At 44.2% G+C, this 144,179-nt stretch overlaps 1 protein-coding gene across 3 annotated transcripts; it reads right to left on the bottom strand.

Annotated features, from left to right (window-relative positions):
* Positions 1-33,537: 33,537 nt before the first annotated feature.
* Positions 33,538-137,869, bottom strand: LOC137095190 (alpha-taxilin-like). Of its 3 annotated transcripts, XM_067461566.1 has the most exons (12): positions 137,594-137,869; positions 131,725-131,773; positions 129,756-129,988; positions 127,296-127,568; positions 81,321-81,412; positions 75,521-75,691; positions 74,807-75,001; positions 71,742-71,861; positions 69,050-69,124; positions 67,467-67,559; positions 47,487-47,582; positions 33,538-34,492 (listed from the first exon to the last, which is right to left on the bottom strand). In XM_067461566.1, the coding sequence occupies exons 3-12, from the start codon at positions 129,952-129,954 to the stop codon at positions 34,217-34,219; spliced, it is 1,590 nt and encodes a 529-aa protein (XP_067317667.1). In that variant the 5' UTR covers positions 129,955-129,988; positions 131,725-131,773; positions 137,594-137,869; the 3' UTR covers positions 33,538-34,216. The 3 variants fall into 3 exon arrangements, with proteins under 3 accessions (XP_067317667.1, XP_067317666.1, XP_067317668.1); XM_067461565.1 differs by lacking the exon at positions 131,725-131,773; XM_067461567.1 differs by lacking the exons at positions 127,296-127,568; positions 131,725-131,773.
* Between the last annotated feature and the right edge of the window lie 6,310 nt (positions 137,870-144,179).

Here is a 144,179-nt window from a genome sequence, read left to right as displayed (position 1 = left end):
ATGGACACAGGGGCAGAGCCATGAGGAGGTCCAAACTTTTGTGTGTATTTTTTTGTATTTTTTGATTTTTTTTCTTTTTTTTCTTCTTTTTCTTTTCCCCCTGTTGCTCTCTTTTTTTTTCTTTTTTTGAGAGTGCCGGGGTTATGTATATCCTTTGTTTTTTGCTTTCTCCCTAATTTTCCTACTTTTCTATCTTCTTCATATTATTCTCCCTCTTTCGTTGTAGTAGTAGTTTATAAAAACCTAATAAAAATTTATTTAAAAAAAATAAAAATTCCAGGGCATATTCGGACACAGTCTTATTTCCCTGGTAAATCCTTTTTAGCTGCCCCTTGGCTTTCTCCTCCGCCAAGGGGTCACGCGTTGGCCCCCACCGCATGGATCATGGCCCCCTCAGAGGGGAAGGTGTCCCCGTAATCCTCCATGAAATGTCTCACATTGGTGATGAAATAAGACAGTTGTTTCAGGTCACCATTAAACTTGACGCGTAGCTCCCCTCTCCCAGGGCCACCTGGCAGCTGGCTTCTCCCCAGTAGCCCCGTGGTAAACGCCGACGTACCTGGGGGGTATGGATGTTCCCCCTCTGCTGCAAACCCCACTCTTCCCGAGGGTCGATAGGTCGTCCCATGCGTCTGCGAGCGCCTCTGCTCTCTCTCCATCAGGGCCGATCTCCATGACTCCGCTACCTCCTTCCGCATCTCTCCCAGCTGGAAGAAGGTCTGCAACATGTGCTCCATGGCGTCGACCTTTTTCTCTAGCCGCCGTGTTTCCAACGAGGGCTCCCCGAAGGGTTCAGTGAGTCCTGACATGGGCAGCTTGCGCCTCACCATCACGTCCTTCTGGGCAGGCCAAGCAGCAGGGGGCCTTTCTTCCAGTTCCTCCTCTAGAGGGTACGGCTCCTCTTCGAGCCCAGTCATCGGGGTAGCGTCCACACTAGCCTCGGCTCCCATGAATTGCTCGTCATCAGACATAGTTTGCTCCCCAGACAGATGCTTCCTCACGGATCAAGCAAGAAGTGTGTGAGATCTCTCTTTATGTCAGCTCCTGCCAGATCTTAGAACAAAGCCACGCTCAGAAGGCAAATTTCTTGAACACGGGTTTATTCAGATCTGAGGGTTTCCCGCCAATGCCCAGCAATACATCCCCCTTGGTTCCTCCCCCTTTCTTCCCCCCTTATCTCAAGTTGTGGCTACATTCCATTCCCACATCTACAAAGCATTCTCTTCTGCCAGATGGCTCCCCTATCAAGCCATAAAACACAATGATGTCAGGAGGGAGACTTTGAGGCCTGGAGGAGGCTCTGGCCGTGTTTTCTTAACTCGAAGGCCATATCCTGACAGAGAGAGAGAGTATATGTGTGTATATAGCACACACACATATCCTTCCAATAACATAACATTATGTATTTGACCCTTTCCCCATATATATATATATACTAGCTATGCCCTGCCATGCGTTGCTGTGGCCTATAGTTAAACTTATCAAAGTTGAGTTAGATATCTGGACTGTTATGAAAGAGAGGTACCTACCTATTCCTTCCCCCTTTTCCTCCCCATTTCTCTCCTTTCTTCCTTCTCTACCTCTTTCTTTCTTTCCTTCTTTCACTACTTGGTTTCATCCTTCTCTCTTTCCTTCATTCCCTCCCCCTTTCTTCCTTTGCCTTTCTTCCCTCCCTATTTGCTTCCTTCTTTGATTTTTTATTTCCTTTTATTTCACCACCATCATAACAATAACAATAATGCAATGCATTGTCTCCGGGACCTGACACCTCTCCCTAAAAGGGTCTCATAGGAATAATAGCATCATAATAATCATAGAAATAACAACCTTTACCCGCCACGTGTTGCTGTGGCCAAACTTCCCTCTTTCTCTCCTTCTTTCCCTCCTTCGTTCCCTCCCAGCTTTCCTTCTCCTCTTCCTTCTCTATCTCTTTCCTTCCTTTCCCCTTTTTCTTTCTCTTCTGGTCTCTTTTCTTCCTTCTCTCTTTCCTTCTTTCCTTCCCTCCCTCTTTCTCTACATCTTCCCCTTCCTTCACTCCCTCTTTCCTTCCTTCATTCTCTTTTTTCTTTCCTTCTCTCCTTCCTTCCTTCCCCTTTTTTCTTTCTCTTCTGGTCTCTTTTCTTCCTTCTCTCTTTCCTTCTTTCCTTCCCTCCCTCTTTCTCTACATCTTCCCCCTTCCTTCACTCCCTCTTTCCTTCCTTCGTTCCCTTTTTTCTTCTCTCCTTCCTTCCTTCCCCCTTTTTCTTTCTCTTCTGGTCTCCTTTCTTCCTTCTCTCTTTCATTCTTTCCTTCCCCCCCCCCTCCTTCTCTACATCTTCCCCCTTCCTTCACTCCCTCTTTCCTTCCTTCATTCCCTTTTTTCTTTCCTTCCCTCCTTCCTTCCTTCCCCCTTTTTCTTTCCCTCCCTCTGTCTCTCATTTCTTCCTTCCCTACCTCTTTCCTTCCTTCCCCCTTTTTCTTTCTCTTCTGCTGTCTCTCTTTTCTTTCCTTCCATCTTTCCTTTTCTTTCCTTTTCTTCTTCCTTCTTTCTCTAACTTTCCTTCCTTCCCCCTTTTTCTTTACCTCCCTTTCTCTTTCTTCCTTCTTTCCTTCCTTCCTGTCTTTCCTGGAATTTGACAAGGCGGGAAGGGGTGGGGTGGGGTTTGGAGGTGGCGTGAAGTAAAAGGAGGTAAGGTTGGGGCAGGGGAGTGATGGAGCGTGGGGTTGTGTGTGTGTGTGCGGCGGAGGGGGGGGAGTGATGGAGCATGGCATTGCGTGTGTGTGTGTGGTGGCGGGGGAGTGGGGTTGCGTGTGTGTGTGCGGCGCTGGGGGGAGTGATGGAGTGTGGGGTTGCGTGTGTGTGTGGCGGCGGGGAGAGTGATGGAGCGTGGGGTTCTGTGTGTGTGTGCGGCGGCGGGGGGAGTGATGGAGCATGGGGTTGCATGTGTGTGCGGTGGTGGGGGGAGTGATGGAGCGTGGGGTAGCGTGTGTGTGTGCGGCAGCGGGGGAGTGATGGAGCGTGGGGTTGCATGTGTGTGTGCAGCGGTGGCAGGAGTGGGGTTGCGTGTGTGTGCGGCGGCGGGGGGAGTGATGGAGCGTGGGGTTGCGTGTGTGTGTGCGGCAGCGGGGGGAGTGATGGAGCGTGGGGTTGCATGTGTGTGCGGTGGTGGGGGGAGTGATGGAGCATGGGGTTGTGTGTGTGTGTGTGTGCGGCGGTAGGGGAGTGATGGAGCGTGGGGTTGCGTGTGTGCTGCGGCGGGGGAAGTGATGGAGCGTGGGGTTGTGCTTGTGCGTGCGGCAGGGTGTGTGTGTGCAGAAAGCAGCGCGGCGGGGCTTGGAGTGGGCATGGCTTCCGCAGAGGGAACATTGGTGTAACGAATTAGGAGAGAGGAGGGACGATTTATTATTTATTACTCTTAATGGTGCCACCAATGTGTGATGTGAGGTATTATTGTGAGAAATGGCACACTGGATGCAGAATTGATGGAGGTGAGGCAGTCTTCAAACAAAAGTTAACAAGTTTATTGAGCACAAAGTGTGTGGTTGCAAGTTGTAACTTTTCTTATGGAACTCAGAATAATGCTTGGTTAGATGAATGTTACACTCTTTCAGGTTATACAGTATCTTCTTGACATAGAGCACTTGCTTCGGACAAAGTATCAATACCGGGATATTTCCCTTATTTGATCCTTCCTAGATCAAATTCTAAATAAGCTATTCTTTAGCCTCTCCTTGGACTAAAGAATTCCGGCTATGTTTCCCCCTTTCGGCTACCCTAGCCAGAGAAACTTTCAATAGCCAGACCCGGCTTTCCAAAGCCTCGAAACTTTGCTTCAGAAGTCACTCAGCCACCTTTTCCTCTCCTTCTCTCTCAACTCCTCACTCTAACTCCGACTGAACTTAAACTGTCGTTTTTCAAACTCTCCCCTCTAAGCTCCTCCCACTTCTCTACAGCATCGTCTCCATGGTAACGCACTCCTCTCAGCTAGGCCGCTCCAGCATTAGTGCAACCAATCCAAACACAAATACAGTTAAAGTCATACAATTTATAATCAACTTTTTTACAGTTGGCCAGAAGGCTGTGTGCGCGCCCAGGGAACTTCAGCTACGCACCAATGCGCATGCTCAGGTGTTTTGCCGTATTGTGAGTGTGTTGTTGTGTTGTTTTTCATTTTGAGTAGATATGTTTGTACCTTGTTGGTTGTGTGATTGGCATGGGAATTTTGGTTAAGTTTCATTGGGGTTTTTTGAGTTTTGTTGTTTTGCTGTTTTGTGAGTGTGTTGTTGTGTTGTTTTTCATTTTGAGTAGATTTGTTTGTACCTTGTGGGTTGTGTTATGGGCATGGGAATTTTGGTTAAGTTTCGTTGGGGAGTTTTTGAGTTTTGTTGTTTTGCCGTTTTGTGAGTGTGTTGTGTTGTTTTTTATTTTGAGTAGATATGTTTGTACCTTGTGGGTTATGTTATGGGCATGGGAATTTTGTTTAAGTTTCGTTGGGTTTTTTTGAGTTTTGTTGTTTTGCCGTTTTGTGAGTGTGTTGTTGTTTTGTTTTTCATTTTGAGTAGATATGTTTGTACCTTGTGGGTTGTGTTATGGGCATGGGAATTTTGGTTAAGTTTCATTGGGGTTTTTTTGAGTTTTGCTGTTTTGCCGTTTTGTGAGTGTGTTGTGTTGTTTTTTATTTTGATTAGATATGTTTGTACCTTGTGGGTTGTGTTATGGGCATGGGAATTTTGGTTAAGTTTCATTGGGGAGTTTTTGAGTTTTGTTGTTTTGCCGTTTTGTGAGTGTGTTGTTGTGTTGTTTTTCATTTTGAGTAGATATGTTTGTACCTTGTGGATTGTGTTATGGGCATGGGAATTTTGGTTAAGTTTTGTTGGGTTTTTTGAATTTTGTTGTTTTGCTCTTTTGTGAGTGTGTTGTTGTGTTGATATTTATTTTGAATAGATATGTTTGTACCTTGTGGGTTGTGTTATGGGCATGGGAATTTTGGTTAAGTTTCATTGGGGAGTTTTTGAGTTTTGTTGTTTTGCCGTTTTGTGAGTGTGTTGTTGTGTTGTTATTTATTTTGAATAGATATGTTTGCACCTTGTGGGTTGTGTTATGGGCATGGGAATTTTGGTTAAGTTTTGTTGGTTTTTTTTAGTTTTGTTGTTTTGCTGTTTTGTGAGTGTGTTGTGTTGTTATTTATTTTGAGTAGATATGTTTGTACCTTGTGGGTTGTGTTATGGGCATGGGAATTTTGGTTAAGTTTCATTGGGGTTTTTTTGAGTTTTGTTGTTTTGCCGTTTTGTGAGTGTGTTGTGTTGTTTTTCATGTTGAGTAGATATGTTTGTACCTTGTGGGTTGTGTTATGGGCATGGGAATTTTGGTTAAGTTTCGTTGGGGTTTTTTGAGTTTTGTTGTTTTGCTGTTTTGTGAGTGTGTTGTTGTGTTGTTTTTCATTTTGAGTAGATATGTTTGTACCTTGTGGGTTGTGTTATGGGTATGGGCATTTTGGTTAAGTTTCGTTGGGGGGTTGTGGAGTTTTGCTGTCCCGTTGAACCAACCTAACAGATTTATATATATAGATGTGTGTGTGTGTTTGTGTATATCTATATATATAAATCTGTTAGGTTGGTTCAACGGGACAGCAAAACTCCATATATATATCTATCTATCTAGTTACACTTTGCTCTCATCCATCCATTGTATATATATTCTTACTATGTACCTAGCAAGAATATATATATTGTACACATGCACCTTTCTCCTCCCATTAACATAACATTACATAGTCACTTATTTCTCCCATGTGTGTGTGTGTGTGGAGAGAAAGAGAACAGGAATGTAGAGAGGACAAAACCATGAAAATATGTGATTTTATGTTACTGAAGGACATAGTCCTTAGTATATGCAGGATATATGTACATAAAATTTTATCTTTATCCGGTTTGTCATCAATCCACTCCTTTGGGCTTCACACAAATCTACCATTTGTCAAAATAGAGGATCCTCTGCTATTCTTTTCCATTTCTGGCCTAATACCTTACATTTGGTTAATATTTTGACTTTGGTATTTTAGCAAATAAATTTTGCAGCAGTAAAGAGCATTCATGTTTGCCTGCATACACACATACACACACACACACACTGTATATCCACACAAGAGATACACGCACACAGTATATCCACACAGGATATATATACACACATACTGTATATCCACACAAGATATACAGTATACACACACATACAGTATATCCACACAGGGGATTTACACACACACACACACACATACTGTATATCCACACAGGATATATATACATATACACACACTATATATCCACACAGGATACACACACACACATATATGTATGCATATATATATATATATATACACACACACACACACACACACACACAGTATATCCATGATATACACACACACAGAGGATGTGTATGTATGTACATCTGTATATATGTATGTGTAACATATGTATATGTAATAATACTAATATATATTATATATAATATTAATAATGTCATATAAAATATATTATACATACTACAGCTTATGATATAGTACAGTATAATATATAATACTAATAGTATAATATACTGGTAGTGTATTATATATATTCTGCTAACATAATATCGTACAATGTATTTATATAACAATTGTAGATGATATATTACATGTAATATTACTAATAATATTGCAGTATAGTGGTACAGTACAATATAATAATATATAATACTAATGTAGTGCTATGCTTACAATATAATACATTGTATTGATCATATTATGTCATACAATATAATACTAGTAATTCAATATAATAATAATAATTACTAATAATTCAATATAATAATGATGATGATGATACTGTAATATAGTAATACTAATATATCTATACATATAATAAAAGTGAAAATGTGTATGTGATTGGGGGAAACCCCCCAGGAAAAGTCCATTGCTGATCCATCAAAGGAAAGCATGGAAAGAGGAAAGGGATCTGCTTGTCCAATGGAGGAATGCTTTGGCTTTCCCATTGGCCGCCTGAAAGAGGCATCAATGGCGAGCCTGGCGTCCCAATTTATAACGTTCGCCTCGCCAACGTTCCATCTTCTTCTCCTCCTTCCCTCCTCCCTCCCTCTCGCTCGCTGGGAAGGTGGGGGGCGCCTATTGAATGAACTGATTTCTCTGCAAGGTGGGCGACGAAGGATCCGTCTCTCTCTCTCCATGAAGAGGGTCAAGAATGAGGTTGCCTTGTTTTAAAGGGGAGGGGGTGGGGTGGGGGAGGCACACATCTTTCTCCCCCTCTTTTTGCAAAAGCAAGGAGCCAATCAGGGAACGGGAAAGCCTTTCTCAAATTGAGGAGGGCTAGGATTGAGGTTTTCCTTTTGCAACCAACTCCGGATTTATTTTTATTTTTTAAGGATTTTTAAAATGATTGTATATATTTTTAGACTTCCTCATTTGTTTTGCTTTTTTTATTAAAGATTTTATTATTTAGGATTATTTGTATTTTTAGGACTTTTTTTAAAGCTTCAGGACATTATTTTTTAGGATTATTTTTCTTTTAACATGGTTTTTATTTTCTGAGGATTTTTTCATTTTAAGGATTTTTATTTTATATTAAAATATTTTTATTTTATTTTTTACCATTTTTATTTTATTTTTTAGGATTTTATTTTAATTTTTTAGAATTTTTATTCTATTTTTAAAGATTTAAATTTCATTTTAATTTTATTTTTTAGGATGATTGATTTTATTTTTAGGATGTTCTGTTTTATTTTTAATAATTTATTTATTTTATTTTTGGGGGGATGTTTTATTTTATTTTTCAGGATTTTTAATTCAATTTTTGGGATTTTTTATTTAAATTTTTAGAATTTTTTGGTCTATTTTTAAAGATTTTTATTTTATTTTTAGGATGTTTTATTTTATTTTTAGGATGTTTTATTTTATTTTTATGATGTTTTATTTTATTTTTAGGGTGTTTCATTTTATTTTCAGTAATTTATTTATTTTATTTCTTGGGATGTTTTATTTTATTTTTTAGGATTTTTAATTCAATTTTAGGGATTTTTTATTTATTATTATTATTATTATTATTATTTTATTTGTACCCCGCTAGCATCTCCCCAAGGATTCAATGCGGCTTACACAGGCCGAAGCCCCAAAACACAATACAACAATACAATACCTAAAGCAAATTAAAACAGTAAAGCAGGAAACAATAACAGTAACAATACAAGACACTATTAAAACTGGGCCAGAGTAGGGGTACAGGATTAAAAGTGCTGATGTGGCGGGAGGAATGTAGGATTATAAAGTAAGTGCAGTGTGCAGTGTGCAGTGATCTTGGTTCTACTAAAGTGCTTCTAGGACTTGGTGCTGGAGATTCCTAATCTGAAAAGGAACGTCGGAACAGCCAGGTTTTCAAATTCTTTCTGAAGACTGCCAATGTAGGGGCCTGTCTGAGATCTTTCATGAGGGCGTTCCAAAGTCAGGGGGCCACCACAGAAAAGGCCCTGTCTCGAGTCCTCACCAAGTGCACTTGCGACGCGGGCGGAATCACGAGCAGGGCCTCTCCAGATGACCGGAGTGAGTGTGTGGGTTCGTAGACAGCGATACAGTCATGCAGGTAGGGTGGTCCCAAACCGTTCAGGGCTTTGTAGGTAAGCACCTGCACCTTAAATTGGGCTCGGAAAATAAACGGCAGCCAGTGGAGCTCCTTAAACAGGAGGGTTGACCTCTCTCTGTAATAAGCCCCGGTAACATCCTAGCCGCTGCCCTTTGGACCAGTTGGAATTTCCGAGTCGTTTTCAAGGGCAACCCAACGTAGAGCGCATTGCAGTAATCCAATCTAGAGGTGACCAAGGTGGTGAGAACTTACATGCTAAGCGTGAGAGCTAGGTGGCAAAGGCGCACACGGGGCATGGGAGGAGGGAAAGGTGCGCACCTTTCTCTGCTCCCTTATGCGCCTTTCCTGCCTCTGCCACCGAGGAAGGCGTGTGCAGGGCGAGAGAGGAATGGCAGAGTGTGCACCTTTCCCCTTTCCCTCACCTCGCACCATGCATGGCTTTTCTACCTCCTCCCAGTGCTGCCCCTACCACCGCAGCCGTGCATGGGAGAGCAAGAATGAGAGCAAGCCTGCGGAAAACTCTGGGCTGGGGCTCCCTCCTCCTCTGCTGCTGCCTTGTCTCTCGCCCTGTGCCTCTTCACCCTGGGTTGCCAGATTCTTGCCGCCCGCTGCGCTTGGGGGTGAGGCGAGCAGGGGAGATGGCCTCCTTGCATGGCCAGGAACTGCCCGGGGGCCTGGGTCACGTGGCTCTCGCCGTCCGCTGCGCTTGGGGGCAGTGCAAACCGGGAAGCAGACTCCCTGCAGGGCCCAGGCCTACGTTAGTGTTTGGGTCTCCTGGCTCTCACACTTGGCATGTAAGTTCTGTATGCCAAGTTTATTTCAATTCAGTGGTTGTTGGAGTTTGGAATGCTTTTTAATGGCAGAGGAATTATACAGCCCAGCAACACCCAAATGTCAAGGTCTGTTTTCCCCAAACCTTTCCAGCATTTTTCTTGATCATGGGAGTTCTGTATGCCAAGTTTAATTCAATTTCATGGTTGATGGATTTCAGAATCATGAGAAAATGTGTGTTCATGGATTAGAGGACCTTTGGATACCCTTTCAATTGTCTGAGTCTTATAATAATAATAATAATAATAATAATAATAATAATGCATAGTAATATAATAGTAATTCTATCTTCCTGCCTGGCAGAAGGGGGCTAGACTAGATGACCTTTGGGGCTCCTTTCCAACTGTCTGAGTCTTACAACAACAATAATAATGCATGGTAATGTAATAGTAATTCTATCTTCCTGCCTGGCAGGAATAATAATAATAATAATAATAATAATAATAATAATAATAATAATAATGTATAAGAATAGTCTTCTGGAGTGACTGCAGGACTAATAAAACCTTTCCAGTATTTTCTGTTGGTTGTGGGAGTTCTGTGTGCCAAGTTTGGTTCAGGTCTGTCATTTATGGGGATTTCAGTCATCTGCGGAAGTCAGAGCTGAATCGGTTGAAGGTACTGCAAATACCATCATCCATTGTCCATGCTCCCCCAAACATATTGCTTTTGTGATTAATCACTATGCTTTAATTATCTTCAGTTTGTAACAATGAGAATACATCCCGCATATCAGAGATTTACATTACGATTCATAACAGTATTTATTTATTTATTTATTTAAGACGTTTATATCCCGTCCTTCTCACCCCCAGACACTTTTTGCTCCCTGAAAAATATAGCAATGGCTTTACTCACAATTTTCCCCTCTATGTACTTTTGTGAGACCTTATTCTCAGTGTTAAATAATATCAAAACTAACAAAAGAAACCGACTGACAGATGAAGTTAGTAGTGTTTGCTTGGGCTTGAAGTGTACAAAATACCAACCTTCAATTGAAGATTTAGCCAATGAAATTCAGCAACAAAAAGTTACTAATAGGCAGGTTAGTTAAAGAATTCCCCCCTCCCCTCAGTTATCTTAGTTCACGGCACCCCACACAAGTTACATAATATCAAGACCAACACAAGAAACCGACTGATGGATGAACACAGAAGTCACTGAGCAGGTAAGTTATATAATTAGGTTTTGGTTTATTAAATATAGTTATATATTACAATTATATTGGTAGGTTACTCACCTGTAACCATGTTTCTTCGAGTGGGCCTCTGTGAATCCACACTTATGGAGTATCTGCGCCTGCACACGTCCCAACGGAAAACTTCCCAAGTTGAAACTTTTAAGTTTTGGCGGTAACCCTGCCCAGCCGCCCACAGGGCATAAAAAGGTGCCCCCCGCGCGCACTCCGCCATTCCTAACGCTGCATAGCGAGGAAAAGGGGGGAGGTTTGCAAGAGGGGACGGCCGGGAAGGTTAGTGTGGATTCACAGAGGCCCACTCGAAGAAACATGGTTACAGGTGAGTAACCTACCATTTTTCTTTGTGGCCTCTGTGAATGCACACTTACGGAGAACTAGCAAGCTTAGGTCCCGGATGGCATTTTAAGATGGATGTTTAAGAAGGCATTTGATTAAGAAGTGCAATGACTGGTAATTGGACCATAGGAATGGAACAACGGAAATGGTATTGGATTGTGGGTTTGACGATGAGACGACTCGGAATGGCTTTTGTAGTATTGTTGATGTTTTGATAAGATGTTTTTCTAATTAATGATGAATTGCAGTTTATTTTACACTATGTTTTGTAATTTGCACTTGTTTTCCATGTTGTACACCGCAATGAGTCACCCTTGGGCTGAGAATTGCGGTCTATAAGCGCAGTAAATAAATAAATAAATAATAAATAAAATAAATAAATAAATGGTGGGAAGCAAACCAACACCAATTGAAGGACCAAAACATATTTTATTAACAACTTGCAAAAATAGTGCAATTCACATGTCCATGAGAAGTGTAACATAAGCATATACACATGCGTATACGTAAGCATGGTACATAACCACATAAGCAACTGAAGGCAACACATCTTGTGTACAGTCTGATAAGAAGTCAATAAACTAGTAGCTAAATGCCAAACACTGTTCTCAGTTCAGGACGGAAAGACATAGATGCATCTTGTGACAACAAGGGCAATGAGCAGAAAAACGATGTAAATATCCAGGACATGCAAGCATCATAATGTACATTGCAGGCAATAAAGCACATAAACAAACGTTACATCGGCAGAAAAACCGGTACAAGTTATTTTTCTCTTTCTTGCATGGAGAGCAGGAGACCAACAATAACCTTCTTTGTACCATAACTGGTAGTGCAATGTAAGAAACAGAAAACAAACCCCAGGGAACCCAAGTGACCGTATTCAAAGGGGGCAAGTTGACAAAATTGCTCGACTGAAGGCGGTCTCTCTTCGGGACCGTGTATCCAGTCGATAACGGGAGATAAAAGTCATAGGGTTAGACCAAATGGCTGCCTTGCAGATAGTCTAGCGGGATCCCCCGCAGAAAAGCTGTTGTAGCGGCCATGGCTCTGGTCGACCTCGACCGGGCCGACGAAGGCGGAGGCCTACGAGCCAGTTCATAACAAAGTTCAATTGTCACGGCAATCCACCGCGAGAGCCGCTGTGAAGAGAGCGGGAGCCCTATTTTGTCCATTGCATAGGCAACGAAAAGTTTGGGGGTCTTTCGCAAGGTCGCGGTCCTCTGTCTGTAAAACAATAATGCTCTCCGAACGTCCAGATAGTGTAGCTTGTTCTCTGCTGGGGATGATGGGTGTTGAAAAAAAGCCGGTAGAACTATGCCCTCATTGATATGGAAAGAGGACACCACCTTTGGCAGGAAAATGATGTCAGTCCTTAGGACCACTCGGTCGGTATGGAAGATCAGGTAAGGTTCGTCTACCCGTAAGGCTGCCAATTCCGAAGGCCTACGGGCAGACGTGATAGCAACCAAGAAGGAAACCTTCCATGAAAGTAGCCGAAGATCTGTCGTGGCCAAAGGTTCAAAGGGAGGGCCAGTCAACTGGGAAAGGACGATGTCGAGGCTCCATCCCGGTGTCGGTGGGTGCATCGGTGGGTTAAGATGATTGTAGCCTCTCAAAAAGGTTTTAATGAGATGGTTTCCGAAGAGCGAGGGGGAACCCAGTCTTTGGCAGCACCAGAATATTGCAGCGACATAGGATTTCAAAGAAGACAAGGTAAGTTTTTGGGTTGCTAAGGAAAGGAGTAAGTCCAAAATCGTCGGTATCAACGGTGGGAATTCAGGTATCGCTCGCTCTCGAAGGAACTCTCGGAGGCGCCCAATGCGATATGCGTAGGTTCTCGATGTCGAAGGCTTGTGGGTTGCTTGCAAGATTGACCGGAGTTCGGGACCGAAGGATCCTAGAACGTTATCCTCCATGCCACCAGATGCAGGGATGAGACGTCTGGGTGCAGAAGGAGCCGGCCTCCCTCTACAGGAGATCCGGGCAAGGAGGCAGTCTGATCATCTGAGAGTTGGAGAGTGTCAGGAGTGCGGGAAACCACACCTGCCAGTCCAGCATGAATGCGTCTCCCAGACACCCCAGAATGGTGCCCTGTGGCAGGCGGGCTCCGAAGAGGGGGAGCTGATGGTTGTCCGGAGAAGCAAATAGATCGACCGTGGAGACGCCCCACACATCGAACAGGGTACGAAATTCCATCATGTCAAGCTTCCATTCGTGGGACGTTGACATTGAGCGGCTCAAGGAGTCGGCCTGATTGTTTAGATGACCTGGGAGGTGAAGTGCTGATGGAAAGATTGCATGGCGGTTGCACCATTCCCACAGCGCCATAGCTAGTTTCAGAAGCTTTCTCAACCCCGTGCCGCCCTGCTTGTTGATATAATATATGGCCACCATGTTGTCTGTCGGGATCTGGACCATGTGTCCGGATAGAAGAGGCAGGAAAGCTTTGAGAGCCTTGAAAACGGCTAACAGCTCGATAGTTTATGTGGTGAGACTGTTCTCCTGGCGACCAGACGTCTTGTATGGAGAAGTGACCCGTGTGGGCACCCCAGGCAAACGTCGACAAGTCGGTCGTGAGAACGGCTGATGGCTGTCTCGCATGGAAGGGAAGGCCTATGCAGACGTTCTGACGACACTTCCACCAGTTCAGGGAGCGTCGAACTGTGGTTGGCATTGACAGATGTTTTCTCTGAGTCTCGACAAGGATCAAAGTTGTCAAGGAACCAACGTTGTATGGGGTGCATCTTGAGCCTGGCAAACGGTGTGACCATTACCGTTGAGGCAATGTGTCCCAAAAGAATTTGGACCTGATGAGCCCTGATCTTGGAGGGTAAGAGGCAACGAGCAATCTTGCGCTGAAGAGCCTGGAATCTGACTGGTGGGAGGGACACTCTTTTTTTTAATGAGTCGAAGTTGACACCGATAAATTTTATCGATGTCGTCGGTGTAAGGTGGGATTTTTCGGCATTCAACTGTAGGCCGAGTTCCCGCAGGAGGTTGAGGGTGAAGGCGATCTGGTCCCGGAGGAGGTCTGGTGACATTGAGGCCAGCAACCAGTCGTCCAGGTAAGGAAAAATGCGGATTTTCCTTATTCGGAGATACATGGCAACCACGGACATGCATTTAGTAAATGTTCTGGGTGCTGTTCCAAGGCTGAATGGGAGGATGGTAAACGAGAAGGTTGTGTCCTCTATCTTGAAGGAGAGAAACCTTCTGTAGCCTTCCCGGATGGATAAATGGAAGTACGCGTCTTTTAAGTCTATTGAAGCAAAAAAGTCACCTAGATGAAACATGGGGGTAATTGACGATACCGTCACCATTCTGAACTTGGCCGGTTTTATGAACCTGTTCAGTGCCCTGAGATCAAGGACTGGAAGGAGAGAGCCGTCCGGCTTTGGTACCGTAAAGTACCTGGAGAAGAAGGCACGAGCATCGAAGCGAGATGGAGACCTCCGGATTGCCCCTTTTTTCAATAAGGAGTCGACCTCTCCAGGATCGCGGGAGATGGACCGGTTCGAACAACAACTCCGGGTGGAGGTAAGTCTTTGAACTACAACGCGTAACCATCTCGAACAATCTTTAGCACCCATGCATCAGATGTGATGCGATGCCAAGCATGAGCGAACTTCTTTAGACGATCTCCAAACTTGGCAGGAGTGTCGATCACCTCGTTGTGAAGGTGCAGCGGCGAGGGTGAGGTGGGCACGGCAGAAATAACGGACACGGATTCGGTATCATCGGGGAAAACGTCAAACCCGACGTCTGGAGTTGCCATTGGTCTGGGTCTGACGAGACTGGGCCCCTTGTGGCTGTTGAGATCGGCTGCTGTTGCTGCTACAGCTGAGCCTGAGCTGCAGGGAGTGGGCGAAAACTCTGTCTTGTCGACTGGTGTCGAAAATATCCGAAGCGGCGCTGGCAGTATCCGTACCACCGAGTACGCTGGGTCTGTGGATGAGTCTCGACGCCACACTTCGAAGCAAGTAGCGTATAGTCTTGGTTCGACTTTAGCTTATTGTCCATTCCGGCGTTAAATAAGCCTAGGGCATCGAAGGGAAGGTCCTCGATGACCTGGCAGGATGATGAAAACAAGCCAGAGGAATGGAGCCAGGAGTGTCTTCGGATAGCTACGGCGTGGGCTATCATCTTGCCCGCAGTATCGCCAGTATGCTTCGACATCTGCATCTGATGGTGAGCCAGGGACGTCGCTTCCTGAGATAACACGGAGAGGACTGCTCGATCTTCATCAGATAATTTTGCAAGGAAAGGCTGGGCCTTCTCCCATATGATCTGCTGATAGGCTCCCATACAAGCCCCATAGTTGGCCATTTTTGCCAAGAGGAGGGCTCCTGAATACAGCTTTCTGCCCACACCGTCGAAACGCTTTCCCCTCGGTCCGAAGGGGTGGTAGATTGTCTTCCGGATTGAGCCGCCTTGATAACGAGGGAGTTAGGGTCTGGGTGGTGCTTGAGCCCTGCGGGTGGCTGGGCGGGGTTACCACCAAAACTTAAAAGTTTCAACTTGGGAAGTTTTCCGTTGGGACCTGCGCAGGCGCAGATACTCCACAAGTGTGCATTCACAGAGGCCACGAATATTTAGTTTAAATATTGTTATTTAAACTAAATATTGCGAAATTATGTTTTTTTTTCTTAAAGTGACACACCACCTGAATTATGTTCGGTATTTTGGCGAATTTTGACACACCACGCTCAAAAGGTTGCCCATCACTGGTTTAAGCCATGTATGGCAAACTTGGGCCCTCCAGGTGTTTTGGACTCAAACTCCCACAATTCCTAACAGCATCAGGCCCCTTCCTTTTTCTCTGCAGCTGATTAAGCTGGGAGTTGAAGTCCAAAACAAGTTTGTTCATACCTGAACCCTACAACCTATAAACTGGTATGTTACTCACCTGTAACCATCTTTCTTCGAGTGGTCCTCTGTGAATCCACACATATGGAGATTGTGCGCCTGCGCAGGCTCCAACGGAAAACTTCCCAGTTTAAAACTTTTATGTTTTGGCAGTAACTCCGCCCAGCCGCCCTGTCAGGATCCGCTGGATCTTAGAAAGGAAACTCGCACTCACAAGTAGATACTCGGATTTGGAGTTTATTTCATTCCATACAGAGCAAATTCAAAGAGAGAACTGAAGTTTCCCGCCCAGAGTCTCCAGATCTCCCCTCCTGGCTTCGCCCCTCCTTCTCCCCCTTGCTTATCAAAGTTTAGACTAAGATTCCCTTTTCCCACAGCTTCAAAGCAAATACCATGCCAAGATGTCCTGCCATAAACCCATCTATCATGACTACCCCCTCTAGTGTCAGGAAGAAGACTTCTTGGAATCTCGAACATGAAGGCACATCCTGACATATCTCCCCCCCTCGGAAGACGGCCCCCCATCTGAAAAAGAAAGAAAGACACAAAATGAGACACAAAGTCAAGGCTTGGGTTTTAGGGGAAAAGCAGAGTGGAACCGTTTCACGAGGCGCGGGGCCCTGACGTGTTCCTGTAACACCCATTCGGGATGGATGGCCTTAGAGGACCACTGGACCAGATAATAAAGCTTTCCTCGAGTCCTTTTAGAGTCCAAAATGTCCTTGATCTCAAAGTGAGTGTGGGCCCCCACCATGATGGGGACCGGCTGGGAATCGACCTCCGACCACTTAGGGGAGGCAGATGCTGGTTTGAGCAAGCTCACATGGAACACCGGGTGGACCCTCTTCCACGTGTGGGGCAGCTCCAGCCGTACAGCGACAGGGTTAACCACGGCCTGGACGGGGAAGGGCCCAATGAACAAAGCCGACAATTTACGTGAAGGCTGCGTGGATCTCAAATATTTGGTGGACAAGTAGACCAGGTCACCTACTTTGAACTGGGGCTGAGGTGACCTTTTTTTGTCAGCGAACTTTTTGTAGTCCATTTTGGCTCTGTCTAGAGTCTCTTTGATCATCGGCCAAGCCGCTGCAATGGACTCTCCCCACTTATCGGGGGTCTTTCCTGGCTCGGGGGGCATCAGGCCAGGGAAGGGAGGAAAACCTCTACCCCCCACAATTTTAAAAGGCGAAGCTCCCGTGGACGCGTGTTCGCTATTATTGTAGCTATACTCGGCGAAGTCCAGTAGGGAAGCCCAGTTGTCTTGTTGATAAGTGGAGTAGCATCTCAGGAACTGTTGTAATGTCTTTTGGACCCTCTCGGTGGCACCATCGGTCTCAGGGTGAAAAGCCGTACTTAGTGCCCGCTCAGTCCCCAGCATGGACAAAAAGGACTTCCAGAATTTGGAGGTGAACTGTGTGCCTCTGTCACTTATAATCCTGCTGGGGCACCCATGTAACCGGAACACATGGTGGAGGAACAGCTTAGCCAACTCAGGGGCTGAGGGGAGTCGTTTTAAGGCCACAAAGTGGGCTTGCTTAGAAAACAAATCGATCACAGTCCATATGGTATTGTACCCCTGGCTATCAGGCAGCTCCACTACGAAGTCCATGGCAATCTCTGACCAGGGCTGTGAGGGGTTGGCTACCGGTTGTAGCAGCCCCGTGGGTTTTCCCACTTTTTGCTTGTTTTTTGCGCAGGTTGGGCATTCCTGGGTGTAGTCTTTTATATCTCTGCGCATTGCGGGCCACCAGAATTGGCGGGCCAAAAGCTTGAGAGTCTTAGTGAACCCAAAATGACCCGCCAGCAGCGAATCATGGCCCCTCTTCATTATGTCCTTCCGCATAGAGGCCGGCACGTAATATTTGGACCCATAAGCCCACAGCTCCCCCATCTGGGTCAGTTCATCCTTGTGTTTTTGCAGCCACTCATCTTTTTCAGCTGCCTCTTTCAACCCCTGAAGCACTTCGGCTGGCTGGCTGGGAGGCGAGGGTTTGTCTCGGAGGCTAGCCTGAGACAGACCCATCTGCTGTTTATTAAAGAGCGTCCCTGATTCTGTGGGGGATGAGTAGTCCGCCTCAGGCATGCGCGAGAGTGCGTCCGCGACTTGGTTTGTCTTTCCTGGGACAAACTTGAGGCGAAAATTGAATCGCTGAAAGAACTGGACCCATCTGAGATGTTTGGCGTTAAGTCTCTGGGGGGTCTGCAGGGCTTGCAAATTTTTGTGATCTGTCCACACCTCAAAAGGGGTTTGGGTGCCCTCAAGGAAATGTCGCCAGTGGGCCAAGGCCGCCCGCACTGCGAAGGACTCTTTTTCCCAGACGTGCCAGCGCTTTTCAGTTTCAGAGAATTTTTTTGACAAGTAAGCGCATGGCTTGAGCTGACCCGTCTCGTCGGCTTGTAATAGCACCGCCCCGTAAGCTGCCTCCGAGGCGTCGCACTGTACTACAAAAGGCTTAGAGGGTTGGACATGCGTTAGGATGGGCTGGCTTGTGAATTTTGTTTTGAGGACCTCAAAAGCCCTTTGGCACTCAGGGGTCCATTCCAGTTTTGCCCCCGGGGTCTTTGCCTTTCTAGTCTCCCCCTTTCCTTTTGTCTTGAGCAACTCTGTGAGGGGCAGCGCCACCTCAGCAAAGTCTTTAATGAATTGCCGGTAAAAGTTGGCAAACCCTAGAAATCCTTGTAACTCTTTTCTGGTGCGAGGGGCCTCCCACGCCAACACATCCTGAACCTTTGCTGGGTCCATGGCTAGCCCCTCTGTGGATATGCGGAATCCTAGATAAGTGAGCTCGGTGCGGTGGAACTCGCACTTCGAGAGCTTAACATAAAGCTGGTTCTCCCTCAGGATTTGGAGCACTTTTTGTGTGGTTTTTATATGTTGATCTAAGGAGTCTGAGTATATCAACAGGTCATCGAGATAGATCAGAAGGCCATCATACAGCATCTCCCGGAAGATGTCATTTATGAATTGTTGGAACACCTTGGGGGCTCCTTTTAGCCCGAAGGGAGTTACGGCCCACTGGAACTGCCCATAACAACAATTAAAAGCCGTTTTCCAACAGTCCTCTTCTCTCACCCTCAGGCGGTAGAACGCCTCCCTGATGTCCAATTTTGTAAAGATCTTGGCTTTGCCTAGCTGTGCCAAGATGTCTGACATGAGGGGGAGGGGGTACTGGTTAGCGGTGCATATGGCATTCAGCCCCCTATAGTCCACACATAGTCTCAGCGACCCGTCCGCCTTGGGTCTGAAAAGCACTGGGGCGGCCACTGGTGAAGTGGAAGGTACTATGAATCCCCTTTCAAGGTTTTTGTCTAGGAATTCTCTTAAGGCTTTTCTCTCCGGTTCAGACATCGCGTATAGCTTTGGGCTGGGCAGTTTAACATCGGGTTCGAATTCAATGGCGCAGTCTGTTTTTCTGTGGGGGGGTAACTGGTCACATTCAGTCTCGCTAAAAACGTCTGCCCACTCTCGATAAGCCTCTGGGATGTCGATTTCTGGGCCCTCCGGAGTTGCCTCTGCCTGCGCTCCTTGTACCTGTACGGGAGGGGGTGGCTGGCTGAGTCCCTCGGGCCTGTATTCCCCATCCGTGAAGGAAATCACCCCCTCAGCCCAGTTAATTTGAGGGTTTTGCCATCTCAGCCACGGGATTCCCAGTATGACCGGCTGGTGGGCCATGGGAGATATCACAAACTGCAAAGTCTCTTTGTGGGTTCCCATTTCCAGATGTAAATAGTCTGTTTTTTCCCTTACTGGGCCCCCGTGGGCTGCTGTCCCATCCAGTTGGGAGAAAACAACGGGAGTCTTTAATGCCTGGGGTTGGACTCCCAGTTGGGCTGCCAGGGAGGGGGTGATTAGGCACCTGGTGCACCCACAGTCCAGCATGGCTTCAGTTTTTATTTTTAGTCCCGATTTGGGGTTGAACAGGGCCACCGTCATTTTAAGCACATCACAATTTAACCTTTTCAACTCACCACCTGTTGCCTTCACGATCTTCCTGTCGGCGGTGCCCCTCACAGGAGATCTTGCCCGTTTCCCGCCAGGTAGAAGTCTCGGTCTGCGCCCTCCGGGTCTGTCTCCTCCTCCGCGGGAAGCTGGTATGGGGCCAGTGCGGTCTCCACGGCCGTGGAGGCTTTCCCCTTTGCCGGTTTGGTTCCTGGCGCTGGCCTCGGGGGAGGGGGCGTCTTGTCAGGCCTGGGAGCGTTGGGATGGGGAGGGGTGCGTCCTCTCGGGCATTCTATTGCTCTATGCCCTTCTTGGCCGCATGCAAAGCAGGGGCCCCTCCTCCCTTTCCTCTCACGGCTGGCCGACCTTCCTCTGGGCGAGGGGCGTCGCGGCCCCCCCTGCGGGCCCGCTGCGGGGTGCCGAGTTCGGCCTCTCTCTCTCGCCCTGCGAGGCATCTGCTCCTGGTCGCACTCGACTCTCCCGGCCAACACAATCCATTCCTCGAGCGTGGCTGGGTTGCTCCGGTGTAAAGACCATTCCAACACATTGGGGCGCAAGCCCGCTCGGAAGTACTCGAGCTTGGTGGCATCCGACCAGTCTCTAATCCGGCCTGCAATGGCTTTGAATTCCAGGGCATATTCAGAAACAGTCTTGTTGCCCTGGGTTATCCTCTTGAGCTGTCCCTTTGCCTTCTCTTCCGCCAAAGGGTCCTGGAATCTCGCCCGCAGCGCCCTCAGGAAGTCGTCCAACCTCCTCAACTCCGGTGCCCGGGTATCGTACATTTGCAAGTTGGCCCCCACTGCGTGGATCATGGCCCCCTCTGAGGGGAAGGAATCCCCATAGTCTTCCATATAATGCCTCACGTTTGTGATGAAATAGGAGAGCTGCTTGGGGTCCCCGTTGAACTTTACACGTAGCTCTCCCCTTCCGGGGCCCCCTTGGAGATGGCTTCTCCCTTCCCATCCTGATGTGAATGTGGAGGTCCCGGGCGGGGGGTGCGAGGGTTCTCCTTCCGTGGCAAACGCCACTCTCCCCGAGGGTCGGTATCCCCGTCCCATACCTTGCAGGAGGGAGCGTCGCGTCTCTCTCTCCTCCAGCGTGGCTCTCCAAGATGCCGCCACCTCTCTTCTCATTTCTTCCAGTTGGAATGAGAAAGTCTGCAGCATTCTTTCCATCGCGTCCACCTTTTCCCCGAGGTGCTGCGCAGGAAGGGCCGGGGCGCTGCCGAGGGGCGAGGGTTCTGTGTGAGGCTCCCTCGGCCCCAACATGGGCAGCTTGCGCCGCACGGTTATGTCCTTCTGCGGAGGCCTCTGCGTGGACGTCAGGGGGGCTCCCCAAGTTTCAGGCGCCGCCGTGGGGATCTCTCCTCCCCCTTCCAGGTCTCCGGCTTGGGAAGCTCCCTCGTCCCCGAACTCCTCGTCTTCCAGCCCCGGGGAGGGGGAAAGGCCGATGCTCTCTCCAGCTCCCATCGGGATTTCTTCTTCTTGGTACATGCTCCTTTCCCGGATAGCTGTAGTCCTCATGGGTGGAACAAGAAGTTGTGAGTTCTCTCTTTATGTCAGGATCCGCTGGATCTTAGAAAGGAAACTCGCACTCACAAGTAGATACTCGGATTTGGAGTTTATTTCATTCCATACAGAGCAAATTCAAAGAGAGAACTGAAGTTTCCCGCCCAGAGTCTCCAGATCTCCCCTCCTGGCTTCGCCCCTCCTTCTCCCCCTTGCTTATCAAAGTTTAGACTAAGATTCCCTTTTCCCACAGCTTCAAAGCAAATACCATGCCCAGATGTCCTGCCATAAACCCATCTATCATGACTACCCCCTCTAGTGTCAGGAAGAAGACGTCTTGGAATCTCGAACATGAAGGCACATCCTGACACGCCCGCAGGGCATAAAAGGTGCCCCGCGCGCACGCCCCATAGTTCCTATGCCGCTCTAGCGAGGAAAAAACGAGGTTTGCAAGAGGGGACGGCCAGGCGGGTTTGTGTGGATTCACAGAGGACCACTCGAAGAAAGATGGTTACAGGTGAATAACCTACCATTTTTCTTCGTGGCCTCTGTGAATGCACACATATGAAGAGCTAGCAAGCTAAAGTCCCGGATGGTGGGAAGCAAACCGACACCAAAAATTAGGGACCAAACATGTTTGTTAGGAAAACCAACAAAGGCATAAAAGTGTGCATGCCTACAAGTGGTAACATCTAAACGAGTAGTCAGGTGAGTTTGTCGAGAAGAAGCAATCGACAACAAAACATACATTCATGTAATAACCTCAAGTTTTGAAAGATATGTCATGAGCAAACACATGTAAGTACAAAAGCACTTTACAGGTACATATTAATAAAGAAACGTTGCATAGAACAACCAGTTCGGTGTCAAAGTCAGTGAATATAACCTGAGGAAAACACATCAGTAGCAATGACGTAAACATATTATCAACGGAAAACACTGTAAAAGTACATCATCTGTTCTTGTAATACCCACAGTACATTTATATGGGGCAGGTGGCCAAAATTGCTCGACCGAATCCCGTGTCCCTTCGGGAGCGAGTGTCCAGGCGGTAGTGGGAGACAAAAGTCATTGGGGTCGACCAAATGGCCGCTTTACAGATTGAGTCCAATGGAACCCCTCTGAGAAAAGTAGTGGCTGCCATAGCCCGTGTCGACCTTGGACGGACTGAGGGAGGAGATATGATAGCCATGTATAAATATGTGAGAGGAAGCCACAGGGAGGAGGGAGCAAGCTTGTTTTCCGCTTCCTTGGAGACTAGGACGCGGAACAATGGCTTCAAACTACAAGAGAGGAGATTCCATCTGAACATTAGGAAGAACTTCCTGACTGTGAGAGCCGTTCAGCAGTGGAACTCTCTGCCCCGGAGTGTGGTGGAGGCTCCTTCTTTGGAAGCTTTTAAGCAGAGGCTGGATGGCCATCTGTCAGGGGTGATTTGAATGCAATATTCCTGCTTCTTGGCAGGGGGTTGAACTGGATGGCCCATGAGGTCTCTTCCAACTCTTTGATTCTATGATTCTATGATTCTAAGGTCTGTGTGCCAGTTCGTAGCAGAGTTCAATAGTAGAGGCAATCCAGCGAGACAAACGCTGGGAGGAAATAGGTAGTCCAATCTTATCTTTAGCATAAGCAACAAAAAGTCTCTGAGTCTTTCGAACCGAGGCAGTTCTATGTCTATAAAATAGGAGTGCCCTCCGGACGTCGAGTGTATGGAGCCTTTTCTCGGTCGAGGAGGATGGCTCCTGGAAGAAAGCTGGGAGGACAATGTCCTCGTTAACGTGGAACGCTGATACCACTTTAGGCAGAAAAGTGATATCAGTTCTGAGCACCACACGGTCGGCATGGAACAACATGTATGGTTCGTCGACTCGAAGAGCTGATAGCTCGGAGGGTCACCTGGCCAAAGTGATGGCAACAAGGAACGCCACTTTCCACGAAAGGAGGCGGAGGTCCACCGTGGCGAGAGGTTCAAATGGGGAGCCCGAGAGGTGGGTTAACACTAGTTCCAGGTTCCATCCTGGCGTGGGTGGGTGTATTGGGGGGTGGAGATGTGTGTACTCCTTGATGAAAGTCTTAATCAGATGGTGTTGGAATAGGGAAGATAGCTCAAAAGTCTGGAGGTACCATGAGCTGCAACATAGGACTTTATCGAGGCCAAGGTTAAGTTTTGGTTGGCCAAAGTCAAAAGGAAGTCCAAAATTGTTTGTATTGATGGAGGGAATTCATTCAAGGAACGACCTTGAAGAAAAGTGTGTAACCGGGCAATACGATAGGCGTATGCCTTAGACGTCGCAGGTTTGTGTGTCGCTTCGAGGATCGAAGGAAGTTCAGGCCTAAGCGATGCTATGGAGTTATTCTCCAGGCTGCGAGGTGCAGAGACGTGATGTCTGGGTGAAGCAGAAGGCCGTCTTCCCTCAACAGAAGGTCCGGTCGGCAGGGGAGCTGGATCATCTGGCCGTTGGACATGTGGAGAAGAGTTGGAAACCAAATCTGTCTGGGCTATTCCGGAGCGATCAAGATGCAGTTGCAATGGGCCCTCTCGATTCTCTCGATGACCCTGAGCAGAAGGGGAATCGGTGGGAATAGATAGAAAAACTCTGTTGACCAGTCCAACAGGAAGGCGTCCCCGAGGCAACCCTTGGTGTCTTCCTGGGGAGGCGAGCTCTGAACAGGGGAAGCTGATGATTGTCCGGTGAGGCCCCACTGGTTGAAGATATACTGGAGAATCTTCGGGTCGAGCTTCCACTCGTGAGACGTCGCTGTCGAGCAGCTGAGTGCGTCGGCCTGGTCGTTGAGTTTGCCTGGCAGATGTATAGCTGTCGGAAGGATCGCGTACTTGCAGCACCACTCCCATAGCATTGTTGACAGTTTCAGGAGTTTTCTGGAACCCGTGCCTCCCTGTTTGTTTATATAGAACATGGCCACCATGTTGTCGGTCTGGATTTGGACCGTGTGGTCGGTCATGATTGGGAGGAAAATCGCTAGTAGCTCCAGATAGTTTATATGGTGCAGTCTTTCTAGAGGAGACCAGGTATCTTGGATGGAGAACTGTCCCGTGTGTGCGCCCCAGGCGAAGGTTGAAGAGTCTGTCGTTAGGGTGACAGATGGTTGTCGGGGATGAAAGGGGAGGCCCACACAGACGTTTTGTCGGAGCATCCATCATGTGAGCGCTCTTTGGACCGACGTCGGTATCGACAGGACTTTGAGGTCGGAATCTCGAGATGGGCTGAAGTTGTCGAGAAACCAACGTTGAATTGGTCACATTCTGAGTCTGGCAAAAGGAGTGACCATCACCGTTGATGCGATGTGGCCTAACAAGACCTGGATGTGTCTTGCCCTGACTCTTCGAGCAGTTTTGCAGTGATGGAGCACCTGCTGAAGGGCCTGAAACCTGACCAGCGGGAGAGATACAGTCTCTGACAGGGAGTTGAACTGTGCTCCGTTAAACTTTATCGATGTCGTCGGAGAAAGGTGTGATTTCTCGGCATTGATTTGTAGGCCGAGATCTTGTAGAAGGTCAAGAGTAAATACGATCTGCTTTCGGAGAAGATCTGGGGATCTCGACGCCAACAACCAGTCGTCTAGATATGGAAAAATGTGGATTTTCCGTCTCCGAAGGTGTGCCGCGACGACGGACATACATTTGGTGAAAGTTCTTGGAGCCGTCCCGAGGCCGAATGGAAGGACGGAAAAACAGAAAGTCAGTTCCTTTATCTTGAAGGAGAGGAAGCGTCTGTGTGACTTCCTGATTGACAAATGAAAGTATGCGTCTCTCAAGTTGATCGACACGAAGTAATCTACTCGATGGAGCATCGGGGCAATCGACGATATCGTCACCATCCTGAATTTGGACACATGGATAAATTTGTTGAGCGCCCTTAAGTCTAAGATCGGGCGAAGGGAACCATCCGGTTTTGGTACCATAGAGTACCGAGAGAAAAAGCCTCGATTGTCCAAGCAAGAGGGAGACCTTTGGATTGCTCCTTTTGCTAGCAGGGACTCGACTTCCTGCAAGATTGCGGGAGAGGGGTCCGTTCGCACCACAAGTCCTGTTGGAGGGAGTTGCTTGAAGTGTAACGCATAGCCTTCCCTGACAACCTTCAAGACCCACGCATCTGAGGTGATGGGTTGCCAATTTTGGAAGAAGTTCACGAGGCGATCGCCGAACTGGGGCCCGGGTGGTGGGATGAATGTTTGGGAGGGTTGTGGAGGTGGGTGAACGGTGGTGGTGACAGAAATATCTGAGACGGAGGCGGTATCGTCGGGAAAAACGTCAAACCCGACGTCTTGTGTTGCTGTTAGCCGGCATTTGTCGGGCACGCGACCTCTGTGGCTGTTGTGAGCGGCACTGCTGCTGCTGTTGCTGTGGTTGTGCTGACGGCAAAGGACAAAACGTTTGCTTGGCAGCTTGATGGCGGTAAGTATTGCCATGGTGGTGTCGGTAGTTGAACCATCGTGTGCGTTGAGGCTGAGACTGGTTCTCCATTCCACACTTAGAGGCCAAGATCTTATAGTCCTGATTGGCCTTAAGTTTATCGTCAGTTCCGGCGTTGAATAGGCCGAGGGTGTCGAATGGGAGGTCCTTGATCACTTGGCAGGAAGAGGTGGAGAGGCCCGATGAGCGAAGCCATGAATGTCGTCTGATAGCCACGGTGTGTGCTATCATCTTCCCCGCAGTGTCGCCGGGATGTTTCGCCATTTGCATTTGGTGATGTGCAAGTGACGTAGCCTCTTGAGATAGGGCCGACATGACCGCCCAATCTTCGTCAGAAAGCTTAGTGGTGAATGGCTGGGCCTTTTCCCACAGAATTTGTTGGTAGGCTCCCATGCAGGCTCCATAATTAGCCATTCGTGCTAGAAGAAGAGCACCAGAATACAATTTCCTGCCGACCGCATCGAAGCGCTTGCCTTCTCGGCCTGACGGGGTATTAGATTGTCTGCCAGATTGAGCAACCTTTACCACCGCGGAATTTGGGTCCAGGTGGTGCTTAAGCCACTCCAGGCCGTCGTCGTCGGTACGGTACCAAGCCTCGATGCATTTCGAGGTTGGTGGAATGGACGATGGCGTCTTCCAGGAGGCTTGGATGACCTCCAGCAGGTAAGGCAGAAAAGGTAAGAGGGGGGCTGGTGGGGCCTCGGACTGCACCCTCTTGAAAACAGGGTCAGTAACGGCCTTAGAGGTTTGTTTTATTTCGAGTCCCAAAGTCTCGGCCATTCGAGCCATTTGATCTGCGAAAGCCCAGACATTATTGGTCGGGGAGGGCGGGTCAGCCTCATAAGCATCATGAGTCGGAGATCTCTCGATGCCGAGGGAGAGGACGGATTCTGAATGAATCGACCCCTGAATGTCCTTGTCTTCGTCTTCTTCATCAGAATGGTGAGAAGATGAAGATTGTTGCTGGTGGATTGGTTGAGGCCTCGCAACTCCAACCGAAGATGGTGGAGGCGGCTGTTTTGATGCTGAGGCCTGAGCAGCTCTTGCCAGGCGGGCAGTCTGTCGACCCCGTTCCGGGGTCGAGGGAGGTGGGAAAAGCTCCTGCCTTACAGCAGGTCGAGGGAGCTCTACCACAGTCTGAACCGATTGGCCCGGTGAGATTTGGGTCTCGGTTTCCTCTGGTTGGGACTCAGGAGTCGGGTCCGGCAGAGGAGCCTGCTGCTGTGCCGGCTGGATCGGTGAGGACCTCGATGATGAAGTCGCCGAAGATGTTTGTGTGACCCTCCTGGAGGAAGAGGAGGAGGATGACCGCTGTTGGGGTCTCTTCTTTGCCGGAGGTTGGGACGGTGACCGAAGAGACTTTCCCGGAGTTGGCGGAACAGGAGTCGATGTCGACTGGGCTCGGCGGGATTCCTCATGGGATCTTTTGAATGCAATCCTCATGGCCGACGTTGAAGGCGGCATTGCCGTGTTCGACCTTGTCGACCGGACCGAGGCCACCGAACTCGATGTCGAAGGTCGTCTCATCGGGACCTGCGTCGTGACCGTACAAGGCTGTTTACGAGGTCTCTTCAACGTGGCAGAAGTTGTCGATGGAGGTCTGGATGGTCGATCTGTCGAGGTCGACGGTTGAGACATCGCTGCCAAAGAAGTTGACGGTTGAGGCGCTAGGGTCTGCTCGTACAGGAGAGTATGAAGCAGAGCGGCCCTGTTCTTCCTTGACTGGGCCGTGAGCGCCTGACAGTGTCGACACGTCGAAGTGTTGTGTTCTTCGCTGAGGCAGCAAAGACACTTAGAATGTTTGTCGGAGTCAGGAAATTTCCTGGAGCATTGAACGCAATGCTTAAATCTAGTCGTTGACATACTAATCGAGAAGTTTCCGAGCGAGCTGAGCGGCGAAAAGAAAAGAACTACGGGGCGTGCGCACGGAGTGCCTTTTATGCCCTGCGGGCGGTTGGGCGGAGTTACCGCCAAAACTTAAAAGTTTTAAACTGTGAAGTTTTCCATTGGAGCCTGCGCAGGCGCACAATCTCCATATGTGTGCATTCACAGAGGCCACGAAGAAAAAACTAAGATACAATTAAACATGGAACTATTAGAAATAAATAATTAAAATGGACATGGCATGGAGTGAAGGCATATCTCAGTTTTGCACCAGTCTGAGGCTTGAGGCTATTCTAATATTTGCGTGTTTGTGGATTTAAAAATGACCTTGTGCTTTTTCTTTAATGTTGTGATCCGCTGTGCATTTTAGTTGAGAGAAATAATAACAATATCGTTTATAATAAAAATATTATCAAAAGCAACAGTAATATACTACAATTAATAAAATATCAGAAATAATAACAATATCATTAATCATAATGTACAATAATAATAACAGTAATTAATATATTAATAACAATTATAATACTCGTATAAATATTAAGATTAATAATAGAGATGTTAAAATAGGGGGAAAGGGTGTTTATTCCCAAGGATATATCAATAATAATTTCATTAATAATAACAATAGTAATAATAGTATCGATGTGAAAATAGGGAAATGGTTTTTCCCAAGGATATATAATTAATAATAACAATATAATATCATTAATAATAATATAGATGTGAAAATAGGGGAAGTGTTTATTCCCAAGGATATAATATAATAATAATAATAATTAATAATAATAGTTTTGTGTGTATGTGTGTCAGAAGCTGCAAGTCGCTTCTAGTGTGAGCGAATTAGCCGTCTGCAGAAACATTGTCCAGGGGAAGCCTGGATGTGTTACCATCCTGTAGGAGGCTTCTCTCATGTCCCGATATGAGAAGCTGGAGCTGACAGACAGGAGCTCACCCCATCTCACGGATTCTGCCAACCTTCAGGTCAGCAGTTCAGCTGGCACAAGGGTTTAACCCAATGATTCCTAACCTGTGATTTGTGGCCCACCAGTAGTCCCCAAGAACAAAAACATGGCTTGCAGTCTCACCATTACTACACCATTGCCTCAAAACCACGCAGCGAGAGTGACTGGTCTCACAAAACCCTCTGATAGTGCCAAGGCAATGGGGTTGTCAGGAGGGGAGAGGCTGACTACCCACAAAATATTAATACTACCAATTCCACTCTAGATTATTAAATATGGCTTTCTGTAGGCGAGCAGATGGCAACTACTGGATGGCATATGTTCTGTATCAGAAACTAGAACTGATGTAGTCTATCCGATGCAATTTTCTGAATCAGCACCCCAAATAACCAAACCAAATCTAAAGTTGACCAAAAACTGCTTTGTAACCCTTTTGGTACTAATGTTGGAGAGTGGTCCCTGGTCAAAGTGGTCCGTGGTCAAAAAAAGGTTGGGAATCACTGGTTTAACCCATTGCGCCACCACAGCTCCTAATAATAGACGTGAAAATAAGGAAACAGGGTGCTTATTTCCAAGGAAGGTTGTGTCCATGAAACTGGAAATCTTGTGTGAAGGAGAGACCTATCTATCTATCTATCTATCTATATTGCTGAGTGACACGTTTGCTTTCTGATAGTTCAATGTACAAATATATTAAAAATATTTAGTGCATAATAAAATTATCTTTAGGCTCTGTGTTTATAGGAAACAATATGAATTTCATGTTTAGAGCTGGGTCTTGCTACTAAGATATCTCATTATGTAAATCTATGCAAATGCAGGTATTCTGAAATGGGAAAAAAGACCCACAATTCAAAGAACTTTGGATAAGGGATACTCTCCCGATTTCGATCCTTGAGCTGCCTTGAGTCCCTTGAGAAAGGTGAGATAAAACTAAAACTAAATAATAATCAAATATAATAATTATATAACTTATAATAATAATGGTGTAAATAATAATAAAGTAAATAAATGAAAATTAAATAATAATAATAATAATAATAACAACAATAATAATGGCTCTGGCATAAACCTAGTGGTAATTGGCACACTGGGTGCCATGCCAAATGATCTCAGCTGGCATTGGAAAACAGTAAACATTGACAACATCACGATCTATCAGCTGCAAAAGGCCACTTTACTTGCATCTGCGTGCATCATTCGAAAATACATCACACAGTCCTAAACGCTTGAGAAGTGTTCGATTTGTGATTTTGGGATATGAAATCCATCATGTAGATCTCGTTTGCTGTGTCATACTGTTTTTGTGTCAGTAAAATAATAATAATAATAATAACAACCTAAAGGTATCAGATTCCTAATGATCTTGGGAGCTAAGCAAGGGTCAGCCCTGGAAAGGACTTAGCCGGGAGACCCCCAAGAAATATTTCTGAGAAATATAATAATGATAATACTACTACTAAAGTAAATAATAAAATATGTGCAATTGATTACAGAATGGCCTTAGACTTTGATTCCCGGATGGCATGGTTTTAACATTAGAATGTATTTTAATTATATTTAATATGTATTAATTTTAATCCAATTTATTTTAAGTCAACTTCTGTATGTCTTAAGGCACTGTGTAAGTGCCACGTGTAAGCCGCCCTGAGTTCCCCTTGGGGTAGAGAAAGTCAGGGTATAAATAAGGTATAAATAATAAATAAATAAAATAATACAAAACAAGGTGGGATAAAAATGAAAGTGAATAATAATAATAATGTGAAAAAATAAATAATACAAATTATAATAATGCAAATAAAATTATAATAAAATATAAAAATTGTAGTAATACAGTGTGTGTATGTGTGTGTATATAAACACACACACACACACACACACACACTAGCTGTCCCCTGCCATACATTGCTGTAGCCCACTCTGTATATGTGCTTAGCGTGTGTATAAATGTGTTTGTGTGTGTAATATTTTTGTGCATGCACTGTAATGTATTTTTTTTTTTGCTTTTTAAGTCCCTTCTCCTGTGTTTTTCAGTGTTTTTATGAGTGATGGTCACTCGTTGGCCTGATAAATGTATTGTGTCCAAATTTGGTGTCAATTTATCCAGTGGATTTTGAGTTATGTTAATCCCACAAACGAACATTAGATTTTTATTCATATACAAACACACACACACACACAAACATATAATAATCTTGGAAGCTAAGCAAGGGTTGGCCCTAGTTAGGACTTGGATGGGAGACCCTAAGGAATATTGCTTTTTTTTTTTTTGTCGTGTCAGGAGCAACCGCTCCTGTTGTGAGAGAATTGGCCGTCTGCAAGGACGTTGCCCAGGGAACGCCTGGATGATTTTTTTGATGTTTTTATCATCCTTGTGGGAGGCTTCTCTCATGTCCCCACATGAGGAGCTGGAGCTAATAGAGTGAGCTCATCTGCCTCTCCCCGGATTCGAACCTGCGACCTATCGGTCTTCAGTCCTGCCGGCACAATGCTTTAACCCACTGCGCCACCGGGGGCTCCTAGGAATATTGCTGAGAAATACTATAATATAATGATGATGTAAATAAAACTACTAATGAAGTAAATACTGAACTTATACACAAGATGAGATAAAAATAAAAGTAAACAATAATAATAATGTGAAAAATTAAATAATACAAAATATGATGTAAATAAAATTATAATAAAATGTAAGAATTGTAGTCATACAATGTGTATATGTATCTATATACACACATACATATACATACACAAACACACACACACACATACATATAATAATCTTGGAAGCTAAGCAAGGGTTGGCCCTGGTTAGGACTTGAATGGGAGATCCCCAAGGAATATTGCTGAGAAATACTATAATACTAATGATGATGTAAATAATACTACTAATAAAGTAAATACTGAACTTATACACAAGGTGAGATAAAAGTAAAAGTAAATAATAATAGTAATAATAATGTGAAAAATTAAATAATACAAAATATAATGATGTAAATAAAATTATAATAAAATGTAAGAATTGTAGTCATACAGTATGTGTATATGTATCTATATACACATACATATACATACATAGACACATACATATAATAATCTTGGAATCTAAGCAAGGATCAGCCCTGGTAAGGACTTGGATGGGAGCCCTAAAAGAAAACCCTGAAGAAGCAATGGGTTTTCCATAGCGATTGTGTTCAAATCCCCATTGAGCTACTTAAGGCAAGTCACACTCTCTCAGCCTCAGAAAAAACCCAATCCCAGCCCTCAAAAGAACAGAGCCGACACGTTTCCTGTCATCAAGTTTTATGTTCATTTGTATTGGATACAAAGATGCATACAACGGATCTGGTGATTATAGGCTATTGATACCACAGCGTCGGAAGAAGAAAGAAGTCCCAAGAGGAGCCAAGAGGAAGGAAGGAAGCAACACGGCCTGGCCACAAGGTGGTCGCTTTGGCGGAGAAAGTACATTCACTTGCCATGAGACCGTCTAGCCAGGAACCAGAAGGGGGCCCTTTAAAGTGGAAAGGAATGCGGGCCCCAAAAGAAATAGCCGAGGAGCCCAAATCTCAACTCAGCATTGGCAGCTGTGACCTAAATCCCAAAGCCTTCTTTGAAGCCCAAAGGGGGTGGAATAGGAACCCTAAAGCCGAAAGCCTCACAAATGCTGCTGAACTGCGCCTCATCAGCCAAGCGAGCCTGAGGGATGCTGGGAGCTGCAGTCCAACAACATTATTGAATGAATTCTCACTCCATGCAGCCCTTTAATGCCATGGGATGCTCCCACAGCCTTCCTTACTCACTGGGTTGGAATGCAAAGCGGAAAAAGAATAAGACCAGCCAGGCAAAGGGTTCAAGGCTAAAAAATGACCCCAAAAAGGTAGGTTTGGAAAGGAAAAACAAAAAGCTGAGAGGTTTGCAATCAGATGCAAGACTGGATTGCAATCCTCTACCAGGCCTCCTGAGCAGAGCAAAGTCCCAAACTAAAAATGCATCTACATCAACGCAGTTTTGACGCCACTTTCGTTCTTATTGGATACAAAGGTACAAACCACATTCATCGCCAACGCTGCGGGATCGTGGGACCCCACAGCACTGAGATAAGGCAGTTAAAGTGGCATCAAACCGCATTATTTCCACCATGTAGAAATGCACTGAGGAGGATTTTTGGACCCCAAATTGCTTACAGGTAAGAAAACAGAACCCAAATCCTTCTCATAAAGCCCTGTAAACCCTTCCTTTTCCTTGGCTTAAGGTTCCATCTCTCCGAACCTACGAGAGATTTAGGACTGAGCTCCCAAAAAGGGGAGGCTAATACATCATAAAAGGCCATATATATCCGTCCACATGCCATTCTTGCAGCTAGACTGTCAGAATGTGCCTTCATGTTCGAGATTCCAAGAAGTCTTCTTCCTGACACTAGAGGGGGTAGTCATGATAGATGGGTTTATGGCAGGACATCTGGGCATGGGTTTTGCTTTGAAGCTGTGGGAAAAGGAATCTTAGTCTAAACTTTGATAAGCAAGGGGGAGAAGGAGGAGGCGAAGCCAGGAGGGGGGATCAGGAGACTCTGGGCGGGAAACTTCAGTTCTCGCTTTGGCTTTGCTCTGTATGGACTGAAATAAACTCCAAATCCGAGTACCTACTTGTGAGTGCGAGTTTCCTTTCTAAGATCCAGCGGATCCTGACATAAAGCGAGAACTGAAGTTTCCCACCCAGAGTCTCCTGATCCCCCCTCCTGGCTTCGCCTCCTCCTTCTCCCCCTTGCTTATCAAAGTTTAGACTAAGATTCCTTTTCCCACAGCTTCAGTTCTCGCTTTGGCTTTGCTCTGTATGGACTGAAATAAACTCCAAATCCGAGTACCTACTTGTGAGTGCGAGTTTCCTTTCTAAGATCCAGCGGATCCTGACATAGACGTATTCCTCCCCTTGGCATGTGCAAAAAAATAAGGAAAAAAACCTTGGATCAAGTTCCATTTAATACATACACATCTTTGTGCGTGTGTCTGCATATAAAGCATCGAGGCAACGGGTGAAAGTCGTAAGGCTATGTTTCGAGAAAGATACTGGACGTCGCAAAGAAAGTCCTGGAGGAGGGGGACATGGCCCCAAAAAGACAGCACACTTCAACCTTCCCATCTCTTCTTTCTCATATCTGTCTTATTCTCCAGAAGACAAACCCTGCTTTTTTTGTATGTGGGGAGGGGGGAAAACAACAAAAGCCTTACAATTCTGGAGAACGTACATTGTAGCTTTCTTTTACGGGAGACAACAAAAAAAGCTACAACATCTGCTCCGAGTTCCCTGCAAAATCCACTCTTTTTGCTTGAACAGGGGGATAAAGTTAGCTTGGAGCGAAACTGGGAATTGTGGACCCCTCCCCATAATCCCCCAGTTTCCAGTGCCTTGGATTGGTTTCCATTTGGAATTTCTATCAAAAAGTGGACCGTGTTGCAGAGAATAGCTTGAGATAGTTTTGCAAAAATAAGCCAAACAAAAGAAGAGTGGGGTAAACGGGAGAGAAGAGAGAGAGAGCCTTCGGTATTGAACGGGGAAACCTGCCAGTGGATTCCCTTCCTCACCTCCCTTGAGGCCCAGAATGGATCAGTGTCTGCAGAGGCCTTCTCACCGCCCTTTTCTTCACTCAGTTTCAGGTTTGGAGGCTCCTATGCTGGGTCCTCCAGGGCTTTCGGTGAGTCCCGCAAGGCACCCGCCGGACAAGTCCGGACCCTGTGCAACCACTTCCTCTGATTCGCCTTGCTGGGCGTCCATGTTGTCTGGTGGAGAAGCCAGGGCGTAAAGGTCCTGCACCTTCTTGTTCAGGTCATTGCGCTCTGTCTGCAAGGCCCGGCAGAGCTTCTCCAGGCACTGGATCTTGGCCTGCAGGCCTTCTAGCTCTTTGTCCCGCAGGGTTTTCTTCAAAGGCAGGGAGGGAGAAAAAGAAAGAGGTTAAAGTTTTGGGACTGGCTTTCGCCCTGCTTAGCTAAAAAAACTAAGGCAATCCCCCTCAAAGGCCATCCAGTCCAGCCCCCTTCTGCCAGACAGTGAAGGCACAATCAAAGCACCCCCAACAGATGTCCATCAGAGCCTCTACTTGAAAACTTCCAGAGAAGGAGACTCTAGTATGATCCCAGGTCCTAGAATTGGAAGGAACTCCCCAAGGGGCAGCCAGTTCAACCTCTTTATGTAAGGCAGGAGGTCACTATTCAAGCTCTCCAATAATAATAATAATAATAATAACAACAACAACAACAATGACGATGACAACAATAATAAAGATCTCAGCCGGCATTTGGAAACAATAAACATCAACAAAATCCTGATTTGTCAACTGCAAAAGCTCACCTTACTTGGATCTGCGCGCATCATTCGAAAATACATCACACAGTCCTAGACGCTTGGGAAGTGTTCAACTTGTGATTTTGTGATAACAAAATCTTTTTAACAGCATATAGATCTCGTTTGCTGTGACATTCTGTGCTTTTGGGTCAATAATAACAACAATAATAAGATTGAAGAGAAAGAACTGGACAAGCTGACACGATATGAGGATTTAAAGATTGAACTGCGAAGACTGGCACATGCCAGTCAAGGTGGTCCCAGTGGTGATCGGCACACTAGGTGCAGTGCCTAAAGACCTTGGCCTGCACTTAAACACAATCAACGCTGAGAAAATTGTCATCTGCCAGCTGCTAAAGGCCAACCTACTGGGATCTTCATGCATTATTCACCGATACATCACATAGTCCTAGACACTTGGGAAGTGTCCGACGTGTGATCCAATACAACAGCCAGCAGAGTGATCTTTTCTGCTGTGGACTCATCTTGTTGTGTTTCAAATAATAATACTAATACTAATACTACTAATAATAATTGCACACTGCAAGCATCATTCAAATATACATCACAGTCCTAGATGTTTGGGAAGTGTTTGATTTCGTGATATGAAATCCAGCATATATATCTCATTTGTTGTGACATTCTGTGTCTTTGTGTTAGTAAAATAATACTAATGATGATGATGATGATAATAATAATAATAATAATAATAATAATAATATTTTATTTATATACCGCCCTATCTCCCCAAGAGGATTCAGGATTGTTTCCAACATAAGGCAAAACATTCAATTGCCAGAAAGGAAAACCATACAAACAAATTAAAATAAACACTATAAAACATAATCATAAAACCCTGCTAAAACAAACACAAAAATTTAAAAACCAGTTTCATTATAACAGATGGCTATCCAGTCTATAACAGTAGTAATTATAGTAGTAATTATATAATTCAATAGTGACAAATGCAAGATAAATGCACTTAGACAGAAAAAACAAAATGCAAAAATACAGAATGGGGGACGCCTGGCTCGAGAGAAGTACGTGTGAAACAGCTCTTGGAGTTCTCGTGGACAACAAGTTAAACATGAGCCAACAATGTGATGTGGCGGCAAAAAAGCCAATGGAATTTGGCCTGCATCAATAGGATCATAGTGTTGTAGCGGTCAGTAGGAGAAATATTAGAATTAAAATAATCATATATTTAAAATGAACAGAGGAAAGCTTTATGCTGACAGTAGATGTTGACTTTAGATTAGGTTAAGTACTAAGGGAACAAGTACATGTCATCTGGAAAGAAGTTAATAATTATATGACGTGGGCGAATGTTCGTCATCATGATCTTACCAAGGGAATGTTCTTGGAAATAATACATGAAAGAACCTGTTAATGATTGTACTATATAAATGTCAAGACATTTCTGCGCATGCCTGCAACAGTGAAATTCTGCTATAAATATTGAAGCCAGTCTGACTTCTAGACGCGTCAGATATTGCTTTCTGTACGCCCTATCAACCTTGATAGTAAAACGCCTGAAAATCAATTGCTGTCTCCGTCTCCTTTCCTCTCTGATTGTGCTCTAATGATCTCGGGTAACGTATGCTCCCCAACAAATGGGGGCTCGTCCGGGATCTGAGCCAACAGAGAAGGAACAGAAACGAAGCCTATTGAGGGCTTGATTGCCTCCACTCAGCAGGTCAGGTAAGACGACGATCAGAAGGGGTGACAAATGGGTACCCACTGAAAAAAATGGCCCGGCTGATCCTCGTCTTCCCTGCTTCCAGACTGGGGTACATTGAGAATTAACAGCTTTGATTCCACGGCACAGGTAAGGGAAAAGGCCTTAAAGGGAAAAGGTACATGAGAAGTACCTGGGGAATATTTCACTGTGAGATTACTGCAGAAATCAAGTGAAACCCCGAGTGACGTTTTTTGCCACAGAAAATCGCACTCACAGGTTGGAGGAATACCCTTTCAGGGGGAAAGCGATAAGTCTGTTTTGTGTTTAGTGTCGTGTAATCTGTTTGTGTCTATATGCTTTATCCCTTTTTGCTGCTTTGCAACCCTATGCACACATTTGTGTATCAATGCCTGTTTTTGTTTTACGATGTTTATGATGAAAAGAGACTAATGGTTTCAGGCTTCTGGGAAAAAGGAAGATGAAAAAAGGAAAAGAAAAATGAGAGAAAAATGAGAAAAAAGGAAACTTGAATGTGTGTGTGGCTAACCAAAAAGGAATGTGCGGAAGCTGTTTGTGTTGTGGGAAAAATAATATTTACAGGTTTCAAATAAAAAGGAAAAAGAGGATAATTCAGGAAAAACCTGGAATAATACACATGACGATGGGAAATGCCAAGTTTATATGTTTTCATGTGGGTAAGCAAAAACCAAGAAGAAAGTTAAAGGTATGTGAAGAAGGTATGTGTAGGGAAAGCAAGGAAAAAGCAAGTCAGAATAAGAGAATAGGGTCAATCACAGGAGAAAAACCAATATGTGTGATTGCCTAGGGGGAAGAGAACAGGGTAGAATTGAAATGAGAAATGTAGCCAGAGAATGAGGATGAGAATATAGAGAAAGTGATACAGTGGTGATGGAATGACAGGAAGAGAAATGTAAAGATTTAGCATTTGTTTAATAATATAAACTTGAAATGTTGAGATGTGAATGAATAGATTCCCTTTGGAGGGTTTAGATAAATGTTTGGCAATATTGCAGTTTGGAATAAGTAAATGTATGTGTGAAATCAGATTTGGATGCATCAAGATTGTTGTGTAAGGTTGATTATGTTTAAATATTTCATGGGTTAAAAGAAAAAATAATTATTATGTGTTGAGAGTATTCAAGAATGGCTACTTGAATGCTCTCACGGGGAAAAGGGAAAGGAAAAATTGGAAACTTTTTGAAAGAGGAAGAATTGATACTAGTTTTGAAACTGTCCTATACAGGAGAAAAGTGGTGACAATTTGAGAAATATAGAAGATTTTGTGGGAAGAGCGGTGATAAATTGAATGTTATGAGGATATTTGTTAATATATTTTATTAATTGACATGCACACCCCCTCCTACAAGTTCAAAAATGTCGGCAACTAAATTGATAGGTGAATGAAGATAGATGAGGGTAATATGATGTGGAAGTGAAGGGGAATTAAGCATTAAGGAAAGAAGTACAGATTTTGGAAATGGCATTAATTGTATAATTACATTGGCCTGTTACAGTATCCCTTGTTTTGTCAGAAGACCCAGAGTGGCTGAAAGATCTTGGAAGTGTGATCCCTGTGACAACAGTGGAAAGGGTCTACTACTTGACGAATTCCCACTGCTACAAGGGAGTGCCAAATTGCGGATGAATTAAGCCTGCTTAAAAGGAGACCATACAGCAACGGGCCCTGGCTTACAACTTAGGAGTTGATTGACTGAATAAAGAACTAATTACAACATACACCAATAAGAAGACATATTTCAAAGACTTAAAATATAAGAGGATAAAAGTTGCTCTGAATAAGAGAGAGATCCAGCACCTGAAAGCTGTAAGAAGAAAGAAAAAAGAAGATTGGATGGACTTTCAGGGTTGGGAGTGTGCCATTGTGGGACTCCTTATTATCTTGGGGTTGGTGTGGTTGTGTTACAATTATAGGCATGTCTTTTGGGGGAGAGCGTATTCACGTAGGCATGTGGTATATTTATTACCTGATTAAGTTGAGTGTACTCATCCCAAAGGTAGTACAGGGGGGATGGGAACAAAACATATTCCACCAAATGATTCAGGATATAGCAAAGGAGACAGAAGTTACTGAGTGTTGGATTTGTAGTCATGGGCCTACTTCCCAGCGTGAGGGATGGCCACTAATGGTAGGAACATTATTAAGTCAAAAAGGATGGAGCACCTTACAGCCTCAAAATTATGAGATGACTGAAACCTTACTTGATCCAGGACAAGCTATAGTGACACATAAAGGGACCTCACCAGAGGCCCCAGCCTGCATTACTTGGGAAAGAGATGAGAGGTGGACACAAGATCAGGGAAACCCTCTCCATACTCACCAAACAGAACTTGGTCATTATCCCAATTGCAATCTCCTTCTTCATGTATTTAAAACAGAGGCTTCCGAGGACATTAGCCTCCTAGCTCTTTTAGAACATTCAAAAAGGGTAAAAAGATTTGATGGTGTTGTTGCACCGGAACTGGGTACCCATATTAAACAGGCCCAAGCAAAAGCCGCCAGCAAAAGCCGTGACCCACCAAGGACCCCCAGCAGGGAGGTGCCGCAGGGTCAGGGGGAACCACCCAATGAGAGACCACCCAATGAGAGACCACAGCAGAGTCGAGGGGAACCAAATCCTGCCAAAGTGGTAAAGGAGGTGGAAACCCGCCAGGCTGTGCCAAAATCTCTGGTAGCAAAGGGAGGATATTGCCCCCTGGCCTGTATTGGATTTGCGGGCAGTGGGCAGGAAATATTTTGCCGCCTTTTTGGGCTGGAACATGCACGATAGGTACCCTAATGCTAGCAGATGTGACAATATATACAGAACAACCATCCCAAATGACTTGGAAAAGAGACCGAAGTTTAGAAAGAGCTTATGATGAAACAGTTGGATATGACCCAGACCGAACTTATTTAAATGAAGGAGAAAGATTGGGAGCCATCTTGTTCCCTGCTGCGGGCGTAGCTCTGAATATAAGACAGATTCGGAAACTCTCAGCTCAAGTTGAAAGGTTGGCAAACAAAACTGTGGCTGGAATAAGGGCTTTGCAGCTATAATGGCAAGGCCTCTTTATGAAGCTACAAAGGGGGGTGAAAAGGAACCATTCCATTGGACCCCCGAATGTGCCCAAGCATTTGCCCAGTTAAAACAAGCTTTGGTGCAAGCACCTGCCTTGGGTCTGCCTGATTTGGAGAAGCCATTCACACTTTATGTTGGTGAACAAGATGGAATAGCAGTGGGGGTGCTTACCCAGCTATTAGGAACATGACCGAGACCAGTAGCTTACTTATCTAAGCAAATTGACCATGTAGCAAAAGGATGGCTGACTTGTCTATGTGCTGTAGCTGCTACGGCCCTGCTGACTCAAGAAGCTGATAAATTGACTTTGGGACAAGAGTTGATAGTTAAAGTCCCTCATTCAGTAACGTCTATCATGGACTATAAAGGCCATCATTGGTTCACAAATAGCCGTATGCTAAAATATCAGACTTTATTATGTGAAAAACCCCAAATCAGGTTACAGATTTGCAGTATATTAAATCCTGCTTCACTCCTGCCTGTTGAAGGAGAAATGCTTTAACATGATTGTTTAGAAACTATGGATGAGATATATTCCAGTAGGCCTGATCTAAAAGATCAACCATGGCCTGAGGTGGATGCCACTCTTTTTTACGGATGGAAGCAGTTTTGTTGAAAATGGACAAAGATATGCTGGATATGCAGTAGTAACTGCAACTACTGTGTGGGAAGCAGAACCACTTCCTCTAAATACCTCAGCTCAAAAGGCAGAACTGATAGCACTAATTATAGAATCATAGAATCATAGAGTTGGAAGAGACCTCATGGGCCATCCAGTCCAACCCCCTGCCAAGAAGCAGGAATATTGCATTCAAATCACCCCTGACAAATGGCCATCCAGCCTCTGCTTAAAAGCTTCCAATGAAGGAGCCTCCACCACACTCCGGGGCAGAGAGTTCCACTGCTGAACGGCTCTCACAGTCAGGAAGTTTTTCCTAATGTTCAGATGGAATCTCCTCTCTTGTAGTTTGAAGCCATTGTTCCGCGTCCTAGTCTCCAAGGAAGCAGAAAACAAGCTTGCTCCCTCCTCTCTGTGGCTTCCTCTCACATATTTATACATGGCTATCATATCTCCTCTCAGCCTTCTCTTCTTCAGGCTAAACATGCCCAGTTCCCTAAGCCGCTCCTCATAGGGCTTGTTCTCCAGACCCTTGATCATTTTAGTCGCCCTCCTCTGGACACATTCCAGCTTGTCAATATCTCTCTTGAATTGTGGTGCCCAGAATTGGACACAATATTCCAGATGTGGTCTAACCAAAGCAGAATAGAGGGGTAGCATTACTTCCTTAGATCTAGACACTATGCTCCTATTGATGCAGGCCAAAATCCCATTGGCTTTTTTTGCCGCCACATCACATTGTTGGCTCATGTTTAACTTGTTGTCCACGAGGACTCCAAGATCTTTTTCACACGTACTGCTCTCGAGCCAGGCGTCCCCCATTCTGTATCTTTGCATTTCATTTTTTCTGCCAAAGTGGAGTATCTTGCATTTGTCACTGTTGAACTTCATTTTGTTAGTTTTGGCCCATCTCTCTAATCTGTCAAGATCGTTTTGAATTCTGCTCCTGTCCTCTGGACTATTGGCTATCCCTCCCAATTTGGTGTCGTCTGCAAACTTGATGATCATGCCTTCTAGCCCTTCATCTAAGTCATTAATAAAGATGTTGAACAGGACCGGGCCCAGGACGGAACCCTGCGGCACTCCACTTGTCACTTCTTTCCAAGATGAAGAGGAAGCATTAGTGAGCACTCTCTGTGTTCGTCCACTTAACCAATTACAGTTCCACCTCACCGTAGTTTTGCCTAGCCCACATTGGACTAGTTTCCTTGCCAGAAGGTCATGGGGGACCTTGTCGAAGGCCTTACTGAAATCCAGGTACGCCACATCCACGGCATTCCCCGCATCTACCCAGCTTGTAGCTCTATCGAAGAAAGAGATCAGATTAGTCTGGCATGACTTGTTTTTGATAAATCCATGTTGACTATTAGCGATGACTGCATTTATTTCTAAGTGTTTGCAGACCGCTTCCTTAACAATCTTTTCCAGAATCTTGCCCGGTATCGACGTGAGGCTGACCGGACGGTAGTTGTTTGGGTCGTCCTTTTTTCCCTTCTTGAAGATTGGGACCACATTGGCCCTCCTCCAATCTGCTGGAACTTCTCCCGTTCTCCAAGAACTCTCAAAGATGGTTGCCAATGGTTCCGAAATGACTTCCGCTAGTTCCTTCAGTACTCTTGGGTGTAGTTGATCTGGACCTGGGGACTTGAACTCATTAAGAGCGGCCAGGTATTCCTGGACGACTTCTTTCCCAATTTGGGGTTGGATGTCCTCCAATCCCTCATCCACTCCATCTTGCTGAGGTTGAAGACTCTCTTTTTGTGAGAAGACCGAGGCAAAGAAGGCATTAAGTAGTTCTGCCTTTTCCCTGTCCCCTGTCAGCATTGCCCCATCTTCTCCTCGAAGAGGTCCTATCGCCTCCTTGTTTTTCCTTTTTCTACTGACATAAGAATAGAAGCCCTTTTTATTGTTTTTAATGTCCCTGGCAAGCCTGAGCTCGTTTTGTGCTTTAGCCTTGCGGACCTTTTCCCTACAGGTGTTGGCTATTTGTTTGAATTCTTCTTTGGTGATTTCTCCCTTTTTCCACTTCTTGTGCATGTCTCTTTTGTGTCTTAGCACAGTTAGAAGTTCTTTGGACATCCATTCTGGCTTCTTTGCACTTGTCCTATTTTTTCTTTTTGTTGGCACGGTTTGCAATTGCGCCTTGAGTATTTCACTCTTGAGAAATTCCCATCCATCCGTAGCTCCCTTGTCTTTTAGTATCTGTGTCCACTGAATGCTGCTCAGCGTTTCCTTCATTTTTTGGAAGTCAGCTCTCCTAAAGTCCAAAATGCGGGTTTGACTTGTCTTAGTTTCGGCCTTCCTTTGTACCTCAAATTGCAGGAGCACATGGTCACTTGCCCCTAAGGATCCTACCACTTCAACCGCATCGATCAGGTCCTCCGCATTTGTTAGGATGAGATCAAGAGTAGCCAATCCCCTTGTTGCCTCTTCTACCTTTTGGACCATGAAATTGTCTGCAAGGCAAGCGAGGAATTTGTTGGACCTTGTACTCTTGGCCGAGTTTGTTTTCCAGCAAATATCGGGATAGTTGAAATCGCCCATGACTACTACATCTCTTTTCTGTGCCTGTTTGGTCAACTGTTGGCAGAAGACTTCATCAAGATCTTCCTCCTGGCTTGGGGGTCTGTAGTAGATGCCTACAACGACATCTTTTTGAGTCCCAGTTCCCTTGATTCTTATCCAGATGATTTCAAGCTGGTTTCCCAGATTGCTGTCTTGAATTTCTTCTGCCGCATAAGAGTTTTTGACATATAAGGCTACTCCGCCTCCTCTCCCTTTTGTTCGGTTTCTGTGAAAGAGGTTATACCCCTCGATATCTACATTCCAGCGATAGGAGTCATCCCACCAGGTTTCAGTGATGGCTATGATATCATATTTGTGGTGTAGTGCTAGAAGTTGGAGTTCATCTTGTTTATTTCCCATGCTCTGTGCATTAGTGTAAAGACATGTGAGCCCCTGGGATCTTCCCTTGAGCTGTTTAATTGGGATTATTGTGCTTTTGGTACTTGGTCCTTGTTGTGTTTGTGCAGCCCTCCGTTTAGCCTTCTGGCGATTCCCAGACATTATGGGTAAAGTAGTGTTCGCAAGGCTGTTGTCCCCCTCCCCCGGTGGACCTAGTTTAAAGTGCGTCTAATGAGGTTTGCGAGTCTGTGAGCAAAAAGGTGTTTTCCTACTTGTGTGAGATGCACCCCATCCCTTGCCAGTAGGCCATCCTCCTGGAATAGCAGGCCATGGTCGAGGAAGCCAAAGCGTTCCTCCTGACACCATTTTCTAAGCCAGTCATTGACCTGTACTATTTTTCTGGCTCTTGTGGGTCCGTGTCTTACAACAGGGAGGAGGGATGAAAAGACCACCTGTACATTACATTCTTTTAGCATTGCTCCTAGAGCTCGAAAATCATTTGTGATCTTTTGAAATGTATGCCTTGCAGTATCATTGGTTCCTACATGAATCAACATGAGGGGAGGACGGTGATAGGGCTTGAGGAGCCTGGTGAGCCTCTGAGTGATATGGTGTATTTTTGCCCCCGGTAGGCAGCATATTAGAGCTCTGGAGTTATCAGAAGGAAAAGTAGTCAACATTTATACAGATTCTAAATATGCATTCACTACTTTACATGCACATGGAGCATTATATAAAGAAAAGGGACTACTAAATTCTGCTGGGAAAGAAATACAACATAGTGAGACCATTCTGAGATTGTTAGATGCTGTCTGGATTCCTGCAAAAGTAGCAGTAATGCATTGCAGAGGACATCAATATGACGAGGATCCTGTGACCTATGGAAACCGGTATGCTGATACCACCACAAAGGCCGCGGCCCGAAAGGGACGAGGAAAAGAGCCGGTCTTGGCCCCTTTGCAGCTGTCAAGGTGGAAGGAATCAAAGCCTGGATACATTATACCAGAATAAAGAAGGCACCACCTGAATGGACTGCGACTCCTGATCCAAAGATTCCCTGAGACTTCATATCATCAAACCAGCAGTGCCATGAGACCCAGAAAGAGGACTACGGCTCTGGTTTTGACCACATACCTGGAAGCTGGTCAAATAAATCAGACAGAAAATTGAGGAGCACTGTGAAAGTGCAAACGTGTATGGGACATTCTTCAAGAACTGTGATAAATGATAGTGTTAAATGTTATTTTTTGCTTTAAAATAAGAATATAACTTCATGAGTTTGCGATGCTATTGTAGGACATTCGCTTGCAAAAAGAGGGGAATGTAGCGGTCAGTAGGAGAAATATTAGAATTAAAATAATCATATATTTAAAATGAACAGAGGAAAGCTTTATGCTGACGGGAGAGTTCTACAGCAAGGAAAATTCAATAGAACAATGGAAGGTCGGAGTGGCTTAAATAATTGGAACAGTAGATGTTGACTTTGGATTAGGTTAAGTACTAAGAGAACAAGTACATGTCATCTGGAAAGAAGTTAATAATTATATGATGTGGGCGAATGTTCGTCATCATGATCTTGCCAAGGGAATGTTCTTGGAAATAATACATGAAAGAACCTGTTAATGATTCTACTATATAAATGTCAAGACATTTCTGCGCATGCCTGCAACAGTGAAATTCTGCTATAAATATTGAAGCCAGTCTGACTTCTAGACGCGTCAGATATTGCTTTCTGTACGCCCTATCAACCTTGATAGTAAAACGCCTGAAAATCAATTGCTGTCTCCGTCTCCATTCCTCTCTGATTGTGCTCTAATGATCTCAGGTAACGTATGCTCCGCAACAGTGTCTAGATCTAGGGAAGTAATGTTACCCCTCTATTTCCAGACCACACCTGGAATATTGTGTTCAATTTGGTGTTGAACAATTGAACACAATATTCCAGGTGTGGTTCAACTGTTCAATACCACAATTGAAGAAAGATATTGACAAGCTGGAATGTGTCCAGAGGAGGGTGACTAAAATGATCAAGGGTCTGGAGAACAGGCCCTATGAAGAGCGGCTTTAAGAACTGGGCATGTTTAGCCTGAAGAAGAGAAGGCTGAGAGGAGATATGATAGCTATGTATAAATATGTGAGAAGATCCTCCAAAGCCCCCCCCCCCCCCAGTTCCACTCATTTGAGTTTTGCTGGGTTGGGCTGGATGGCCTGTGCGGGTCCCTTCCAAATATAGTGAAATATAAACTGCCTGGGAATCCAGTGGTGTCTCTTCCTTTAGACTTTTTCAAGCAGAGGCTGGATAGGCATCTGTCAGGAGGGATTTGATTGTTCCTTTTCCTGCCTAGCAGAAGAGGACTGGACTGAATGGTGTTTTGGGAGTCCCTTCTAACTCTAAGATTCTAATATATATATATTAGGCCTGGGTAACAACGCAAAAATTTGTTTCTAAAATTGATTTGTAATTGGGGGTTTTTTTTGTTTCGATATTTAAAATAATTACAAAATTTTCCCAAAAAAAAGTTCGGTATTTATGAAATTTCGTAAATATTTACAAAACATTTTGTAAAGATGGCGCCCTTTTTTTCAATATTTTAAAAATATTTTTTAAATTTAATTATTAATTTAGTAGAATAGGGAGGAGAAATTAAAATTATTATTAAGGAGGGAAGGCAGGCACTCACTCTGGCGGGCCCTCTCGCTCGCCGCTTGCTCGCCCCTCTCGCTCGCCCTCTCGCTCGCTTGCTCAGCCGGCGCCGAGAGAGGAGAGCTCCCAGCAAGCATCGGCAGGCGGCCATATTACGTATTTCCGAAATGGACGGAAATACAAAATTTTTTGGCACCTGCCGTTTTGATATTTAAAAACACTTCCAGGGTAAAAAAAAAGTTTTGTAATCGTTTCGTAATTCAAAAATTAACGAATTTTTTAACGAATTACGAATTAACGAAACGAATTGACCAGCCCTAATATATATATATATATATATATATATATATATATATATATATAATAACGGAGGCTGGATAGCCATCTGTCAGGAGGGCTTGGATTGTGTCTTCTTTTATGGCAGAAGGTAACTTGGTTGGATGTCTTTTGTGGGTCCCTTCTAACCAGTGTAATAGAGACTGCCTGAGAGTCTGGTAGAGGTCTTTAAGTAGAGTCTAGATGGCCATCTGTTGGGAGGGCTTGGATTGTGACTTCCTGTCTGGCAGAAGGGGGGTTGGACTGGATGGCCCTAGGGATCTCTTCTAGCAGTATGATGCTATGTTGTGTTGTTGTTGTTAGTACTATTACTATTAGAATCATAGTAATAGTGGAGGAGGAGGGAGCAAGCTTGTTTTCTGCTTCCTTCGGACTAGGACGCGGAACAATGGCTTCAAACTACAAGAGAGGAGATTCCATCTGAATATGAGGAAGAACTTCCTGACTGTGAGAGCCGTTCAGCAGTGGAACTCTCTGCCCCGGAATGTGGTGGAGGCTCCTTCTATGGAAGATTTAAACAGAGGCTGGATGGCCATCTGTCAGGGGTGCTTTGAATGCAATATTCCTGCTTTTTGGCAAGGGGTTGGACTGGATGGTCCATGAGGTCTCTTCCAATTCTAGGATTCTATGATTCTAATAGTAATAGTAGTAACAACAATAACAACAACATAGCATCATACTGCTAGAAGAGATCGCTAGGGCCATCCAGTCCAACCCCCCTTCTGCCAGACAGGAAGTCACAATCCAAGCCCTCCCAACAGATGGCCATCTAGACTCTACTTAAGGGCCTCTACCAGACTCTCAGGCAGTCTCTATTACAGTGGTTAGAAGGGACCCCCAAAAGACATCCAACCAAGTTACCTTCTGCCATAAAAGAAGACACAATCCAAGCCCTCCTGACAGATGGCTATCCAGCCTCCGTTATTATATATATATATATATATATATATATATATATGTAATAGAATCCTAGAGTTAGAAGGGACCCCCAAAACACCATTCAGTCCAGTCCTCTTCTGCTAGGCAGGGAAGGCACAATCAAATCCCTCCTGACAGATGCCTATCCAGCCTCTGCTTGAAAAACTCCAAAGGAAGAGACACCACTGGATTCCCAGGCAGTTTATATTTCACTATATTTGGAAGGGACCCGCACAGGCCATCCAGCCCAACCCAGCAAAACTCAAATGAGTGGAACTGGGGGGGGGGGGGCTTTGGAGGATTGTTGAAGGGGGCTTCTAAGAGGCACAAAAGGCACCAGAGACAAAGTGGGGAGAGGAGCCCTTCACCTCTTCTGCCATTTCCAGCAGGGCCTTGTTGCTGCTTTCCCAGCGGGAGCGGTACATGGTGGTCTCTTTCTCCAGCTTCTTGATCTTCTTCGTCATCTGCAAGTGCCAGAAAGTAAAGGAAGAAGGAGGTTAAAACGAAAAGAATAGTAGTTTGCCAGTAGCCTATGCACTGGCCATGGCATTCCCACTCTCTGCCTGGGGAAGGCCATGGTGCTTTGTTGCGGCCAAAACAAAGTGTCTCAGAGCAGCTTCCCAAAAGCTTTGTGCCCCACTGCATCAGATGCAACTCATGTACAAAACAACCTCCAAGTCTTCCTTTTCTAAGAAAACCCTATCAAATTTATGATCAACAGGTATGTGTGTGTGTATTTGTGTGTGTGTATACATACACACACACACACACAGAGGACCTCATCCCATTAGAGCAGATCTTTCCAAACTGTGTGTCACGACACCTTAGTGCGTTGGTTGCAGTGTGTAGGCGTGTCGCACAAACATAATGAAAGATGATCAAAATCTTGGAAATATATGCCATTACTTTACAAACCATATATATATTTAAAACCTAAATGAAATGATTTCATGAGACAAGTTGGGTCCCCATAGATTCCATTATCACAATTTATGTATGTATCTGTATCTGTTCTATGGGGTTGGTTTAACAGCCTGTTTGCTAGTAAAAATTAGCGGAATGCTGTATGTATAAAAACTGTGTCACCAGCACAGAAAGTGTGGAAAGCGTCTATCCACTTGAAATCGGAGGTTAAACCAACCCTTTATGAGTTTTATACAATATATATAATATATTTTACTTTTAAGCTGATTTATTGTATTTAGATTTGAATTGTTTAATTCAGCGTTTCTCAACCTGGGGGTCCCGACCCCTAGGGGGGGTCATTAGGCCATTTCTGAGGGGTCGCCTTCTCCTCCTTTGGCCCCTCCCACTCCCCTCGCAATGGCTGACTGGCTTATCTGGAGCCTCCGGTCAAAAAGAGCCACACAAAACAATTATCAATGCAATTCATCCTCTTCTTCTTCCTCCTCTCGACCCTTCAGCACGTGAAAATCTTATCCCTGGAGGCGACCCCCCACCCCCACCCCACCATTTCTCTGCCTCTTCCTTCCTTCTTTTCCCTCCCTCCCTCCCAGGGGCCTATGCGTCTGGCTGGCCCCTCCCTCCATTCAGACCTCCCTTCCTCGCTGGCCCTCTTCACCCACAAGGGCAGTACGTGCCTGTTCCTTCTACATCCAAGCGCCTCCTGACTCCACCAGTTCTCCAATTTCGGGGCATCAGGTATTTATAACAAATTTGGTCCAGATCCCTCATTGTGTGAGTCCACAGTTCTCTCTGGATATTAGTGAACTTGAGCTCTAAAAGTCTGGTGAATGCCCACCAAACCCATCCAGTGAATCCAGGAGACTACTACTATTATTAGTAGTATTAGTATTATTATTTGGAGCAGAAAGGATGGGAGAGCCTATCATAAGCTTTACTTACTGTTATTATCATTATCATTATTGTTGTTGCTCCTGCAGTAATTCTATCTCCCTGTGTGGCAGAAAGAAGGGGGCTGGGCTGGATGTCCTTTGGGGTTCCCTTCCACCTGTCTGAGTCTTACAATAATAACAACAATGATAATGTATAATAATATAATAACAATTTGATCTTCCTGCCTGGCAGAAAGAAGGGGGCAGGACTAGATCACCTTTGGGGTTATCTTCCAACTGCCTTAGTCTAATGATGATGATGATGATGATGATGGGCCTTGGGACCCTTCCAAACAGGTCCTATATCCCAAGATCTGATCATAAATTTTCCATTTATCCCAGATTATCTGGCAGTGCAGACTCATATAATCCAGTACAAAGCAGATAACCTGGGATCAGATCCTGGGATATGAGGACAGTGTAGATGGGGCCTAGGGGCCCTTTCAAACAGGCCCTATATCCCAAGATCTGAGCCCCAGGTTTTCTGTTTATCCCAGATTATCTGGCAGTGCAGACTCATATAATCCAGTTCAAAGCAGATAACCTGGGATCAGATCCTGGGATGGGAGGACAGTGTAGATGGGGCCTAGGGGCCCTTTCAAACAGGCCCTATATTCCAAGATCTGAGTCCCAGGTTTTCTGTTTATCCCAGATTATCTGGCAGTGCAGACTCATATAATACAGTTCAATGCAGATAACCTGGGATCAGATCCTGGGATATGAGGACAGCGTAGATGGGGCCTAGGGGCCCTTTCAAACAGACCCTATATCCCAAGATCTGAGCCCCAGCTTTTCTGTTAATCCCAGATTATCTGGCAGTGCAGACTCATATAATCCAGTGTCAGGAGCCGGTTTCCAGGCCTTGGGTTTTGGCGCTAAAAACCAGGATCCTGACATTCTACTCTGATAACAACTGTGCAGCTGGTGACCTCAGGAAGAGCAGTTAACATTGAGCGGGAATGTTGCGCGGGATCCTTGGCTGGCGGGAAAGGGAAGTTCAATTGTGGGGGTGGGTATATAAGGGTTGACTGGAGGCTGCCAGTCAATCCTGGCTTTCTTTGTGTCTGAACGTCCAGCAGTAAACGTTTCTGATTGATTACGGATTGGAGTTCTGTGTCGTTATTGGGAACGGCTGTTGTGAGCTGACATTAAGCCAGGATTCTTCAGCACCATCCCACGGCTGCGGTCTTTATGGAGCAAGAAGAGAATCCAGCGGCAGGGGGAGAGCCAGACTCCCCTTTCGAGAATGTGGAGGAGGAACTGGAGAGAGTAGCTGTCTTGGCTTCATCGACTGCTTATGCCTGGCCCAACGGAGTGACCCAGAGGCGAGCGAAGGGGGCAGAGGCAGCAGCAAGAGAGAGCAGTGGGCTAGAATTCCCCTCCCCGCAGAGGATGGAGTACCTAGAGGAAAAGGTGGCAGCCATGGAGACCACCCTTGCAGTGATGTCAAGATTGATGGAAATCTGGCTCCCCTGGTAGAAGACCCCCGACCCCGGGGGGAGTCGATGTGGAGGAGAGGAGCGACCAAGGACCCGGAGCACGTCCTAAGATGCAGGCGAGTTGGAGAACTGGGGCAAAGAGTGACGAGGAGGAAAGACAACCACGGGGCCTCGCGCTGACATCCCAGCAGATGCTCCTGGTGCCCCCGGCCGGAGCCGGGCGCGGCACAGGGCGGCGAGAATTGCCCCCGGAGCAGCAAGGGCTCCAGGGAGGGCCACCGCGAGCGGAGAGCCGGGAAGCACAACCTCCCTTCTACCAACAGAGAAGGGAAGAACTGAGAGTGGAATTTGGAGGCGAGGCTGGGAGCCTCGATTTTTTTCTGACCATGGTGAGAGGCTACCTGGAGGACAACACACTTACCTTTAGGTCAGAGGCCAGCAGAGTGCGGGCAGTGGGTGCAGCACTGAGAAGAGGAACGGCTGAATGGTATGTCCAGCTCCACGCCAGGCATGACCCATGCCTGGGATCCACGAGACGGTTCCTAGCAACAATGGAAATGCGTTTCCGAGACCCGCTTGAGAGGATCAGAGCGAGAGAAAAGTTGCAGACTGTGACCTAAGGCCAGTGATCCATGTCTGAATATGTGGAAGAATTCCAACTGTTGGCAGAAAAGGTGCCGGAGTGGTCCAGTGTCACGAAGGTCCAAATATTTAAGGAGGGTCTATGGAAGGAAATTTTATCCTGGGCGCTCCATCGTGATGACCCGGAGACGATCGGTGGATGGATTGAGTTGGCTGGCCGCATCGAGACGACGTTGTCCCAGGTCAGGAGGCATCGAGGAATGGCGCCGCAGCAAGCAAGAGCCAAGGAGGAGAGTCGGAGGACGGAGAGAGGCACAACCGGGAAGGAGATTGAACTCAATAAAGATGCTAACCTGCCTAGGAGTAGATTATACCCTATGTCGGCGAAAGAGATGGAGGAGCTGAGGAAGTACATAGATAAAAACTTAGCCCGAGGGTTCATAGAACCATCTGAATCCCCGTTAGGGGCCCCCGTGCTATTTAGGCACAAGAAGGACGGCTCCCTGAGATTGTGTGTGGACTATAGGGGGCTGAACGTAGTGAGCACAACCAACAATTACCCATTGCCTCTAACCAAGAACTTGTTATCGAGACTGTCAGAGGCACGGGTGTTCACAAAAATTGACCTAATCGAGGCCTACCACAAGCTACGAATACGGCCTGAGGACAGGTGGAAAACTGCATTCTCCTACGCACTGGGGCACTGAGTACTTCGTGTCTCCTTTCGGACTAAAAGGCTCGGGAGGGGCATTTATGCAAATGATCAACGAGGTGCTGCATCCATTGTTGTACCACGAGGTATATTGTTTTGTGGATGATGTGATAATATTCGGCTGAGATAGACGATCCCACGTCAAATTGGTAAGGGAAGTGTTTCAAAAACTGAAGAAGGCACGACTGGTTGCAAAGTTGCCCAAATGCAAATTCAATAAGGAACAAATCGATTTCCTTGGGTATAGGATCTCCCAGGGAGGGGTGGCAATGGACCCTTCTAAGGTAGAGGATGTGAAGGGATGGGAGCCTCCTAAGACACGCAAGTAGCTGTAGTTGTTCCTGGGGTTTGCGAACTTTTATCGGGCATTTATAGAGGATTTCGCCCAGCTGACACTACCTCTCACCGAGTTGCTGAAAACAAAAGGGAGGGGGGAGACGGTCAAGGTGCGATCTCCCAGAGCAAGGTTGAATTGGTCAACAGAATGCCAAAGGGCGTTCGAGGAATTGAAACACAGGTTCACAGAAGAGCCTATCTTGGTCCACCCTGACCTGACCAAGCAGTTTGTGATCCATTGTGACGCGTCAGACTGGGCATATGGGGCTGCATTGATGCAAACGGATTCGGAGGGGAGGTTGAAGCTATGTGGGTTCATATCTAAGAAGTTCAGCAAAGCTGAACGAAGCTGGCCAGTGTGGGAAAAGGAAGCACTGTCGATATTGAGGGCTTTGGAGATGTGGAGACATTTATTAGAGGGAAGCGGCATACCCTTTGAGATATGGACCGACCATAAAAACCTACAATACATCACTTCACCCAGGAAGTTGTCAGCAAAACAAATAAGATGGGCTCAATTCTTCAGCAGATTTGATTTTCAGCTAAAGTTCCACAAAGGGAAGAAAAACATCATAGCGGATGCGCTGTCGCGTATTCCGGAGGATGAAGGGGGGAGGAAAGACCAAAGGGGGAGTGTGTTCACAGAACGGCAGTGGGGTATGGTGGTGCAAACCAGAGCGCAGGCGGAACGCAGCCAGAGGCTTGTGGGAGTAGAAAGCAAAGACAGGGGATGGGAGGAGGAGATAAAACAAGCGTACAAGGAGGATGAGTGGCTGGGGAGAAACAAGGAAAAAGTGGAATGGAAGGGTGGATTGGGATTTGTGAACCGGAAGGTGTATATCCCAGGGAGCCTGAGGGGAAAAATGATGATAAGATGTCACGACAGTAAAGGGGCAGGCCATTTGGGGGTCACCAAGACCTTGAAGTTACTGGCGCAGCAATGTTGGTAGCCTGGGATGAGGGGCGACACAAAATTGTATGTATCCAAATGTGACACGTGTGTGAGGAACAAGGTGCCCACTCAAAAGCTGGCCGGGTTGTTGCAGAGGGTGGCAGAACCATCAAGGCCATGGAGTGTGATCACCATGGATTTTGTGGGTGAACTTCCTAGTAGCCGCGGCCAACGTTACATCTGAACAGTGCTTGATTTATTTTCAAAACAGGCGCATTTCGTGGCACTGCCCAAGCTACCATCCGCAGAAAAGTTAGCCGACCTTTTCATAATACATGTATATCAGCTACATGGGTGTCCTGATCAGGTCATAAGCGACCGAGGTGTGCAGTTTACAGCAAAATTCTGGGAGAAATTCATACAGTTGCTAGGAGTAGAAAGGACCCTAAGCTTGGCATTCCATCCCATGACAAACGGAGGGGTCGAGCGCACGCAACAAACGTTGGGGTTGTTCCTAAGGACTTACACAAATCATTGTCAGAGCGACTGGGCAGATCTTCTCCCATATGCAGAAATCGTGTACAATGGGGCCTATCATGCATCAACCGGGAAGCCCCCGTTCGAAATAGTGTATGGCAGAGAGATAGCCCCTTTGCCGAAACTGCCAAGTTGGGAGGAGGAAGAAACTCGGGGAAAGGAGGGATGGCCAAATAAGATAAGAGCTAGTTGGGAGGAGGTGGTGAAATCACTCCAGGAAGCCCAACGGAAGTATAAGTTATTCACGGATCGTAAAAGAAGGGAGGAGGATTTGGTCTGGCTGAGCACCAAAAATCTCAAGCTGGATGCCCCGTCCAGGAAACTATCCCCACGGTATATTGGCCCATTTAGAATATCCAACAAAATAAATGATGTCACATATAAATTGCAGCTGCCAAAGGTTTTGGGGAAGGTACATACAATATTCCATTGCAGCTTATTGAAAAAGTACCAAGGGTCGCTAGATGAAGAAGGAATGTAGTAGTGACATGTATTTCCTTTCCAGGACGAAGAAGAGGAGGAGGACATCATGTCAGGAACCGGTTTCCAGGCCTTGGGTTTTGGCACTAAAAACCAGGATCCTGACATTCTACTCTGATAAGAACTGTGCAGCTGGTGACCTCGGGAAGAGCAGTTAACATTGAGCAGGAATGTTGCGCGGGATCCTTGGCTGGCGGGAAAGGGAAGTTCAATTGTGGGGGTGGGTATATAAGGGTTGACTGGAGGCTGCCAGTCAATCCTGGCTTTCTTTGTGTCTGAACTTCCAGCAGTAAAAGTTTCTGATTGATTACGGATTGGAGTCCTGTGTCGTTATTGGGAATGGTTGTTGTGAGCTGACAATCCAGTACAAAGCAGATAACCTGGGATCAAATCCTGGGATATGAGGACAGTGTAGATGGGGCCTAGGGGCCCTTTCAAACAGGCCCTATATCCCAAGATCTGAGCTCCAGGTTTTCTGTTTATCCCAGATTATTTGGCAGTGCAGACTCATATAATCCAGTTCAAAGCAGATAACCTGGGATCAGATCCTGGGATATGAGGACAGTGTAGATGGGGCCTAGGGGCCCTTTTTTTTTTTGATATTTTTATTGATGGTTTTCATTATACATACAAACAACATGAATTACTTACTGCTAAAGAAGGGGGGGGAGGATAGGAATGAAGGGGGGAGGGGGAGTGATTGGGAATGGGAGTGGAAGGTCTCAGCAAGGGAGGTGGTAGGTGAATCTATTTTAAAAAACAAAGTTCACTTCCAATCTAGATTGCAGGGTTTCTGAGTTCTTGAACTTGTCAATGTTTGGTTCTTGTCTTCTTTATTGCTTTCGCTTCTCTATTCTGGTAGTAATATATTTTTCCTTACTTTTAGAAACGTTCTTAACGGTTGCCAATCTATCTTATTTTTCTTGCTTTTGTCATATACTAAATTTGCCAGGGTGTCGTTTTCCATCAAGTCTCTTACTTTGAGCAGCCAGATATCTATTGTAGGTAGTTCTTTCTTTTTCCACAAGCTTGCGATTAGTATTCTTGCTGCAGCCGCCAAGTGGTAGAGTAACTTGTCTTTGTTTTTGTCTAAATTAAAGTCCAGCAAATGAAGAAGGTAGTACTCTGGCTTGAATTCGAATTTAATCTGTAATATTCTTTGTACTTGTTTGTGTATCTCAAGCCAGAAATTCTTTACCTTTTTACACTGCCACCAGACGTGGAAGTAGGTGCCTAGTTGGTTACCGCATTTCCAGCAGTTGTTGTTTATTCCTTTTTGGAATTTAGCGAGTTGTTGTGGCGTTATGTGCCAGCGGAGAAACATTTTTTTCCAATTTTCCGTTATGTTGGCTGATTTGGCATATTTGGTTTTTATCTTCCAAATGTTCTCCCATTCTCTAAGCAGGATGGAATGCCCAAAATCTATGGCCCATTTTATCATATTATACAGAGACATATTAGCTCTGTCTCTGTATTCCATTCAAGCAACTTCTTGTATAGTGCTTTTATTAGTTTCTTTTCTTTTTTCATTATTTGATCCCAGAACGTATCTTGTGGGGCAAAGCCCTTTTTTTGTCATCTTTAAAACTTTCTTTTACTTGTAGGTAGTGAAACCACGAGATGTTCATTTCATTTTTTCTTAATTGTTCCAGAGACTTTAGATTCCATTGGCCTTCTTTTTTCTCTAAGAGGTCTTTATGGTACTTCTCTTTTATGGTGGGCTTCTGTGGGGGAGAACCAGGTTGGTGTTTTGTCATAGAAGCTCCTCTTATACTTTTCCCATATTTTCAGGAGAGCGGCCCTAACAAAATGGTGTGTAAAATTCTTTTCAATTTTTGCTTTTCCGAGCCATAGGTAGGCGTGCCAGCCCCTCCTGATGTCAAAACCTTTCAGATTTAGTAGTTTTTTTTGTAAGGGTTGCCCAGTCCCTAAACCAAGATAGGGCACAGGCATCATAGTATAATTGTAGGTTTGGTAAACCCAGGCCGCCTCTTTCGGTTGCGTCTGTTGCTATTTTATACTTGACCCTTGCCTTTTTGCCTCCCCACACGTATTTTTGGATGTCTTGTTTCCATTGGGTAAATGTCAGGATGTGGCCTTCATGCTATGAAAACACGGCCGGAACCATGAAGACTCCCTCCTGACAATAGGATAGTTTATGGCTTGATAGGGAGCCATTTGGTTGCAGAGACTGCTTTGTAGATGTGGGAATGGAATGTAGTCACAACTTGAGATAAGGAGGGGAGAAGGGAGGAGGCATCCAGGGGGAATGTGTTACTGGCTGTTGGCGGCAAAACCTCAGATCTCTCTTTGCATGACTCCTGTATGGACTGAATAAACCGATATCCAAAGGATCTGCTTTGTGAGTGCGTGTTTCATTCTGAGATCCCGCAGGATCTGACATAAAGAGAGATCTCACAAACTTCTTGCTCAACCCATGAGGAAACATCTATCCGGGAAGCAAGCTATGTTCGAGGGCGAGCCATTCATGGGCACCGGGGCCAGCGCGGATACCTCCTTACCCACAGGGCTCGGAGACGAGTCGGAGGATGAACTGTGCCCTGGAGAGGAGAACCTGGAGGAAGAGGCCCCTGCTGCTTGGCCGCCGATGACCTCCACGCAGATGCCGGTTCGGAAGGACGTGACGGTGAGGCGTAAGCTGCCCATGTCGGGGCTCCAGGAACCCTTCGGGGAGCCTCCGTCAGATACGAGGTGACTAGAAGAGAAGGTCGATGCCATGGAGCGCATGCTACAAACATTCTCATTCCAGTTGGATGAGATGCGGATGGAAGTAGCAGCATCCTGGAAAGCGGCTCTGGGGGAGAGAGAGCAGAGGCGCTCACAGACGCAAGGTACTGGATATCGGCCTTCAGGGAGAGTGGGGTTTGCAGCAGAAGGGGAGCAGCCCTATCTACCCCCTGGGACATCCGTGTTCACCACAGGTCTGCTGGGGAGAAGCCAACTACCCGGTGGGCTTGGGAGAGGAGAACTGCGTGTCAAGTTTAATGGGGACCCGAAGCAGCTGTCTTACTTCATAACTAACATAAGGCACTTCATGGAAGATTATGGGGATACCTTCCCCTCGGAGGGGGCCATGATCCACGCCGTGAGGGCCAACCTCAAGGATGCAGCCGCTGACTGGCTGATGCAAATGTATGACACCTGAGCGCCAGAGCTAAGGAGGCTGGATGATTTCCTGAGGGCGCTCCGAGAGAGGTTCCAGGACCCCCTAGCCCAAGGAAAAGCAAAGGGACAGCTTAAGAAGATTTACCAGGGGAATAAGACTGTGTCCGAATATGCCCTGGAATTCAAAGCGATAGCGGGCAGAATCAGAGACTGGTCTGAAACCACTAAGCTGGAATACTTTCGAGCCGGGCTACGCTCCGACGTTTTGGAGTGGGCTATGCATCGCGAAAACCCTGATAACCTGGAGGATTGGATCATTTTGGCTGGGAGGGTCGAGTGCGACCAAGAACAGATGCCCCGTCGAGCGAAGGAGAGAGGGAGAATCCGACACCCGGCAGCCGGCCAGCCTGGAGGGATGAGACGCCCCTCGCCCAGAGGGAGGTCGTCCAGCCGCGAGAGGAGAGTAAGGAGAGGGGCCTGCTTCTCCTGCGGCCAGGAAGGGCACAGAGCCGCCGAATGCACCAGAGGGTCCAGCGCTTCCAAGGTCGACAAGGCTCTTCCCCAAAAGCCAACACCGGGCCCTAAAGCCGCTAAAGGAAAAGCCTCCACAGCTGTGGAGACAGCGTTGGGGCCCCACCAGCTCCCTGCGGAGGTGGTTGAGCTGGAGGACGCAGAAGACGACTACCCCCTGACGGGAAATGGGCAAGATCTCCTGTGAAGGCCGCCGGCAGGCAGATCGAAGGCTCCCAAGGCGGTGAGTTAAAAAGGCTCAACTGTGATGTAGTAAAAATGACAATAACTCTAACAAATCCAGAGTCGGGGTTGAAAGTAGAAACAGAGGCAATGTTGGACTGTGGGTGCATCAGGTGTTTGATCACCCCGACACTAGCGACCCAATTGGGGGTCAAGCCCCAACCCCTAAAGACGCCCGTTGTCTTCGCCCAGTTAGATGGGTCCTCTGCCCATGGGGCCCCAGTGAGGGAGAAAACGGGTTACTTACACTTAGAGATGGGGACCCACCAAGAGACTTTACAATTTATAATATCCCCCATGGCCCATCAGCCAGTCATCTTGGGGATCCCGTGGCTAAAATGGCAAAATCCCCGGATTAACTGGGAAGAGGGAACTTTCATCTTTACAGATGGGGAATACAGACATAGAGGGCCCGCACAGGCATCGCACAAGTCTCAAACCCAAGGGGCCCAGGTGGAGGCAGCGCCTGCAGGCCAGGGAGTAAACATCCCAAGCGTCTACCGGAAGTGGGCTGAGGTTTTCAGTGAGACTGAATGTGACCAGCTGCCGCCCCATAGAAAAACGGACTGTGCAATTGAGTTTTAACCCAATGCCACGCTGCCAAGCCCTAAGCTATATGCAATGTCAGAACCAGAAAAAAAGCCCTAAGAGAGTTTATCGACAAGAACTTGGAGAGGGGATTCATAGAGCCATCCAGCTCCCCAGTGGCAGCACCCGTGCTATTTAGGCCCAAGGCTGATGGATCGTTAAGGCTGTGTGTAGATTACCGAGGCCTGAACGCAATCTGCACGTCCAACAAGTACCCCCTCCCCCTCATGTCGGACATTTTGGCGCAACTGGGTAAAGCACAAATCTTTACCAAACTGGACATTAGGGAGGCGTTTTACAGACTGAGGGTGCGAGATGAAGATTGCTGGAAAACGGCATTTAATTGTCACCTCGGGCAGTATCAATTCCGCGTCTGTCCAATGGGTTTAAAAGGCTCGCCCCGAGTGTTCATGCAATTCATAAATGACATCTTCCACGAGATGTTATATGATGGGGTCCTGGTCTATTTAGATGACCTTTTGATATACTCAAACTCCCTGGATCAGCATATAAAAACAACCCAAAAGGTGCTTCAAATATTAAAAGAAAACCAGCTATATGTCAGACTTTCCAAATGTGAGTTCCACCGGACTGAGCTCAATTACCTAGGTTTCCGTATATCCACTAGGGGGCTCGCTATGGATCCAGCCAAGGTACAAGATGTGTTAGCTTGGGAGCCACCCCGCACCAGAAAACAGCTTCAGGGATTCCTGGGGTTTGCCAACTTCTACAGGCAATTCATTAAAGACTTTGCCAAAATAGCCCTGTCCCTTACTGAATTGCTAAAAACCAAAGGGAGAGGGGAGACAAGGAGGGCGAAAACCCCTGGGGCTCGGTTAGAGTGGTCACCGGAGTGCCAGAAGGCCTTTGAGGAGTTGAAAATGGGATTCACGAGCCAGCCCATCTTGATTCATGCACAACTAGACAAACCCTTCATAGTGCAGTGTGACGCCTCTGAGGCGGCTTATGGAGCCGTGCTGCTACAGGTGGACGATTAGGGCCAGCTCAAGCCTTGTGCTTACTTGTCCAAAAAGTTTTCTGAAACAGAAAAACGATGGCACGTATGGGAAAAAGAAACCTTTGCTGTGCGAGCGGCACTGGCACACTGGCGGCACTTCTTGGAAGGCGCCCAGGTTCCCTTTGAAGTGTGGACAGACCACAAAAACTTGCAAGCATTGCAAACCCCACAAAGACTAAATGCTAAACAACTCAGATGGGCTCAGTTCTTCCAAAGATTTAATTTCCGCCTCAAGTTCGTCCCAGGAAGGACGAACCAGTTGGCAGACACCTTGTCACATATGCCCACCGCTGACTATTCAGCGCCCTCAGAGATGGGGACTGTTTTCACCCAGCAACAAATGGGATTGGTAATACAGACGAGAGCCAGGCTTCAGAATAAGCTGCAGCCCCCGAGTCAGCCCACAGAACTGTTACAGAGATTGGGAGACGCTTCGGAGACAGATGAGTGGTTACAGCAACATAAGGGAGACCTCACCCAAACTGGTGAGCTGTGGACATATGGGTCTAAATATTATGTGCCTGCTTCCATGCGGAAAGACATCATGAAGGGGGGCCATGACTCTGTGTTGGCTGGGCACTTTGGCTTCACCAAGACCCTCAAGCTGCTGGCACGACAGTTCTGGTGGCCCGCTATGCAGAAAGACGTAAGGGATTATGTGCTGGAATGCTCCACCTGTGCAAAAAACAAACAGAAGGTGGGGAAACCTACGGGACTGTTGCAACCCGTGGCTAATTCTACGCAGCCGTGGACAGATATAGCCATGGATTTTGTGGTGGAGTTGCCCGACAGCCAGGGATATAACACCATTTGGACTGTGATTGACCTATTTTCCAAACAAGCCCACTTTGTGGCCCTGAAAAGGCTTCCCTCCACCCCGGAGCTGGCGAAGCTGTTCCTGCATCATGTTTTCAGGTTACACGGCTGTCCACGCCGAGTGATAACAGACAGGGGCACTCAATTCACCTCCAAATTTTGGAAATCATTTCTAACTATGTTAGGGGAAGAACGGGCGCTGAGCACGGCATTCCATCCCGAGACTGATGGGGCCACGGAAAGAGTCCAAAAGACCCTACAACAGTTTTTGAGATGTTACTCCACATATCAGCAGGATCAATGGGCTTCCATGCTAGATCTGGCCGAATATTGCTATAATAACAGTGATCATGCTTCCACGGGAGCCTCCCCTTTTAAAATAGTGGGGGGAAGAGACTTTCCTCCTTTTCCGGGACTAACCCCACCAGGGCCAGGAGGGGCCCCTCCAAACGAATGGGGAGAAAAGATTGCAGCGTCTTGGCCAATGATTACAGAGACACTGGACAGGGCAAAAAGGGAATATAAAAAATTTGCTGACAAAAAGCGGTCTGTGCAGCCGCCGCTGAAGGTGGGGGACTTTGTTTATTTGTCCACCAAATACCTGAGGTCCACACAACCGTCCCGGAAATTGTCAGCCTTGTTTCTGGGCCCTTTTCGAGTTCAGGAATTAATTAATCCAGTGGCAGTGCGGCTTGACCTGCCACACACATGGAGGAAGGTACACCCAGTGTTTCATGTCAGCCTGCTTAAACCTGCATGTCCTTCCCAGAAGTGGTCAGAACCGGACTCGAAACTTGTCCCCATCATGGTGGGGGCCCATACCCATTTTGAGATCAAGGACATTTTGGACTCTAAACTGACCAGAGGCAAACTGTATTATTTGGTTCAATGGGCCTCAAAAGCTATGCTGACAGGGGATAGGGAAAAGGCAGAACTACTTAATGCCTTCTTTGCCTCGGTCTTCTCACAAAAAGAGAGTCTTCAACCTCAGCAAGATGGAGTGGATGAGGGATTGGAGGACATCCAACCCCAAATTGGGAAAGAAGTCGTCCAGGAATACCTGGCCGCTCTTAATGAGTTCAAGTCCCCAGGGCCAGATCAACTACACCCCAGAGTATTGAAGGAACTAGCGGAAGTCATTTCGGAACCATTGGCAACCATCTTTGAGAGTTCTTGGAGAACGGGAGAAGTTCCAGCAGATTGGAGGAGGGCCAATGTGGTCCCAATCTTCAAGAAGGGAAAAAAGGATGACCCAAACAACTACCGTCCGGTCAGCCTCACGTCGATACCGGGCAAGATTTTGGAAAAGATTGTTAAGGAAGCGGTCTGCAAACACTTAGAAACAAATGCAGTCATCGCTAATAGTCAACATGGATTTATCAAAAACAAGTCATGCCAGACTAATCTGATCTCTTTCTTCGATAGAGTTACAAGCTGGGTAGATGCGGGGAATGCCGTGGATGTAGCGTACCTGGATTTCAGTAAGGCCTTCGACAAGGTCCCCCATGACCTTCTGGCAAGGAAACTAGTCCAATGTGGGCTAGGCAAAACTACGGTGAGGTGGATCTGTAATTGGTTAAGTGGACGAACACAGAGAGTGCTCACTAATGCTTCCTCCTCATCTTGGAAAGAAGTGACAAGTGGAGTGCCGCAAGGTTCTGTCCTGGGCCCGGTCCTGTTCAACATCTTTATTAATGACTTAGATGAAGGGCTAGAAGGCATGATCATCAAGTTTGCAGACGACACCAAATTGGGAGGGATAGCCAATAGTCCAGAGGACAGGAGCAGAATTCAAAACGATCTTGACAGATTAGAGAGATGGGCCAAAACTAACAAAATGAAGTTCAACAGTGACAAATGCAAGATACTCCACTTTGGCAGAAAAAATGAAATGCAAAGATACAGAATGGGGGACGCCTGGCTCGAGAGCAGTACGTGTGAAAAAGATCTTGGAGTCCTCGTGGACAACAAGTTAAACATGAGCCAACAATGTGATGTGGCAGCAAAAAAAGCCAATGGGATTTTGGCCTGCATCAATAGGAGCATAGTGTCTAGATCTAAGGAAGTAATGCTACCCCTCTATTCTGCTTTGGTTAGACCACATCTGGAATACTGTGTCCAATTCTGGGCACCACAATTCAAGAGAGATATTGACAAGCTGGAATGTGTCCAGAGGAGGGCGACTAAAATGATCAAGGGTCTGGAGAACAAGTCCTATGAGGAGCGGCTTGGGGAACTGGGCATGTTTAGCCTGAAGAAGAGAAGGCTGAGAGGAGATATGATAGCCATGTATAAATATGTGAGAGGAAGCCACAGGGAGGAGGGAGCAAGCTTGTTTTCAGCTTCCTTGGAGACTAGGACGCGGAACAATGGCTTCAAACTACAAGAGAGGAGATTCCATCTGAACATTAGGAAGAACTTCCTGACTGTGAGAGCCGTTCAGCAGTGGAACTCTCTGCCCCGGAGTGTGGTGGAGGCTCCTTCTTTGGAAGCTTTTAAGCAGAGGCTGGATGGCCATCTGTCAGGGGTGATTTGAATGCAATATTCCTGCTTCTTGGCAGGGGGTTGGACTGGATGGCCCATGAGGTCTCTTCCAACTCTTTGATTCTGTGATTCTATTATTCTATTCATCCTGAATGGGTGGTTCAAGAACATGTTAGAGCACCCCGGTTGATTAAGAAGTTCCATGTTTCCTTCCCACACAAGCCGGGGCCATGATGTTATTGTTGCTCACATCTCTCTCTTTCTTTCTTTCCGGGTGGGGACCATCTTCAAAGGGGGGGAGTTATGTCAGGATGTGGCCTTCATGCTATGAAAACACGGCCGGAACCATGAAGACTCCCTCCTGACAATAGGATAGTTTATGGCTTGATAGGGAGCCATCTGGTTGCAGAGACTGCTTTGTAGATGTGGGAATGGAATGTAGTCACAACTTGAGATAAGGAGGGGAGAAGGGAGGAGGCATCCAGGGGGAATGTGTTACTGGCTGTTGGCGGCAAAACCTCAGATCTCTCTTTGCATGACTCCTGTATGGACTGAATAAACCGATATCCAAAGGATCTGCTTTGTGAGTGCGTGTTTCATTCTGAGATCCCGCAGGATCTGACAGTAAAGCAGTGGGTAGTTCTGAGGATGGGAATCGTTTGAAATAACAAAATCATTTTCGGTAGGACACTCATCTTGACTACCGCTATTCTACCGAGAAGGCTTAGTCTTAGTTGACTCCAACTTTCTAGCTTTTTCTGGATGACTTTCCATGTTGTTTCGAAGTTATGCTTTACTAACTGCGAGTTACTGGCTGTCAGTTGTATTCCCAGATATTTTACTTTATTGGAGACACATATTGTGAGATTTCCTGTAGCTTTTCTCTCTTGGTTCTGTTCATGTTTTTAGTTAGAATTTTTGTCTTGGTTTTATTGATTGTTAGTCCTGCTACTCTTCCGTATGTTTCAATTTTATTCGTCCATTTCTGTATGGTTTCCAGTGGGTTTTCAACTATACAGACGATGTCGTCCGCGAACGCCTTTAGCTTGTATTCTTCATTCCTTATTTTAGTACCTCTTAGATTGTCGTCTCTTCTTATTTCCTCTAGTAGTATTTCAAGTGTCATAATGAAGAGTAGGGGGGACAGTGGACATCCCTGTCTGGTGCCCCTCTTGATATCGATTTTTTCTGTATCGTGTCCATTTACTCTGATTCTTGTGCTCTGTTTGGTGTTTATGGCGTTTACGCGTTGGTAAAGTAGAATCCCATATCTCTCTCCTTTATAATCTGCAACATGAAATTCCAATTGACGCAGTCGAATGCTTTTTCAGCATCAACAAATAGCAGGCCTAGGGGCCCTTTCAAACAGGCCCTATATCCCAAGATCTGAGCCCCAGGTTTTCTGTTTATCCCAGATTATCTGGCAGTGCAGACTCATATAATCCAGTTCAAAGCAGATAACCTGGGGTCAGATCTTGGGATATAAGGACAGTGTAGAAAGGGTCTAGGGGCCCTTCCAAACAGGCCCTATATCCCAAGATCTGATCCCAGGTTTTCTGTTTATCCCAGATTATCTGGCAGTGCAGACTCATATAATCCAGTTCAAAGCAGATAACCTGGGATCAAATCCTGGGATATAAGGACAGCGTGGAAGGGGTCTAGGGGCCCTTCCAGACAGACCCTATATTCCAAGATCTGATCCCAGGTTTTCTGTTTATCCCAGATTATCTGGCAGTGCAGACTCATATAATTCAGTTCAAAGCAGATAACTTGGGATCAAATCCTGGGATATAAGGACAGTGTGGAAGGGGTCTAGGGGCCCTTCCAGACAGACCCTATATTCCAAGATCTGATCCCAGGTTTTCTGTTTATCCCAGATTATCTGGCAGTGCAGACTCATATAATCCAGTTCAAAGCAGATAACCTGGGATAAAATCCTAGGATATAAGGACAGTGTGGAAGGGGTCTAGGGGCCCTTCCAGACAGACCCTATGTTCCAAGATCTGATCCCAGGTTTTCTGTTTATCCCAGATTATCTGGCAGTGCAGACTCATATAATTCAGTACAAAGCAGATAACCTGGGATCAGATCCTGGGATATAGGGCCCATCTGGAAGGGCCCCAGGATGAACCTAGCACTGGATTTTCTTGGCAACATGTTTTCAGAAGGAGTCTGCCTTTGCCTTCTTTGAGGTTGAGAAAGTCTGTCTTTCTCAAGGTCATCCAGTGGCACTCCATTGCCATTTATTAGAATCCAAGTCTCCAGACTCCTAGTTCAGAACACATGCACATAATTAATTAATTAATTAATTAATTTCACATATTTGTATCCTGTGTAATGTATAATGATGATGATGATGAAGAAGAAGATTATGTATAATAATAGAATAGGAATTCTATCTTCCTGCCTGGCAGAAAGATGGTGTCTGGATTTGGGGTTTCCTTCCAACTGAGTTTAATAATAATAATAATAATAATAATAATAATAATAATAGTCTCCTGGAGTGACTGTAAGAGCAAAAAACAAAAACAAAAAACCCTTTCAGTATTTTCTGTTGGTCATGGGAGTTCTGTGTGCCAAGTTCGGTTCAATTCAATCATTGGTGGAGTTCAGAATACTTGGATTGTAGGTGGGCTATAAATCCAAGCACTACAACTCCCAAATGTCAAAGTCTTTTTTCCCAAAGCTCCACCAGTGTTCACATTGGGGCATATTGAGTATTCTTGCCAAGTTTGGTCCAGATCCATCACTGTTTGAGTCCACAGTGCTTTCTGGATGTAGCTGAACTACAACTCCAAAACCCAAGGTTAATGCCCACCAAACCCTTCCAGTATTTTCTGTTGGTCATGGGAGTTCTGTGTGCCAAATTAGGTTCAATATCATCATTCTTGGAATTCAGAATGCTGATTGTAGGTAAATTATCATTCCAAGTACTACAACTCCCAAATGGCAAGGTCTATTTTCCCCAGACTCCATCAGTGTTCAAATTTGGGCATACTGAGTATTTGTGCCAAGTTTGGTCCAGATCCATAGTGGTTTGGGTTCAAGTGCTCTCCGGGATGTAGGTGAACTACATCTCCCCTAAATCCCTGTGAATTCCGCCCAAACCTCTCCAGTATTTTCTGTTTGCCATGGCCAATCTGTGTGCCAAGTTTCGTGGGGGTCTTACATTACAATTCATAACAGTATTTGTTTGTTTGTTTGTTTGTTTAGGACATTTATATCCCATCCTTCTCATCCCGGGCCGGGGGGAGAGGGGATGAGACTCATGCTTATAACCGGTAACCATTAGATGACAACAACAATAATAAAAAAGTCAGATAAACATTAACTAAAACATTGTCATAAGTTAAAAGACCATTTAAAAGGGACAGTAGCAAAATGACAGTTATGAATTAACAACAAAAATAATTTTATGGTTAGGGGTCACCACGACATGAGGAACTGTATTTAGGGGTCGCGGCATTAGGAAGGTTGAGAACCACTGGTTTAATTGATTGTTTAATTCATATATCATCAGCCCACTTTGGTTGGGATTGAATGTTTATTTTTAAGCTTTTTATTGTATTTACATTTGAATTTTTCAATTGACATGTCATGTTTATTACTGTATGTTTAAATTGATATGCTAACTGTCATGTTCATTATTATATACCATGGTCTGTAAATCCCCCAAGTCCCCCATTGGGGTGAAAAAGGCGGGGTATAAATGTAGTATAATATTTATTTATTTACGGCATTTCTATCCTGCCTTTCTCACCCTGGAGGGGACTCAAGAACTTAGTAATAATAATAATAATAATAATAATAATACCAGTATATATAATATATATATTCTATTATATTTATTGTATAACGAAGGTTTAGATTTTTTCACACTTCTTATGTGTCGTTTCCTTTATAAGCTGCTCCATGGAGTTCCTCACAAACATCATGTCAACAAATTTTCTTATATATCCATTTATCGCACCCGAGTTTTTAATCAGTTTTTAATAGTTTTTCTTGTAATCATTACATGCAGCCTGCACATTGTCACTGTGATTATGTTTACTGTAATTTTTATATTGTTATGCATTCATATGTTTTATATAATTATGATGCTGTTGTTTATTGCTTGTGTTTTCTGCTTAATTTTGCTGTAATTGTTTTTTGGGCTTGGCCTCATATAGGCCGCCCCGGGTCCCCATGGGGAGATGGTGGCAGGGTATAAATAAAGTTTTTTTATTATTATTATAATTACTGCAACTCAAATCAAAACATTGTGCAAATTATAAAAGTTATAGCACTTAAAACGCTTTGAGTCCCCCTCGGGGTGAGAAAAGCGGAATGCAAATACTGTAAATAAATAAATCAAATCAAATCTATACTTGAACAGAACTGGCACTGTAGGGATAAAACCTCTCCGGGAGTTTTAAAGCAGAGGCTGGATCTGTTGGGAAGGTATTGACTGTTTGGCTGAAGGGAGCTGGACTAGATGCCTTTTGTGGGTCTCTTCCAGTTGAACCTCATTCTTTGGATGGCAATCCAGGGGTGCTTTGAGGTTCATAATACATACTTGATCTCACCTTGTTGCCTTTCCTCCAAATGCTGTAAGCTATCACTTCCAGAGCATGGGGGGGGGGGGGGGGGGGTCCAGTTTTTCTGGACTGCCACTCCTAGAAAGCTGGGAATGGCAGTCCAAAAAGAGGAAACTCAGCTTCAAGCAGAAGGCAACGGCAGCCCAACCTACCTTTTCCATTTCCTGCTTGAAGGTGGTGAACACCTCACTGCTTTTGGAATGCGTGTTCTGAAACTCCTTGAACTTCTCGGTGTAAAGGGCCAGCTGTGATGGGGAAGGAGAGGAAAAGGAAGAAGAAAAAAGTGTTGAAAATGAAACAACTGAGTTTTTTATGGCTTTTTCCATAGTTCCCCCTGATCGGGGTAGTTGGGAAAAGGGTTTAGAGGGAACGTTTCTCTTGTGAACTTCAGACATAAAGGAATAAAAGGCTGTAATCTATTCTCCTGCAACTGGGTTCTGCTCTTGGTATTCAGCTAATAACAGTTTTTGTTCCTGGGTTATAAATGTCAAACTAATAACACTTTATGTTGCTAGGTTACAAATGGCATTTCCTAATTGGTTCTATCATAAAAATATGTAAAAGGTTTCCTAAAGTGCAAAAACTTTGTGTTTGCAGAAGGGACATCATGCAGCACATTTTTCAAGGAATATCTCAAGTCAGTGGGTTAAACACTGAGCTGCTGGATTTGCCGACCAGCAGTTTGAATACATGGAGCAGGGTGAGCTCCCTTTGTTAGCCCCAGTTTCTGCCAACGTAGCAGTTCGAAAACATGCAAATCTGAGTAAATCAATAGGTACTGCCTCTTTGGGAAGGTAATGGAGCTCCATGTGGTCATGCTAGCCACATGACCTAGGAGGCATCTCTGGACAACACCGGTTCTTCAAGTTAGAAATGGAGATGAGTACCACCCCGAAGAAGCAGTCACAACTAGATTGAATGTCAGGCGAAACCTTTACCTTTAGTAACACTTCCAAAGTAGGTACATATTATTTTTTAAATTTTGTTACATAGTGTAATTTAAAGCATCTTCCACATTGTACAACTGTGGAGCAGAACAAACAACTCAGCATCTGTATGCTTGCTCACAATGCCCTGCCTCATGTACAGAGGAAGAACTGTTTAAAGCTACATACAATGTGGTTGCTGTTGCCCGTTTTTGGTCAAAAATTATTTGGCTGCTTGTGTTCCCTCTATTTTATCAGTATTATACTTGTTTATTTATGCAGTGCTTTAGACACATAATAAATAAATCTAAAGCAATTGCCCATTTGGTCCCCTAAAGCTTATCAGGAAGAGATCTGCTTTGTGAGGTGCCTAAAGGACTTTTACAGTTTGGTGAAGTAAAGAATACCCATGAAATACTTCCTGCTGAGATTATATTTAACTGATTGTGTTAATCAATTGCATCGTGTGGCAAAAAGTTTCGCAGCAAAGACGAACACTTCCTAATCGAACAAGAAATTGGTTAAGTCAACAGCAATGGATTTGCTATGAAGATGATTTTCAATTGTGATATCAGTTTCCAGATTTGAATTTCCACATCAGATAGATAGATGCAGTTATTCTACAACTTTTGGATGAGGAGGATCCTTCCACGAAAGTGATAAAATGATCAATATATATAGCACTAAGAACACTACATATAACACTGAGAACATTCCTGTGGTCATTTCTATGCCCACAAGCACAGTCCTATAGCCCTTTAAGCTAGAAGGAAGTTAAGAGGAGAAGAAAGAGCCAAGTGATGGCTCACCTGCTGCTTCAGGTGCGTCTCCTGTTGCTTCATCAACTCACACATGCGTTGGGACTCCACCGCTTCTTTCAGCAGCTGCAAAAGACAAGGAACAGAGGGCAAAGTAAAAAGAAATGGACCCACAATTCAAAGGGGCACAGGGTGAAGGCTGCTGAAACCCCCCAGAATATTCTCCCGAAGGTTTAAGTAAGAGGCAAATGGGGCCAAAGCTAGATTTGAACACAGGAAATGGTAAAAGTTGGATCCAGCGTCAGGCCCTCACTGGGCCAGACTCAAAGCAACAGGATTGAATAACAAGTCCCATTTGTTCAAATGGGCATAACCTAGACAGGGCAGATGTTGGGTCTGGAATTGGGATAGGTCTGATTTAACTTATTGACTTGAACCTAATGCTCACCTTTTTTGGGCAAAATGACCTGACCAAAATGAGAGTGTGCATTAGATTCACATCATACAGTCCTTTTAGTGCTGACCCCAAGCCAAAGGGGAAGCAGCTGTCAGAAATACAGTAGAGTCTCACTTATCCTACATAAACAGGCCAGCAGAACGTTGGATAAGCAAAAATGTTGGATAATATGGAGGGATTAATTAAAAACCTATTGAACGTCAAATTACGCCATCATTTTACAAATTAAGCACCAAAACATCATGTTTTACAATAAATCAACAGAAAAAACAGATACAGTGAAGACATCTGCCCTTGCGCTATGCTACTCTGCTGCTGAGTACGCATGCCCAGTGTGGAACACATCTCACCACACTAAAACAGTGGATGTGGCTCTTAATGAGACATGCCACATTATCACGGGGTGTCTGCGCCCTACACCACTGGAGAAATTACACTGTCTAGCCAGTATTGCATCACCTGACATCCGCCGGGCAGTGGCAGCCAATAGTGAAAGGACCAAGGCAGAGACATCTCCAGCTCATCCCTTGTTTGGGTATCAGCCAGCACAAGACATAGTTTTCTTAGATCTACAGAGACACTCACTGAAACACCTCAGCAAGCGAGAGTTCAAAAGTGGCAGGCTCAAACCCAGCACCTCAATCCGTGGGTGATACCAGATGAGAGACTCCCCTCTGGGCACACAGAAGACTGGGCGACTTGGAAGGCGCTGAACAGACTGCGCTCTGGCACCACGAGGTGCAGAGCCAATCTTAAGAAATGGAGCTACAGGGTGGAATCCACGGCATGCGAGTGTGGAGAAGAGCAAACCACTGACCACCTGCTGCAATGCAACCTGAGCCCTGCCACATGCACGATGGAGGACCTTCTTGCAGCAACACCAGAGGCACTCCAAGTGGCCAGATACTGGTCAAAGGACATTTAATCCACTACCAAGTTTGCAAAATCTGTGCTTTTTTTATCTGTTTGTTTGTTTTGTTCTGTTAGAAATGTAATACAATGTTCTGGTTGCGGATGACACGATAAATAAATAACAGAAAAAGCAGTTCAATATACAGGGTAACATTATGTAGGAATTACTGTATTTACGAATTTAGTACCAAAACATCACAATGTATTGAAACAGCTGTGTATCCAGGCAGGAGGCAGACTGTGTTGGATAATACAGAACATTGGATAAGCGAAGTTTGGATAAATGAGACTCTACAGTATTAAAATTAACTAGATATTTTTAATTACAAAAATGTGAGTCAAGAACTGAAAAAGTTAAATGAATGCAATGACTCAGCAACAGCTACAGTTCTATAAAATTGGGTTAGCAGCTTTCAGTCTGAGATAAACCTCAGTGGGAGAAAGGTCTCAGTCTGTGAGGGAGGCCTTAGTCTATGAAAAGGGCAAGTGTGAGAAAGCCTGTAGTGAGAAGCTTCAGTGAAAGAACCCCGAGTTGAAGTCCTTGTGTGTAAAATTCCAGTATAAAGGCTGCTGTATGTAAAAAGCTACTCCAGTATAAGTTCGTTGTGAGAGGAGGCTCTGTGAGAGCTAAGCTGTTTATCTGCATGAGGAAGAAGCCCAGCATGGAAGCAAAGAAGGAAGTATAAAGGACTTTATTTGTGTTGTGGAAACCTTGTTATTGTAAATAGTGCAGCTATATTGTGTTACTACAAAGAAAAGCCCCCTAAGGAAGATATAACATTGGTCTGTCTGTTTTTGTTCTTTTTATCACTTTAGGCTACTGGTGCTGGGTCATGGTGCTGCTAAAGATTTGCTCTGCTGTGCTTTTATGAGTAGAGTCTTTTGTTGATAAGCCCACTCACCCAACAGCTGCTTCAGGAGAAGCTGGAGCTCCTTTTTGAGGGACCTCAGCTCTAATTTTATGTTCAATGCTATGCCATGCTGGGATCTATAGTTTGGCAAGGCATCCACGTGCTTTAGCAGAAAAGGCTCAAGACCTTGTTAAACTACAAACCCCATGACTCCATAGCATTGAAACAAAGGAAGTTAAGTCAGATTCATTCTGCAGCATAAATGCACCCCAAGGTTTTCTTTTCCATTGCTGGAAGCTTTGGTGTTCTAACATTTTTGTTTTGAAAGAAGGAATTCTAAGTGCACAGTAACTGTAATGTGCACATTTTGGGACCAAATGACAAAGAGTGCCCTTTTTGCCACTGCACATCACATTCAGCAGCAAACACTTTTTTTGTTTCAGGGTTTTTAAAATTTAGGTGTGCATTAGATTCGATGGCACATGAGAGTCGGGTCAATGTGGCTATAAGAGCAGAGACTCACAAAGTCCTTCTCCCGCTGGTGCCGCTCCTCGGCCTTCTTCAGCATCTCCTGCGCCTGATGCAGCTTGGCATCCACCAGTTGCTGCTGCAAGTCCTTGTGCTTGAAGACCTTGTCGATGTGCTGCGGGAAGGAAACACAAGCATCAGGCCATTTTCAAGAATCCCAAGGAAAGGCTAGAATGACCCCCCCCCCCCCTCCATATCTACCGGACCAGCCTCTGAAATCTCATTTACCCACACCCAACATAACAGCTCCTCTCTAAGGATTTTCTAGATCCTCCAGTGTGACTCTATAGTACTCTCAGGACAGAGGTCCTTCACTTTAATAGGGTTTGCTATTATCTGTGGTTTTGAGCCTCCGCACAAAGTCCAGACCTGTTTATCCAGAGATATGGGGGTCCTACTCTAAAGTGAACAAATGATAACCCTCTCCTGTGCCAGAGCAAATTGGTCTCATTTTCGAAGTTATGAGAATGGTAGAGAGGTGCCAACGATACTGAGATCCTTTCACACTACATAATTATAGTGGTATGATCCCACTTCAATTTATGTCTGAGAAAGTGCTAATTTTTACAAGGAGAGGAAGATCTGTGTCATATTATTACTAGTTCCTTGCAAATTACGACACTACCATCCATTGGGATTCTCAGACTCGGATTTTCCTGTCAAGTGTCTCCTACAATTCTACCCTCCTTTTGATTGCAATGAAACAGAGGCCCTATTATTAGTAGTAGCAGCATTAGTATTAAATTATTATTATTTCTATTATCACATTATTACTATTATTATTACCTTGCTTTTTCTCCTTAAAAAAGAGACTAAGCAGTAAGTTGCTGTGAGTTTTCCAGGCTGTATGGCCATGTTCCAGAAGCATTCTCTCCTGACATTTCGCCCACAGAATCATAGAATCATAGAATCAAAGAGTTGGAAGAGACCTCATGGGCCATCCAGTCCAACCCCCTGCCAAGAAGCAGGAATATTGCATTCAAATCACCCCTGACAGATGGCCATCCAGCCTCTGCTTAAAAGCTTCCAAAGAAGGAGCCTCCACCACACTCCGGGGCAGAGAGTTCCACTGCTGAACGGCTCTCACAGTCAGGAAGTTCTTCCTAATGTTCAGATGGAATCTCCTCTCTTGTAGTTTGAAGCCATTGTTCCGCGTCCTAGTCCCCAAGGAAGCAGAAAACAAGCTTGCTCCCTCCTCCCTGTGGCTTCCCCTCACATATTTATACATGGCTATCATATCTCCTCTCAGCCTTCTCTTCTTCAGACTAAACATGCCCAGTTCCCTAAGCCGCTCCTCATAGGGCTTGTTCTCCAGACCCTTGATCGTTTTAGTCGCCCTCCTCTGGACACATTCCAGCTTGTCAATATCTCTCTTGAATTGTGGTGCCCAGAATTGGACACAATATTCCAGATGTGGTCTAACCAAAGCAGAATAGAGAGGTAGCATTACTTCCTTAGATCTAGACACTATGCTCCTATTGATGCAGGCCAAAATCCCATTGGCTTTTTTTGCTGCCACATCACATTGTTGGCTCATGTTTAACTTGTTGTCCACGAGGACTCCAAGATCTTTTTCACACGTACTGCTCTCGAGCCAGGCGTCCCCCATTCTGTATCTTTGCATTTCATTTTTTCTGCCAAAGTGGAGTATCTTGCATTTGTCACTGTTGAACTTCATTTTGTTAGTTTTGGCCCATCTCTCTAATCTGTCAAGATCATTTTGAATTCTGCTCCTGTCCTCTGGACTATTGGCTATCCCTCCCAATTTGGTGTCGTCTGCAAACTTGATGATCATGCCTTCTAGCCCTTCATCTAAGTCGTTAATAAAGATGTTGAACAGGACCGGGCCCAGGACGGAACCCTGCGGCACTCCGCTCGTCACTTCTTTCCAAGATGAAGAGGAAGCATTAGTGAGCACTCTCTGTGTTCGTCCACTTAACCAGTTACAGATCCACCTCACCGTAGTTTTGCCTAGCCCACATTGGACTACATCTATGGCAGGCATCCTCAGAGATTGTGAAGTCAGATCTCACAACCTCTGAGGATGCCTGCAATAGATGTGCGCAACCTTATTATTACAGTACAGTATTGTTATTATATTATTATTTTAGTAGTAATAATATTAGTATTTATACTCTGCCTTTTCTCTCTAAAAAGAGACTCAAAGCAGCTTACAGTAAAGCCAATGCAACACAATTGTATTCCTCTTTTGTTTGCAATGAAACAGATACCCTATTTATTATTATTATTATTATTTATATCATGCTTTTTCTCTCTACCACACTTTTCTTCTCTCCAATACAACTCTACCTTCTTTTTGTTTTCAATGAAATAGATACCTCATCATCATCATCATCCTGCTTTTTCTGTTTTTTAGCCCCAGCTTCTGTTAACCTAGCAGTTTGAAAACATGCAAATGTGAGTAGATCAATAGGTACAGCTTTGGTGGGAAGGTAAGGGGGCTCCATGCAGTCATGCTGGCCACATGACCTTGGAGGTATCTATGGACAATGCCGGCTCTTCGGTTTAGAAATGGAGATGAGTACCATCCCCCAGAGTCAGACACAACTATACTTAATGTCAAGGGGAAACCTTTACCTTTTCTCTCTAAAAAAGAGACTCAAAGCAGCTTACAGAAAAGCAAATACAATAAATTACATATTCCTTTTTTTGCAATGAAACAGAAGGTTTATTACTTGTTATTATTACAGTATTCTTATTATTTATACCCTTTTCTGTCTAAAAAAGAGACTCAAAGTGGCTTACAGAAAAGCAAATAGATTAAATTATCTCCTTTTGTTTGCAATGAAACAGAAGCCTTATTATATATTATTATTACATTATTATTACTATTATTGATATCCTGCTTTTTCTCTCTAAAAAAGAAACTCAAAGTGGTTCACAACACAATGCAATTTTAAACCAAAAATTATACGAACATTAAAACAGAAGTAAATATCAACGGCATTTAAAAATACAAACCTATCCATAGCACTAGAGCAAATGGGAGGTCTCTCCCCCCCCCCCCCCCCAATCCTTATGTATTTCAAGTTCGCTCACCTCCTCTCGCAGCTCATACTGCTCAATGAGCTTCTTGAGCCTCTCCGCCAGCTCCATGTTCTCCTGCCGCAGTTTGGAGTTCCTCTCATTGTGCTGCTCCATCTGCAGCTGGATGTCATTGAGCGTCACTTGGAAGTGGGACGTCACCTCCTTCCGCTTCTCTTCCTCTTTGCGGGCTCTTTGGTCACCCTCCTCCTGGAAAGGGACAGAGAAACAAGGCAATGAGAGGAGAAATGCAAACCTGGCGCTTACAATTCAGACCCTGGAAAGTCCGGAGGCCTTAGCACCATGCTAACCCCTGCTAGAAACCCAATGGGCAATCTAAAGAAGCAAATCACACTCTTTCAGTCTCAGAAGGCAATGACAAAACGCCTCTGAGCTAGTCTTGCCAAGAGAACCCTGTGATAGAATCCCACTTGGAAGAGATCCCCAGAGATCATCCAGTCCTTTTCAGTCTTAACAACTCCTGTTCTTAACTAGTCGGATGTTTGTAACTTGGGGACAGCCTGTCAGCTGCGGCTTTCTGTGTGGGATTCTCTCCTGGAGATTCATGGTAGTCTTCCTGAGTCTGCTCCAATTTCAAACACAGATGGAGTTGGCTGTGTTCAGAGCCACCATGCAAGGCTCTGGTAAACCCTTGCAGCCCAGTTTGCTTGGATTGCAAGAGGTAAGGCAAGCGGCAGCCATTGCCAAGGTGAGGAAGACCTGGCTCACCTTGAGGATGCAGTTGTGCCGCTGCAGCTCCCGGCAAAGGCTCTCCAACTTGCTCCGGGCCAAGATGGCCTTGCTGTGTTCGCTCCACAAGTGGTCCTTCTTCTGTACCAACTGGCTCTGCTTCTTCAGCAGGACCTTCACCTGCTTCTGGGAGTTTCGGTTCTCTTCCAACTAGTAGGAAGGAAGAAAAGAGGGAACAGCTGTGAGGAACCAACAGACCCAGAAGATGCTGTGAGCCAAAAGAGTTTCCAAGCTAGTCAGCATGCAAAGGGGGAAACATGGAAGGTCTATTAAAGGAATGTGAAGACCTAAGTCCCCTAAAGGCACTAGATCCTGACTGACTTGGTCAACCCTGGTTAGTACTTGGATGGGAGATCCCCAATGAAGTTTATTTATTTATTTACTTTACTTATATACCGCTGTTCTCAGCCCGAAGGCGACTCATAGTGGTTCACAACAAATAAGAACAGCAAAAATTCAATGCTACAGTGTAAAAACAGTTAACAGCCTAACATATTACATAATTAATAAACAATTACTACAATAACCATTCACTATTCACGATCGTCTCATCATCAAAAGCATGATCCAGATTCGTCATCCATTATTCCGTTCCAATGTTCATTAACCAATCATTGCACTAATTATTCGAACGCCTGCTCAAACAGCCAGGTCTTCACTTTCCTGCGGAATACCATTAGAGATGGTGCTAATCTAATGTCTGTAGGAAGGGCATTCCACAGCCGAGGAGCCACCAACGAGAAGGCCCTATCTCTCGTCCCCGCCAGCCGTGCTTGAGAAGCAGGCGGGATCAAGAGCAGGGCCTCCCCGGAAGATCTCAAAGTCCTGGTGGGTTCATAGGCAGAGATGCGGTCAGATAGGTAGCTTGGGCCGGAACCGTTTAGGGCTTTAAAGGCCAATGCCAGCACTTTGAATTCAGCCCGGTAGCAAATCGGTAGCCAGTGGAGTTGGCGCAACAGGGGGGTTGTATGCTCCCTGCGCTCCGCTCCTGTTAAAATCACGGCTGCCGAGCGTTGGACTAGTTGGAGCTTCCGAGCCGTCTTCAAAGGCAACCCCACGTAGAGAGCGTTGCAGTAGTCTAAACGGGATGTAACCAGAGCGTGGACTACCGTAGCCAAGTCAGACTTCCCAAGGTACGGGCACAGCTGGCGCACAAACTTTAGCTGTGCAAATGCTCCCCTGGTCACCGCCGAAACCTGGGGTTCCAAGCTCAGCGATGAGTCAAGGGTCACACCCAAGCTGCGAACCTGCATCTTCAGGGGGTGTGCGACCCCATCCAACACAGTTGTGGGGGACCAGCCCATGGCCACTACCAACACAATAAGTGATTTGGCCTGCCACAGACTTAGGAAGTGGGGAACCAGGAGCAAATGACTTGAATGCCTTTGCCTAAAGAACCTCTGAAACACCACAAAGGATTTGAGGAAAATATGCATTTCAAAACCATCCTGCACTTAAGCCAGCAAAATATCTGAGCGACAAAACCCATAAACCCTAAAAGTGGACCTTGGACACAACAACATCCCAGGTATGCCTTGTCAAATTAGCCACAAACGTTATCTGTTTGACTTTGATAACTTATTTATTTATTTGTCGTGTCAGAGCAACCAGTCCATTATATTACATTTCTAACAGAACAAAGCAAACAAACAGACAAATACAAAACTTGTTAGTTTGGTATTTGGTTAAATGTCCTTTGACCAGTATCTGGCCACTTGGAGTGCTTCCGGTGTTGCTGCAAGAAGGTCTTCCATTGTGCATGTGGCAGGGCTCAGGATGCATTACAGCAGGTGGTCAGTGGTTTGCTTATCTCCACACTCGCATGTCGAAGATTCCACTTTGTAGCCCCATTTCTGAAGGTTGGCTCTGCATCTCGTGGTGCCAGAGCGCAGTCTGTTCAGTGCCTTCCAAGTCGCCCAGTCTTCTGTGTGCCCAGGAGGGAGTCTCTCATTTGGTATCAGACATTGGTTGAGGTGCTGGGTTTGAGCCTGCCACTTTTGGACTCTCGCTTGCTGAGGTGTTCCAAGGCAGAGACATCTCCAGCTCATCCCCTGTTTGGGTATCAACGACTTAAATCTAGAAATAGTTTTCTAAGATCTACAGAGACACTTTGGTAACTGACATACCAGCTAAGGTTTGCACTGTCTTGTGTTTTAATATGTATGTTCTAATATGTACTTTTATTGATGTATTTTAATTAAATTGTGCCAAACATTGAGCAATTATTATTATTATTATTATTATTATTATTATTACAACAAGATGAGTCCACTGCAGACATTCTGCTGGCTGTTGTATTGGATCACACGTCCGACACTCCCAAGTGTCTAGGACTGAGTGATGTATCGGCGAATAATGCGTGCAGATCCCAGTAAGGTAGCCTTCTGCAGCTGGCAGATGGTAATTTGTGTTTAAGTGCAGGCCAAGGTCTTTAGGTACTGCACCCAGTGTGCCAGTCACCACTGGGACCACCTTGACTGGCTTGTGCAAGAGTCTTTGCAGTTCAATCTTTAAATCCTCGTATCGTGTCAGCTTTTCCAGTTGTTTCTCTTTAATCCTGCTGTCACCTGGGATTGCAACGTTGATAATCCATACTTTGTTAACACGATTGTGAGGTCAGGAGAATTGTGCTCCAAAACTCTGTCAGTCTGAATTCGGAAGTCCCAGAGTAGTTTGACATGTTTATTCTCTGTAACTTTTTCAGGTTTGTGATCCCACCAGTTCTTTGTCGCAGGCAGATGGGATTTGTGGCACAAGTTCCAATAAATAATCTGAGCAACAGTATTGTGCCTCTGCTTGTAGTCTGTCTGTGTGATCTTCTTGCAGCAGCTGAGGATGTGATCTATTGTTTCATCTGCTTCCTTGCAAAGTCTTCATTTGGGATCTGTTGCTGACTTTTCAATTCTGGTGGCATTGGTTCTAATGGCTTGTTCTTGGCTGCCAGGATCAGGCCTTCCATCTTCTTTTTAATTTGTGAGCCACATCCATGTTTTTTCTTTGTCAATTTGGCTCTCAATTTTCTCCAGGAATTGTCCATGGAGACCCTTCTTTTGCCAGTTTTCTCTTCTGCTCTGGATTGTGTTTTAAGTATTCATTCTTTGTCTTTTGCACTTGAAGCAGTTTACTACTATTGACTTCCCTCAATGTTGGTTCGTGATTATTATTATAACATAATCATAATCATAGTTGTTTTGATCATTTAGAAATAATTGTGGCTCAGCGAAATCATAAAGATTTATTTTAAGCACATGCACAAATACCATCAGAACCTTCAAGTAGATGAGAATGAGACTAGCCTGCCCTCACCACAGGGAGCCAGCTAAATTTACTATTGTCACCATCATCATCCTCATCATCATCATCTTTCTGGATTTGAAATAATTGGAACTTGTTCCAAATAATAAAGATTTAAGCACATGTGCATATACTATCAGAACCTTCTAGTGCAGCATTTCTCAACCTGGGATCGGGACTCCAGGAGAGGGGGCTCACGAGGGGGGTGTTAGAGGGGTCACCAAAGACCATCAGAAACACACAATATTTTCTGTTGGTCATGGGACTTCTGTGTGCCAAGTTTGGTTCAATTCTATCGTTGGTGGAGTTCAGAATGCTCTTTGATTGTAGGTTAAATATAAATCCCAGCAAGTGCAACTCCCAAATGACAAAATCAATCCCCTCCCAACCCCACCAGTATTCAAATTTGGGCATATCAGGTATTGCTCCAGTGAATGAAAATACATCCTGCATATCAGATATTTACATGGCGATTCATAACAGTAGCAAAATTACAGTTATGAAGTAGCAACGAAAATAATTTTATAGCTGGGGGTTACCTCAACAAAAGAAACTGAGTCTTCAACCTCAGCAAGATGGAGTGGATGAGGGATTGGAGGACATCCAACCCCAAATTGGGAAAGAAGTCGTCCAGGAATACCTGGCCGCTCTTAATGAGTTCAAGTCCCCAGGGCCAGATCAACTACACCCAAGAGTACTGAAGGAACTAGCGGAAGTCATTTCGGAACCATTGGCAACCATCTTTGAGAGTTCTTGGAGAACGGGAGAAGTTCCAGCAGATTGGAGGAGGGCCAATGTGGTCCCAATCTTCAAGAAGGGAAAAAAGGACGACCCAAACAACTACCGTCCGGTCAGCCTCACGTCGATACCGGGCAAGATTCTGGAAAAGATTGTTAAGGAAGCGGTCTGCAAACACTTAGAAACAAATGCAGTCATCGCTAATAGTCAACATGGATTTATCAAAAACAAGTCATGCCAGACTAATCTGATCTCTTTCTTCGATAGAGCTACAAGCTGGGTAGATGCGGGGAATGCCGTGGATGTAGCGTACCTGGATTTCAGTAAGGCCTTCGACAAGGTCCCCCATGACCTTCTGGCAAGGAAACTAGTCCAATGTGGGCTAGGCAAAACTACGGTGAGGTGGATCTGTAATTGGTTAAGTGGACGAACACAGAGAGTGCTCACTAATGCTTCCTCTTCATCTTGGAAAGAAGTGACGTGCGGAGTGCCGCAGGGTTCCGTCCTGGGCCCGGTCCTATTCAACATCTTTATTAATGACTTAGATGAAGGGCTAGAAGGCATGATCATCAAGTTTGCAGATGACACCAAATTGGGAGGGATAGCCAATAGTCCAGAGGACAGGAGCAGAATTCAAAACGATCTTGACAGATTAGAGAGATGGGCCAAAACTAACAAAATGAAGTTCAACAGTGACAAATGCAAGATATTCCACTTTCGCAGAAAAAATGAAATGCAAAGATACAGAATGGGGGACGCCTGGCTCGAGAGCAGTACGTGTGAAAAAGATCTTGGAGTCCTCGTGGACAACAAGTTAAACATGAGCCAACAATGTGATGTGGCAGCAAAAAAAGCCAATGGGATTTTGGCCTGCATCAATAGGAGCATAGTGTCTAGATCTAAGGAAGTAATGCTACCCCTCTATTCCGCTTTGGTTAGACCACACCTGGAATACTGTGTCCAATTCTGGGCACCACAATTCAAGAGAGATATTGACAAGCTGGAATGTGTCCAGAGGAGGGCGACTAAAATGATCAAGGATCTGGAGAACAAGCCCTATGAGGAGCGGCTTAGGGAACTGGGCATGTTTAGCCTGAAGAAGAGAAGGCTGAGAGGAGATATGATAGCCATGTATAAATATGTGAGAGGAAGCCACAGGGAGGAGGGAGCAAGCTTGTTTTCTGCTTCCTTGGAGACTAGGACGCGGAACAATAGCTTCAAACTACAAGAGAGGAGATTCCATCTGAACATTAGGAAGAACTTCCTGACTGTCAGAGCCGTTCAGCAGTGGAACTCTCTGCCCCGGAGTGTGGTGGAGGCTCCTTCTTTGGAAGCTTTTAAGCAGAGGCTGGATGGCCATTTGTCAGGGGTGATTTGAATGCAATATTCCTGCTTCTTGGCAGGGGGTTGGACTGGATGGCCCATGAGGTCTCTTCCAACTCTTTGATTCTATGATTCTATTTAGGGTCACAGCATTAGGAAGGTTGAGAAACACTGCTCCAGTGGATGAGAACAAAGCAAGTTTGTGCTCATCCCAGGGCCCCTGTGAATTAAATAATAAACATCCTCCTCCTCTTCTTCTTTCTGGCTTAGAAATAATTGTGAACCCTTTTCAAATCACAATATCTAAGCACAAATACCATCACAACCTCCTAGTAAATAAGAACAAGACCAGCCTGCCCCAACGATGAGGACCCCGCCACCTTGCCTTCCCCCAGTCCATCCGTTTTCCCTTCTCAGAACTAACCAGCTCAGCGTACTTCTTGCAGAGGGCTGCCAGCTTCTCCTCCGAAGTACTGAGAGTGTTTAGCATCTGCATCAGGAGTGTGATTTCCTTACCTGGAAAACAAAGTGATGAAGCAGAGATGCTTTCAGCCACATTAGAATGAAGACACGGAAATACTGTACAGGCAATCCGTTTTACAAACATCCAACTTACAAACATTTCATAGTTAAGAACAGAGCTGAGACAACAGGAAGTGAGAGGAATCTACCCCTCAGAAGGGAAATCCATTCCTGGAGGAGTTATTATCATGGGGAAAAGCATCTCCTCCTATGAACCAGCTAGGGTGTTAAGATCATCTGGGGGAGATCCTGCTTTCGGTCCCGTCTGCGTTACAAGTATGTTTGGCAGGACGAGAGACAGGGCCTACTCAGTGATGGCCCCTCAGCTGTGGAACGCCCTTCCTACAGATATTAGATCGCCCCCCTCTCTGTTGACATTTCAGAGGAAAGTGAAAACCTGGTTGTTCGAGCAGGCATTTGAATAGCCAGTGTAACGAACATAGGAATATGGAACAAATGGACGATGAGACTGGATCTTGATTTTAACTATGAGACGCTAATGAGATGTTTTATTGATTTATATTGACTGTTTATTATGGTACGGTTTTAATTGTTTTTAACTGTTTTATGATGTTTTTGTTGTTGAGTATGCATATGTCCTATTGAAATGAGCTTCAGTATAGATACTAGGCTTGGGTAACCATGGAAAAATTTGGTTCTAAACTCGTTTCGTTTTTAGGGGGCCCTTGCGTTTCGTTTTTTTTTAATAATTCCGAAATTTTCCTTTTAAAATTTTTGAAATATACGAAATTTTGTATAATTACGAATTGATTTGTTAATGGCGGACGCGATTGCGCAATATGCTAAAAAAAACCTCCAAATGGGACAGGGGGAACTTCTGAAGCTTCCCTCTCCCTCTGTTGTTGACTGTTGGTGTGATAAAACAAACAACTATAAAACTTGCACCAGACATGCGAAAATAATTATGAAATAATTACAAAATAAATTGAAAAAATTGTTTCGAATCTAATTTACTCCTCACACTATTCCTGCATGGCTCAATATTGGATCATAAGCTAATTTAAATACGAATTAATAATGAATTACGAAATTAACGAACGAAACCCCCCAAGCCTAATAGATACAAGTTTAAGTAACTTTCATAATACATACAGGACAAACTTCAATAATGAAACAAACAAAATATATAAGGTTTACAAAATAGTTTCATAGGACATATATATCAATGAATATATCAAACTTGAAAACAGTTCATATAGTGTTCAGTAAACTTGAGAACACACTTTCAATGCATCCATGTTTTCCACAAATGTTCGCGTCGTGTTCCACAAACTTGGGAGTATAGTTCACGTTGAATGTATCAAACTTGGAAACAATTCATGTTGTGTTCAGCAAACTTGGGAGTACACAACAAGGTTCCCCGGGTGTTTTGTGTCCTTGTTTCAAGAATAAATTCTCTTCATCAGGCTTCTTGGGGGTTATTTCATTTAATCAAATGTAATAGTCATTTAGAGAGGACAAAATAATAGATATGTTAAGTGGCACCCAGTTATAATTTGAAAATTCTTATGTAAACAAATTAATACAAAGAGATACTTACTTACATTATTAGCACCAACGGCTCTGCAAAGAGACTTCAATACAGTGTAGCATGCTTCTGCTTTCCATTGGCGAGCAATAAGATAAAGGAGGTTACTCCTTTTTAAGGATTATCAACTAGTTACCAGTGATTACAGAAAACAAGTGAGCTCTAATTTGTCATTTAATCCTTGTAGGTGTACTCTCTGTAGCTTAGAGATCCAAAATGCTTCTCTCTGTAGTAAAGTACTATTTAGATCTCCATGAGGCTTTGTGATGATTATTTCTAAAGTACAGAATTTAAAACTAGTGTATGAATGAGATTTTTCTATGAAGTGTGAGTAGAGGGTAGAGTCTGAAGCTTTGTTTTTGATACAGGAGTGATGTTCAAGGATTCTAGTTTTTAAGGTTCTGCTTGTTTTACCTACGTAAAGTAGTTCACAGGGGCACTGAATTAAATATATTATCGAGTCTGATTGACAGGTAGTAAAGGTTCTTAGCTGTATCTTGAATTTTAAGGCAGGATGTGTGAAATCTTTAATTGTGAGTGACTGCATGCAGCAGCTGCGGTGTCCACACTTGAAATGGCCTCTAAGGTTAGATTTCTTAGTAATGTTGGGAGTTGTGCAGGCTGAACTAATTAGAATGTCCTTAAGGTTTCTTGAGCATTTGTGTGGTATCATGGGTAAACTTTGGCATCCTGGAATATCCTTAATGAGGTGCCAATGTTTCCTAACTATTTTGTCGATTTGTGGAGTGAATTGTGTCAAAGTTAATGGCCAAACAATCCAGTCTGTATGTTTTTTAGTTGTGTCTCTTAATAAGTAGCTTTTGTCTACAGAGCTAACCTTTTTTATAGCTGTATTGATAATTCTAGTTGAATAACCCCTCTCATTCAATTGTTTCTTAAAGATGGAGTTTTCTGTTGTGAAATCCCTGGGAATACTCGTATTGCGTTTTGACCTCAAGAGTTGTGAAAAGGGTAAATTGGACCAATTTATGGTGGTGGAAACTTGAGTAATGTAATATGGAATTTTTGTCAGTTGGTTTTCTGTAGTTTTTAACTGTTAATCTGTTATTATATTTAAACACTGTAACATCTAGGAAATTAATATTAGTATGGCTATGAGTGCTTGTGAATTTAATATTCTCATGTATTGTATTGAACCATTTACTCAGTTGGATCACTGTCTCTTCTGTTTTGCAGATTAGAAAGACATCATCAATGAATCTCTCGTAATATATAATATCTTGTAGTAGTCTGTTTTGGGTTTGATTCAAAATACATGTTTTTTTCTAAATTTGAAATAAAAGGATTAGCTAAAGAGGGGGCCAGAGGCCTTCCCATAGCTACCCCAAATATTTGTAGATAGAACTGTGTTTGAAATCTGAAATAACTGTAGTCTAAAACTATATCCAAAAGATCCATAAGGAAATGGGTTGGTGGTATTGTAGATTCACGTGTATCTAAAAGTTTTTTAATAACTGTCCTGGCTTCATCCAGTGGTATATTTGTATAGAGTGATGTAATATCTAATATCATAAGGACAGCTTGCGGTGGTATTGTTAATGATTCTATGATGTTTATGAAGTGTTTTGTATCTTTTATGAAAGATTGTAAGAGGATACAAAACGTTTTAGAGAATGGTCTAAAAATTGAGCTACAAGATCCAAGATAGAGGCTGTGCTTGAAACAATAGGTCTCCCTGGAGGAGGAAAAATACTTTTATGGATTTTTAGGAAGTATATAGAATACTGGAATCCTAGGAAACTGTTTTTGTAAAAAATGATATAGTTCCTCAGAAATATAGCCTAAGGAGCGTCCTTCTGTTCAGACAGTGTGAATTAAATATCGTATTTTATCAGTTGGATCCTTAGTTAAGTGCTTGTAGTATGCCTGATACTCTAGGGGTCGCAGTGGTCTTTCGGCAATCCATCGCGGTGACCAGATGCGCTGTACCGCAAGCATCTGGGTTTGAGTGTGTCCACCTGAGGGTGGGGAACCGTGACAGTTTGGGGTTTCTGCTGGTGTACCGCCCACCCCGCGACCCAGCAGTTTCCCTGTCTGAGCTAGCGGAAGTGGTCTCTAATTTGGCCCTAGTCTCCCAGCGCTTGGTGGTGCTGGGGGATTTTAACATTCATGCTGAGACTTCTTTATCTGGCGCAGCTCAGGACTTTATGGCCGCCATGACTACCATAGGACTGTCGCAAATTATATCAGGACCCACCCATCAGGCTGGACATACTCTCGACCTAGTTTTTGTGGCGGACAGTGGAATGATCAGAGTGGAAGAACAAAACATCCTTCCAGTGTCATGGTCTGATCACTATCTGGTCAGCTTTAGACTCGCTGCGACCCCCAACCTTCGCAGGGGTGGAGGACAAATTAAGATGGTCCGCCCCAGGAGACTGATGGATCCAGATGGATTCCTGAGGAATCATGGGGTTCTTCCTGCCATGGAGCCTGCCGATCCTGTTGACGCCTTGGTCGACCTTTACAACAAGGAGATGTCCAGGGCGATAAATACGATCGCTCCCGAACGCCCCATCTCGTTGCGTCATGACAGGTCGTCTCCATGGTTCACCGAGGAGTTGGCTGTGATGAAGCACACGAGAAGGAGGCTAGAGCGCAAGTGGAGAAGATCTCGGGACGTGTCTGATCAAGCACGGGCTAGAGCCTCTCTTAGGGCATACTCCGTGGCTATACGGGTGGCCAGGGAATCTTTCACGACCACCCATATAGCGTCTGCAGCAAATAGGTCATCTGAGCTGTTTCGGGTTGTTGGGGAGCTCCTTCACCCACCTGCAAAGTTGCCCAGATACGTCTTGAGCTCGACTCCAATTTCATCGCAGTGCCAGGGGAGGTGACTGAGGCTTCTGCTTGTCCAACTTTGTGGGATTCTTTTCGGCTTGTTCTTCCTGAGACTGTGGAGGAGGTACTTGGGGCTGTGAGGGCGACCACTTTGGCCCTAGACCCTTGCCCATCCTGGTTTATTAAATCTGCCAAGGAGGGGTTGGTTGATTGGTTTGTGTTGATCATTAATGCATCGTTGGAGCAAGGGATTTTTCCATCTAACTTAAAACAGGCTGTGGTTCGTCCACTCCTTAAAAAGTCTTCCCTTGACTCTACGGTGCTGAACAATTATAGGCCGATCTCCAACCTCCCTTTTTTGGGTAAGGTGCTGGAGCGGGTGGTCGCCCTCCAGCTCCAGAGCTTCCTAGATGACATCAATTACGTAGATCAGGCACAGTCTGGTTTCAGGCCTGGTCACGGCACCGAGACAGCCTTGATCGCCTTGGTGGATGACCTCCGTAGAGGACTGGACGGGGGAGTGTGACCCTGCTGGTCCTCTTGGACATCTCAGCGGCTTTCGATACCATCAATCATGGTATCCTTCTGGGTCGCCTCTCTGGGATGGGTCTCGGGGGCACGGTTCTGTCGTGGCTCCGGTCCTTCCTGGAGGGACGAACCCAGATGGTGAAGCTGAGAGATGCCTGCTCGGATCCCTGGCCTTTGACCTGTGAGGTGCCGCAAGGCTCTATTCTATCTCCCATGCTTTTTAACATCTACATGAAACCGCTGGGAGAGGTCATCCGGAGTTTTGGAGTTGGGTGCCATCTCTACGCAGATGACACACAACTCTACTACTCTTTTCCACCTAATTCCAAGGAGGCCTCTCGAGTGTTAGACGAGTGCCTGGCCGCTGTGTCTATCTGGATGAGGACGAACAAGCTGAAGATCAATCCCTACAAGACAGAGGTCCTCCTGGTCGATCGTAAACAAGATCAGGGTATAGGGTGGCAACCTGTGTTGGACGGGGTTACACTCCCCCTGAAACCACAGGTCCGTAGCTTGGGAGTCCTCCTGGACTCATCGCTCACGCTTGAGGCTCAGGCGTCGGCGGTGGCCGGGAGTGCTTTTGCACAACTGAGACTTGTGCGCCAGCTACGACCGTACCTCGCTAAGGCTGATCTGGCCAGGGTGGTCCACGCCTTAGTCACCTCCAGACTGGATTACTGCAACGCGCTCTACATGGGGCTGCCCTTGAAAACGGCTCGGAAACTCCAATTGGTCCAACGGGCAGCAGCCAGGATGTTAACTGGGGCTCGCTACAGAGAGAGGTCAACCCTCCTGTTTAAGGAGCTCCACTGGCTGCCGTTTATTTTCCGAGCCCAATTTAAGGTGCAGGTGCTTACCTACAAAGCCCTGAACGGTTTGGGACCACCCTACCTGCGTGACCGTATCGTTGTCTACGAACCCACACATTCACTTTGGTCATCTGGAGAGACCCTGCTCGTGATCCCGCCCGCGTCACAAGCGCGCTTGGTGGGGACACGAGACAGGGCCTTCTCTGTGGTGGCCCCCCGCCTCTGGAATGCCCCCCCCCCCGAAAGACCTCAGACAAGCCCCTACACTGACAGTCTTCAGAAAGAGGCTGGCCCCCTCCCGCTTTGGCCCGCCAACGGTGAGAAGGGCGGCAGCGGCTGCTGCTATTGCTCACGAAGCGGTTCAAAGAAGAAGGTGGAGACGATGACGGCAAGGCGGCGGCTGCTGCTTCTCCTCCTCCTTCAAAGCACAGATTGTGGGATTTTCTGCTTTATATTCTGATTATATAGCTGTGTGGAAAGGCCCTGGGTTATCTGAGTCCACAATGCCAGTGTGGACTCAGATAACCCAGGGCCTTTCCAAACAGCCACATAACTCAGAATATAAAGCAGAAAATCATACATTATGTGTTTTGAATTGCATTATATGGCAGTGTGGACTCAGATAACCCAGGGCCATTCCACACAGCCATATAACTCAGAATATAAAGCGGAAAATCCCACAATATGTGCTTTGAATTGGATTATATGGCAGTGTGGACTCAGATAACCCAGGTCCATTCCACACAGCCTAATAACTCAGAATATAAAGCAGAAAATCATACATTATGTGTTTTGAATTGCATTATATGGCAGTGTGGACTCAGATAACCCAGGGCCATTCCACACAGCAATACAACTCAGAATATAAAGCGGAAAATCCCACAATATGTGCTTTGAATTGGATTATATGACAGTGTGGACTCAGATAACCCAGGGCCACCAGGTTGCCACCCTATACCCCGGTCAGGTTTACAATCGACCAGAAGGACCTCTGCCTTGTCGCGATTGATATTCAGCTTGTTCCTCCTCATCCAGATAGCCACAGCGGCCAGGCACTCGTCCAGCACCCGAGAGGCCTCCTTGGAGTTAGGTGGAAAGGAGTAGTAGAACTGTGTGTCATCCGCATAGAGATGGCACCTAGGTCCAAAACTCCGCATGACCTCTCCCAGCGGTTTCATGTAGATGTTAAAAAGCATGGGAGACAGAATAGAGCCTTGCGGGATCCCACAGGTCAAAGGCCAGGGGTCCGAGCAGGCGTCTCCCAGCTTCACCACCTGGGATCGACCCTCCAGGAAAAAACGGAGCCACGACAAAACCCGAGACCCATCCCAGAGAGACGACCTAGAAGGATACCATTATCGATGGTATCGAAAGCCGCTGAGATGTCCAAGAGAACCAACAGAGTCACACTCCCCCTGTCCAGCTCTCTACGGAGGTCATCCACCAAGGCGACCAAGGCTGTCTCGGTGCCATGACCAGGCCTAAACCAGACTGTGACTGATCTAGGTAGTTGGTGTCATCTAAAAAGCCCTGGAGCTGGGAGGCCACTACCCGCTCCAGAACCTTACCCAGAAAAGGGAGGTTGGAGATCAGTCTGAAGTTGTTCAGCACCGTAGAGTCAAGGGAAGCCTTTTTAAGGAGTGGGCGAACCACAGCTTGTTTCAGGCCCGATGGAAAAAAACCCTGCTCCAATGATGTATTGATAATCGACCCAAACCAGTCAACCAACCCCTCCCTGGCTGATTTGATTAGCCAAGACGGGCAAGGGTCCAGCGCCGAAGTGGTTGCCCTCACAGCCCCAAGGACCTCCTCCACAGTCTCAGGAGGAACAAGCTTAAAAGAATCCCACAAAATTGGACAAGCAGATGTCTCAATCACCTCCCCTGGCACTGCGATGAAATTGGAGTCGAGCTCAAGGCGTATCTGAGCGACTTTGTCTGCAAAGTGGTGTGCGAAATCGCAACACCAAGTTTCCGGGTCGTCAAAAACCTCCTCCACCACAGGTGGCTGAAGGAGTTCCCCAACGACCCGGAACAACTCCGATGATCTATTTGCTGCAGAAGCTATACGGGTAGTCGTATAGGACTCCTTGGCTACCTGTATAGCCACGGTATATGCCCTAAGAGAGGCTGTAGCCCATGCTCAATCAGACATGCCCTGAGATTTCCTCCACGTGCGCTGTATCCCCCTCCTCGCATGCTTCATCCCAGCCAGCTCCCTGGTGAACCAGGGAGACGGCTTGTCGTGACGCAGCGTGATGGGGCGTTCGGGAGCGATTGTATCTATCACCCTGGTCATTTCCCAGTTGTAGAGATCAACCAAGGCGTCAACAGGATCGCCAGGCTCCATGGCAGGAAAAACCCCAAGATTCCTCAGGAGTCCCTCCGGATCCATCAGTCTCCTGGGGTGGACCATCTTAATTTGTCCTCCACCCCTGCGGAGGTTTAGGTCGCAAAAAGTCTAAAACTGATCAGATAGTGATCAGACCATGACACCGGAAGGATGTTTTGATCTTCCACTCTGATCAATCCACTGTCCACCACAAAAACTAGGTTGAGTGTGTGTCCAGCCTGATGGGTAGGGCCAGATATAATTTGTGACAGCCCCATGGTCGTCATGGCAGCCATGAAATCCTGAGCTGCACCAGTCCAGAGGGTCTCAGCATGAATGTTAAAGTCTCCCAGCCCAATCAGGCACTGGGAGACCAAGGCCGAATTGGAGACAACCTCTGCTAGCTCAGTCAGGGAAACTACTGGGTTTCCCTGACTGGGTGGGCGGTACACCAGCAGAAACCCCACTCTATCACGGTTCCCCATCCTCAGGTGAACACACTCAAACCCAGATGCCTGCAGAACAGCACATCTGACCACGGCGATGGAAAGCCGAAAGACAATTGCAAACCCTCCTCCCCGCCCCCCCCAGCCTGGCTTGCTGATGCACTCCGAAGCCCGGTGGGCAGAGCTGAGTGAGATTTACTCCCCCCAGCTCGTCCAACCAGGTCTCAGTAATGCAAGCCAGATCCGCCCCCCCCCCCCCATCCAGGATCAAGTCCTGAATGGCAGCGGTCTTACCATTGATGGATCTGGCATTAATCAGCAAGACCTTAAGGCTGAGAGGACTGCCATGGGGCCTACCATTTCCTACCTTCTCCAGGGTCGCAAATACTGTTGCGCTTCTCCCTGGGGCGTCGGTGAACCGCAAGTCTCCTCCCCCACACGACCTGAATAGCACCCCCCTCCTCCAGTCCCTCCCCCCCTGTGGTTGGAATATGTGGCTAGTCAACTTTCAGAAGAACTAAGGCTAGGGTGTAATCTCTCTTGAATTTCGGGCAGGGATGTTTCCGATGTTAAACTAAAAAGAGAGCCATCGAGGGAGCTGGGTGGACTAAACAAGGGAAGTGTTCTTGGGTAGGAAAGTGTGGCTGATTGTGATTGTGTGGGTTCAACTGGGACAGAAGGGGTTTCAAATTGGTAGAGACCAGGAGGGGGGGCACTAACTGGGGAACTGTCTGTGGATTTTTCACAGGGACCTGATGGAACAGGGCGAGAAGGTACCACTGTGTCGATTAGGGGGCGAATATGAGGGGCCACAACCACCCTTCTGATGGTGATGCCCCATTTCTTTAGGCAGGATCGCATTGCCAGTAACCAAGCCATAAATTGCCTTCCGGTGTAATTAAGAGACAAGTGGAGCGGTCAGGTGATTGGTAATCCCTCAGCGACCACGTTATGGCTTTCAAGCTTATTTCCCATGGTTTTTTCGATAGAATCTGGGCCAAAGAATTGCAAACCACCCTCCTAGAGGTCCATCTGCCTCTATTGATCATAAGGTCAGCAATGTCCACCGCAAAATTGTCTGTCATTAGGAGATGTTGGTCCTGAGTAGAGATTGCGGTTGGCTGAGCCCTAAGTTCTGGTGTTACATTGGCAGTTGTCCCCTGGATGTCTATGGAAGTCCTCCGCCAATTCAAGATGTTATCATTTCCACACATACCCGACAACCCTCCCCTACCCTCCTCATCATCCATCCCTCCTTCCATCCCAAGATCCGATGAGCCTTTCTCTCCATTTGAACACGAGTCCTTGGCCAAGTCTGCACATAAAGAGTTTTCTGCCCTTGGGAGAAACAGTGTGGACTCAGATAACCCAGGGCCTTTCCACACAGCTATAACTCAGAATATAAAGCAGAAAATCCCACAATATGTGCTTTGAATTGCATTATATGGCAGTGTGGACTCAGATAACCCAGGGCCTTTCCACACAGCCATATAACTCAGAATATAAAGCAGAAAATCCCACAATATGTGCTTTGAATTGCATTATATGGCAGTGTGGACTCAGATAACACAGGGCCATTCCACACAGCCATATAACTCAGAATATAAAGCAGAAAATCCCACAATATGTGCTTTGAAATGGATTATATGGCAGTGTGGACTCAGATAACCCAGGGCCTTTCCACACAGCCATATATAATGAATCTAACCAATCGAATAAATTAGATCTCTTAATCCTTAAATCAGATCTCACTCGCTGGAGAACAAATTACAAAGCTCTATTCAGATCACTAATCAATGCTGCCACCATTAGTTTCTTCAAAACTAATTAAAGTTGCTTTGGAAATCTTCAAGCATAGAGGCACACTTGAGTCAGGTTTTGATGAACAATAATAAACAAAGTTTATTAATTAGAACAGGAACAAATGCAGTTAAAATCGGGGCTGTTTCAGAAAGGTGTGTCTTAAAAGCATGACGGCTATATGAATAGTTCTGTTTTTTGTTACCCTGCTGGCAAACTTCTAGCTAAGCCCTTTAACTTTTCTTCTCCACTCTTAAACTCCCTTTCTCTTCAAACCCGAAACTCCAACTCATCTCTATAATTTAAAATGCTCCTTTTTCCCTTTCAGCTTCTCCTAAACTCCGCCCCTTTTTCTCCACCAATCCCGGCCATTACCTGCTGGCTTCTTGACTAGGCCACGCCCCCTGCTCTGAAATGCACTAAAATGGCCGCCGGGGCTTCAACATGCCCACATCCTATCTGTATTAAGCTTTCAGGCTTCTCTAGCCCCTCCATTCTGGCTGCTAAAAGGTAAAGGTTCCTTACACCATATAACTCAGAAAATAAAGCAGAAAATCCCACAATATGTGCTTTGAATTGGATTATAATGCAGTGTGGACTCAGATAATCCAGGGCCTTTCCACACAGCCATATAACTCAGAGTATAAAGTAGAAAATACCACAATATGTGTTTGAATTGCAATATATGGCAGTGTGAACTCAGATAAGCCAGGGACTTTCCACACAGCCATATAACTCAGAATATAAAGCAGAAAATCCCACAATATGTGCTTTGGATTGCATTATATGGCAGTGTGGACTCAGATATCCCAGGGCCATTCCACACAGCCATATAACTCAGAATATAAAGCAGAAAATCCCACAATATGTGCTTTGAAATGCATTATATGGCAGAGTGGACTCAGATAACCCAGGGCCTTTCCACACAGCCATATATATCAGAATATAATGCAGAAAATCACACAATATGTACTTTGAATTTGATTATATGGCAGCGTGGACTCAGATATCCCAGGGCCTTTCCACACAGCCCTATAACAGAATATAATGTAGAAAATCCCACAATATGGGCTTTAAATTTGATTATATGGCAGTGCGGACTCAGATAACCCAGGGCCTTTCCACACAGCCCTATAACAGAATATAAAGCAGAAAATCCCACAATATGTGCTTTGAAATGCATTATATGGCAGAGTGGACTCAGATAACCCAGGGCCTTTCCACACAGCCATATATATCAGAATATAATGCAGAAAATCACACAATATGTACTTTGAATTTGATTATATGGCAGCGTGGACTCAGATATCCCAGGGCCTTTCCACACAGCCATATAACTCAGAATATAAGGGAGAAATCCCCACAATATGTGCTTTGGATTCGATTATATGGCTGCGTGGACTCAGATAGCGCAGGGTCTTTCCACAAAGCCATATAACTCAGAATATAAAACTGAAAATCCCGAAATATCTGCTTTGAATTGGACTACATGGCAGTGTGGACTCTGATAACCCAGGGCCATTCCACACAGCCCTATAACTCAGAATACAAAGTAGAAAATCCCAAAATGTGTGCTTTGAATTGCATTATATGGCAGTGCGGACTCAGATAACCCAGGGACTTTCCACACAACCCTATAACTCATAATATAAAGCAGAAAATCCCAAAATATGTTCGTTGGATTGCATTATATGGCAGTGTGGACTCAAAGAACCCAGGGCCTTTCCACACAGCCATATAACTCAGAATATAAAGCAGAAAATCCCACAATATATGGTCTGCATTGCATTATATGGCAGTGTGGACTCAGATATCCCAGAGCCAATCCACAAACCCATATAACTCAGAATATAAAGCGGATAATCTCACAATATGTGCTCTGTATTGCATTACATGGCAATGTGGACTCAGATAACCCCGGGCCTTTCCACACAGCCCTATAACTCAGAATATAAAGCAGAAAATCCCACAATATGTGCTTTGAAATGCATTATATGGCAGAGTGGACTCAGATAAGCCAGGGCCATTCCACACAGCCATATAAATCAGAATATAAAGCAGAAAATCCCAAAATATGTGATTTGAATAGGACTATATGGCAGTGTGGACTCAGATAACCCAGGGCCTTTCCACACAGCCATATAAATCAGATTATAATGCAGAAAATCCCAAAATATGTGCTTTGATTTTGATTATATGGCAGTGTGGACTCAGATATTCCAGGGCCACTCCACATAGCCATATAACGCAGAATATAAAGTAGGATACACCACAATATGTGCTTTAAATTTGATTATATGGCAGTGTGGACTAAGATAAGTCATGGCCTTTCCGCACAGCCATAAAAATCAGAATATAAAGCCGAAAATCGTAAAATATGTGCTTTGAATTGGACTATATGTCGGTGCGGACTCAGATAAAACAGGGACATTCCACACAGCCCTATAACTCAGAATATAAAGCAGAAAATCCCACAATATATGGTCTGCATTGCATTATATGGCAGTGTGGACTCAGATAGTCCAGAGCCAATCCACAAACCCATAAAACTCAGAATATAAAGCGGATAATCTCACAATATGTGCTCTGTATTGCATTACATGGCAATGTGGACTCAGATAAACCCGGGCCTTTCCACACAGCCCTATAACTCAGAATATAAAGCAGAAAATCCCACAATATGTGCTTTGAAATGCATTATATGGCAGAGTGAACTCAGATAACCCAGGGCCATTCCACACTGCCAGTTATATGGGTTCTGAGTTATATGGCTGTGTGGAGTGGCCCTGGGATATCTGAGTCAACACTGCCATATAATGCAATGCAGACCACATATTGTACGATGTTCTGCTTTATATTCTGAGTTATATGACTCTGTGGAATGGTCCTGTTTTATCTGAGTCCACACTGCCATATAATGCAATTCAAAGCTCATATTCTGGTATTTTCTGATTCAAAGCACATATTGTGGTATTTTCTGATTAATATTGTGGGATTTTCTGCTTTATATTCTGAGTTATATGGCTGTGTGGAAAGCAGAAAATCCCGCAATATGTGCTTTGAATTGCATTACATGGCAGTGTGGACTCAGATATACCAGAGCCATTCCAATATGTGCTATGAATAACGCAGAATATAATGTAGGATACCCCACAATATGTGCTTTAAATTTGATTATATGGCAGTGTGGACTAAGATAAGTCAGGGCCTTTCCGCACAGCCATAAAAATCAGAATATAAAGCCGAAAATCGTACAATATGTGCTTTGAATTGGACTATATGTCGGTGCGGACTCAGATAAAACAGGGACATTCCACACAGCCCTATAACTCAGAATATAAAGCAGAAAATCCCACAATATGTGGTCTGCATTGCATTATATGGCAGTGTGGACTCAGATATCCCAGAGCCAATCCACAAACCCATAAACTCAGAATATAAAGCGGATAATCTCACAATATGTGCTCTGTATTGCATTACATGGCAATGTGGACTCAGATAAACCCGGGCCTTTCCACACAGCCCTATAACTCAGAATATAAAGCAGAAAATCCCACAATATGTGCTTTGAAATGCATTATATGGCAGAGTGAACTCAGATAACCCAGGGCCATTCCACACTGCCAGTTATATGGGTTCTGAGTTATATGGCTGTGTGGAGTGGCCCTGGGATATCTGAGTCCACACTGCCATATAATGCAATGCAGACCACATATTGTACGATGTTCTGCTTTATATTCTGAGTTATATGGCTCTGTGGAATGGTCCTGTTTTATCTGAGTCCACACTGCCATATAATGCAATTCAAAGCTCATATTCTGGTATTTTCTGATTCAAAGCACATATTGTGGTATTTTCTGATTAATATTGTGGGATTTTCTGCTTTATATTCTGAGTTATATGGCTGTGTGGAAAGCAGAAAATCCCGCAATATGTGCTTTGAATTGCATTACATGGCAGTGTGGACTCAGATATACCAGAGCCATTCCAATATGTGCTATGAATAACGCAGAATATAAAGTAGGATACCCCACAATATGTGCTTTAAATTTGATTATATGGCAGTGTGGACTAAGATAAGTCAGGGCCTTTCCGCACAGCCATAAAAATCAGAATATAAAGCCGAAAATCGTACAATATGTGCTTTGAATTGGACTATATGTCGGTGCGGACTCAGATAAAACAGGGACATTCCACACAGCCCTATAACTCAGAATATAAAGCAGAAAATCCCACAATATGTGGTCTGCATTGCATTATATGGCAGTGTGGACTCAGATAGTCCAGAGCCAATCCACAAACCCATAAAACTCAGAATATAAAGCGGATAATCTCACAATATGTGCTCTGTATTGCATTACATGGCAATGTGGACTCAGATAAACCCGGGCCTTTCCACACAGCCCTATAACTCAGAATATAAAGCAGAAAATCCCACAATATGTGCTTTGAAATGCATTATATGGCAGAGTGAACTCAGATAACCCAGGGCCATTCCACACTGCCAGTTATATGGGTTCTGAGTTATATGGCTGTGTGGAGTGGCCCTGGGATATCTGAGTCCACACTGCCATATAATGCAATGCAGACCACATATTGTACGATGTTCTGCTTTATATTCTGAGTTATATGGCTCTGTGGAATGGTCCTGTTTTATCTGAGTCCACACTGCCATATAATGCAATTCAAAGCTCATATTCTGGTATTTTCTGATTCAAAGCACATATTGTGGTATTTTCTGATTAATATTGTGGGATTTTCTGCTTTATATTCTGAGTTATATGGCTGTGTGGAAAGCAGAAAATCCCGCAATATGTGCTTTGAATTGCATTACATGGCAGTGTGGACTCAGATATACCAGAGCCATTCCAATATGTGCTATGAATAACGCAGAATATAAAGTAGGATACCCCACAATATGTGCTTTAAATTTGATTATATGGCAGTGTGGACTAAGATAAGTCAGGGCCTTTCCGCACAGCCATAAAAATCAGAATATAAAGCCGAAAATCGTACAATATGTGCTTTGAATTGGACTATATGTCGGTGCGGACTCAGATAAAACAGGGACATTCCACACAGCCCTATAACTCAGAATATAAAGCAGAAAATCCCACAATATGTGGTCTGCATTGCATTATATGGCAGTGTGGACTCAGATATCCCAGAGCCAATCCACAAACCCATAAACTCAGAATATAAAGCGGATAATCTCACAATATGTGCTCTGTATTGCATTACATGGCAATGTGGACTCAGATAAACCCGGGCCTTTCCACACAGCCCTATAACTCAAAATATAAAGCAGAAAATCCCACAATATGTGCTTTGAAATGCATTATATGGCAGAGTGAACTCAGATAACCCAGGGCCATTCCACACTGCCAGTTATATGGGTTCTGAGTTATATGGCTGTGTGGAGTGGCCCTGGGATATCTGAGTCCACACTGCCATATAATGCAATGCAGACCACATATTGTACGATGTTCTGCTTTTTATTCTGAGTTATATGGCTCTGTGGAATGGTCCTGTTTTATCTGAGTCCACACTGCCATATAATGCAATTCAAAGCTCATATTCTGGTATTTTCTGATTCAAAGCACATATTGTGGTATTTTCTGATTAATATTGTGGGATTTTCTGCTTTATATTCTGAGTTATATGGCTGTGTGGAAAGCAGAAAATCCCGCAATATGTGCTTTGAATTGCATTACATGGCAGTGTGGACTGAGATATACCAGAGCCATTCCACACAGCCATATAAATCAGAATATAATGCAGAAAATCATACAATATGTGCTTTGAATCGAATTATATGGCTGTGTGGACTCAGTTAACCCATGGCCTTCCCACACAGCCATATAACTCAGAATATAAAGCAGAAAATCCCATAATATGTGCTTTGAATTTGATTATATGGCAGTGTGGACTCAGATAACCCAGGGCCATTACACACAGCGATATAAATCAGAACATAAAGCAGGAAATCCCACAAGATGTGCTTTGAATTGCATTATATGGCAGGGTAGACTAAGATAACGCAGGGTCTTTCCACACAGCCATATAACTCAGAATATAAAACAGAAAATCCCGAAATATCTGCTTTGAATTGGACTACATGGCAGTGTGGACTCTGATAACCCAGGGCCTTTCCACACAGCCGTATAACTCAGAATATAAAGTAGAAATCCCACAAGATGTGCTTTGAATTGCATTAAATGGCAGTGTAGACACAGATAACGAAGGGCCTTTACACACAGCCATAAAACTCACAATATAAAGCAGAATATCCCACAATATGTGCTTTGAATTGGATTATATGGCTGCGTTGACTCAGATAATGCAGGGTCTTTCCACAAAGCCATATACCTCAGAATATAAAGCAGAAAATCCCACAATATGTGCTTTGAATTGCATTATATGGCAGTGTGGATTCAGATAACCCAGGGCCATTACACACAGCGATATAAATCAGAACATAAAGCAGGAAATCCCACAATATGTGCTTCGAATTGCAATATATGGCAGTGTGGACTCAGATAACTCAGGGCCTTTCCACACAGCCATATAACTCAGAATATAAAGCAGAGAATCCCACAATATGTGCTTTGAATTGGATTATATGGCAGTGTGGACTCAGATATCCCAGGGTTTTTCCACACAGCCAGATAACTCAGAATATAAAGCAGAAAATCCCACAATATGTGCTTTGAAATGCATTATATGGCAGAGTGGACTCAGATAACCCAGGGCCTTTCCACACAGCCATATTAATCAGAATATAATGCAGAAAATCACACAATATGTACTTTGAATTTGATTATATGGCAGCGTGGACTCAGATATCCCAGGGCCTTTCCACACAGCCCTATAACAGAATATAAAGTAGAAAATCCCACAATATGGGCTTTAAATTTGATTATATAGCAGTGTGGACTCAGATAACCCAGGGCCTTTCCACACAGCCCTATAACAGAATATAAAGCAGAAAATCCCACAATATGTGCTTTGAAAGGCCCTGACTTATCTGAGTCCACATTGCCATATAATGCAATTCAAAGCACATATTGTGGGATTTTCCGCTTTATATTCTGAGTTATATGGCTGTGTGGAATGGCCGTGTTTTATCTGAGTCCACACTGCCAAATAATTCAATTCAAAGCACATATTACACGATTTTCTGCTTTATATTGTGATTTATATAGCTCTGTGGAATGGCCCTGGGTTATCTCAGTCCACACTGCCATATAATGCAATTCAAAGCACATATTCTGGTATTTTCTGATTCAAAGCACATATTGTGGTATTTTCTGATTAATATTGTGGGATTTTCTGCTTTATATTCTGAGTTATATGGCTGTGTGGAAAGCAGAAAATCCCGCAATATGTGCTTTGAATTGCATTACATGGCAGTGTGGACTGAGATATACCAGAGCCATTCCACACAGCCATATAAATCAGAATATAATGCAGAAAATCATACAATATGTGCTTTGAATCGAATTATATGGCTGTGTGGACTCAGTTAACCCATGGCCTTCCCACACAGCCATATAACTCAGAATATAAAGCAGAAAATCCCATAATATGTGCTTTGAATTTGATTATATGGCAGTGTGGACTCAGATAACCCAGGGCCATTACACACAGCGATATAAATCAGAACATAAAGCAGGAAATCCCACAATATGTGCTTTGAATTGCAATATATGGCAGTGTGGACTCAGATAACTCAGGGCCTTTCCACACAGCCATATAACTCAGAATATAAAGCGGAAAATCCCATAATATGTTCTTTGAATTGCATTATATGGCAGGGTAGACTAAGATAACGCAGGGTCTTTCCACACAGCCATATAACTCAGAATATAAAACAGAAAATCCCGAAATATCTGCTTTGAATTGGACTACATGGCAGTGTGGACTCTGATAACCCAGGGCCTTTCCACACAGCCGTATAACTCAGAATATAAAGTAGAAATCCCACAAGATGTGCTTTGAATTGCATTAAATGGCAGTGTAGACACAGATAACGAAGGGCCTTTACACACAGCCATAAAACTCACAATATAAAGCAGAATATCCCACAATATGTGCTTTGAATTGGATTATATGGCTGCGTTGACTCAGATAATGCAGGGTCTTTCCACAAAGCCATATACCTCAGAATATAAAGCAGAAAATCCCACAATATGTGCTTTGAATTGCATTATATGGCAGTGTGGATTCAGATAACCCAGGGCCATTACACACAGCGATATAAATCAGAACATAAAGCAGGAAATCCCACAATATGTGCTTCGAATTGCAATATATGGCAGTGTGGACTCAGATAACTCAGGGCCTTTCCACACAGCCATATAAATCAGAATATAAAGCAGAAAATCATACAATATGTGCTTTGAATTGAATTATATGGCAGTGTGGACTCAGATAAGTCAGGGTCTTTCCACATAGACATATAACTCAGAATATAAAGCAGAATATAAGGGAGATATCCCCACAATATGTGCTTTGAAGTGGATTATATGGCTGTGTGGACTCAGATAATGCAGGGTCTTTCCACACAGCCATATAACTCAATATATATAACAGAAAATCCCAAAATATCTGCTTTAATTGGACTACATGGCAGTGTGGACTTTGATGATAACCCAGGGCCTTTCCAGACAACACGATAACTCAGAATATAAAGTAGAAAATCCCAAAATATGTGCTTTGAATTGCATTATATGGCAGTGCGGACTCAGATAAAACAGAGACGTTCCACACAGCCCTATAACTCAGAATATAAAGCAGAAAATCGTGCAATATGTGCTATGAATTGCATTATATGGCAGTGTGGACTCAGATAACCCAGGCCCTTTCCACACAACCATATAACTCAGAATATAAAGCAGAAAATCCCAAAATATGTGATTTGAATAGGACTATATGGCAGTGTGGACTCAGATAACCCAGGGCCTTTCCACACAGCCATATAAATCAGAATATAATGCAGAAAATCCCAAAATATGTGCTTTGATTTTGATTATATGGCAGTGTGGACTCAGATATTCCAGGGCCACTCCACATAGCCATATAAATCAGAATATAAAGCAGAAATGTGTACAATATGTACTTTGAATTGGACTATATGGCGGTGCGGACTCAGATAACCCAGGGCCTTTCCATACAGCCATATAACTCACAATATAAAGTAGGAAATACCACAATATGGGCTTTGAATTGCATTATATGGCAGTCTGGACTCAGATAACCCAGGGCCATTCCACACAGTGATATAAATCAGAATATAAAACGGAAAACCCCACAATATGTGCTTTGAATTGCATTATATGGCACTGTGGACTCAGATAACCCAGGACCTTTCCACACAGCCATATAAATCAGAATATAATGCAGAAAATCGTACAATATGTGTTATGAATTGAATTATATGGCAGTGTGGAATCAGTTAACAAATGGCCTTCCCACACCGCCATATAACTCAGAATATAAAGCAGAAAATCCCATAATATGTGCTTTGAATTTGATTATATGGCAGTGTGGACTCAGATATCCCAGGGCCATTCCACACAGCCATATAACTCAGAATATAAAGCAGAAAATACCACAATATGTGCTTCAAATTTCATTATATGGCAGTGTGGACTCAGATAACCCAGGGCCATTCCACGCAGAGATATAAATCAGAATATAAAGCAGAAAATCGTACAATATGTGCTTTGAATTGAATTATACGGCAGTGTGGACTCAGATCAAACAGGGCAAATCCACACAGCCATATTAATCAGAATATAAAGCAGAACATCCCACAATATGTGCTTTGAACTGCATTATATGGCAGTGTGGACTCTGATAACCCAAAGACTTTCCACAAAGCCGTATAACTCAGAAAATAAAGTAGAAAATCCCACAATATGTACATATCTGAGTCCACACTGCCATATAATGCAATGCAGACCACATATTGTGGGATTTTCTGCTTTGTCTTCTGATTTATATCGCTGTGTGGAATGGCCCTGGGTTATCTGAATCCACACTGCCATATAATGCAATTCAAAGCACATATTGTGGGATTTTCCGCTTTATATTCTGAGTTATAGGGCTGTGTGGAAAGGCCCTGGCTTATCTGAGTCCACACTGCCATATAATCCAAAGCACATATTGTATGGCAGTGTCGACTAAGATAACCTATGGCCTTGTACAATTTTCTCCTTTATATTCTGATTTATATGGCTGTGTCTAAAGGCCCTGGGTTATCTGAGTCCACACTGCCATATAATGGAATGCAGACCACATATTGTGGGATTTTCTGCTTTATATTCTGAGTTATATGGCTGTGTGGACTGGCCCTGGGTTATCTGAGTCCACACTGCCATATAATTCAATTCAAAGCACAGATTATAAGATATTCTGCTTTATATTCTGATTTATATCGCTGTGTGGAATGGCCCTGGGTTATCTGAATCCACACTGCCATATAATGCAATTCAAAGCACAAATTGTGGGATTTTCCCCTTTATATTCTGAGTCATAGGGCTGTGTGGGAAGGCCCTGGCTTATCTGAGTCCACACTGCCATATAATCCAAAGCACATATGGTATGGCAGTGTCGACTCAGATAACCCATGGCCGTGTACGATTTTGTCCTTTATATTCTGATTTATGTGGCTGTGTCTAAAGGCCCTGGTTATCTGAGTCCACAATGCCACATTATCCAAATCAAAGCACATATTGTAGGATTTTCTGCAATGCAAACCACATATTGTGGGATTTTCTGTTTTATATTCTGAGTTATATGGCTGTGTGTAATGGCCCTGGGTTATCTGAGTACACACTGCCATATTATTCAATTCAAAGCACATATTATACGATTTTATCCTTTATATTCTGATTTGTATCGGTGTGTGGAATGGCCCTTGTTTATCTGAGTCCACACTGCCATATAATGCAATTCAAAGCACATATTATACGATTTTCTGCTTTATATTTTGATTTATATCGCTGTGTGGAATGGCCATGGGTTATCTGAGTCTTCACTGCCATATAATGCAATTCAATATAAATAATGCAATTCAATAAAAAGCAGAATATCCCACAATATGTGCTTTGAATTGCATTATATGGCAGTATGGACTCAGATAACCAAAGGACTTTCCACACAGCCCTATAACTCGGAATATTAAGTAGAAAATTCCACAATATGTGCTCTGTATTGCATTACATGGCAATGTGGACTCAGATAACGCAGGGCCTTTCCACACAGCCATATAACTGAGAATATAAAGCGGAAAAACCCAAAAAAATGTGCTTTGAATTGCATTAAATGGCAGTATGGACTCAGATAACCCAAGGACATTCCACACAGCACTATAACTCGGAATATAAAGTAGAAAATCCCAAAATATGTGCTTTGAATTTGATTATATGGCAGTGTGGACTCAGATAACCCAGGGCCATTACACACAGCGATATAAATCAGAACATAAAGCAGGAAATCCCACAATATGTGCTTTGAATTGCAATATATGGCAGTGTGGACTCAGATAACTCAGGGCCTTTCCACACAGCCATATAACTCAGAATATAAAGCGGAAAATCCCATAATATGTTCTTTGAATTGCATTATATGGCAGGGTAGACTAAGATAACGCAGGGTCTTTCCACACAGCCATATAACTCAGAATATAAAACAGAAAATCCCGAAATATCTGCTTTGAATTGGACTACATGGCAGTGTGGACTCTGATAACCCAGGGCCTTTCCACACAGCCGTATAACTCAGAATATAAAGTAGAAATCCCACAAGATGTGCTTTGAATTGCATTAAATGGCAGTGTAGACACAGATAACGAAGGGCCTTTACACACAGCCATAAAACTCACAATATAAAGCAGAATATCCCACAATATGTGCTTTGAATTGGATTATATGGCTGCGTTGACTCAGATAATGCAGGGTCTTTCCACAAAGCCATATACCTCAGAATATAAAGCAGAAAATCCCACAATATGTGCTTTGAATTGCATTATATGGCAGTGTGGATTCAGATAACCCAGGGCCATTACACACAGCGATATAAATCAGAACATAAAGCAGGAAATCCCACAATATGTGCTTCGAATTGCAATATATGGCAGTGTGGACTCAGATAACTCAGGGCCTTTCCACACAGCCATATAACTCAGAATATAAAGCAGAAATGTGTACAATATGTACTTTGAATTGGACTATATGGCGGTGCGGACTCAGATAACCCAGGGCCTTTCCATACAGCCATATAACTCACAATATAAAGTAGGAAATACCACAATATGGGCTTTGAATTGCATTATATGGCAGTCTGGACTCAGATAACCCAGGGCCATTCCACACAGTGATATAAATCAGAATATAAAACGGAAAACCCCACAATATGTGCTTTGAATTGCATTATATGGCACTGTGGACTCAGATAACCCAGGACCTTTCCACACAGCCATATAAATCAGAATATAATGCAGAAAATCGTACAATATGTGTTATGAATTGAATTATATGGCAGTGTGGAATCAGTTAACAAATGGCCTTCCCACACCGCCATATAACTCAGAATATAAAGCAGAAAATCCCATAATATGTGCTTTGAATTTGATTATATGGCAGTGTGGACTCAGATATCCCAGGGCCATTCCACACAGCCATATAACTCAGAATATAAAGCAGAAAATACCACAATATGTGCTTCAAATTTCATTATATGGCAGTGTGGACTCAGATAACCCAGGGCCATTCCACGCAGAGATATAAATCAGAATATAAAGCAGAAAATCGTACAATATGTGCTTTGAATTGAATTATACGGCAGTGTGGACTCAGATCAAACAGGGCAAATCCACACAGCCATATTAATCAGAATATAAAGCAGAACATCCCACAATATGTGCTTTGAACTGCATTATATGGCAGTGTGGACTCTGATAACCCAAAGACTTTCCACAAAGCCGTATAACTCAGAAAATAAAGTAGAAAATCCCACAATATGTACATATCTGAGTCCACACTGCCATATAATGCAATGCAGACCACATATTGTGGGATTTTCTGCTTTGTCTTCTGATTTATATCGCTGTGTGGAATGGCCCTGGGTTATCTGAATCCACACTGCCATATAATGCAATTCAAAGCACATATTGTGGGATTTTCCGCTTTATATTCTGAGTTATAGGGCTGTGTGGAAAGGCCCTGGCTTATCTGAGTCCACACTGCCATATAATCCAAAGCACATATTGTATGGCAGTGTCGACTAAGATAACCTATGGCCTTGTACAATTTTCTCCTTTATATTCTGATTTATATGGCTGTGTCTAAAGGCCCTGGGTTATCTGAGTCCACACTGCCATATAATGGAATGCAGACCACATATTGTGGGATTTTCTGCTTTATATTCTGAGTTATATGGCTGTGTGGACTGGCCCTGGGTTATCTGAGTCCACACTGCCATATAATTCAATTCAAAGCACAGATTATAAGATATTCTGCTTTATATTCTGATTTATATCGCTGTGTGGAATGGCCCTGGGTTATCTGAATCCACACTGCCATATAATGCAATTCAAAGCACAAATTGTGGGATTTTCCCCTTTATATTCTGAGTCATAGGGCTGTGTGGGAAGGCCCTGGCTTATCTGAGTCCACACTGCCATATAATCCAAAGCACATATGGTATGGCAGTGTCGACTCAGATAACCCATGGCCGTGTACGATTTTGTCCTTTATATTCTGATTTATGTGGCTGTGTCTAAAGGCCCTGGTTATCTGAGTCCACAATGCCACATTATCCAAATCAAAGCACATATTGTAGGATTTTCTGCAATGCAAACCACATATTGTGGGATTTTCTGTTTTATATTCTGAGTTATATGGCTGTGTGTAATGGCCCTGGGTTATCTGAGTACACACTGCCATATTATTCAATTCAAAGCACATATTATACGATTTTATCCTTTATATTCTGATTTGTATCGGTGTGTGGAATGGCCCTTGTTTATCTGAGTCCACACTGCCATATAATGCAATTCAAAGCACATATTATACGATTTTCTGCTTTATATTTTGATTTATATCGCTGTGTGGAATGGCCATGGGTTATCTGAGTCTTCACTGCCATATAATGCAATTCAATATAAATAATGCAATTCAATAAAAAGCAGAATATCCCACAATATGTGCTTTGAATTGCATTATATGGCAGTATGGACTCAGATAACCAAAGGACTTTCCACACAGCCCTATAACTCGGAATATTAAGTAGAAAATTCCACAATATGTGCTCTGTATTGCATTACATGGCAATGTGGACTCAGATAACGCAGGGCCTTTCCACACAGCCATATAACTGAGAATATAAAGCGGAAAAACCCAAAAAAATGTGCTTTGAATTGCATTAAATGGCAGTATGGACTCAGATAACCCAAGGACATTCCACACAGCACTATAACTCGGAATATAAAGTAGAAAATCCCAAAATATGTGCTTTGAATTTGATTATATGGCAGTGTGGACTCAGATAACCCAGGGCCATTACACACAGCGATATAAATCAGAACATAAAGCAGGAAATCCCACAATATGTGCTTTGAATTGCAATATATGGCAGTGTGGACTCAGATAACTCAGGGCCTTTCCACACAGCCATATAACTCAGAATATAAAGCGGAAAATCCCATAATATGTTCTTTGAATTGCATTATATGGCAGGGTAGACTAAGATAACGCAGGGTCTTTCCACACAGCCATATAACTCAGAATATAAAACAGAAAATCCCGAAATATCTGCTTTGAATTGGACTACATGGCAGTGTGGACTCTGATAACCCAGGGCCTTTCCACACAGCCGTATAACTCAGAATATAAAGTAGAAATCCCACAAGATGTGCTTTGAATTGCATTAAATGGCAGTGTAGACACAGATAACGAAGGGCCTTTACACACAGCCATAAAACTCACAATATAAAGCAGAATATCCCACAATATGTGCTTTGAATTGGATTATATGGCTGCGTTGACTCAGATAATGCAGGGTCTTTCCACAAAGCCATATACCTCAGAATATAAAGCAGAAAATCCCACAATATGTGCTTTGAATTGCATTATATGGCAGTGTGGATTCAGATAACCCAGGGCCATTACACACAGCGATATAAATCAGAACATAAAGCAGGAAATCCCACAATATGTGCTTCGAATTGCAATATATGGCAGTGTGGACTCAGATAACTCAGGGCCTTTCCACACAGCCATATAACTCAGAATATAAAGCAGAGAATCCCACAATATGTGCTTTGAATTGGATTATATGGCAGTGTGGACTCAGATATCCCAGGGTTTTTCCACACAGCCAGATAACTCAGAATATAAAGCAGAAAATCCCACAATATGTGCTTTGAAATGCATTATATGGCAGAGTGGACTCAGATAACCCAGGGCCTTTCCACACAGCCATATTAATCAGAATATAATGCAGAAAATCACACAATATGTACTTTGAATTTGATTATATGGCAGCGTGGACTCAGATATCCCAGGGCCTTTCCACACAGCCCTATAACAGAATATAAAGTAGAAAATCCCACAATATGGGCTTTAAATTTGATTATATAGCAGTGTGGACTCAGATAACCCAGGGCCTTTCCACACAGCCCTATAACAGAATATAAAGCAGAAAATCCCACAATATGTGCTTTGAAAGGCCCTGACTTATCTGAGTCCACATTGCCATATAATGCAATTCAAAGCACATATTGTGGGATTTTCCGCTTTATATTCTGAGTTATATGGCTGTGTGGAATGGCCGTGTTTTATCTGAGTCCACACTGCCAAATAATTCAATTCAAAGCACATATTACACGATTTTCTGCTTTATATTGTGATTTATATAGCTCTGTGGAATGGCCCTGGGTTATCTCAGTCCACACTGCCATATAATGCAATTCAAAGCACATATTCTGGTATTTTCTGATTCAAAGCACATATTGTGGTATTTTCTGATTAATATTGTGGGATTTTCTGCTTTATATTCTGAGTTATATGGCTGTGTGGAAAGCAGAAAATCCCGCAATATGTGCTTTGAATTGCATTACATGGCAGTGTGGACTGAGATATACCAGAGCCATTCCACACAGCCATATAAATCAGAATATAATGCAGAAAATCATACAATATGTGCTTTGAATCGAATTATATGGCTGTGTGGACTCAGTTAACCCATGGCCTTCCCACACAGCCATATAACTCAGAATATAAAGCAGAAAATCCCATAATATGTGCTTTGAATTTGATTATATGGCAGTGTGGACTCAGATAACCCAGGGCCATTACACACAGCGATATAAATCAGAACATAAAGCAGGAAATCCCACAATATGTGCTTTGAATTGCAATATATGGCAGTGTGGACTCAGATAACTCAGGGCCTTTCCACACAGCCATATAACTCAGAATATAAAGCGGAAAATCCCATAATATGTTCTTTGAATTGCATTATATGGCAGGGTAGACTAAGATAACGCAGGGTCTTTCCACACAGCCATATAACTCAGAATATAAAACAGAAAATCCCGAAATATCTGCTTTGAATTGGACTACATGGCAGTGTGGACTCTGATAACCCAGGGCCTTTCCACACAGCCGTATAACTCAGAATATAAAGTAGAAATCCCACAAGATGTGCTTTGAATTGCATTAAATGGCAGTGTAGACACAGATAACGAAGGGCCTTTACACACAGCCATAAAACTCACAATATAAAGCAGAATATCCCACAATATGTGCTTTGAATTGGATTATATGGCTGCGTTGACTCAGATAATGCAGGGTCTTTCCACAAAGCCATATACCTCAGAATATAAAGCAGAAAATCCCACAATATGTGCTTTGAATTGCATTAAATGGCAGTGTGGATTCAGATAACCCAGGGCCATTACACACAGCGATATAAATCAGAACATAAAGCAGGAAATCCCACAATATGTGCTTCGAATTGCAATATATGGCAGTGTGGACTCAGATAACTCAGGGCCTTTCCACACAGCCATATAAATCAGAATATAAAGCAGAAAATCATACAATATGTGCTTTGAATTGAATTATATGGCAGTGTGGACTCAGATAAGTCAGGGTCTTTCCACATAGACATATAACTCAGAATATAAAGCAGAATATAAGGGAGATATCCCCACAATATGTGCTTTGAAGTGGATTATATGGCTGTGTGGACTCAGATAATGCAGGGTCTTTCCACACAGCCATATAACTCAATATATATAACAGAAAATCCCAAAATATCTGCTTTAATTGGACTACATGGCAGTGTGGACTTTGATGATAACCCAGGGCCTTTCCAGACAACACGATAACTCAGAATATAAAGTAGAAAATCCCAAAATATGTGCTTTGAATTGCATTATATGGCAGTGCGGACTCAGATAAAACAGAGACGTTCCACACAGCCCTATAACTCAGAATATAAAGCAGAAAATCGTGCAATATGTGCTATGAATTGCATTATATGGCAGTGTGGACTCAGATAACCCAGGCCCTTTCCACACAACCATATAACTCAGAATATAAAGCAGAAAATCCCAAAATATGTGATTTGAATAGGACTATATGGCAGTGTGGACTCAGATAACCCAGGGCCTTTCCACACAGCCATATAAATCAGAATATAATGCAGAAAATCCCAAAATATGTGCTTTGATTTTGATTATATGGCAGTGTGGACTCAGATATTCCAGGGCCACTCCACATAGCCATATAAATCAGAATATAAAGCAGAAATGTGTACAATATGTACTTTGAATTGGACTATATGGCGGTGCGGACTCAGATAACCCAGGGCCTTTCCATACAGCCATATAACTCACAATATAAAGTAGGAAATACCACAATATGGGCTTTGAATTGCATTATATGGCAGTCTGGACTCAGATAACCCAGGGCCATTCCACACAGTGATATAAATCAGAATATAAAACGGAAAACCCCACAATATGTGCTTTGAATTGCATTATATGGCACTGTGGACTCAGATAACCCAGGACCTTTCCACACAGCCATATAAATCAGAATATAATGCAGAAAATCGTACAATATGTGTTATGAATTGAATTATATGGCAGTGTGGAATCAGTTAACAAATGGCCTTCCCACACCGCCATATAACTCAGAATATAAAGCAGAAAATCCCATAATATGTGCTTTGAATTTGATTATATGGCAGTGTGGACTCAGATATCCCAGGGCCATTCCACACAGCCATATAACTCAGAATATAAAGCAGAAAATACCACAATATGTGCTTCAAATTTCATTATATGGCAGTGTGGACTCAGATAACCCAGGGCCATTCCACGCAGAGATATAAATCAGAATATAAAGCAGAAAATCGTACAATATGTGCTTTGAATTGAATTATACGGCAGTGTGGACTCAGATCAAACAGGGCAAATCCACACAGCCATATTAATCAGAATATAAAGCAGAACATCCCACAATATGTGCTTTGAACTGCATTATATGGCAGTGTGGACTCTGATAACCCAAAGACTTTCCACAAAGCCGTATAACTCAGAAAATAAAGTAGAAAATCCCACAATATGTACATATCTGAGTCCACACTGCCATATAATGCAATGCAGACCACATATTGTGGGATTTTCTGCTTTGTCTTCTGATTTATATCGCTGTGTGGAATGGCCCTGGGTTATCTGAATCCACACTGCCATATAATGCAATTCAAAGCACATATTGTGGGATTTTCCGCTTTATATTCTGAGTTATAGGGCTGTGTGGAAAGGCCCTGGCTTATCTGAGTCCACACTGCCATATAATCCAAAGCACATATTGTATGGCAGTGTCGACTAAGATAACCTATGGCCTTGTACAATTTTCTCCTTTATATTCTGATTTATATGGCTGTGTCTAAAGGCCCTGGGTTATCTGAGTCCACACTGCCATATAATGGAATGCAGACCACATATTGTGGGATTTTCTGCTTTATATTCTGAGTTATATGACTGTGTGGACTGGCCCTGGGTTATCTGAGTCCACACTGCCATATAATTCAATTCAAAGCACAGATTATAAGATATTCTGCTTTATATTCTGATTTATATCGCTGTGTGGAATGGCCCTGGGTTATCTGAATCCACACTGCCATATAATGCAATTCAAAGCACAAATTGTGGGATTTTCCCCTTTATATTCTGAGTCATAGGGCTGTGTGGGAAGGCCCTGGCTTATCTGAGTCCACACTGCCATATAATCCAAAGCACATATGGTATGGCAGTGTCGACTCAGATAACCCATGGCCGTGTACGATTTTGTCCTTTATATTCTGATTTATGTGGCTGTGTCTAAAGGCCCTGGTTATCTGAGTCCACAATGCCACATTATCCAAATCAAAGCACATATTGTAGGATTTTCTGCAATGCAAACCACATATTGTGGGATTTTCTGTTTTATATTCTGAGTTATATGGCTGTGTGTAATGGCCCTGGGTTATCTGAGTACACACTGCCATATTATTCAATTCAAAGCACATATTATACGATTTTATCCTTTATATTCTGATTTGTATCGGTGTGTGGAATGGCCCTTGTTTATCTGAGTCCACACTGCCATATAATGCAATTCAAAGCACATATTATACGATTTTCTGCTTTATATTTTGATTTATATCGCTGTGTGGAATGGCCATGGGTTATCTGAGTCTTCACTGCCATATAATGCAATTCAATATAAATAATGCAATTCAATAAAAAGCAGAATATCCCACAATATGTGCTTTGAATTGCATTATATGGCAGTATGGACTCAGATAACCAAAGGACTTTCCACACAGCCCTATAACTCGGAATATTAAGTAGAAAATTCCACAATATGTGCTCTGTATTGCATTACATGGCAATGTGGACTCAGATAACGCAGGGCCTTTCCACACAGCCATATAACTGAGAATATAAAGCGGAAAAACCCAAAAAAATGTGCTTTGAATTGCATTAAATGGCAGTATGGACTCAGATAACCCAAGGACATTCCACACAGCACTATAACTCGGAATATAAAGTAGAAAATCCCAAAATATGTGCTTTGAATTCATTATATGGCAGTCTGGACTCGGATAACCCAGAGACTTTCCCACACCCCTATAACTCACAATATAAAGCAGAAAATCCTAAAACATGTGCTTTGAACTGCATTATATGGCAGTGTGGACTCAGATAATCCAGGGACTTTCCACACAGCCCTATAACTCAGAATATAAAGCACAAAATCCCACAATATGTGCTTTGAATTGCATTATATAATCCAGGGACTTTCCACACAGCCCTATAACTCAGAATATAAAGCACAAAATCCCACAATATGTGCTTTGAATTGCATTATAAGGCAGTGTGGACTCAGATAAACCAGGGCCATTCCCCACAGCCATATATATCAGAATAGGTAGGTAGGTAGTCCCCTGACATTAAGTCCAGTCATGTTTGACTCTGGGGTGTGGTGCTCATCTCCATTTCTAAACCGAAGATCCAGCGTTGTCCGTAGACACCTCCAAGGTCATGTGGCCGGCATGACTGCATGGAGCGCCGTTACCTTCCCGCCGGAGCGGTACCTATTGATCTACTCACATTTGCATTTGCATGTTTTCAAACTGCTAGGTTGGCAGAAGCTAGGGCTGACAGCGGAAGCTCACGACTCTCCCCGGAATCGAACCTGTGACCTTTCGATAAACAAGCTCAGCAGCAGTGCTTTAACCCACTGCGCCACCGGGGGCTGCAATAAATCGGAATATAAAGCAGAAAAATGTACAATATATGCTTTGTATTGAATTATATGGCAGTGTGGACTCAGTTAACCCATGGATTTCCCATGACTCAGATATCCCAGGGCCATTCCACAAAGCAAGATAACTCAGAATATAAAGCGGATAATCCCACAGTGTGGACTCAGATAAGTCAGGGTCTTTCCACATAGCCATATAACTCAGAATACAAAGCAGAAAATCCCACAATATGTGCTTTGAATTGCATTATATGGCAGTGTGGACTCAGATATCCCAGCACATTCCACACAGCCATATAACTCAGAATAGAAGGAAGAAATCCCCACAATATGTGCTTTGAAGTGGATTATATGGCTGTGTGGACTCAGATAATGCAGGGTCTTTCCACACAGCCATAGAATATAAAACAGAAAATCCCAAAATATCTGCTTTAATTGGACTACATGGCAGTGTGGACTCTGATGATAACCCAGGGCCTTTCCACACAGCCCTATAACTCAGAATATAAAGTAGAAAATCCCAAAATATGTGCTTTGAATTGCATTATATGGCAGTGCGGAGTCAGATAAAACAGAGACGTTCCACACAGCCCTATAACTTAGAATATAAAGCAGAAAATCGTACAATAGGTGCTTTGAATTGCATTATATGGCAGTGTGGACTCAGATATCCCAGATCCATTCCACAAAGCCATATAACTCAGAATGTAAAGCGGATAATCCCACAACATGTGCTCTGTATTGCATTACATGGCAATGTAGACTCACATAATGCAGGGCCTTTCCACACAGCCATATAACTCAGAATATAAAGCGGAAAAACCTAAAATATTGGAATTGCATTATATGGCAGTATTGACTCAGATAACCCAAGTACTTTGCACACAGCCCTATAACTCGGAATATAAAGTAGAAAATCCCAAAATATGTGCTTTAAATTGCATTATATGGCTGTGTGGACTCAGATAACGAGCGCCTTGCCCCACAGCCCTAAAACTCAGAATATAAAGCAGAAAATCCCGCAATATGTGCTTTGAATTGCATTATATGGCAGTGTGGACTCGGATAACCCAGGGACTTTCCCACACCCCTATAACTCACAATATAAAGCAGAAAATCCCAAAATATGTGCTTTGAATTCCATTATATGGCAGTGTTGACTCGGATAACCCAGGGACTTTCCCACACCCCTATAACTCACAATATAAAGCAGAAAATCCCAAAATATGTGCTTTGAATTCCATTATATGGCAGTATGGACTCAGATAACCCAGGGATTTTCCACACAGCCCTATAACTCAGAATATAAAGTAGGAAACCCCACAATATGTGCTTTGAATTCCATTATATGGCAGTGTGGACTTAGATAACCAGGGCCTTTCGACACAGCCATATAACTCAGAATATAAAGCAGAATATCCCACAATATGTGCTTTGAATTGCATTATAAGGCAGTGTGGACTCAGATAACCCACGGCTTTTCCACACAGCCATATAACTCAGAATATAAAGCAGAATATTCCACAATATGTGCTTTGAATTGCATTATATGGCAGTGTGGACTCAGATAACCCAGGGCCATTCCCCACAGCCATATGTATCAGAATAGGTAGGTAGGTAGTCCCCTGACATTAAGTCCAGTCATGTTTGACTCTGGGGTGTGGTGGTCATCTCCATTTCTAAACTGAAGACCCAGTGTTGTCCGTAGACACCTCCAAGGTCATGTGGCCGGCATGACTGCATGGACCGCCGTTACCTTCCCGCCGGAGCGGTACCTATTGATCTACTCACATTTGCATGATTTCAAACTGCTAGGTTGGCAGAAGTTAGGGCTAACAGCGGAAGCTCACGACGCTCCCCGGAATCGAACCTGTGACCTTTCGATCAACAAGCTCAGCAGCAGTGCTTTAACCCACTGCGCCACCGGGGTCTCCAATAAATCGGAATATAAAGCAGAAAATCGTACAATATGTGCTTTGAATTGAATTATATGGCAGTGTGGACTCAGTTAACCCATGGATTTCCCATGACTCAGATATCCAAGGGCCATTCCACAAAGCCAGATAACTCAGAATATAAAGCGGATAATCCCACAATATGTGCTTTGAATTGCATTATATGGCAGTGTGGACTCGGATAAGTCAGGGTCTTTCCACATAGCCATATAACTCAGAATATAAAGCAGAAAATCCCACAATATGTGCTTTGAATTGCATTATATGGCAGTGTGGACTCAGATATCCCAGCACATTTCACACAGCCATATAACTCAGAATAGAAGGGAGAAATCCCCACAATATGTGCTTTGAAGTGGATTATATGGCTGTGTGGACTCAGATAATGCAGGGTCTTTCCACACAGCCATATAAGTCAGAATATAAAACAGAAAATCCCGAAATATCTGCTTTAATTGGACTACATGGCAGTGTAGACTCTGATGATGACCCAGGGCCTTTCCACACAGCCATATAACTCAGAATATAAAACAGAAAATCCCACAATATGTGCTTTGAATTGCATTACACGGCAGTGTGGACTCAAATATCCCAGAGCCATTCCATAAAGTAGAATATCCCAAAATATGTGCTTTGAATTGCATTATATGGCAGTGCGGACTCAGATAAAACAGAGACGTTCCACACAGCCCTATAACTCAGAATATAAAGCAGAAAATCATACAATGTGTGTTTTGAATTGCATAATATGGTAGTGTGGACTCAGATAACCCAGGGCCTTTCCACACAGCCATATAACTCAGAATATAAAGCGGAAAATCCCAAAATATGTGCTTTGAATTGCATTATATGGCTGTGTGGACTCAGATAAACAGCGCCTTTCCACACAGCCATAAAACTCAGAATATAAAGCAGAAAATCCCGCAATATGTGCTTTGAATTGCATTACATGGCAGTGTGGACTCAGATATCCCAGAGCCATTCTACAAAGCCATATAACCCAGAATATAAAGCGGATAATCCCACAATATGTGCTTTGTATTGCATTACATGGCAATGTGGACCCAGATAATGTAGGGCCTTTCCACACAGCCATATAACTCAGAATATAAAGCGGAAAATCCAGCAATATATGCTTTGAATTGCATTATATGGCAGTATGGACTCAGATAACCCAAGGACTTTCCACACAGCCCTATAACTCAGAATATAAAGAACAAAATCCAACAATATGTGCTTTGAATTGCATTATATGGCAGTGTGGACTCAGATATCCCAGCACATTTCACACAGCCATATAACTCAGAATAGAAGGGAGAAATCCCCACAATATGTGCTTTGAAGTGGATTATATGGCTGTGTGGACTCAGATAATGCAGGGTCTTTCCACACAGCCATATAAGTCAGAATATAAAACAGAAAATCCCGAAATATCTGCTTTAATTGGACTACATGGCAGTGTAGACTCTGATGATGACCCAGGGCCTTTCCACACAGCCATATAACTCAGAATATAAAACAGAAAATCCCACAATATGTGCTTTGAATTGCATTACACGGCAGTGTGGACTCAAATATCCCAGAGCCATTCCATAAAGTAGAATATCCCAAAATATGTGCTTTGAATTGCATTATATGGCAGTGCGGACTCAGATAAAACAGAGACGTTCCACACAGCCCTATAACTCAGAATATAAAGCAGAAAATCATACAATGTGTGTTTTGAATTGCATAATATGGTAGTGTGGACTCAGATAACCCAGGGCCTTTCCACACAGCCATATAACTCAGAATATAAAGCGGAAAATCCCAAAATATGTGCTTTGAATTGCATTATATGGCTGTGTGGACTCAGATAAACAGCGCCTTTCCACACAGCCATAAAACTCAGAATATAAAGCAGAAAATCCCGCAATATGTGCTTTGAATTGCATTACATGGCAGTGTGGACTCAGATATCCCAGAGCCATTCTACAAAGCCATATAACCCAGAATATAAAGCGGATAATCCCACAATATGTGCTTTGTATTGCATTACATGGCAATGTGGACCCAGATAATGTAGGGCCTTTCCACACAGCCATATAACTCAGAATATAAAGCGGAAAATCCAGCAATATATGCTTTGAATTGCATTATATGGCAGTATGGACTCAGATAACCCAAGGACTTTCCACACAGCCCTATAACTCAGAATATAAAGAACAAAATCCAACAATATGTGCTTTGAATTGCATTATAAGGCAGTGTGGACTCAGATATCCCAGCACATTCCACACAGCCATATAACCCAGAATATAAGGGAGAAATCCCCACAATATGTGCTTTGAAGTGGATTATATGGCTGTGTGGACTCAGATAATGCAGGTTCTTTCCACACAGCCATATAACTCAGAATATAAAACAGAAAATCCCAAAATATGTGCTTTGAATTGCATGATATGGCAGTGCGGACTCAGATAAAACAGGGATTGTTCCACACAGCCCTATAACTCAGAATATAAAGCAGAATATCCCACAATATGTGCTTTGAATTGCATAATATGGCAGTGTGGACTCAGATAACCCAGGGCCTTTCCACACAGCCATATAACTCAGAATATAAAGCGGAAAATCCCAAAATATGTGCTTTGAATGGCATTATATGGCTGTGTGGACTCAGATAAACAGCGCCTTTCCACACACCATAAAACTCAGAATATAAAGCAGAAAATCCCGCAATATGTGCTTTGAATTGCATTACATGGCAGTGGACTCAGATATCCAAGCACATTCCACATTCCACTCGGATAAAACAGAGACTTTCCACACAGCCCTATAACTCAGAATATAAAGAACAAAATCCAACAATATGTGCTTTGAATTGCATTATAAGGCAGTGTGGACTCAGATATCCCAGCACATTCCACACAGCCATATAACCCAGAATATAAGGGAGAAAACCCCACAATATGTGCTTTGAAGTGGATTATATGGCTGTGTGGACTCAGCGGATAATCCCACAATATGTGCTCTGTATTGCATTACATGGCAATGTAGACTCACATAACGCAGAGCCTTTCCACACAGCCATATAACTCAGAATATAAAGCGGAAAATCCCAAAATATGTGCTTTGAATTGCATTATATGGCAGTGTGGACTCAGATAACCAGCGCCTTTCCACACAGCCCTATAACTCAGAATATAAAGTAGAAAATCCCAAAATATGTGCTTTGAATTGCATGATATGGCAGTGCGGACTCAGATAAAACAGGGACGTTCCACACAGCCCTATAACTCAGAATATAAAGCAGAATATCCCACAATATGTGCTTTGAATTGCATAATATGGCAGTGTGGACTCAGATAACCCAGGGCCTTTCCACACAGCCATATAACTCAGAATATAAAGCGGAAAATCTCAAAATATGTGCTTTGAATGGCATTATATGGCTGTGTGGACTCAGATAAACAGCGCCTTTCCACACAGCCATAAAACTCAGAATATAAAGCAGAAAATCCCGCAATATGTGCTTTGAATTGCATTACATGGCAGTGTGGACTCAGATATCCCAGCACATTCCACATTCCACTCGGATAAAACAGAGACTTTCCACACAGCCCTATAACTCAGAATATAAAGAACAAAATCCAACAATATGTGCTTTGAATTGCATTATAAGGCAGTGTGGACTCAGATATCCCAGCACATTCCACACAGCCATATAACCCAGAATATAAGGGAGAAAACCCCACAATATGTGCTTTGAAGTGGATTATATGGCTGTGTGGACTCAGCGGATAATCCCACAATATGTGCTCTGTATTGCATTACATGGCAATGTAGACTCACATAACGCAGAGCCTTTCCACACAGCCATATAACTCAGAATATAAAGCGGAAAATCCCAAAATATGTGCTTTGAATTGCATTATATGGCAGTGTGGACTCAGATAACCAGCGCCTTTCCACACAGCCATAAAACTCAGAATATAAAGCAGAAAATCCCACAATATGTGCTTTGAATTGCATTACATGGCAGTGTGGACTCAGATATTCCAGAGCCTTTCCACACAGCCATATAATGGCCCTGGGATATCTGAGTCATGGGAAGTCCATGGGTTAACTGAGTCCACACTTCCCATGACTCAGATATCCCAGGGCCATTCCACAAAGCCAGATACCTCAGAATATAAAGCGGATAATCCCACAATATGTGCTTTGAATTGCATCATATGGCAGTGTGGACACAGATAAGTCAGGGTCTTTCCACGCAGCCATATAACTCAGAATATAAAGCAGAAAATCCCACAATATGTGCTTTGAGTAGCATTATATGGCAGTATGGACTCAGATAACCCAAGGACTTTCCACACAGCCCTATTACTCGGAATATAAAGTAGAAAATCCCACAATATGTGCTTTGAATTCCATTATATGGCAGTGTGGACTCGGATAAAACAGAGACTTTCCACACAGCCCTATAACTCAGAATGTAAAGAACAAAATCCAACAATATGTGCTTTGAATTGCATTATAAGGTAGTGTGGACTCAGATATCCCAGAGCCATTCCACAAAGCCATATAACTCAGAATGTAAAGCGGATAGTCCCACAATATGTGCTCTGTATTGCATTACATGGCAATGTAGACTCACATAATGCAGGGCCTTTCCACACAGCCATATAACTCAGAATATAAAGCGTAAAATCCCAAAATATGTGCTTTGAATTGCATTATATGGCAGTGTGGACTCGGATAACCCAGGGACTTTCCCACACCCCTATAACTCAGAATATAAAGTGGAAAATCCCAAAATATGTGCTTTAAATTGCATTATATGGCTGTGTGGACTCAGATAACCAGCGCCTTTCCACACAGCCATAAAACTCAGAATATAAAGCAGAAAATCCCACAATATGTGCTTTGAATTCCATTATATGGCAGTATGGACTCAGATAACCCAAGGACTTTCCACAAAGCCCTATTACTCGGAATATAAAGTAGAAAATCCCACAATATGTGCTTTGAATTCCATTATATGGCAGTGTGGACTTAGATAACCAGGGCCTTTCCACACAGCCATATAATCAGAATATAAAGCAGAATATCCCACAATATGTGCTTTGAATTGCATTATAAGGCAGTGTGGACTCAGATAACCCGAGACCTTTCCAAACAGCCCTATAACTCAGAATATAAAGCAGAATATCCCACAATATGTGCTTTGAATTGCATTATATGGCAGTGTGGACTCAGATAACCCAGGGCCATTCCCCACAGCCATATATAGCGGAATAGGTAGGTAGGTAGTCTCCTGACATTAAGTCCAGTCATGTTTGACTCTGGGGTGTGGTGCTCATCTCCATTTCTAAACCGAAGACCCAGCGTTGTCCGTAGACACCTTCAAGGTCATGTGGCCGGCATGACTGCATGGACCGCCGTTACCTTCCCGCCGGAGCGGTACCTATTGATCTACTCACATTTGCATGTTTTCAAACTGCTAGGTTGGCAGAAGCTAGGGCTGACAGCGGAATGCTCACGTCGCTCCCCGGAATCGAACCTGTGACCTTTCGATCAACAAGCTCAGCAGCAGTGCTTTAACCCACTGCGCCACCGGGGGCTCCGAAAAGACTTCTGCTAGTTCCTTCAATACTCTGGGTTGTAGTTGATCTGGCCCTGGAGACTTGAACTCATTAAGAGCAGCCAGGTATTCCTGGACGACTTCTTTCCCAATTTGGGGTTGGATGTCCTCCAATCCCTCATCCACTCCATCTTGCTGAGGTTGAAGACTCTCTTTTTGTGAGAAGACCGAGGCAAAGAAGGCATTAAGTAGTTCTGCCTTTTCCCTATCCCCTGTCAGCATTGCCCCATCTTCTCCTCGAAGAGGTCCTATCGCCTCCTTTATTTTTCCTTTTTCTACTGACATAAGAATAGAAGCCCTTTTATTGTTTTTAATGTCCCTGGCAAGTCTGAGCTCGTTTTTTGGTTTAGCCTTGCGGACCTTTTCCCTACAGGTATTGGCTATTTGTTTGAATTCTTCTTTGGTGATTTCTCCCTTTTTCCACTTCTTCTGCATGTCTCTTTTGTGTCTTAGCACAGTTAGAAGTTCTTTGGACATCCATTCTGGCTTCTTTGCACTTGTCCTATTTTTTCTCTTTGTTGGCACGGTTTGCAATTGTGCCTTGAGTATTTCACTCTTGAGAAATTCCCATCCATCCGTAACTCCCTTGTCTTTTAGTATCTGTGTCCATGGAATGTTGCTCAGCGTTTCCTTCATTTTTTGGAAATCAGCTCTCCTAAAGTCCAAAATGCGGGTTTGACTTGTCTTAGTTTTGGCCTTCCTTTGTACCTCAAATTGCAGGAGCACATAAGGATCCTACCACTTCGACCGCATCGATCAGGTCCTCCGCATTTGTTAGGATGAGATCAAGAGTAACCAATCCCCTTGTTGCCTCTTCTACCTTCTGGACCATGAAATTGTCTGCGAGGCAAGCGAGGAATTTGTTGGACCTTGTACTCTTGGCCGAGTTTGTTTTCCAGCAAATATCGGGATAGTTGAAATTGCCCATGACTACTACATCTCTTCTCTGTGCCTGTTTGGTCAACTGTTGGCAGAAGACTTCATCAAGTTCTTCCTCCTGGCTTGGGGGTCTGTAGTAGACGTCTACAACGACATCTTTTTGAGTCCCAGTTCCCTTGATTCTTATCCAGATGATTTCAAGCTAGTTTCCCAGATTGCTGTCTTGAATCTCTTCTGCAGCATAAGAGTTTTTGACATATAAGGCTACTCCGCCTCCTCTCCCCTTTGTTCGGTTTCTGTGAAAGAGGTTATACCCCTCGATATCTACATTCCAGCGATAGGAGTCATCCCACCAGGTTTCAGTGATCCCTATGATATCATATTTGTGGTGTTGTGCTAAAAGTTGGAGTTCGTCTTGTTTATTTCCCATGCTCTGTGCATTAGTGTAAAGACATGTGAGCCCCTGAGATCTTCCCTTGAGCTGTTTAATTGGGATTATTGTGCTTTTGGTACTTGGTCCTTGTTGTGTTTGTGCAGCCCTCCGTTTAGCCTTCTGGCGATTCCCAGACATTATGGGTAAAGTAGTGTTCACAAGGCTGTTGTCCCCCTCCCCCGGTGGACCTAGTTTAAAGTGCGTCTAATGAGGTTTGCGAGTCTGTGAGCAAAAAGGTGTTTTCCTACTTGTGTGAGATGCACCCCATCCCTTGCCAGCAGGCCATCCTCCTGGAAAAGCAGGCCATGGTCGAGGAAGCCAAAGCGTTCCTCCTGACACCATTTTCTAAGCCAGTCATTGACCTGTACTATTTTTCTGGTTCTTGTGGGTCCGTGTCTTACAACAGGGAGGAGGGATGAAAAGACCACCTGTACATTACATTCTTTTAGCTTTGCTCCTAGAGCTCGAAAATCATTTGTGATCTTTTGAAATGTGTGCCTTGCAGTATCATTGGTTCCTACATGAATCAACATGAGGGGAGGACGGTGATAGGGCTTGAGGAGCCTGGTGAGCCTCTGAGTGATATGGTGTATTTTTGCCCCCGGTAGGCCGCATATTTCTTGAGCCATCCCCTCTGGTCTGGAAATGACAGCTTCCGTTCCTCTAAGGAGGGAGTCGCCTACTACCAAGACCTGTTTACTTTCGGGAATGACAGGGCCCCTTTTGTGCAATGTAGTGTGTAGGTCTCCAGAAAAGTGATCCTGTTGGTATGAATTGTGTAGGTGAAAAGTGTTGTCCTCCTCGACATCCCCGGGGCATTCGTCAAGGACAATCCATTGAGATTCATCCAAGAGCCTATGGTTCTCCTGTATGTGTTCCTGTTGCACCTGGTCTATGGTTGGGGATGGTACACCTGCACGATTGTGCAAGTGTGAATGTTGTGAAGTGTTGTCCCAGTCAGGGCTATCCCCTGCACACTGATCAAGGATGAGCCACTGATCAGTATCTAAGCCAGTCTTCCCCAATATGTTGTGTTTCTTGGTCAGGTGATAGTTGTGTGAGAATTTGGAATCTATTGTGTAACTGCAGCTGAGCGGAAGTATTCTGAGGAGGCTTCCGGGTCCTATGTGTCCTTCTAAGGGTGACATTTCTCCAAGCCTGAGGGTTGTCCACATCTGAGGTGCTGTTCTCTTGAGCCTCCCCGTAATGTTGGTGTGATATGGGCTGCGTGTCTAGGACAGTGTGGTGTCTAAGAACAGCTCAAGTTCCTGAATGTTCTTAAGGGTCTTAATACGGTCCTCAAGTTGTCGGATCCTGTGTTCCATGCGAGTGATCTGTTTACACTTGGGGCAGATGTAATTGAGTAATTGTAGTGTGAAAAAGCTGAACATGCCACAGCTTGTGCATGAGACGGGAACTTTTTGTGTTTGTTCCATCTGGAGGTTACTAATGACCTCCTCTTGGTGTGTGTTTTATGTTGTTGTCTGTATGCAGGGGTGAAAGTATAGGTTACTGAGTGTATGAGTTTATATAGGATAACCAGGAAGCCCCGCCTCTCAAACAAAGCAGTTAATTTTTAAACTCAGGAATCCCCGCCTCTCAAACAAAGCAGCACTGAAAGCAGTTAAATTTAAACAAAGCTTATCCTGAAGCAGAAGGAAACAAAATGGATTCCTGCTTCCTCAACTTCTGTGGAAAGCCCAGCTGCCCTTTGGGTTCAGACGCTGGTTTATATAGGCTAACCAGGAAGCCCCGCCTCTCAAACAAAGCAGTTAATTTTTAAACTCAGGAAGCCCTGCCTCTCAAACAAAGCAGCACTGAAAGCAGTTAAATTTAAATAAAGCTTATCCTGAAGCAGAAGGAAACAAAATGGATTCCTGCTTCCTCAACTTCTGTGGAAAGCCCAGCTGCCCCTTGGGTTCAGACGCTGGTTTATATAGGATAACCAGGAAGCCTCGCCTCTCAAACAAAGCAGTTAATTTTTAAACTCAGGAAGTCCCGCCTCTCAAACAAAGCAGCACTGAAAGCAGTTAAATTTAAACAAAGCTTATCCTGAAGCAGAAGGAAACAAAATGGATTCCTGCTTCCTCAACTTCTGTGGAAAGCCCAGCTTTGCACAGAAGCTGAACTGGACTATATGGCAGTGTGGACTCAGTTAACCCATGGCCTTCCCACATAGCCATATAACTCAGAATATAAAGCAGAAAATCCCACAATATGTGCTTTGGATTGCATTATATGGCAGTGTGTACTCAGATAACCCAGAGCCTTTCCACACAGCCATATAACTCAGAATATAAAGCAGAAAATCCCAAAATATGTGCTTTGATTTGCATTATATGGCAGTGTGGACTCAATTAACCCGGGGACTTTCCACACAGCCCTATAACTCGGAATATAAAGAAAAAATCCCAAAAATATGTGCTTTGGATTGCATTGTATGGCAGTGTGGACTCAGATAACCCAGGGACTTTCCACACAGCCCTATCACTCAGAATATAAAGTAGAAAATCCCACAAAACAGACTCGATAATATATTTAATTCAGTGCCCCTGTGGACTACTTTATGTAGGTAAAACAAGCAGAACCTTAAAAACTAGAATGCTTGAACATCGCTCCTGTATCAAAAATAAAGCTTCAGTCTCTACCCTCTACTCACACTTCATAGAAAAATCTCATTCTCATGGAACCCCAGGTTTCGGCGGTGACCAGGGGAGCATTTGCACAGCTAAAGCTTGTGCGCCAGCTACGCCCGTATCTTGGGAAGTCTGACTTGGCCACGGTAGTCCACGCTCTGGTTACATCCTGTTTAGAGTACTGCAACGCTCTCTACGTGGGGTTGCCTTTGAAGACGGCTCGGAAGCTCCAACTAGTCCAACGCTTGGCAGCCATGATTTTAACAGGAGCGGAGCGCAGGGAGCATACAACCCCCCTGTTGCGCCAACTCCACTGGCTACCGATCTGCTACCGGGCTGAATTCAAAGTGCTGGCATTGGCCTTTAAAGCCCTAAACGGTTCCGGCCCAAGCTACCTATCCGACCGCATCTCTGCCTATGAACCCACCAGAACTTTGAGTTCTTCCGGGGAGACCCTGCTCTTGATCCCGCCTGCTTCTCAAGCTCGGCTGGCGGGGACGAGAGATAGGGCCTTCTCGGTGGTGGCTCCTCGGCTGTGGAACACCCTTCCTATGGACATTAGACTAGCACCATCTCTAATGGTATTCCGCAAAAAAGTGAAGACCTGGCTGTTTGAGCAGGCGTTCCAATAATTAGTGCAATGATTGGTTAATGAACACTGGAATGGAACAATGGATGACGAATCTGGAACATGTTTTTGATGACGAGACGACAGTGAATCGGTATTGTAGTAACTGTTTATTAATTGTGTAAGGTGTTAGGTTGTTAACTGTTTCTATACTGTAGCACTGAATTTTTGCTGTTCGTATTTGTTGTGAACCGCTGTGAGTCGCCTTCGGGCTGAGAACAGCGGTATATAAGTAAGGTAAATAAATAATAAATAAATAAACTTGATCCCAAGTCCCTTCTGAACCATGTTGTGATTCCGGTTTAACTGTCATTGTTGCATCCTATGGGATCCTGGAATTTGTAGCATTGTGAGGTACTGCAAATTCCTTGCCAGGAAAATGCAACATGCCTCATGAAACTACAAATCCCAGGATCCCCAAAATGGCACTAGTTGGAGCTTCCGAGCTGTCTTCAAAGGCAACCCCACGTAGAGAGTGTTGCAGTAGTCTAAAGAGGATGTAACCAGAGCGTGGACTACCGTGGCCAAGTCAGACTTCACAAGGTACGGGCGCAGCTGGCGCACAAGCTTTAGCTGTGCAAATGCTCCCCTGGTCACCGCCGAAACCTGGAGTTCCAGGCTCAGCGATGAGTCCAGGGTCACACCCAAGCTGCGAACCTGCATCTTCAGGGGGAGTGCGGCCCCATCCAACACAGGCTGTAACCCTATGCCCTGTTCGGCCTTGCGACTGACCAGGAGTACCTCTGTCTTGTCTGGATTCAGTAACGTGATGGAGTAACGTGAAAACAGCCCCAGAAAGAAGTTGAGCTGATAGCAGCCAAAAAAGCCTGACCTATGAAAGAGTTCAACCAGCAGAGAAACTAGAGGTGCAAAGTGCATCTGCATTAGACACCCAGGTGTTTTGGACTTCAGTTCCCAGAATTCTTAACCACTGGACAAGCTGGCAAGAGGGTTGGGAGTTGAAGGCCCAAACTCCTACAAGGCCACAGGTTGTGCAGACCTGATAGATAGTGCTGAATGAATGCAGTTTGATCCCAGTTTATTTGACATGTCTCAATGCTATGGGATCATGAAAGTTTACATTACCTTTCGCCCAGCCCTTTTATAGTTGTTCATGTCTATTGTTAGTACTCCTGTCCATTGGTATTGTTGAACCTCGCCTGATGGAGCTCTGATGTAATCAATTTTATATTTTTATTTTTAGTGTGTTTTGTATTTTATGATGTTTTTATTTTTTGCCATTTTGTTTATTAAGTTACAGTTAGGTTGTTCTACATTATCTAATGTGCTCTGTCTTGATGTAAATTGTTTGTATGGCTTTAATAATAATATAATATATAATAAACTTTTATTTGTATATTGCTCTATCTCCCCCAGGGGACTTGGGCAGTTTCCAACATAGGTAAAGCATTGCAATTACGACATAAAATGTACAGAATAATCATTATAAAACAAAGACATAATATTATATAACAGTCGTACATATTTAAAATTAAAAACCAGTCCAGTACTAATTTCCATCAAGCAGGTTCAGTTACCAATGGGCAGAATTCCAGACATGGCCTCAACAACCACGAGAGGGCTGGGCTAGAACAACGATGTAGACTAGGGCCTGCGGAGTGGATAAACTGCAAGCATGGTCCTGTCTGATGGTCAGGATATGACCTGGAGATATTTATTTCCAAGGCTTGCTGAACAGATATAAGAGAACTGGTCCAATGGGGAGACATAGGACTAATACAACGACGTAGCAGAGGGCCAGGGAAGTGGGTAAAGTGCAGCGTGGGGACCTGACAAAAGACCAGGGTAGAGCCTGGAGCTAATCATTTCCAAAAGCCTACTGAAACCACCAGATCTTCAGGTCCTTGCGGAAGAGGGCAAGTGACGGGGCTTGTCTTAACTTTCTGGGGAGGGCATTCCAAAAGCGGGAGGCCACCACCGAGAAGGCCCTCTCCCTCATTCCCACCAGCCACACTTGGGATGGTGGTGGAGTGAGAGAAGGGCCTCCTAGTAGATTTAAGAGTCCGTGTCAGTTCATAGGTGGAGATGGACAGGCAGGGCCCAAAAAGTTTAGGACATTTCTTTTTGGCACTGAATGCCAAAAAGAAACCGCCGAGTCCCTCTGGGGAGATAGAGCGGTCTATAAATAAAGTTTTTTAAAATAATAATTGTATTGTTGAAGGCTTTCATGGCCGGAATCACTGGGTTGTTGTAGGTTTTTTAGGTTGTATGACCATGTTCTAGAAGCATTCTCTCCTGACATTTCACCTGCATCTGTGGCAGCAATCTCAGAGGTTGTGAGGTTTTGCCACAGATGCAGGCGAAACATCAGGAGAGAATGCTTCTAGAACATGGCCATACAACCTGAAAAACCTACAACCCATAATAATAATAATAATTAATATTATTAAGATGTAGTCTGACAAAGTCTTTAGCTTTCACTGCAAAAAGTGCTGGGTTGGTTCCCCAAACTACAGCTCCCATGGTTCCATAACACTAGAAGTGAAAATGAGGTCAAGCTGCATTAATTACAACACTGAGGATGCTAAGAAACGACTCATTCACAACAGCAAATGTATTCCAGATCAAGGAAGAGGGCAGGGCTGCTGTGAGCCCAGTGTCACCCTTGGCTTTCCTCTTCTCCTGGCTGCGCTTGGGGTCCCGCTCCCCACTGTCATCGCCATGCCCCCGGGGCTCCTCTTTCTCCCCGTTGATCTCAGGGCCAATCTGCTCTGGCTCCTCATTTCTGGGGGACTCGATCCGGCCCTTCTCTGCCTCCTCCGCCTCAGCCACCTCGCTCTGGCCGCTCTCCTCCTGCTGGCTGTCCATGCAGTACGTGCTGAGGATATCCTCCAGTTGCCGGCTCAGCTCCTCCGAAACATCGCAGGTCAAGGGCACTGAGGGAGATACAGCCCGTAGGCCCCATTCAGTCAAGTCTAATGCACACCTTTTTGGCCTAAATCCCCTTTACCAAAATCAGGGTTTATCATATCCGCATCACACAATATCATCTTAATATCGAGCCCAAGCAAAAGGGGAAACTACTTCAGGAACTCCTCTTTGGGGGACCTCATCTCTCATTTAATGACTCTGGCTCAATGCTATGGGATCCTGAGATTTGTAGTTTGGTGGGGCATCAGCCTTCTTTGGTAGAGGTTCAAGACCTTGCAAAACTATAGCTCCCATGACTACTTAGCACGGAATTGAACCAAGGAAGTTAAAGTGGATTCATTCTACATCATAGTTGCCCACCAAGGTTTTCTTTTCCATCGCTGGAAGCTTTTGTGTTCTAACACTTTTATGTTTAAAGAAGGAATTCTAAGCAGGCAGCAACTGATTTGGCCATATGACAAAGAGGGCACTTTTTGCTGCTGTGCATTACATTCGACAGCAAATCCTTTCTTTGGTTTGAGGGTTTTGAAAATTAAAAAAACTCTAAAATTACAACAGTAAAGAAAGAACAACACTCAAAAACAGGGGAATTCCAGACAATAAACACTCAGGGCCAGCTAATCACCTCCCAAAAAGGATTCCCCCAGGCAGTAAGAAGCCAGACTTTGAAACTACTAAGTCATTAAATGCTAATCAAGGCAGCCAATTGCAACATTTACACCTACTTCCAACAGACTAGAGATCTTTCTCCCACCTTGGACACTCTCCAGATATATAAACCCCAACAAACCTCCCAACCTCTGAGGATGCCTGCAATAGATGTGGGTGAAACGTCTGGAGAGAATGCTCATGGAACATGGCCATACAGCCCGGAAAACTCACAGCAACCCCTATGCTGAATCGGTTGCGACTCTATGAGACATTCATTGAAAAATTATAGCAAAATGTGCTGCAGGAAGTCCTTCCCACAAAAACAAAGTTTTTGCAGTTTAATAAACTTTTCCCATGTTTTGTGATAGAACCTATTCATTTATTTATTTATTTATTATTTAAACTTATATGCTGCCACTCCCCTGGGGCTCGGAGCAGCTTACAAGAATAGCTAAAATCTAACAAAGTTTAAAAGCAATTTAAAACAATTTAAAACAACAGTATCAAACATTAAAAGCCTGTCGGAACAGGTATGTCTTACATGCCCTGCGGAAAGCTGGTAAATCCCGCAGGGCACGAACTTCAGGTGGCAGAGCATTCCAGACTGATGGCGCCACTGCTGTGAAGGCTCTGCATCTGGTTGCCGTTAGATGCAAGGTCTTGACACTGGGGACTTCCTATAGATCTTGGTCCTCAGAACGGAGGGATCTCTGGGGTTGGTAGGGGGTGAGACGATCCCTCAGATACATTGGCCCCAGACCATGCAAGGCCTTAAAGGTGAGTACCATCACTTTGAAAGTGATCCGGTGCCACTGCTGTGAAGGCTCTGCATCTGGTTGCCGTTAGACGCAAGGTCTTGACACTGGGGACTTCCTATAGATCTTGGTCCTCAGAACGGAGGGATCTCTGGGGTTGGTAGGGGGTGAGACGATCCCTCAGATACATTGGCCCCAGACCATGCAAGGCCTTAAAGGTGAGTACCATCACTTTGAAAGTGATCCGGTGCTCAATTGGTAACCAATGCTGCTGTAGTAAGATTGGTGTTATGTGGCATCTCATCGGAATTCCCGCAAGAAGCCGAGCAGCTGCGTTTTGTACCAACTTGAGCTTCCGAATCACCGACAAAGGGAGGCCAATGTAGAGGGCGTTACAGTAGTCCAGTCTTGAGATGACCGTGGCCTGGATCACCATAGCTAGGTCGTCCCTGGACAGGTAGGGGGCCAGCCGTCTAGCCTGCCGCAGGTGAAAGAAGGCAGTTTTGCTCACGGCGGAGACCTGGGCCTCCATTGTCAGCAGAGGGTCCAAAAGGACTCCCAGACTCTTTACCAATGATGACGGGCGTAACGCCTCGCCATCCAGGGTGGGCAGATGGAGAAATAATGACATTTATAACCCAGGGACAAAAAACCTGTTACTCAATGTTATGATAATAACAAGGCATGAGCCAGGAGCAGTGTGATGCAACCCAGGCAGAGAAAAAGTTTGGAAGCCACTCTGGCAAAGTACAGCAGCCAATAATAATATATGGCAAAGGCACATACCCTCCTCCTTTTTGCTCTGTTTCTCACCAACCAGGTTCTCAAGGCTTCCATCCACTGGAGGCTTTGAAGGGGACAGGCCCTCGCTGCCTCCCACAGTCCCTTCTGTGAAGCCTCCGTCCTCCAGAGCTGGGCAGAGATTCCTTTGGGAAGGGCTGGCTGAGAAGAGGGCTGTCGGGCTGTCTCCCTCTTGGTTCTTCATGGCATTTGGCCTGCAAAGCCACTTTCAGCTGTTCCTAGGAAAAGGAAATCACGAGTCAGCCTGTCTTGGCTTTAAGAAAAGGAAAGAGGGTGATGGGTGTCACTCTGAATGGTCATCATCCGCAAGACACTCAGGGTGCGTTGGCACTAGAGAAATGATGCAGTTTTGACACCACTTGAACTGCCAGGAAAGCTGACAGCAATGGAATCCTAGGAGCAGAGAAGACTAAATACAGTCCATTCTTAGCAATGAATTTTAAACTCATGTCCTGCTTTAATGTATTTTAATCTTTGTTCTCTGTATTTTAATATATGTACATCATAGAAATACTTTTTCATATAATGTTTAAGGACTACTTTGTGCCCTGGCTCAAGCTGGGAGGAGAGGCAGGTAAGAAATATAATATTATGAATAAGAATAAAAATTATGGAGAAGGGAACATACATGAAGCCACAAGGAGAGGCGAGTAATACATGTATTATTATTATTATTATTATTATTATTTAGCCCCAGGTCCATCCCTGGCCATAAGCTAGGACCCTGTTCTGCACTTTATCCACTTCACTGGCCCTATGCTAATTCGCTGCACTAGCCCTTGCATTAGACCTTGCCAAGCCCTTTCATGGCCAACTAGGTATACTTTGTAATTCTGACCATTGATATTTTGAATCCCGTCTGAGGGAGTAAAAACATGAAATTGGTCTTTAAATGTTGTGATTGTTTTAATACGATTATGTTTTATAATGTTTCATTTTTTGTATGTTTTTTTCTGTCATTTAGCAATTGAATGTTTTGCCCTATGTTGGAAACTGCCCCGAGTCCTCTCAGGGAGATAGGGCGATATATAAATAAAAATTATTATTATTATTATTATTATTATTATGGGAGCCTACATGAATCCATAAGAAGAGGCCTCTAATAAATTTATTGCTGCTGTTGTTGTTATGATGATGACAAAGAAGAAAGTATGCATGAAGCCACAAAGAGGGGACAGTAATAAAGTTATTATTATCATTATCATCATCATCATCAGGAAGTGAGCCTACAAGGAGAGTTGTTGTTGTTATTAAGAAGGGTGAATGCATGAACCCACAAGGAGAATAAAATAATAAATTCATTTTTTGACGATGATGATAATGATGATGAAGAAGAAGTGTATATTATTAAACCTTGTGAAAGTGCTGCCTCCAGAAACCTATAACATTAAGCCATGGCAGATCAAACAGTGTAAAACTGCATTCATTACAGTGTTTTATATTAATATTTTTATCAGTTCAATATAAGTTTTTTGCTATTACACTACTTTTCATTGATAGAAAACCATAACACAACTATAATTAAGTGAGCACATTAGTTACTTCTTCTCAGCTTGGTTACAAGTTTGGTTCTTGTAGCCTTGAAGCCAGCTGTGGTCTGTTGGATTCGTACCAGAAGCCAATACAATAAATGAAATATAATCCCTGCTGATATATGTCGGCTGCAGTTCAACATCCTCTGAGTGTAGCATGTGTGTGTGTGTACACACACGTACATGCACATACACAGCAGCATTAAGTACATTATTCCCACACAAATGGCAACATTATGCAAGGTTCCATTGTACAAGACGAAACTGAAGGCATCATCACAATGCGTAATGAAGGACCGCAACACACAATGCTGCAGGATTATTATTCCAGAACTCAAGGAGGCTTATGCATGAAATATATATAAAAATATACCATTTAAGAGCGAAACCAGACTTTATTTTTGACCCAACGCCAGACTTACAGCCTTCTGTTCAAAATGATGGTTTGAATTTAAAAAGAGTGTTCACCTGCTGACAAAAGGAGAATAAGGAAAGGGTTATCATTCCTTCATGGCTACAGTTTGAGTATTTATTATTATCTGAAATGCTTGAGATCAGAAATACTCTGTATTTGGATTTTTGTCTGTTGGGGTTTTTTTTTAATTGCATATTCATAATGTGATGGGACAAGTTCTAAATGAATTTATGTTTCATATTCACGTCACACACAGAGCCCGGATATCATTTTAAACAGCGTATTTTAATAACTTTGTGCATTCATGTTGTATAAATATATGGAGGAGCCCCCGGTGGCGCAGTGGGTTAAAGCCTTGTGCCAGCAGGACTGAAGACCGACAGGTCGCAGATTCGAATCCGGGGAGATGCGGATGAGCTCCCTCTATCAGCTCCAGCTCCTCATGCGGGGACATGAGAGAAGCCTCCCACAAGGACGATAAAACATCAAAATCATCTGGGCGTCCCCTGGGCAACGTCCTTGCAGACAGCCAATTCTCTCACAACAGGATGCTCCTAACACGACTATATATATATATATATATATATATATATATAATACTGTGCAAAACACATTTATATTTATTTAGTATAGCTAAAATCTAACAAAGTTTAAAAGCAATTTAAAACAATTTAAAAACAACAGTATCAAACATTAAAAGCCTGTCGGAACAGGTATGTCTTACATGCCCTGCGGAAAGCTGGTAAGTCCCGCAGGACACAAACTTCAGGTGGCAGAGCATACCAGACTGATGGCGCCACTGCTGTGAAGGCTCTGCGTCTGGTTGCCGTTAGGTCTTGACACTGGAGACTTCCAATAGATCTTGGTCCTCAGAGCGGAGGGATCTCTGGGGTTGGTAGGGGGTGAGACGATCCCTCAGATACATTGGCCCCAGACCATGCAAGGCCTTAAAGGTGAGTACCATCACTTTGAAAGTGATCCGGTGCTCAATTGGTAACCAATGCAGCTGTAGTAAGATTGGTGTTATGTGGCATCTCATCGGAATTCCCGCAAGAAGCCGAGCAACTGCATTTTGTACCAACTTGAGCTTCCGGATCACCGACAGAGGGAGGCCAATGTAGAGGGCGTTACAGTAGTCCAGTCTTGAGATGACCGTGGCCTGGATCACCGTAGCTAGGTTGTCCCTGGACAGGAAGGGGGCCAGCCGTCTAGCCTGCCGCAGGTGAAAGAAGGCGGTTTTGCTCACGGCGGAGACCTGGGCCTCCATTGTCAGCAGAGGGTCCAAAAGGACTCCCAGACTCTTTACCAATGATGACGGGCGTAACGCCTCGCCATCCAGGGTGGGGAGATGGATGTCCCCACTGCCCGGTCCACCCAGCCATAGGATCTCTGTCTTTGCTGGATTCACCCTCAACCTGCTGGCATGCAGCCATCCAGTAACGGCCTCAAGGCACTGATGGAAACAATCGGGTACAGAGTCCGGTCGGCCTTCCATCTTCAGCACCAGCTGAGTGTCATCGGCATACTGATAACACTCAAGCCCAAAACCTCGAACCAGCTGAGCAAGTGGTTGCATATAGATGTTAAACAACAGAGGGGAGAGAATGGCCCCCTGAGGAACCCCACAAGATAGAGGGGACCTCTCAGAGACCAAGGTTTCCCTCTCCACTCGCTGTCCACGGTTGTGAAGAAAGGAGGACAGACAGTTTAAAGCTGTCCCCCTGATTCCAGCAACAGCAAGGCGGTGGGTCAAGAGATTGTGGTCGACTGTGTCAAATGCTGCTGTGAGATCCAATAGCACGAGCAGGGCTGACCCGCCCTGGTCAAGCTGGCATCGAAAGTGATCCGTGATGGAGACCAGCACAGTCTCTGTCCCGTGCCCCGCACGGAAGCCAGATTGGAAGGGATCTAGTCGGGCTGTGTTGTCTAGGAATTGCTGCAACTGCTCCGCTGCTGCCCTCTCAATCACCTTGCCCCGGAACGAGAGATTTGAAACTGGGCGGTAACTGGAGGGAACCGAGGGATCTAAATCTGGTTTCTTCAGCAAAGGAGAGACCACCGCCTCTTTTAAACCCTCTGGAAAGACTCCTTGCTCAAGGGAGCTGTTTATGATCTTCAACAGAGGGTCACGTAATCCCTCCAAGCAGGATTTCACCAACCAAGAGGGACACGGATCGAGGGAGCAAGTGGTCGGTCTAGCTGCAGCTATGAGCCTATCGACAGCCCCTGCATCCAGCGGGATGAACCGGTCGAGGATGGGCCCAGCAAGTGGCCACGGGGTCTCAAGTTCTCTCACTGTATCAATTGTGGCAGGGAGGTCCCAGTGAAGTAGCGAGATCTTGTCTGCAAAATAGCTCTGAAAAATCTCGGCTGGAGGGGCCTGATTACCACTTTTTGGGACGGTAGGAACCGTCGTTAGAGATCGAATTATTTTGAACAATTTTGCCGGGCATGAGCTAGCAGACATTATCAAAGAAGCATAATATACTCGCTTTGCCTCAGTAATAGCATGCTCATAGGATTCCCTGAATGCCTCATAAGCTGATCTCGATGCTCTGTCACGGAGTTCTCACCACACGCCCTCCAGCTGTCTCTTTTCCCGCTTCATCAGTCGAAGTTCCTCGGTAAACCAAGGAGACCAATTTCGGCGGGGTCTGAGAGGGCGTCTAGGGGCGATCTTGTCGAGTGCATTGGATAGCCTGATGTTCCATGTGTCCACCTGCACATCGATCGAGTCGCTGGCAGGCTCTAGATCCCTCAGAGCATTCCGGAACCTACTGGGTTCCATAAGTCTCCTTGGGCAAGCCCAAATTGGCTCGGCGCCCTGGCAGCATGGGTAGGCATGCTCCAACCGGACTCTCAGGCCGCAGTGATCCGACCATGGAACCTCTATTGTGGAGGCTTGGGTCACTTGAATTCCTGCGCTGAAAATCAAATCTAACGTGTGCCCCGCCCGATGCGTGGGCCCAGTAGTACAGAGGGAGAGTCCTAGTGTCTCCATGGTCCACAGCCGCTAATGAACAAGAGTCAGCATCAGCGTGGATATTGAAATCCCCCAAGACGATAAGTCTGGGGAACCTCAGGGACCACTCCGACACAGTCTCAAGCAGCTGGGATAGGCTGTCAGCTGGTGCGCTGGGCGCACGGTACACCAGCAGAAAGGCTATGCTCTCACAGGAATCCCACACCAGGCCAACACTTTCAATGCCAGAGATGCTCAGCACAGGAACTGCCCTAAGAGAAAAACTTTCTCGGGCGAGCATAGCCACCCCCCCCCCCCCGCCTCCCAGTCCGCATCTGGTGAGTGATTGCATAACCTGGAGATGCTATTTCCTGGAGTAGGATCTCATCCCCCTCTTGGATCCAAGTTTCTGTAATACACACTAGGTCAGCTCCCTGATCATTAAGAAAGTCCCTGATGGTAGCAGTTTTGTTCCTTATGGACCTAGCATTCACTAACACCAGAGTAGGAGGGGAGGAAACTGGTTGCCTGTCACAGATGTACCTGGGGATAGGCCGCAGGTTAGAGGGGGGCCGAGTCTCCCACCGACTCAACCTCCCTCTATTGAAGAAGGAATGAAGAAATAATGCTTTGGTCAGATGTTACATGTTGCATCAAAAAGTCAGCGGTTTGAATCCAGGAAGTGGGGTGAGCTCCTACTGTTAGCTCCAGCTTCTGCCAACCTAGCAGTTCGAAAACATGCAAATGTGAGGATATCAATAGGTACCGCTTTGGCCAGAAGGTAACGGACCTCCATGCAGTCATGCCGGCCACTTGACCTTGGAAGTGTCTACGGACAATGCCGGCTCTTCGGGTTAGAAATGGAGATGAGCACCAACCCTTAGAGTCAGACACGACTAGGCTTAATGTCAAGGGTAAACCTTTGCCTAATAATAATACTAATAGAAATAACATTTAAAAAATATTGCTATTGTCATTATTAGCATTGCTAAAAGCTGTCATTGTCAAGATTTATAGAAATATTTCAAAAATAATTCCCACAAAAATAATTCTCACAGCAACCCAGGATCCTTCCACACAGCCCTATATCCCAGAATATCAAGGCAGAAAATCCCACATTATCTGAGTGTGGACTCAGATAACCCAGTTCAAAGCAGATATTGTGGGATTTTCTGCCTTGATATTCTGGGACATAGGGCTGTATGGAAGGGCCCCCAGTGGCTCCAGCCATGAAAGAATTTGTCTGCTTGAGGCAAGTGTGAATGTTCTAATTGGCCAACTTAATTAGGATTTGATGCTTCTGGAACATGGTCATACAGCATGGAAAACTCAGAGCAACTCAGTAATTCCAGCCATGAAAGCCTTCGGCAACACAATAACAATACTTTTTTAAAAAATAGGATAAACAATAACAATTCTCAAATTGTATAATTATAGGAATATTTTAAACAATATAAATAACAATAACATTTTTGAAATAGTATAAAAATAACAATATTTTTAAAAACAGTATAAATCATAATAGGTTGGATGGTTGGTTTTCCCCTGACATTAAGTCCAGTCGTGTCTGACTCTGGGGTGTTGGTGCTCATCTCAATTTCTAAGCCGATGAGCCAGTGTTGTCCACAGACACCTCCAAGGTCATGTGGGCGCCATGACTGCGCCCTTACCTTCCCTCCAGAGCGGTACCTATTGATCTACATACATTTCCATGTTTCAAACTGCTAGGTTGGCAGAAGCTAGGCCTAACAGCGGGAGTTCACCCTGCTCCTCGGATTCGGACCTGTGACCTTTCGTTATGCAAGTTCAGCAGCTCAGCAGTTTAATCCACTGTTTGAACAATACTTTTTAACCTGTATAAAGAATAACAAGATTTTTAAAATAGCCTAAATAACAATAATTTTAAAATAGTATATATAATAACAATAAGATTTTAAAATATACTATAATAATTAATATTTTAAATAATTTAAATATTTCAAATAGTATAAATAACAAGATTTTTAAAAAAAGTCCAAATCACAATAATTTTAAAATAGTATATATAATACCGATAATATTTTAAAATATAGTATACTAATATTTTATATTTAAATTATTTCTTAAAATATTAATTATACTATATTTTAAAATATCAGTTATTATATATACTATTTTAAAATTATTGTTGTTTAGACTAATTTAAATATCTTGTTATTATTTATACTACTTGCAATATTTAAATTATTAACAAGATTTTTAAATAGCCCAAATAACCATAATTTGATAATAGTATACATAGTAACAATAATATTTTAAAATATAGTATAATTAATGTTTTAAAGAATAATTTAAATATTTCAAATAGTATAGATAATAACAAGATTTTAAAATTGTCTAACAATAATTTTAAAATAGTATACATAATATTTTAAAATATAGTATAATTAATATTTTAAAGAATAATTTAAATATTTCAAAGAATATAAATAATAACAAGATTTTTAAAAGTCTAAATAACAATAATTTTAAAATAGTATGCTTAATAACAATAATATTTTAAACTATAGTATAATTAATATTTTAAAGAATAATGTAAATATTTCAAATAGTATAAATAACAAGATTTTAATAATAGCCTAAATAACGATAATTTTAAAATAGTATGCATAATAACAATATTTTTAAAAATAGTATAATTAATATTTTAAAGAATAATTTAAATAACAATATTTTAAGAATTGTATGAATAATAATATTTTTTTAAAGGTATAGACGACAATATATTTTCAAATACCAGTTCCGCCTTAGTCGAGCACACCCTCAAAAAGTAACTATTTCCGCTCTTTTTTCCTCAGCGCGTTTGCGTCACGGACGCAAAAGGTGACGTCACCCCGGCCGCTCTGACGTCACGCACGCGAGCTGTGGCACTCACCGAACAGCGAGGCAATGCTTCACTCCGGCTGCCTTCGCTTCTTCCGCCGCCCGGCTCTGCTCGGCTCTGCTCTTCGCGGCGGCGTTAAGAGGAAGCGACTCCAACCCGGGCTTTGGGTACTGTGCATGCGCCGCCCGCCGCCGCTAGCCAATCAAGCAAGGCCGGAGAAAGGCATGCTGGGAAAGGGCAGAGACGGGGCGGGAAAAGAGTCGCGCGAGGAGGGAGAATAAAAAAAGCAGGGAATATAGGACTACACCTCCCGGCATCCACTTAGACACTGAATTTAAAGGGCCAGCGGAACATTTTTTTTTAAACCTTCAAAAACATGTAGGGAAAGCATCCTTAGAAGTGACTTTTTTTTGGTTTATAGTTCCAATGCTCTTTATAGGAAGTTCTCGAGATGGCAACCTAAAAAAGTAACTTTTTCAAGCGTGGAAAGACAAGCACACCAGGCACCCTATGAAGGCATTCATCATCATCATCATCATCACACATCATCATCATCATCACATCAACATCATCACTCTTATATCTTAGCAGACTGAAAGCCAAAACCAAGGTTACAACATCTGTTATAGAGCTCCAGTATGCTGTTTACGTCATCTGTGCACGGGCATTTATCATCATAATCACTCTTATCACTCAGCAGACTGAAAGCCAAAACCAAGGTTACAACAACATGTTATAGAACTCCAGTATGCTGATGACAATGTCATCTGTGCGCATTCAGAAGAAGACCTAAAAGCCGCTCTAAACACCTTCGCAGAAGCATACAATAAGCTCGGCCTGTCATTGAACATCGAGAAAATAGAGGACAACATTTCCCGGCATCCGCTTGGACACTGAATTTAAAGGGCCAGCGGAACATTTTTTAAAAACCTTCAAAAACCTGCTCTTCCAGCAGTCACCAGTCAATCCCTCTCCAATGCCAGAAATACAGCTTGATGGTGTAACATTAGAAAATGTTGATCATTGTTGATCCCTTGGCAGCCACCTCTCCACCAAAGTCAACATTGACACTGAAATACATCACCACCTGAGCTCTGTAAGTGCAGCATTCTTCCAAATGAAGCACAGAGTTTTTGAGGACCGGGACATCTGTGGGGATACCAAGATGCTTGTCCTCCCAACCCTGCAATATGCATGCAAAATGTGGATTATCTGCAGACGTCACATGCAACTCTATTAGTGTTGCCTCTGGAAAATACTGCAAGTCTCTTGGGAAGACAAGCGGACAAATGTCAGCGTGCTGGAAGACGCAAAGACCACCAGCATTGAAGTGATGGTCCTCCACCATCAACTCCGCTGGACCGGCCATGTTTTCCAAATGCCCAACCACCGTCTCCCAAAGCACTTGCTCTACTCAGAACTCAAAAATGGAAAACAAAATGTTGGAGGACAGGAAAAGAGATTTAAAGATGGGCTCAAAGCCAATCTTAAAAACTCTGGCATAGACACTGAAAATCGGGAAGCCCTGGCCCTTAAGCATTCCAGCTGGAGGTCAGCTGTGACCAGCAGTGCTATAGAATTTGAAGAGGTACGAATGGAGGACAAAAGAGAGACGTGCCAAGAGGAAGGCGCGTCAAGCCAACCCTGACCGAGACCGCCTTCCACCTGGAAACCAATGCCCTCACTGCGGGAGAAGATGCAGATCAAGAATAGGGCTCCACAGTCACCTACGGACCCACCAGTACACTGATCTTGGAAGACTATCCTCCTTGGACAACAAGGGATCACCTAAGTAAGTAAGTGTCATCATCACTGGTGATTTAAGTGTAGGGTCTTGGCAGTGGTTCTAGGAACCTATTCTTGATCTGTAGGTTCTTCCATAGTGAAGGCATCGGTTTCCAGATGAAAGACGGTCTCGATCAGGGTCGGCTTGACATGCCTTCTTCTTGACATGTTCCTCCCTTTCGCCCAACATTCGAATTCCACAGCACTGCTGGTCACAGCGAACCTCGTTTCAAGGCTCAAGGGCTAGAGCTTCCCAGTGTTTTAAAGTTGACTTCTAGCCCATCTTTCCTGTCCACCAACATTCTGTTTTCCGTTCTTCATTTGGGAGTATAGTAACTGCTTTGGGAGATGGTGATTAGGCAAACACTGTGGCCAGTCCAGCGGAGTTGATGCCATAGGAGCATTGCTGATGTTCTTTGTCTCTTCCGGGGGACATGAGAGAAGCCTCTTCGCAGGATTGCAAGACATCCGGGCGGCCCTTGGGCAACGTCTTCATAAACGGCTGATTCTCTCGCCACAGAAGCAACCAGCATGCAAGCAAGCAAGCAAAACAACCAACGGACTTTTTCAGGACCAACCATGACAATAATCTCAATCAACATTGAAGGCATGTCAGCTGCCAAAGAACAACTGCTCTATGAACTGTGCCGAGATAAGAAATGCGATGTGCTGTGTGTCCAAGAAACACACAGGGATGAACAACAGAAACGACCCAAAGTTCCAGGAATGGTCTTAGTAGCAGAAAGACCACATGCACAGTATGGAAGCACCGTCTTTGTCAAACCAAGCCTCCAAGTCAGCAGTGCCCACAACACTGAAGAAAACAATATAGAGCTTATAACAGTAGAGCTTAATAACATCACCATCACCTCTGTGTACAAGCCCCCAAATGAAAAGTTCTGCTTCTCCTCCCCCGAGAACTTTGATAGGCATCAAAGGGCGGTAGTAATTGGTGACTTCAACAGCCATAGCCATGTATGGGGCTATGCCCAAGAGGATAAAAATGGAGAGGCTGTCCTCTCCTGGTCTAAACTGCACAAACTATCACTCATCCATGATAGCAAGCTCCCACCATTCTACAACAGCGGGAGATGGCACTGAGGTTATAACCCAGGCCTCTTATTTGTGAGCGACAGCATCATATAGCAATGCACTAAATCAGTGGGACCACCAATCCCAAACACTCAGCACCGACCAATAGTATGCCAACTGTTCCCAACTATAAGGCCCCAGGAAATTCGATTTAAACGAAGATTTAACTTCAGAAAGGCAGATTGGACTAAATTCTCAGACATGTTAGGTGACATGATCGGCCGCGCCAATCCCCGAGGAATACGAGCATTTTATTGAAATCATGAAAACCTGCTCACGGGCCTCGATACCGAGAGGCTGCAGAACCAACTACCTTCAGGGCATTACTCCTGAAACAGTTGCCTTGTTGGAAAACTATTACAGGCTCCACAACAAAGACCCATTTAGTGAGCAAACCCTTCAGGCAGCACAGAGCATTGTGTCCTCCATCTCTGAAGCCAAGAAAGAACAGTGGATAAAGCTGATAGCAGAAATCGACATGGGCAGGAGCAGCCAGAAGGTGTGGAGGCTGCTAAGACGGTTGAGCAATGACCCCTCACAAACTAATACCCATGCCAACATAAAGGCAGATCAGATAGCACACCAACTCTTGAAGAATGGGAAACCCAACTTTGCCACCAAAGTAGGAAAGAAACCAATAGCCAGATAACCAGAGATTGAGAACAACAACCTTCATGAACCCTTTACATCTACTGAATTAAAACATGGCTCTCAATAAATGTAAAAATGGCAAAGCAGCTGGTCTGGATGACCTACGGATGGAACAAATCGCGAACTTTGGTCCAAAATCAAGGCGCTGGCTGCTGGAGCTGATGAACAACAGCACTGCATCCTGTCAGATTCCCAAAATCTGGAGGAAAGCAAGAGTCATTGCCATCTTGAAGCCAGGCAAAGACCGTAATGACCCAAAAAGCTACAGACCAATCTCCCTGTTGTGCCACCTCTACAAAGTTCTGGAGAGACTTATTTTGCATAGAATTACGGAAAAAATAGACCCTTGTCTGATTCCACAGCAAGTTGGCTTCAGGAAAGGCAAAAGCTGAACATCGCAAGTGTTGAACCTGACTCAGCACATAGAAGATGGCTTTGAAAGGCAGCAGATCACAGGAGCTGTCTTCATAGACCTGTCAGCGGCTTATGATACTGTGAACCACCGCCTCCTCCTGAGAAAAATGTATATCACAAAAGACTACCACCTCACCCGCCTCATAGGAAATCTGCTACAAAACAGGAGCTTTTTTGTTGAGTTCCAGGGCCAGAGAAGCAGATGGCGGAAACAGAAGAACGGCCTGCCTCAGGGGAGCGTGCTTGCTCCATCCATGTTCAACATCTACACAAATGACCAGCCACTGCCAGAAGGGACAGAGAGTTTCATCTATGCTGATGATCGTGCCATTACTGCTCAAGCAGGGAGCTTGGAGATGGTAGAACAGAAGCTTTCCGAAGCTCTAGGTGCTCTTACTGCCTATTACAGGGAAAACCAACTGTTCCCCAACCCATCTAAAACACAGACATGTGCCTTTCACCTTAAGAACAGATAAGCATCCCAAGTTCTGAGGATGACCTGGGAAGGAAGAAATCCCACTGGAGCATTGCAGCATACCCAAATACTTGGGAGTCACTCTGGACCATGCTCTTACATACAAGAAGCACTGCCTGAAAATCAAGCAAAAAGTGGGTGCTAGAAACAATATCATATGAAAGCTGACTGGCACAACCTGGGTATCGCAACCAGACACAGTGAAGACATCTGCCCTTGCGCTGTGCTACTCTGCTGCTGAGTATGCATGCCCAGTGTGGAACACATCTCACCACACTAAAACAGTGGATGTGGCTCTTAATGAGACATGCTGCATTATCACAGGGTGTCTGCACCCTACACCACTGGAGAAATTACACTGTTTAGCCGGTATTGCACCACCTGACATCCGCCGGGAAGTAGTAGCCAGTAGTGAAAGGACCAAGGCAGAGACATCTCCAGCTCATCCCCTGTTTGGGTATCAGCTAGCACGTCAATGACTTAAATCTAGAAATAGTTTTCTAAGATCTACAGAAACACTTGCTGGAACACCCCAACAAGCCAGAGTCCAAAAGTAGCAGGCTCAAACCAAGAACCTCAACCAATGGCTGATGCCAAATGAGAGACTCCCCCCCCCCCCCCCCCGGCATACAGAGGACTGGGCAACTTGGAAGGCGCTGAACAGACTGCGCTCTGGCACCACAAGATGCAGAGCCAACCTTCAGAAATGGGGCTACAAAGTGGAATCCTCGACATGCAGGTGTGGAGAACAGCAAACCTCTGACCACCTGCTGCAATGCAACCTGAGCCCTGACACATGCACAATGGAGGACCTTCTTGCAGCAACACCAGAAGCACTCCAAGTGGCCAGATACTGGTCAAAGGACATTTAATCAACTACCAAACTCACAAATTTTGTATTTTGTCTGTTTGCTTTGTTCTGTTAGAAATGTAATATAATTGACTGGTTGCCCTGACACAACAAATAAATAAATAAATAAATAAATAAATAAATAAATAAATTTTGCCTCTTCCAGCTTACTTTTTACTTAGGCGATCCCTCGTAGCCCAAGGATGAAGTTCAGTGTCTTGGTGGTGAGTGAAAAATAGGGCTTCATAGGTGGCTGTGGAGCCCTATTTTTGATCCGCATAGACTCCCACAGTTAGAACATTGGTTTCCAGATGGAAGGTGGTCCTGGTCCGGGTTGGCTTGACACACCTTTCTCTTGGCATGTTTCTCCCTTTTGCCCTCCATTCATGCCTCTTTGAATTTCACAGCACTGCTAGTCATAGCTGACCTTCAGTTGCAACACTAAAGGGCCAAGGCTTCCCCGTTCTCAGTGACTATGCCACAGGCTTTAAGGTTGGCTTTAAGCCCATCTTTCAATCTCTTTTCCTGTCCACCAACATTCTGTTTTCCGTTCTTGAGTTGGGAGTATGCTAACTGCTTTGGGAGGCAGTGATTGGGCATTTGGACAACATGGCCAGTCCAGCAGAGTTCATGGCGTAGGAGCCATGAACTCTGACCAAATCAGGAGAGAGAGGCACCATGACTTCCCTCAATTTGAACACTAGACGCTTTTTGATGCAACCCAAAATCCCATTGGCTTTTTAAACTGCAGCATCACACTCTTAGCTCATGTTTAACTTGTTCTCCACTAAGACTCCCTTTCACATGGAACTCTGTTGTGGAGCCAGGAGTATCCCATTCTGTATGTCTGCATTTCATTTTTTCTTCCTAAATGAAGTATCCTACATTTCTCCTTGTTGAAATCCATTGTTAGTTTTGGCCAATCAATTCTCTAATCTGTTGAGGTTCTTTTGGATCCTGATTCTGTTTCCTAGAGCATTAACTCCCTCCCCATTTGGTCTCACCTGCAAACTTCATTCGCCTTCCCACTAACCTTCATCCAAGTCATTGATAAAGATGCTGAACAGCTCCAAAAGGCCCAGGACAGAATCCTCTTTATGCCCCCAAATAGTCACATCTTTCCAAGATGAAAAAAGGAACCATTGGAGAGAAGCACCCTTTTGGGTTCAGTCAGTTAACCAGTTACAAATCCACCTTTAACCCACATTTTAGTCTGCTAGTAAGGTTGTGGGGGACTTTGTTGAAGGACTGACTGAAATCAAGATATGTTGCATCCACAGCATTCCCTGCATCTACAATAGTTATCTGGAAAGTAAGGTAGCAAGGCACGTAGCTCTTACAGGGAATTATTCTCAAGGGTAGTTGGCATC

Source organism: Anolis sagrei, chromosome Y (genome assembly GCF_037176765.1).
Source record: "Anolis sagrei isolate rAnoSag1 chromosome Y, rAnoSag1.mat, whole genome shotgun sequence".
Classification (NCBI taxonomy): Eukaryota; Metazoa; Chordata; class Lepidosauria; order Squamata; family Dactyloidae; genus Anolis; species Anolis sagrei.
The sequence above is the reverse complement of the archived record's forward strand: the minus strand, read 5'-3'. Positions and strand labels throughout refer to the sequence as shown.

What these genes read in the sequence shown, in the direction of transcription:
- LOC137095190 (XM_067461566.1), bottom strand. Translation starts at nt 129,954, where the DNA reads ATGAAGAACCAAGAGGGAGACAGCCCGACAGCCCTCTTCTCAGCCAGC. An exon ending in GGCACAACTGCATCCTCAAG is followed by an intron (nt 75,002 to 75,520) that starts GTGAGCCAGGTC and finishes GTCCCTTTCCAG; the next exon opens with GAGGAGGGTGACCAAAGAGC. An exon ending in AGTATGAGCTGCGAGAGGAG is followed by an intron (nt 71,862 to 74,806) that starts GTGAGCGAACTT and finishes TCCTTCCCGCAG; the next exon opens with CACATCGACAAGGTCTTCAA.